The sequence below is a fragment of the Micromys minutus genome (assembly GCF_963924665.1).
Source record: "Micromys minutus genome assembly, chromosome: 2".
In the NCBI taxonomy this organism is placed as follows: domain Eukaryota; kingdom Metazoa; phylum Chordata; class Mammalia; order Rodentia; family Muridae; genus Micromys; species Micromys minutus.
Window position 1 is genome coordinate 87,223,427 of NC_137971.1, and position 133,401 is coordinate 87,356,827.

General features: G+C 45.9%; 2 protein-coding genes and 1 pseudogene across 4 annotated transcripts; 1 reads left to right on the forward strand and 2 right to left on the reverse strand.

The window, feature by feature from the left end:
• The first annotated feature begins 41,624 nt into the window (after positions 1 to 41,624).
• RIC3 (RIC3 acetylcholine receptor chaperone) lies at positions 41,625 to 85,004 on the forward strand. Of its 2 annotated transcripts, none has more exons than XM_080913139.1 (6): positions 41,625 to 41,756; positions 58,280 to 58,506; positions 59,468 to 59,540; positions 62,183 to 62,276; positions 67,007 to 67,152; positions 80,705 to 85,004. In XM_080913139.1, the coding sequence occupies exons 1-6, from the start codon at positions 41,633 to 41,635 to the stop codon at positions 81,142 to 81,144; spliced, it is 1,104 nt and encodes a 367-aa protein (XP_080769265.1). In that variant the 5' UTR covers positions 41,625 to 41,632; the 3' UTR covers positions 81,145 to 85,004. The 2 variants fall into 2 exon arrangements, with proteins under 2 accessions (XP_080769265.1, XP_080769266.1); XM_080913140.1 differs by having other exon boundaries at positions 67,010 to 67,152.
• Positions 63,740 to 64,250, reverse strand: LOC308417846 (large ribosomal subunit protein eL6-like; annotated as a pseudogene). Its single transcript has one exon. The product of its transcript is annotated as a large ribosomal subunit protein eL6-like (transcript).
• A 4,280-nt stretch (positions 85,005 to 89,284) lies between the features above and the next one.
• Positions 89,285 to 107,164, reverse strand: TUB (TUB bipartite transcription factor; the record flags this gene model as incomplete). The annotated part of the gene is made up of 12 exons (XM_080912325.1): positions 89,285 to 89,418; positions 89,811 to 89,982; positions 90,190 to 90,288; positions 91,628 to 91,745; positions 92,200 to 92,312; positions 92,531 to 92,728; positions 93,531 to 93,649; positions 94,615 to 94,782; positions 95,918 to 96,061; positions 98,361 to 98,523; positions 98,878 to 98,929; positions 107,127 to 107,164. 12 exons carry the CDS (start codon positions 107,162 to 107,164, stop codon positions 89,285 to 89,287), a joined length of 1,518 nt encoding a protein of 505 aa, XP_080768451.1.
• Between the last annotated feature and the right edge of the window lie 26,237 nt (positions 107,165 to 133,401).

The following is a 133,401-nucleotide window of genomic DNA, read 5'->3' on the forward strand; positions in this document are numbered from 1 at the left end:
ACTGGAACCCTTAGCAAAGTGACCAGATGGGGACCCAGTTCTGCCTTGCTCCACAGTTGAGCCCCAAACCCCAAGCCTCATATCATGATAAACCCTTGTTTATCAATCGAAACATTCTGTTTCCCTTAAGCTTGTCTGTGCAGGCTGGAGATAGTCTGTCAGTCACTCAGCAAGCCTTGGTCTACTCCAGGTCTTAGCCTATGCCTCTACTGGAGCTAATCCCCAGGGAACCAAGCATGGGGTTGAGTCATTGATGAGACACAGTCTCTGTTTGTGAGAAGTCTGCCAGGGACCTGGAAGTCTGAAGCCCCAGTAGAGGAGAGAGAAGAGAAAACCAGGGAAACTGACAGAGCACACTAGGGGAGGCAGAATGCTTCTGGGGAGAGCTGAAATGGGCCTATTTCCACTCCCACCCCCATCCTACATCCTCCACCCCTACCCCCACTCCCGTAGGAGACATTGGCTGTGATGACTCTCAAGAGTCAGGGACAGGGGAGCCCATGGACATACTCTCAAACAGACACATGTGTAGACAGGCAGAAGAGACAGGCAGGTAAGCCAGCAGGCAGTCAGCCCAAGCCAGAAGGCAGCCGGACCTGTGGCAGACAGTCAGGCGTTTCTGTCTGCCTGGCTGAGCTAGGCTCACCCGGGGCAGCAAGGATAATGCCACCGTGCTGAGCATAGAGCCTGAAAGGGAGCAGAGGAGACCATGGGCATCAGCGAGGAGCCTGCTGAGGGAAGGCTGTGTGGGCAGGCTCTCCACCCAGACCTTTCTGCTTCTCTTTCTCCGGGTCTGCTTTCCACCTAGCCAGGAGCCCAGTGCTGAAGGAGCCTGACCAAGGCCTCCAGGTGTGGCTGCCCCTCCCTTGTCTATGTACCAGGCCCACTCCTACATTCTGAAAGCGTGGAGACAAGGCCCTCCGTTGCCTGGAAAACACTGCTTCTATAAGTCCCGGTTATGTGGCCGGGGTAGGACCAAGGATCACAGTGTAGGAATTCTCCGTGAAGGAGCTATACCCATGTATATGTAAGGATCAAGAGAGAAAAGGCCATGGGGCCTGGCTGCAGGGGTGTTTGTGTATGTGATGCGCTCGGTTGGGGTACCAGCAGCATGATGGACAGTGGACTGGGAATGGGATTGAGTAGATGCTGAGACAGGAGGATGGCAGTCTACAGTGAGCAGTTTTCTCTCTCCACATGAGAAAGCAGATTTCTTTCCTGGATGGTAGGTAGCACAGCCCTCAGTGCCAGACGCTCTGTCGGCTCTCGAGGCCTAGGATGCCTGCCCCAAAGGCCTGACTCCCAACTTCAGAGTTTGCTGCAGATAAAGTTGTAACACAAGTTAATTACATGGTTATGGAGAGATAACGGAGCCACTCAAATGCAGTTTCTGGGCAATTACAATTGTTTCCAACAGAGTTGCCATATTGCAGTCATGAAATAGCGTGTCATTCTGCGGTAATTGTGTAATTAACTTGTCTTACCACTCTAGGTTGCACAACAATTAATTCACTCACAATAAGATAGACTCAAAATCAAACAGGCTGCATTTGAAAGCACCCAGTAGAGGAGCTGGCCTTCTGAGAAGAGCCCCCCCCACAACCTACTCTATCCACCCTCAAATCTTATCAGGGTGTTTCCTCAGCCCCATGTGTCTCAGAACATGCCAAGCCCAGAGTCACAGACCCAATTTATTTCTCTCTTACCTGCCCAGGAAGTAAGATGACCCAATTCCTAGGTGAGCCAAGAGACCTGGATCTACACTGTGAAATGCTCTGCTGACTGACATGAGCTGGCAGCGCCGTGCTGGCTGCCGTGAGGGTCTCGGTAGGGTGCACCTCACCAGGAAGCCCCTGTCAGTCCACAGATGCTCTGAAGGCAAACTATGCTGGCTTAGCTTCCACCACATAAAACCAGTAGGAGGAGCAGGGCATTGCTCATGGGACAACTGAAGAAGGAAGGGCTTCCGTAGATGCCGAGGCCTAGGAAGAATTGTGTATTTGTAGGGGATTCGTGGTCTCTAGGGGCGAGTTAGGAAAAGTCTGTCCTCCCCCACTCTAGCCACTGAGTGCAGGGTGTAAGTTGTCCTAGGCCTGTTCTCCTTGGGGACGGTAGCCCACTGATGATTGAGGGTCAGGGGCAGAGAGCTGAGCATTGGGGTCTAGCCTGGGGCAGGTAGTCCTTGAATAGGACTGTGTACTACACACAAAACCCTTCCACAGCCAGCCCCAGGTATGTGGGGGGGGGGTCCATCTTCCCTCCCTGTCTTCCTTGATGTCAGAAATACTATCACAGAGCTCATGGGCCCCTGTGTGGTGGAACCTGTTCATATCTCCGGTCATTGATCTGAAGCTGAACCACGGGAAAGTGCTCAGAAAGAACCCTGATTCCAATGTTGATGCTGCCTGTTATGAAATCTCACCTGGGTCTTATCTCCCCGATCCGATCTCAGTGACCTTTTATGCAGGAAGTACTGACAAAATCCACAGGCCAGTCTTGTCTGGGAGAGCTTGTTTCTATGAAGGGATGATGGCTTTTCTCAGTTCTGCCATCAGAGACCTTTATGGACAGGCTAACTAAATCTGGCACCGAGTGGTCCCCAGAGCCACCTACCTGGCATACCAAGTGAGGGTGGGCCCAGCAAAAACCCTTTCTAGCTGCAACTGTTCATTGCCCTCAGAGAAAATGCCACAGAGAGAATGGTGGTGGTGAGTCAATATTTAGCTATCTTTCACCTTTTAAAGCTTGAATTTCCTGAAAATGAATGAATATAGATGAGCTGATTATGAAGATAGGTAGGTTCAGGAAAATATGTGGTCAAACCTGGTTTATCATGAGAGAATAGTCACAGGAAACACACACACACAACCAAACACACACACACACACACAACCAAACACACACATAACCAAACACACATACAACCAAATGCACACACACAACAAGACTCACACAAAACCAGACGACAGACACATAAAACCAGATGACAGATACACACACACAAAATCAGATAACAGACACACAGAACCAGACACACAAAACAAGACAACACACACACACAACCAGACACATAAAAACAGGTGACAGAACACACACACACAATCAAACGACATATACACAGAACCATACACACAAAAAACCACAAGACAGACACACATACAACCAGATCTCTCTCTCTCTCTCTCTCTCTCTCTCTCTCTCTCTCTCTCTCTCTCTCTCTCTCTCTCTCACACACACACACACACACACACCAGACAAGAATTTATTCAGAAACCACAGCCATCCTTTATCTCCGCATGAGATCCCAAGTGCAGGCACTTTTATTGCTTTAGCCCATCTAGGGTCTCAGTTTCTTGTCCCTGGGTCAGGGAGACAAAAGGATGTCCCAGATCTTCTTAGACTGTTGGTGCCACCAAAGTAAATTACTTTTGAGCTCCTGACATCCTTTTTGTTGCCCGCCAGGAGCCTGCCCATCCTTCCCATGGCTTTGTCTTCAGCTTCATAGCACTCTTGGTCCTGCTACCGCATTTAGATTCTCTTAAGCTCTTGTACGTCCAACATGGACTCCTAGCTGTGTCCGGAGTTTAAATAGTAAGCTTCATGTCAAATTTCTTTCTAGCTCTTTAACCACTTGTATCCTCTTCTTGGAGCCTGGTGCATTCCTCAGTGGTGCGCCTCGTACCTGGGTTCTACCTTCTTGACACTCCAGGGTTTGGGTCAGACCAGAAAGAAGGCAGTTGCTGTTCACAGCTGTAGAATAAAGTCCGATTCCTACTCTGGGAAGGCTTAGGGAGGAGGGGACCAGGCACTTGGGAAAGAAGTAGTCTTTAAACCCTATTTGTAGTGGGGCTGTGCCAAACAGGCTTACATTCAGTGTGAACTCTCCCAGGTGGTTTATGTTCTGGGCACTACTCATCCATGAGAGCTGGTGAAAACCCTCTGTGCTGTTGAGCTTTCTCAGAACACCCATTTCCCCTTCTCATCAGGCTGCACATCCACTTAAGGACCCCAGCAGATGCTGTCAAGACTCTAATTCTCTCAGCCCATGCATTCCAAGCCCAGCAAACGCAAGTACCCAGTTATCCCTCCTGAGTCTGGGCTTGACAGAGAATCCAGGACCCCTCTGGGTTGTATCATCTGATGTAATGAGTCTACCCACTGCATTTGGAGAACATAAAGGCTCTTCTTATGGAGGACTCAGAGGGCTCCAAAGAATCTCAAGGCTCCCCTTTTGTCTCAACTTCTCTGTTTACCTATCACCCTGTGACATAGATGTTATCTGGGGTCAGACACAGATGGGACAGAACAAAAGGAGATGAGAGAGAATGTTGATGTCTGGCATGGTGGCACGCACCTGTCATCTCAGCACATAAGAAATAGAGGCAGAAGGAGCCAAAGTTCATTCTCATCATTAGCTGCGTAATGAGTTCAAGGCCAGCCTGAACTTTTCTGTCTCATAAACACAAAAGAGAGGGATGGGGGAGGGGAGAACACTAGGAAGTGGGAGATGAAACAAGGTGAAGAGAGCAGGCATGGGAAAAGTGTCCAGAAAGAAATTTTCTAATTGCAGGGATGAGCCTACAGTAAGGGCAGTATATATATATATATATATATATACCATCTAAATGCTGTCTCAGAAGCCCAACAGGTGACATGGTTAGAGTCATAACCTCCCCCATCGAACTGCAGAACAGTCTGGGGTCAGTTTCTTGAGTTTCTGTTTACAGAAGAGAGCCATCCTTTCTTTAAAGAAGAATATTGACAATGATTAATTTTCAAGGTTGTCCTGAGGTTTAGAAGAGGGTCACATGGAGAGCACTCATGGATGCAGACATGACCATGAGTCCAGACAAACACCACCCCAGCACTTGATGCAGGACACTTCCTTTGATTCTCAGCAGCTACCTTAAAAAGTGAGCATGTGCAACACAGCTGCAATTCTAACATTGTAGCCACAGAGGCAGGAGGATTCCTGGGGTCATCTGATAAGCTCCAGGCCAATGAGATACCATGTCTTAAAAAATAGAGTAGATGACTCATAAGGAAAGGTACCTGATGTTGTCCTGACTTTCACAACCCCAAGCACATGCACATTTATCCTACTGAGGAATTGTTCTTGGGTGAAGATGGGGCCCAGACATATTTGTACTTCAGTACATGTCTTAGCAAAGCATGTCAGCCTATGCTGGTCTGCACTAGATAGTATAGCCAGGGAAGACTCCTCACCTATGCCTCAGCTTGGCACCTATCAGGGAGGCAGACCCCAATGCAATATTCTTCAGTCGGGAAGCAAGCCTGTTAGTCAATCAGGTGACAAGAATTACTTTTGTACACTAGTGCCTGCCACATGCCAGGTTTGCATCTAAGAGCAGAGGAGTTAAAGTACCAGGTTCAAGGCAATGGTTTTGAGGTTAGGGGAGACAGGAAACATCGGCAGATAATGAATTAAACATATTCCAAGACACAGAACAGCAGGGAGAAGCTTATTTAGATCAAGAGGCCTCAGGGTAGACAGCATAGCTCAGCAAGTAAAGGCATCTGCCATTAAATCTGATGACCTCAGTTGGATTCCTGGCACCCAGATGGAGAGATCTAGCTTTTACATATTGTCCTCTGACCCTCACAAGCAGCCTGTAGCACACACACACACACACACACACACACACACACACACACACACACTTAGATAGGTAGGTAGGTAGGTAGGTAGGTAGATAGATAGATAGATATAGATATAGATAGATAGATAGATATGTAGATAGATAGATATAGAGATATAGATAAAATGAAATGACCTCTGCTCACCCACACGCTTAGAGACTACCTTACCCAAAGGGTTCACTCTGTGGACATTGAGGTCCAAGGAAGTGATAGGCAAGTGCTCACCAGATGCAACTAGCTTAAGGGCCTGGTATCCTTATCCCCTAGGTCTTTGCCTCCTGTGTGCCATGCCTTGTGCTCCAGCCTAAGACTCTGCCTGCACACAGTGGGTAGAGGGCAGGAAGTTCCAAGCGACCCCAGCACCTCCTCAATGCACATCTGCCTTTGTTTTCCAAGCTGGTAAAAAAAAAATATTTCCCTAAAATACAAAGAAATTGGGGTTTGTGTTCTTGGCTGCCATCACCTATATTCCTGTCTGATTGTGTTACCAGCTAGGGACACATTGGCTGGATCTATGGTTTCTGGAGATTCTCTTGGGGTCCTGGTGAGAGAATGTTCTGGGCACTTAAAATTACTACCCTGAGCAAAAGATGCATCTAGAAAGCATCTCTATACTCTGCGTGACTGGTTTTCTAGGGGAAAAGACAGTTTGCTATAAAAATGGGAATTAGCAATGCCCAGAGGGCCACAGGACATTGGGAGCTGGCAGAGGAGCGCACTGTTCTTTCTTTCTCTCTGTCCCATCTCAATCTGCCTGGTTTTCTGTGATGGGAAAGGCACTCATTCTGTACCCTCCTAGCTTGAGGCTGCTGGATTCCCCTTAGCTGTGACTCACAGGTGGGGTGGGTATTAGGGGTGTCCATGGGCTTGTTTTCTGCTGCTGACATCTCCCCCTGGTGAGGAGTGTGTTGGCTGGCTGGCTCATATCTCAAGATGTGAGATATGGGCCTTACATCTTGCTTCAGCTGGGATTTCATTCCAGGATGTGGGTTTCCAAACTCCAGTCAAGGTGACAGTAGCTTCTGGTCCAGGAACACCAGGGTGAATAGCAACCCCCTCCTCGGAGTGAAGGAGTAAGGCTGTCTTTGCACAAAGGAGAGTAGGAGCAACCATTAGTTCCTTGGGACTCAGGAACACTGAGACCCAAGGCTGGCTGTCCCTCTTCTAGGGCTTTTTAAGCCTCTGCCTTCTCTGCACCTGCCTTCTTACTTAGGGCCTATGTAGGAACTAATCCTTGTGTTCATTATGTGACCCCCCCTTCTCTGCCCCTCTTCTTTCATTAGAGACAAGAGAGCTAATTACCACCCCTCAGAGGCCCAGCTACAGGCCATTTAGAACTGACACAACCCTTGAAATGATTTAAAAATCCCATTTTCCTGCAATGAAATGGGCTACCCTTCCCTCCTCATTAAGACTAATTACTAAATGCTTTCCATTTAAGGGGGGGCCTTGCTCTCACCCTCTACCCAATCCTACCTCAGGATGTTGTTCCCCATAGACCTTCCTGGGCAACAGCAGAGGCTCTTCCCTATCTTGATTGGATATTGAAAACCTGCTACACCATGACATTCTATCAAAGCCCTGTGAAAGCTAAGACTGAAAGGAACAGGCAAGAAGGGATAAGGCTGGTGTTGGATGGAGTGGTGTTGAAGAAGAGGGAAAGATCCGCATGGTGCGGGGACATTAGCACCTCTGAAACTTGCTGCAAAGCTGCTGACCCCAAACCAAAACAAGAACTTGTTGCATTCAGAAGTCAATGCTCCACGGAGCTCTCCATGGTGCTGGGGCATGGTGCTGGATTTTCCCACAAAAGTCTTTTTTGGCTCATAGAACTAGAAAACGCTGCAGCTGCTCCTGCTCCTGCTGCTGCTCCTGCTGCTGCTGCTGCTCCTGCTACTGCTGCTGCTCCTGCTACCAAGAACCTGTTGCATCCAGAAGTCAGTCAAGGACCTTGGCTTCATGGACCTCTCCATGGTGCTGGCACAGGGTGCTGGATTTTCCCAGAAAAGTCTTTTGGCTCATAGAACCAGAAAACAACAACTACTCAACTACTACTACTACTACTACTACTACTACTACTACTACTACTACTACTACTACTACTACTACTACTAATAATAATAATAATAATAATAATAATAATAGAGTTGTGTGGCTTTTCCTAGGGAAACATGAAAAAAAATGCCAATTTATCCTAGATGGGGCACTGATGACAGACCAAAGAAATTATTTCATCTAAGTCTGAATGGAGAAAAGAACAGATTTGTTGGGGTTTCTTACAAGAACAGGAATGACCTAAATGAAGCCGCAGCACTGAAAGCACAGGTCAGAGCTGCATTTCTGTAGCTCCCTGCATGGCTGGTGGCCCTGCACCAACAGGTCTCTTCCCAGAAATTGTTCACCGTTTCTGTCTTTGCGATGCTTAACAGTTTCCTAGCTTCCTGGGCCTCAGAAGCTTTGTTAGGTCCCTCAACCTTATGACTCTCCTCCTGAATCCAGGAGGAAATATTTCCATTCAGAGGAAATAGCTGTAAAGCACCAAATTCGTAAATAAGACTGCACTCTCTTTTCTAGGTAGTGTTTAGTGTAGCTCAGGCTGACCTCAGACTCACTGTGTAGCCAAGGATGACCTTGAACTTCTAGTCCTCCTGCCTCTACTTCCCAAGTTAATGGTTTGTGCAGGACTGGGAATCCAGCCCAGGGCTTCGGGCAAGCTACACAGACTCAGAAACATCCTCAGCCATCATTCTTAATTTTAGTGTAAGTATGTTTATTTCCTAGTATTTCTTCTTTGAATTTAGAGTTTCTAACTTAAGCTCTGAACTCCATTTGGCTCTTCTTTTCTGTTTTGTTTTGTTGGTTTTACTTGGTTGGTTTTTTGTGTGAGCTCCCCCCTTTTGAGACTGAGTTTCTCTGTGTAGCCTTGGCCATCCTGGAACTCACTCTGTAGATCAGGCTGGTCTCGAACTTATAGAGATTTTCCTGCCTCTGCCTTACAAATGCTGGGATTAAAGGTGTGCTAAGCTTTTCTGTATGTATTGAAGCCTGGGAGACACCATCCTTAAGGCTGGTCTCCTGAGATATATTAGAGGCTTTTCATTTGCTTTCCAAGGGACAGATGGTGTGAGGTGTCCCTGCATGATACCAGTAGAAAATGCACATTAATGTTTATCTCATAAGTGAGCCCTGTGAAGGGTCAAATTAAAGGAAAGTGATGTTACCTGCTCTGTTGGAGATGCCAAAGCCTTCTTCTCAGTGTGCACTTAGGCCAAGCAGGAACTAGATCTGCCTTACACTAATGTTCTTTCCTGCTGACTCCCAGCAGCAGAGGAGTTTCAAAGGGTGAGGTGCTATATTCTAAGTCCTTTTCTAAACTCTTTTAGGCCTGCCTACATTCAAGTTTTGACTTCTGATGCTTGCAAACAAGTTCCTGGGCAAGGAGGAAAACTCTGTGTAAAGGGAGAAGCACACATTTCAGAGTTGCCAAATGTTGCAAATTTCAGGCTCCTGACCCGATCTGAGTGACACCCAGATCTCCACAACTCCTACCTCTGCCTAGTCTAAGCACACTCCACTTCTCTGTGCCCAGCCAAGACTGCAGATCCCCTGTGTCTCTAGCTGATGTATAAGCAAGGAACAGCTTTCTAGGAATCTCCTTTGGTATCTTCTGCCACAGGAGCTAGCTCTTCTTCAGAAGTCTTGCGTCATGATTCCCATTCCCCACTCACAATGCCAGTGGTCCACATCTGTATTGTGCCACCTTGATCACAATGCCGGGCAGAAACAACTAGAAGGAGGGAATAATTATTTCAGCTCGTGGTTTCAGCCCATCACAGCAGCAAATGCAGTATTATTAAGAGAATGTGGTGGTTCACACAGTCAGGAACTAGAGGCCAGGCATCACCTTCAAACATCCAGCCCTAATGGCTTACTCCCATCTTATAGGTCCCACTGCCTCACCTCATAGTGCCATCCGAGAAACAGCTACCCCAAACATAAATCTATAAGAATGCTTCAGTTTTGATCATGACAACAACTAACGTGCCACAGAGTCCTCCTTCCCAAGAAGCAAGAGAACTGGGTACCACCTACCTACGTGGCACCTGTGGAACGGGAAAGCATCCTCAAGAAGGGAGCCTGAGGCAGAAAACAGTGAAGTGGTTTGACTTGCCCTTCCACTGCTATCTGTCCCTCCATCCTGCCTTCCATCCATCTAACCAGTACCTAACAGAGATTAAGAGAGATTACAAAAGATATGAAGCCAATGAATGTCCTTCCCACAAAAGCTTACACAGTGGAGAGTCAGGAAGAAGTCTATGGAAACTCCTTGTTTCAGAACAGAAGCTGCAGGAAGAAGGAACAGGAGGGAGCCAGCAGTCTAGAAGAGGGTCTCTGAGCTTAAACACAGGCAGACAAGCATGTGAGGCAGCAGGTAGAAGCACAGAGACGGGAGAGAGTGAGGCCCACAGCGTGGCATGCTCGTAGCCCAGAGATCCTAGGGGAGATCTGCAAAGTTGCTAACAAAGACTCTCATACCAGGCCAGGGAGATAGACCTTCATCCACAAGGCAACAGGGAAATGGAAAAGCATTTTTTTTTTCCTTGTAGATCATGTGATCAGATCTGCACTCTTTGAGAGATCATTCATGGAGCCAGTCAGAGGGAACTGAGGGGTGGGGACAGAGCAGACAGCAGCTTTAGAGACACGGCTTCTGTCATTGAAGTAGGGGTGGGTGTTTCATCAGTTGCTTTTCATGAGCCTTTGGTGGACATTTTTGTGTTTTGTTTTTCAAAAATAAATTTTGAGGCAAGAGCTCTTTACTTAACTTAGGTGAGTCCAGAACTTGCTCAGCCTGCCTGGCCTTGAACGTTCACCCCAGAGTTTGAGTTCTGGGACTACAAGACTCAGCACACTTTTTTTTTTTTTTAAAGAAGGGATTCGGATTTGAAACAAAATCTCTTGTAGCCCAGACTGGCCTTAAACTAGTAGTTATGTAGTTAAGGATGCTCTTCAACTCCCGATTCTCCAGTTTCCACCTCTCAAGTACTAGAAATCTCTTAATCTACCCCCTGGTCACCTTGATTTACATTTTTTTTTTGGTCTTATATCCATCAAAACCCCTACTACAACCCTGCTGAGGTGTCAGAAGGCAGGTGCTCCCATTCAACCAGAGTTCCCTAGGTCTACTTTGCCTCTGTTTAGATTACTCACCGGGGATTTCAGCCACTATTCACTCCTCAGTCACTTCTCACCCTAGGGAATAGAATTAGGAAAGGTGTTCATACTGGGCAGATGACTTTTATCAAATGAAATGAGCCATGAATCTCTTTTCAGTACCCAGCAGGGCATTTGGGACTCACTGAAAGATGAGTTGGAGAGTGATGTCAGTATCCCCAGATGATAAAGATGGGAATTTTTTGTGAATAGAGGGTCCACCTGCCATCTGGGGCAGAAATGAGGAAAATCTGGAGTGATAGCATCTACCTACAATCCCATCACTCAGGAGTCTAAGGCAGGAGTCATATATTCAAGAAAAATCCTGGGTTATGCCGAGAAACTCCATTGAATAAAAAGAAAAGGGGAAGAGGGGAGGAAAGAAGGAAGGGAGGAATGAAGAGAGGAAGGAATGAAAAAAGGAAGGAAGGAAGGGAGGGAGGGAGGGAGGGAGGGAGGGAGGGAGGAGACAAACAGTACAACCATTCCAGGTTGTGTTTATAAGACAACTAGAAGGACTAAGCATCTCTCTTGAGACCTCATTGCCTGAGGAGAGGAACCGTAGACAGCTGGAATCTCAACTGAGAAAATGCCTCCATCGGGTTGTCCTGAAGGCAAATCTGTGGCGCACTTTCTTGATTAGCAATTGATGTAGGAGCATCCAACCCACTATATACCACCCCTAAACAGCTGGTCCTGGTTATCATAAGGAGCAAATTGAGCAAGCCATGGAAAGCAAGATAGTAAGCAACTCTGTTTTTGGTCTTCCATGGTCTCTGCTTTGGTTTCTGTCTCTAGGTTTCTGCTGGAGTCTCTGCCTTGACTTCCCCTCATAAGCTGTAAGACGTAGCCTTATAAAGACACACCTCTTTCTTCCCGCAATCTGCTTTTGGTCACGTGTTTATCACAGCAACTGGGTGTAGACTCGCACACCTGAGCAGATTCTGGAGCTGTGGGAAAGCCTACATCTTTGACACCAAAAGGATGGTCAAATCAAGTTATTCAAACATGCTGAGAGTTGGCAGCGGATTTTTCTTTGTCTTCTTGTCTAAGTATCAAGTCTGAATCCCAGGCATAAAGTTTTCCCGAGTGTGGGCATAAAGTGTGGGTGGTCATGGGCTCCCATTGCTCGGCAGCATAGATCACCCCAGGCCTCTGCAGAGGTTCAGGACAGCAGAGATGCTACATTAGGTGTGTCTACTACATTGGAGCTGCAGCTCCCGGTTGGAGTGCAGCCTTTGTTCATGATTTTCCACCAAGGAGCAGAATGGTCTAAAGTAGGAACTCTAGCACCTGGCCGTCTCTGGAGTGGCTGCCATGGCTTTTCATCTTCAAGAGAGTGTCCCTACCTCAAAGAGACTGTAGGAGACTAAAGGAGGTAACAGATCAAAGTGCCTAAGGCAATGTGCGCCATATAATAGATTCAAAGTTAACACTCACCTATGTACTATTACTGTTATTACTATTATTAGCAAAGTGACATCACAAAGAGGGAGACTGGGATTAGAGAAAGGAGTGTTCAGGCTCTGTATAAGGATCATCAAGCTACTTGTTAGGGGGCATCCCATTCCTTCAGGTGTTCAAGTAGACGCTGAATGACCCTAGTCTCCATCTCTAAAGAACACCACTCATCCTTGGCTAGATGTCTGATGACCTTTCTATAACTTTAAAAAGTATATATTAATGGATAAAAATAGTATTTATGTACCAAGCATAACACAGTGTTTTTGAAGTAAACACATATTGTGAAAGGGAGAAATCTAGCTAATTAACAGATGTATTAACTCACCTGGTCCCTTCCATGCCCTTTACACCTGGAAGGGGGGTGTCCACAACAGTCTGGTGGTCTATTTGTGGCACAGAAAAGGGAGGGAGTTAAGGCAGTCCCACCCACTGTCTGCAGGAGAGGACCCCGGAACTATTTTCTGACTCATGTCTCCATGCAGAAAAGCACCCCCTCCTTCCTTTTTCTGAGCACAAGCAGAGGAGAGGGACCAAAATGGGGCCAGGAAGAGGTGGCTTAATAAAAAATCCCAATAAAGCTTTGTAGCCCCTGGAGGCCAGGGGCAAAGCCTGGGCACAAGCCTTCCATAGACCCTCCCACCAGGGGGCCCTAACTAATATTTCTGGAGCCTCTGCCTGCCCCTGGCTTCATTACCCATTCAGAAGGGACAAGAGGTCCAACAAGGCTCCCCAATACTGCCTGATAATATTGTCAAGCTGCCCACCCCAGCTCCACCCCAGTATACATAGCCTCCCACTCCAGACCTGAGGAATGGGCTTCATGCAATCAGCCATTTGCCTATGGGACCAACTGGGTCAACTTATTGTGGCCACATGCCAGCTCCAGGGAGACAGGCAACACTGGTGTGGAATTTGGAGGAAAGACTTATTAAAGATCAACAGAGAGGCTTGGGGGTTGCTTGTTCCCTCCCCCAGAACAGAGAGAACCAAGATTGGTTCCAGTAGCAAAGGATTGGGCAGACAGTGGCAGAGGACTCTCAGGCTAGAGTCGCTTGCTAACAGAGCGCCTCCTCTGGCGATCCAGAACTGGCCATGGGGCCAGCTCTTGCCTTGTTCCCTCCCTCTACCCTCTCATAGAAAACACAATGCCTTTAAGGAATCCAGGTTGAGCAAAGCTAAGTCTGCCCAGTTTCAAGACAGCTAGACAAAGGGCTGGTACAAGATTGCCCCGAGTGCCTCGGCCCTCAGCTGCCTACAATAAGCAGGAAAAAGGAGTGCAGACTCTGCAGTTAAAAACAAACCTGTGAAATAGAGAGAGGTCCCCTGTTCCCCCTCCTCCAGTAGAAACAGGAGGGGCTGGAAACATTTGTTCTGAGAGAGGGTGGGGAGAGAAAACCCTAAGTGCTTTTCTCTCTCTCTCTCTCTTTTTTTTTTTTTTTTTTTTTTTTTTGCCAAATCATGCAGAAGATGCTGGCAGCTGCGAAGATTCAATTATGCACAATGCGAAAAATCATTTACAAAAATAATGGCACTCGAAAAAAAAAATGGCCTCTCCAGAAATGGCGTGGAACAATAAATCCGTTAATTAGCTAATTAATATTCAATTGGGGTCAGTGGGCTTAATAGAACCTTTCTTAGAGACCCAAGAAATTCTAAACTGCCTCGAGGCGTCTGCCCACTGTCATTATCTCGGGCTAGCAGGCCCTTATCGAACTGGCAGCTGTTCCCAAACAATGCCGGTCCTTATCAGCTGGGGCAGCAGCCCTAGCCGCTCACTCCAGTTGCCGCCACCCAGAGGAGCATGCAGCCTCTTGGTAATTGATATATGGCTCAGCTTTGTCTAAAGCTGTTTGCTCTGCTGGTATTTAAGGCAGCACGGGACCCCCTGATTGATTGCCATTGGCCAAGTTTCTGCTGTCAATGACAACCTGTCAGTAGGGGACCAGCCAATGACAGTAGCTAACATTCTTCGTGTCCCAACCATCTGGGCCCGGCCAGAGGCCTGACATGCAGCTTCGTGGCCTGCTGGGTTTGGCCTGACTTTTGTTGTCTCCCTAAAGTGACTTGGGTTTGTGGGTGTGTGAGTGGAAGGTCAGTATCCCTTACCTTGTTTTGTCATCCGTTCAGTCTTTCTCTCAGGAAAGAAAGAGGTTGGGGGAGACCCTTACTACTTCAGACACGGCCCATAAGCTTGCCTGAGGGCTTCAGAGATTTCAGGCTTCTGGAATTGAAGCCTATGGAGTAGAGATCTGCGAGTCTATGTTTACTATATAGGTCTCTGGACAACTTCTCAAGCTGAAGTTTGAGACATGTTGAAAAAAATCACATTTCAAACTCTTGGCTGTGTCTCAGGGTCATTTGGGCATAAGGAGGTTACATGTACTCTTTCCTGCTGTCTTGGGGGCCTCTCCCACCCCTCAGTTCTGAGCACTGGGGACACAAGGTACTCTGAGAGAAGCAGGATGGATGGCTAGAGGCAGCAATCACTGTCATGGTCATTCCTGTGGGACGAGAATACACATGACCAAGGGGGTTGAGAAGTTCTGGCTCTACACATCTCCAGGTATCCATCAAGAGCCAGAATGCAATTCCATAGGATATGTTTACTGTGGGAAGGGCTTCCAAGGCTAGTCCCCAGATGCTTTGAGACCCACAGCAGGCTCACCTCCTCCACGGAATGGACCATGCAGTCAGAAAGAGAGAAGGAAGCAGAGGAAGTCAGTGAAGAAGAGGGACTTACATCTTGCAAGGACTCAAAGCGCAGGGCCAGTGTAACAGTTATTTTTCTTGTTTCTGTGAGCACATACTTGACCAGAAGCGAATTCAGGAACGAAGGGTTTGTTCCTACTCACAGTTTGATACTGCAGTCCACCATGATGGGGGAAGCATGGCTGCGGGGATGTGGCGCATTTGGTCACATTAGATCTACAAACAGAAAGTAGGAAGAGATGAAGGCTGCCATTTGGCTTACTTTCTCCATTTTATTCAATTGGAGATCCCAGTACGCAGGAATGGTGCGCCCACACTTAGGGTCTCCTTACCTCTGTGAACCCAATTAAAGCTCTTATAAACATTTTCAGAGGTTGCTCTCCTGGGTTGACTTTTGATCTTGTCGAGTTGACAGCCAATACTGACCATCACAGTAAGGTTCCGGCTACTTTACTTTCCAAGGAGGCAGCTTCTTCAGTGCTCTGCATTTCCTCTGCACCCCATCACTTTATTTGCCACTTGACTATTCTCTATCCATGTACCTTCCCAGGCCTGCTCTGAGAGGGCTTATAGTCCCACATGTCTCCCTTCTCCCTGCCCTCCTTGGCCTAAAATATACATGGAGTTGCATGTAGTAGGGGGCAGTTCCTGTTCTTCATATCAATAAGGACACCTAATCACTGAAGGTGAAGGGTTGTAGAGGTTTGGGCTTGAGTGTAGCCTATGATGAGGTAGGTAAAGAGAACCCACTCTAGTGGTACCTTACCTTCTTTCAGCTGCTGTGTGGAAGCCAGTCAAGCAACAGGGACAAGAAGGCAGTGTAGAGCAAACCTTAGCAAAACCTGCCCAGCTCACCCTCAGTGTTTCTAATCCAGCTCTGTCCAGGGAGGATGCAGAAAGCCTCAGGAAATGAAAAAGGAGAACTGTAATCCTCCTAGGGTCATAGCCAGGCACAAGGGAGTACCGCTATCAACAGGTGGCAGGGTCCAGCCATAGGAGCTATGGGAAGTCAGTGGGACAGAGACAGTTCAGGCAAAGCATGGCTCTGATAAGAAAATGATACCTTAGTCATGTGACCTGGCAAAGCCTTGAGTCTCAAAAAGATTCAAGGTGTTGGTCCTGGAGCCCAGAAGCTATGACAGTAGGTGAGGTCAGAAAGTGAGGGTCAGGCTCCTGAAGTCTTTTGCATCTACAGGAACATCCCATATGTGGATGGCAATTTGAATAGCACTCTGTCCAAATACAAAGCCACATCACACGCTCAATGGGCTCCCAAAGCTTCCCAGGACCTTGGGGGCACGCTCAGTGTCTTGTTCAGATGGATGTGGACTAGAACAATCACCAACAAAGAGCTTTGGGGAGCAATAGAAGATGTCCTGGGGCCCAACCAAGACCATCCGGGGTTTTCGGGCGACACAGGCTGATAAAAATATCAAAAGCAGGTATCTACCAGTCACTGCTCTTCTAGATCCTTGACTTCCATCTGGTCATGATAAACTCTGCTAAGTAAGTAAATTGCTTACTTAAGGACCATGGGTTAGCAGAGCCGGAATCCCAGCAAATGAGCACTCAGCTCTGAGGCTGTGCAGGACACCCACATCTTCCCTTTTTTTTCTCACACCTGCTCATACCTGGGACTAGCCCTTCTGGACTCCCGGGTCCTTGAGCAAGTCTACTTCTTTGGACAATCTGGGTTTAGCTCATCTCACTGGGTGTTGGAATTGGACATCAGCATTGTTCCCTCTGGGTTTGAGTTGTGATCATATCCTCTTTCCGGAGGAAATGGATAATCCCGGGCTGTGGATGCTGCCCCAGACAAGCGGGTGCACGATTAAAGCACTCAAGGCTCTTTTTCTTTCAGGTCCAATCTGTCCTGGTTATGTTTTAAGAGGCTCATGGGCAAAATGTATGTGGGAGAGACAGTGACAGAACCCATAGCAACGAGACAGGAGACTCCCAAGAGTCTAATCTGAGAGAAGCGAAGGACACCCTCCAAAGCGGGCTGGCGTGGTGCAAGAGAAAGAGTGGCGGTCACTGGACTTGGGAGGGCACTCTTGGCTGACACAGGCTTCCTAAGCCGATGGCAAGATTTACCAGTATGAAAAAGGTGGTACACAGGAGGCCTGCGGGTTTTCAAACTTCCTACCCTGACCTTGAGTCTCTGGTTTCCCATATGCCCCAAGTGGCTATTTCCCTGAGCAGGATGGAGGCTGAGATTGCTCTTTTGGGGGCCCAAAGATCAGTCCAGTTCATTCTTATAGGAATACTGAGGTTCAGAGCACAATAGCTTTGCATGAGCACATGGATGCATGCGTGCGTGTGCCTGTGTGTACGTGTGTGTGTGCCGCGCGCATGTGTTCATATGTGAGAAGGCCAGAGGACAACTTTGAGTGGCATCATCAAGCACCTTTATGTTTGTTTTACACAGGGTCCCTCATTGGCCTGGAACTTAGAAAACAGGCTAAGTTGGCCGGCTGGCCAGCAAGCTCCAGAAGTCCCCCCCCCCCCACCGTCTCCTCAGTCCTAGGACGGAGGTTGCCGTGAGCTACTCTGTCACACCTGTCTGCTTTGTTGTCCGTCTTTAATTGTAGGTTATGGGGATTGAATTCAGATTTTCATGCTTGCAAGGCAAGCTCTTTACTGACGGAACCATCCCCCAGGGCTACTTTCCAAGTGTATAGTATCCACTTTGGGTCAGGGACAGCACAAATCTAGGAATAGCCCTAGCTCTTCTACAGCCTGCCCGGCATCTACCCCCACAAACACACTCCCTTACTGGACTGACTCCACTGTGGGGGCGTCCGGGCGCTTCCACCAGGAGAAAGGAAGTTTCTGTTAACCTGAAAGCAAAGCTTGGGAGCAGGAGGGCCCTGAGTGTGCCTGTGGAGTTTGGAGCTCCTTCAACTTCAGGACTAATTGCAGAGAGGCGGTGGGCGGGCTCTTGGCAAGCGATTAGCTGTCCCACTGCATGAATAATTTGCATAGAAAATGCTTTATTTTGGCAATCTATTAAAGGGCCCACAGTGCTGTGGCTTATCTCAGCCTCACAGCAAGGCAAAGGCTTGGCTATCTCGTTAAGTTCTGTTGATGCATAACAATTTGAAATGGGCACAAGCTAGTATGACATTTAAAGATGCCTTCACTTAATTATATTACACAAACACGGGGTTGTTTATCCTTGGGAATAAAGTCTTTTTGAAGTCAAAGTTGGCATGTGCATAAAGGAGGGCATTTTAACTGATTTTTCAAGAGGGGGCCTCCTCACTTCAGACTTCGGGGAGGGCGGTGCTCCGTTTCCTTAGGGCCTTGTAACACAGAGGGTTCTATGGCTGAGATGCAGGCTTTGAGATCCGCTCTTTGGTTTTCCTTCTTTCACGGTGGCCTGCAGTTTGGCGCTTAGTACAGTATTGTGGAGAGAAAAGCTTATTAGAGCAGGGAAAAGAGCCTGGCTGTGTGACCTTGGGTGAGCACATTCTCTCCTCTGAACCACCGTTGCCTCAGACCTGTGCAACACGTGGGGTGGCCTTTGCTGTTCGAAGGCAGTGACTGGCAAGCCACAGCCTATTTTTGCTCTCCCTTGCCATTCTCTTCACATTGAGTGAGTCCAAGCAAAGCAGCCCTGGCTGACAATACGGCTCAATTGATAGAGTGTTGGCCGAGCATGCACAAAGCCCTGGGTTCAGTTCCCAGCACTGCATGAACTAGGTAATATGGCACATGTCTGTAATCCCAGTACTTGGGCAGGAGGACCAGGGCTTCAAGGTTGGTTTCACAGAGTTCAAAGTCAGCCTGGAATACATGAAACCTTGTCTTAAAAACAAAACAACAACAAAAAGCTGCATTTTTTTTGTTGTTGTTGAGAATCCTAGGGAATTCAGGGAGCCCGTTGTGCTTTCTGGGGACTGGGCTCATGCAGGAGGAGGGAAATCGAAGGGCACGAAGCTATAGCAAGCATTGGTATGCTTTTGCTCTGCCAAGTCAGGAGACCCAGGAGACTGCAGAAACACAGCTTCGCCTCACTCCCATTAACACTAGGAATTAAGTCCTGATTGGAGAACACACAAGGAGAGCTCTAGGGGTGTTTAGACAGCCATGAAGCTCTGTGAAGCCTGCCTTTACCTTCTTGTGCTTTTGGCACAGACATCCAAGAGCTAGCTGGGTCCTCACCTCTGGGCACTGGTGCCATTTCTGCCACAGAGAAGTTCTGCACCCAGGGTCTATTGGGCTGGCTTCAGCTACCGGGATGCCTGGGTCGGTCCTTAACAGAACACACAACAAGAAAGACTTTACCTGGGTCCTGGATTCCTGACACCATGTTGTGAACTCCAGCTTTCTAGAAAATGGGTTCTTCTCCTGCTTCTCATTCCTTTCCTGTCCCTCTAGGACTGAGGACCACACACCTCAGCTTAGAGGCACATGTTCATGCTTCTGCCACTTTCTGTCACTTGTGTGGTGGTGCATGGATGTGTGCATAAGTGTGCATATGTGAATGTGTATTTAAGTACAAATGTGCCCATGCATGTGTTTATGTGTATGCATATGTAGGTTAACATGTGTATGTGAAGAAGCCTCTGTGTGCTCATGTGTGCATTCATGTGAAGGAATGTGGGTATGTGCATACATGTGTGTATATCTAAATGCTTGTGCTTGAGAAAATGTATATTTGTATGAATTAGTGTGCCCCAAAATGTTTGTGTGTATGTTCATGTATATATATGTTCACACATTTAAGTGCATTCATGCATGTGTATTAATATGTGTGTGTTCATGCCTCAATTTATGTGTATTTAAAGTTACATGTGCATATGTGTGTGATCATGAGTGTTTTTTCTTGGTGCATGTGTTCATGTGTGTATCATGAATTTGTGAAAGAATGAGAGTGTATGTTTTCATATGGATAGTATATGTTTGCATTAGTGTATGTATGCATGTGTTTGCAGTGCATAGATATGTGTGCTTGTGTGTGTTTTAGTAGTGTAAGCATATATATACATAAATATACATATAGGTATATGCCTACATATATTTGGTAGTGTGTACCCATGTTCATGAATGTGTGCATATGTGCTGTGTGTGTATGCACACATATTTTCCCGGAAGTATTTATGTATACAGTCATGTGTACATCTATTTGTGTGCTTAGACATGTGCATGTGTCTATATCTGTGCACGTTTGCATGTGAATTTGCTTATGTATATATGCATTTTAATTTCCATGTGTATGTGTATATGTGCATGCATATGTATGATTCATGTATTTATGTATGTATGTATGTGTGCTCATGCTTGTATATGTTTGCTTGTGTGTTTATGTATACATGTTTGTCTCTGTATGTTCATGCTTGTGTGTGGAATGGTATTTGTGTGTGTTTGTGTGTTCAGGTATATGTTTGTACATGTGTGTGCTTCTTCAGATCCGTTCCCTGCACTCATGAGAAATCTGTCCCCTTAACTACCCAAAACTCACAATGTCTTTTCTCTACCTTTACACTGCCTTACCAGTGCTCAGCACAGAGACATTGCCAGTTGCCAAAAGTGGGAAGAGGGAAGATATGAGAAATACCCCAGAAGGGTACCTCTCATGGTTTATCCTCACTGTCATCATAACTGGGCTTAGAATCACCTAGGAAATGTAGCTCTAGTCTTGAATATGAAGGTGTTTCTAGAGAGTTCAAAGTGAGGACCGACTACACTCAGCTTGAATGCAGGTGGCACATCCTATGGTCAGGGAACTTGAGTTAAATAAAAAGGAAAAAATAACGAGAAGCCAAGTTGAATGCAACATGACCAACCTCCTCACATCCCTGTCACCATACAGTGTATCCCTTCAAACCATGAGCCAAGTACACTCTTCCTTCCTCAAGTTGTTTTTAGTTTAGTTTTTTGTCGTTGTTTTGTTTTTGTTGGATCAATGAGAAAGTTACTAATACAATAAATAATCTATGGTATAAATCAAGAAGGTAAAATGTAATTGAGAAATTTAAACCTATAAAATGACAGGCAGAGGCATAGTAACATAGTCGCCCTGTTGAATAAAGGCCAACAACAAGAATGTGATGTAGGTAGCCTACCTGTCATTGTCAGTCTTGGATCAGGTAGTGTTTCAAAGGGGTTCTGACTGATGCGGGGCATCTTCCTCCCGTGGTGGCCAAACCTCTGCACATGGCAATTATAACAGCAGTGCACCGTGAGAGGAGCAGAGAGGAAGCGGTTAGTCGGTTTGGAGACTTCAGATCTCAGGGTCTCTTTAAAGCTTGGGGGTGGATGGACCTGTACAAGAGGAGGTGAAGCTGGCCCCCAGGGAGGAGTGGAGATGAAGCTGAATTCTCCTTGGGTCTTTGCCCAGTTCCTGGAGGAGAAGAACTGACAGAACATATATGACTAAGGGGACTTGTTAGACTGGCTTGCACAACAGGGCTAAGTAGTTCAGCACGGAATGCCTGCGTGCTAAGGAACCTGAGCACCTGGCAGCTGGATGCCTTGGCAGTCCCAATCTGTTGCTGTAGGCCTCAGGGGTTCTTGGAGAGCCACTGGTCTTCTGTTCACATAGGAAAGCTGCAGACTGAGTTCTGATGGCAGGAAAGGATGGTGATAAAGGCAGCAAGAGGCAAAGGTGGAAGGGAAAGATGGCTCAGTAGTTAAAAGCACTTGTAGATCTTCCTCCAGAGAACCTGAGTTCGGTTCCCACTCCCAGTTACCCACATCAAGTAGCTCAGAATCATCTGTAATTCCAGCTCCAGGGTGCACATACCTGTTGTGGTAAATATAAAAACAAAAACAAAACAAAACAATGACAACAAACGGTGACCAGTTTCAGAGCGTCACTGCTCCACACTGGTCCCGAGTACTCTCTGACCTGGGTGGTCTGCGAGCCATTCCAGCATGGCACCTTGCCACGCAGCTTCCTAGTGATAGTTCCAGCACTGGAGGGCCATATAGAATTAATATATATCATCTCATAGGCTGGGAACAGAAGCTGAGTCTGTCAAGTACTTCAGGCCATTGTCTTCTGGCACCACGATCAAATGAGACAACTCAGTTAAGAAAAGGAATCTCTAAAATTGAGAAGTAGATAAACCTTGTCTTTTATACATTAATAATCTCAGGTCTTTCACTAGAGTGACAGAAGTCTGGCTCACAGAGCCGTCCCATGACCAAATTTGAAGCCTCATGGGTGGATGATCCTCCCAAGTTTACTCAATGAGTCGTTGATAGTGAAAGAACCAGTACTCTTTTGCTTAATTCCTAATTCAGAATTTCTCCCTTCAAAACATATCATCTAATTGGATGGGGCGGAAGATTAAAAGAGCTATGACCCTGACACTGAGGACCACTTGTCTGGCATTAGGTATTTGCCCAAAGATCCAGAGACCAAGACAGAATCCCCTGCGTGGAAGAAAGCAACACATGGATTAAGTGTCTTCCAGACAATCCCAGAGTATCTGAATCAGCCCTCAGTCAAATATTGACTGAAGTCCTGCTATGTGCCAAGACTTGTGCTGGGGGACAGCCCATCACGATACCCAGACTCAGACCTCTTCTCTCCTGCTCCTTAAAACTCAGAACAGAACTGTAGAATCCTAGTACCACAAACAACTCAGTACAGGCCATCAAAGGATACATGAAGCCTGCAAAGAAGACAGGAGATCCCGAACCTCCCAAACACAACACAACACACACACACACACACACACACACACACACACACAAACACACACATAAACATATACACACAAACACACACATACATAAACACACATATACACAAACACACACATACAAACACACACACACAAACACACACAAACACACACATAAACATATACACACAAACACACACATACATAAACACACATATACACAAACACACACATGCAAACAGACACACACAAACACACACACAAACACACACACAAACACACACATAAATACACACATAAACACACACACAAAAACACACATAAACACACAAACACAGACATAAACATACACACACAAGCACACACACATAAACACACACAAACACAAACACACACTTTTTTCTCTAAAAGAACTTTATGTGTTCTTAGAAAATCTGCTCTCCATCATAAAGGAGGCTCATGGCCTCAATTCTTCACACATTTAAGAAAATCTATAGCTGATTCTTTTTGGCATAAGTCATTCAAAGGCCAAGCAAGATTATTTGCATATTCCAAAGCTTCTTACAGAAATTGCCCAGATACACTCTTTCTGTTCTTCCTCTCTCCTTGCTTCCTGACACCATCTCCTGTGACCCAGCTCTTGTCCCACAACCCCAACTCTGATCCCTCCACTATTCTCTCAGACTTTAAGAGCTTGTCCTATGACTTTGATATTTCCTGAAATGAATTCTGATTTAACCTGCCCTTGTCTTGCCTTGATCAGAGCCCCTGATACGGCACCCAGACCTCCATGTACCCCAGATAGCAGCTACATTTTCCTCTAGGCTGAACCTAGACAGAGAGTTGGTGTGGGTATAACTTTGAAGTGGCTCACCCAGGAGAGAAAGGAAAGGCTACTGTTTGAGGACTGTTTGGTGTCAGAGTCATAGCCAGGGAGAGGCCGCAATGTGCTCCTGATGGAGGAAGGCATGACACGGTTTCCTGCAGAAAGGTTTCTATTTCTTGGGGTTTCTTTTTAATAATGAGGAGAGTGGTGGGTGATGCTGTGGGAGAAAAAAGGAGAGGGATGCATTCTGAAATAGTACCTGTGAAGAGAAGATAAAGATACTGAGGATCAAGAGAGGGAGCAGTGGGCAGTGTCAAGGATCTGGCATAAATGGTGCCAGTGTTTGTAGGTTGCTGGCTCTTGTGCCTGAGCAATTGTCCTTAGTAGCACTCAGTTCCCCATATGCAGAGACAGAAAAAAATTGTAGGGATCTGGACTGTTGTTATGTATTGTAATGCTGAATTCTACACCCTAACATCCATTTGCCTCAAGAGGAGTGAATTCTCACATATAACGACTTCCGTTGTGCAAACTTTGCTCCTTTACTAAAAAATGTTTGTTGAATAAAAATGGCTACAGCCAGTTACTGAAGGGAATAGAGGTAGGTGGATTTTCAGTTCCCTGGTTGGGAAGGGGAGGTCACAGGTAGAGGAGAAAGAAGGATGTGGAAGAGAGAGGAGGAAGCTGCCTCAGGAGGAGATGGACCATAAGCACATGGCCAGGAGAAACAGCAAGTGTTTAGGGTACACTGCTGGGGGAACTATCCAGGCCAACAGTTATAAAAGTAGATTAGGGTTACCCCCAGTAATTGTCAAAGCCAAATAAAATAACTATAGTCTGAGTCTCACTCATTTGTAAACTAGACAGGGATAAGCTTAAATTAGCTAACTACAAAAAAATGGCTTTTAGAAGTTTGTTAATAGTAGAAAGGAAAATGGAGGTCAGTAGAGTTGAGTGCTTTGGCAAACACTAGTAAATGTAGCAGATTAGTGGAGGGAAGAGAGAAAGAAACTAATGCCAGGAGAAGGCTGAAAGGCTTCCAGAGAGAGGAAGACTTGAGAAGCTGCCAGATATAATTAGGGCAAAACCAATAGAATCAGGAGTTAAGTGTGGGTACCCTCAGAACGAAGCTCTGGCCATCCCAGGAAATAATAGAAAGTAAGGATTTACAGGTAATACAGCTTGAAGGGGTCATGGCCAAGGTTGTTCTTATCAGCAAGGACTGACATGTATGAGAGTTGTACTGGTTAAGTTGTTGTTGCTGTTGTTGTAAGCAAATTAGCATCATCTGGAAAGAGGGAATCTCAGTTGAGGGATTGTCTCCATCAGATTGCCTATAGGAAAGTCTGTAGCATTGTCTTAATTAATGATGATATAGGGTGGTCCAGTCTTCCTTGAGTGGTACCACCCTAGGCATGTGGTTCTGAGTTGTATAAAAAAATGACACTGAGTAAGATGGGAGAGCAAGCAAGTAAGCAGCATTACTCCATGGCTTCTGCTTCAGTTCCTGCCTCCAGGTTCCTGTCTCCAGGTTCCTGCCTTGGGTTGCTGCCCCAACTTTCTTCATGGTGGAATGTGAGGTATAGGAAGACATTAACCCCTTCCTTCCCATGTTGCTTTTGGTCATTTTCTTTAAATCACAGCAATAGGAAGCAAACCAGGTCAAGGATACAGATCAGAGTCGTGTGCACATGGAAGGAGGCTGAGAAGCTGGGAGTTCAGAGCCTGGAGTGGTCCCTTTCTGTGGCCCTCTGAACCTTCTGTTTCTGCCCTGATGCTGGCTAAGAGGTGATCTAGTACAAGTTTCAGGGTGGGGTTATAATTGTGGGGATTTGTGTTCTCTAAATCATGAGGGCAAAGACAGGGACATTTAGAGAAAATGATCTCCATGATGTCTTCTCCCCAGCTCTTTATCCAGCTGAGATCTCAACTCAGAATATCAGATCTACATACAAAGCTCAGAGACAGCACCCTGTGTTCCTGCTCAAGTCCCCTCAGCCACAATGCTGCAATGAAGCAACATGAACAGGTTGGTGGTGTGGTGGGTGTGACTGAATTTAATCCTTTCCCTTTTGCACTGTGGCTCGGAACACCTAGTCAGGATTCCTAATTTTTGAATCTAAAGTGGTTTGAAGACGTATCCAAAAGACAAGAAATGTTATACATGTTTTTACCTTGGCTTATCCAAGAGGCTATGTTTGTAAGCACAAGTTAGGTTGCTAACTGGTGGGAGGATCTGTAGCCTCCAACTTAAATTCAGCTCACTTCTAGAACTTTGAGCCATTGGATGATATTATCCTGGATCACTCTGCCCCTATTTGAGTCCCTATGAAAAAGCCAAGAATAGATCAACCAAACAAGCCTCAAATTGTCAGAGCCACCCAGGTAGCCCATAGACCCATGAGAAATGGTAGTCATCATTAGAAGGCACAACTTTAGGAGAGGCTGGTTTTATTATGCAGCAAAAGCTAGCAGATACAGGACAAAATGGAAGAGACGTAAAGGTGCACTATCCTAAGTAATAAAAAGATTATGATCAGTAGTTGACACATAATGGTACCATTTCTCTTCTGCAAAATACTGTCTCTCTCTCCCTCTGGGCTGATAGAGTCCTACACAAAAGAGCAAGACTTGACAAGGCATTGCAAATAGGACACAGCCCCATTTGTCCCCTTAGACTCCCTTGTTCAGGTACCAGCTGCTCAAGTTGTAGTAGCCTCCTTATGTGTCATCAAGGAACCTGATGTCCCTTTCAGACAGAAAGTGCACTATGTTGTCTCCTGACATGGCCAATTGGATGGGAATCTTGAATCTGACTAGAGATGGTGGGTTACCATCTTTCTCTCAGAAAGGATGAAATGTGAGTAATACAAATTTTATAGGCGGAGTAGATGGTTAGAAGATTCATCTACAAAGGTCTTACAGAGAAGGCCTGGGTGTGAGTCCTATGGCAGCTGAAACTGAGCAGTTATGAGCAATAGTAGCTACACAGGGGCTATGAATCCAAGGACAGGACAACAGGACTGTGCAGACTGAGCTCCTTCAACCACCAAGATCAGAAACCAGCTTTCACCGAGCTACTGGGAGTCAACTAGAGTCCTGTCCTGGGGTTTGTAAATGTTCAGACTCACTGATTATTCACCTCTTGTACTTGGGTGGATCCAAACAATACTACCCTTTGTATGTTAAAGCTCCCCAGGTAAGACAGAACCAAACTTCCTCATAGATCCAAGGGCAGATGAACCCCACCACTGCCTACCAGGAAGCTTCTCTATCTTCTCCCCAAGTCTTGGTAGAACAGACCTGGGGACAAATATTGCCAGGGCCAGCAGGAAACAGCTACACACCAACATTCACTCCTTAGCACTCACAGGCACTCCCCACCCTGCCCATAACACCTCTCTTCTTCCCACTGTGAAAAACTCTTTAACACCTGCTGTCAACTCACACCAGGAGTCACTGTGGCCACCTACAAGGGCCTACATTTTATACCAGGATACATGTTCTCAGCTTCTCCTAACTTCTCCCATTAGGACCCAGTGGTCTCAGAACCCTATAAAGTTCACCCTGTCCCAGTTCCAAATGAGAAAACAGGGCTCACTAACAAGAATATCTCAGGTCACAGATGCTGAGGAAATAAGATGTGTAAGAACTGGATCCCTTATCACCTGCCTCCTTCTTATTTCAAGAGATTCTCAACCGATTGAGAAGGCCTATATGACAAGTACAGCCACTGAAACATAGTGCACATCTCTATCAGGGTGTCAGATCCCCTGCAACTGGAGTTAAAAACAGTTGTGAATTATCATGTGGGTGCTGGGAACTGAACCCAGGTCCTCTGGAAGAGCAGCCAGGACTCTTAACCACCGAGCTGTCTCTTCAGCCCACCCACACACTATTTTTGATCACTAATTATTTGTCAAGCCTTACTTCAATCATAAATTCTTTAAGTAATGTAATCTTCAACATTCCCTCTGGACCAGCTCAACCCAGAGTCCTTCTCAGGGCCAATGGCAGAACCAGAACCCATACACTAAAATGCCAGTTCTCAGAGGTCCCTAGAGGGTGAGCAAGGAATAGCTACCATTATTGCCCTCTGTTTTCTACACTAGTGGTGTTGGTGGGGTACCGCCCCAGAGTCCTTTCCTCTGCCTGTTCTGGAGTAAGAGGCCAGAAACAGACTGACCTCGGAATCCACCCTTCCTTCTCCCTTCATGAGTTTTTATAGTCAACATTCACCAAGAGCAGAGTGGTTTCCCTGTGCAGTGTCTCACGACTTTTGTGGAATATGCCTCTAAGATTCTCCTCTCGTAGAAGAGGAATCTGAGGCTCACAGACAAAAGTCATTTATGCTACACAGAGGGCAGCAAATTGAAGGTGAGAAGCCTCCTGACCCCATAGCTCCAGCTACCTCTAGGATGCTACAATGGACATCTGAAAATTGCAAAGGAGCAGTGCTTGGGGACAACAGTGATAACAGGCACAAGCTGAATATCCCTTCTTGGTCCAAGCTAGTTGAAGAGCTGGGATCCCACTGGCTGCTTCCTTTGGGGTTAAATTAAGCTGTTGATTCAACCTGAGCCTGACATTCTGAATCCCAGACTCGGGCAGGGGTGGAGGTTGGTATTCGTTGTGTTTCTCTCACTGTTGTGTAAACATGTGACAAAACCAACTTAAGGAAAATTTCCCTTACCCTATCTTCCCATCTGGATTATAGTTTAGGAAGTACAGTCCACAGCAGTGGACACAACATGGCAATGGAAGGGTGAGGTGTCCAGCTACCTTGTATCTGCATCCAGGAAGCAGGGAGAGATGGATGGAGGAGCTCAGCTAGCTTTCTCCTTACCTGCTATGTATCCAGTTCCATGGGATGATACTGTCTCTAGTCAAGGTAGGTCTTTCCTCCCCACTTAAACTTGTTTGGAAATGCCGTCACAGATATAACTAGAGGTGTGTCTCATAAAGAGGTCTAAATTGTCAGTCAAGTTGACAATGAAGGTTAAGCATCCTAGGACATTTGTGGGAGCTAATATTTCAGGTATAGGGGATGGGAAGATTCAGAACTCAGCAGGTGAGGGTGAACAAGAGCTTTCATTCTAAATGCTATTCTTTGGGGGAACAAGTCTCATTTTGTTGTTGTAATTTTAAAAACACCCCGATAAAAGCAACTTTAAGGGGAGTAAGAATTATTCAGCTCACAATTTCAAGTTACTGTATATCACCGCGAGGAAGCCATGGCAGGGTCTTGAAGCAGGTAGTCACATCCAGTCAAGAACAGAGAGAAACGAGGGAGTGTGTGCTTCCTACTTAGCTCCCCATCTCTGCTCTTATATAGCAAAGGACCCAAACTCAGGGCCCACTTTTAGGCTGGGTTTTCCCCACAATCATAATGTAATCAAGACACTCACCTATAGGCCAAGATAATCTAGGAAATCCATAATTGAAACTCTCTCAGCTGACTCTAGAGTGTTACAAGTTGACAATTCAAACTAACCAGTGCTGTCGGTTTTGCCTGTACGGCAGGATCACCACACGGAGTTGAATGTGCTGGGGAGAGCTATCCCAGAGCAACTTTACGTGAGGGAGCTGCATCAGCAGAGCTGGCAGGTAGCAGTGGGATTCCCTGGTATGTGGGGATCACGAGGACTTGGAGTCAAGCCTGACCCCCATCCAGATCCTCATGAATCTGAGCACAAGGCACAACAGGACGGACAGGAGCATGTGGGGCAAGCGAAGGGGCTTTCCATGTTGGCCACCTCGCTCCCGGATGAGCCTCTTCTCTGCAGAGAACACACATAAAGGGTGACTCTGTAAGAGGACAAACGCCCCCTTTGGACTGCTGCCTCTTTGATGGGCCGTGACCCTGATCTGCAAAATTCTCATCTAGACACCCCGAACCATCACTATACACACAGTGCCATCTGCTGGGAGACAAGAGGACTGGTCCCAAAGCCTCACTGAGATTAGGTCCAAGACAGACTATACCTCTCACTAGCTGTCTTGCCTGCCTGCCTCTTCTGGCTTCCCAAGTACTCCCCACACCCCCTGCATGAACCAATCCCTTCATCTCTTAAGTTCTATTCCCTGACCTCCCCCTTAGGTAATTACTCCAAAGGACAGACTCAGTCCCTACACCAGGGATGTTTTGGGTATATGTGTCTTTGAGGTAGAGGTGGTGCCCTCTGTCAGGCAGGGAGCATAGGAAAGGGGGAGGTCACAGAGCCCAACCTGTTGGAGGTCTGGAGTGGAGCTATTTGCAGGTACTGCCTCTAGTCTACTCAGGGATTGCAGACCAAGAGGACTAAGGTAGACGAGTCCAGAGCCTCCTTGAAGCACGGAGTGTGGTTGGAGTCCTGTGTATCTGCTTGCACACTTAGAGAACAAATTAGGGAAGTCAAAGCCACCTGGTAGATGGCTAGGTTAGCAAAATGTTTCCTGTGCAAGCACAAGGACCTGAGTTCAAACCCCCAACACCCATGTAAAAAGACAGGTGAAGTGGACCATGACTGTAATTCCCACACTGAAGGGGATGGATCCAGGAGGACGGCTGCTGCTCACTGGCCAGCCGATCTAGGTGAAGCAGAGAGCCTAGGCTCAGAGAGAGGCCTCGTCTCAACAAAATAAAATAAAATGAAGCATAGAGACTGAAGAAGATGCCGACATTGACTTCTGACTTCTACATGTACAAGCATTCATGGTAATGCATTTTCATACTCACGGACTCACACATGAACATGTTCAGACAGGTATAAACCCCACATCAGCACAATACCCTCCACACACCAACACAGAAATACCTCATGGGATAGAGGGAGAAGCAGCCTGAGACGTCCCATCAGAAGTGTACATTACATACATAAGAAAACTGAGGGTCAGACATATGACACATTTCTGGCGGTGGGGGGCATGGAAACTCTGTGAAAAGACTCGAGTGCATCTAGTCTAATCCCCTCACCTGTACAAGGGACACTAAGATTCGAGGGTGACAGCAGAGAGGGAGGTTGCCACACTATCTCACAATATCTGTCCTGCTTTTCTTGGGCACCAGACTGTTACAGCATGAAGGGGTGGGCACCAGTCTGCTGAAGACAGTGGACTCTAGGGGTGGGGGCTGGAGGGCAGGAGTCTGTGTGGGCTTCTGAGAGGAAGAAGCAGCAGCCACTGTCTCCTCCTGTCCTGCTGGGATGCTTCCTCCATCTGCCTCACTGCTTAGAACAGGGACAAGATGGGAGGCTTATTCATTCCCGTGCCTTTGTTTACTCATCTTTTATTCCCTCACATCCTGTCACTGTATGTTGTTTACGTTACACATCATATGCATCCCTGCACTCCCTCTTAAGGAAAAAACCCAAGAGTCCAGATTGTTCTAAAGTTGTAAAAATGGTGGTGGTGGTGATGGTAGCATGTTGTCTCCATCTACCCTGGACCTCCCAGCAGGATGCAGAAACTCCTCATTGTGCTGAGCTCAGGGATGAGACCACTTAGACACCGACCCCCATTCCTAGTATGTGCATCTAATCCTTCAGATCTTCAGAGGGGCACAAAAGGGGAAAGGTAATAGCTCAGGTGGTAAAGTACACACACAGGCACACACACACACACACACACACACACACACACACACACACAGAGTACTGAGTTCAATCCCCAGAATCTATTTTGTTTCAAGTTAGCATGCTGTGGTGATACTAGCTTGTTATCCCAGCACTGGAGAGCAGATAAAGGCCTATTTGGCAAGTGCTGGACCAATGAGAGAAGTTGTCACAATTAAAAAAAAAAATGCCCAACGATGTCCTCTGGCCTCCACATGCCTACACATGTACATGAACACCTGCACATACATGAACATGTCAACACACATAATCACACTTAAAAAGAAGGAAAAAAACATGAGAGAGCAGAATCTGTAGGGAAACCTCACATCCTCGTCCTGAGCTGACCGTGGTAGGTTAGACTGTAGCAGCAGCTACTTCAGACTGTCTGAGGAGAATCCAAGCTAATCTGGAGGAAAGCCTCAGGGGGCTGAAGATTCAGAGACCACAGAAGTTCACAGGCAATGGAACCAACAGGAAACCCTGTGGGATGTGACGTGTGAACCAAAGCTAGTCGGGGATGAATGCAAGGAGACCTGGTGGAGCCCAGCGGGCCTGCACCTCTCATAATTATAGATTTGCACTGAAGTGGGCTTGGAAGGCCTAGAGTTCTGACCAGATCCTGGTTTATAAAACTGTGAGTATGAAGAAGGTGAAATTGATACCTACATGTTCAAGGAAGACAAAGGCACAAAACACTGCTTTATTTGGTGTGTGTGTGTGTGTGTGTGTGTGTGTGTGTGTGTGTGCACACTCATGTATGTGTGGCTGCACATCTGAATATAGTTGCACAGGCTTGTGTATGAACAGGAAGGAGCGGTGGTCAGAGAACAACCTTGGTAACCTTGGGTTCCAGGCCTCAGGTTTTGTTTGCTCAGAGACGGTCATTGTACTGAAGCTCACCAAGCAGGCTAGGCTGGCTAGCCAGCAAACGCCAGGGAACTTCCTGTCTGTTTCCACAGCCCTGGGATTACAAGAGAACAGCACCATACCAGACACCCGGTCTGTGCAGTGAGTTCAGGGGCTAATCAAAAATACAGAGTGCAACCCTTTCTCAAAACAGAAAAGAAGAAATAAAGAGAGAGAGGAAGAAGAAAGGAGATAAAAAACTTGTCGGTTTTTGTTAGTTTCCTTTTTTTTTTTTTAACAACAGAGCATCACTCCATCTAACTGCTTGCATTCCTTATCACAAATAAAAGTGACAAGTAAGAACTGCCTCTTACAACAACCCTTTATGAACACATTCTAAGGAACCCAAAGAGAGTCAAAGGAATGGCAAAAGAACCTTCATTCTCAGACTCTGCTTTTAAAACTCGAGTTAACCCAACAGTTTTCAGACATCAGGAGCTGCTAATATATTCAAATTTAATATATCCTATATCTGGATATGTGTTTTATTCTTAAAGTATTTGAAAATAAAATGAAGAGCAGACATCGAAGGAAGGCCTGTAGTCTCCTTGTTGCTATGAAACACCATTTAAAAACAGCCAGCTACATAGAGCTTAATGAGGATGGTCTGAGCCCAGCAATGGAGCACGGGCGATTCATCACTCATTGCCAACCTGTTCCCACTTCATTTACCCAGTTGTGGTTCTCAGTTGCTGTGTAATGTACACATAAACTAATTTCCAGGCAGATGGAGGTTTTTCCAAAGCACTTTATCTATAGACTCTAGATATTGTCATCTCCACTCATGCATCTGACAAATATTTATTGGAGCCCATGTGCCAGGAAGTGTTCTAGCTGTTGGGGAAAGCAAAAGTAGACAAAACTGATGGGACCTCTTGTCCTCATGAAGCTTAAACTCTGGGTCAGGCAGCCCATGAAATTGATGTGTGTTGGAAGGTGGGAGGGACAATGGGGGAGACAGAACAGGACAGGAGAATGGGTATTGTGTTTGTGGGAGTGAGATGGGTGTAGATACACATGTGTGTTCCTGTGTTCATGTGCACACATGAAAACTATGGGGCTGGGGAAAGGACTCAACCAGCAAAGGGCTTTGCAGTGCAAGCAGAAGAACCAGTGTCAGGTCCCTTAGAATTGTTTGTCAAGTGCTGGGGCGGGGGGGGGGGGGTGGAGGTGAGGACGGGAGGAGCCCTGCAGCTTGCTGGCTCTCCACTCCACACCAAACCTGTGAGTGGTACAGAGAAGAACCTTGCCTCACAGAGTAGAGAGTGAGAGAGGAAGACATCCAACTCTCTGGCCTCACACACAAGCACGTGCATAGATACAAACACTCCAGATGTATAATATACGAGTGTGCACATGTGTGTGTGTGCGTGTGTGCGTGCACACACATACACACCTGTGGTGTTGCGATAACGTAAATCGGGAGGCATATTACTTCAACATACACTGGACTCCCTGCAGCAGAAGCTGTAACCCAAGCATTGGCTATGCATCCAACCAGGCAGGGCATCTCAAACCACTAGGCATGCTGGGCCCTAAAATGCATTCTTTTCTTTTAAAAATCAAAAAAAAAGGTAAAAAATTATGCTACTCCATAAATATTAACTTTAAAATTTTTTGTATCAATGCAGGCCTAAGGAATAATTTAAAATGTTTTTAATGGGGCAAATAGAAATGTAATATAGCTAAGGCGCTATCCCTAATAAGTCCTTGGAGCCAGGCAGGATCTTCCAGGAATCGAAGGGTGAGGCTGGGTGGTTTGTCTCTCAGATCCTTGTGAACTAATTGCATGAAAACCCCTTAGGTAAACTAGCATGACACTTAATTGTCTATTGTTAGCAATAAGAATATAACCATAGCCACAAGAGTTATTTTTATAAATATGTCTCACTGGGAGAGTAGCTAGATACCAAACAGCTCATGTTACCACAAAAAGGCAGAGGCAGCACAGGACTGACTTTTTGTGGACCTTTTCTAGGCTTTATTTAGGTGTTTGATCCACAGACCCTTCTGGAAACAGGTCAGGCATTCAGTGAAGGTAACAACCACCTAAGAGTACCAGCAGCATTCAATGGAGGCATGCTCTATTTAAATTGCTCTGCAGGAAAACGTATTCTTTGCGCAAAACTTTGAGTTGCTAGAGATGAAGATGAAACTTAGGCAAACCTAATAATGACCCTAAAATGGGAGGATTGTATTGCTTGAGGGGAAAGGGGGCGGAGTTGGGGAGGGCAGCCCAGGGAAAGGGATAGGCAGTGTTTGAGGTGGAGCTCAGCACTTGAGTGCGCCTGGGTTCTGCTGTGCAAGCTTCTCTTCTTCAGGCAGGCCTGCGCCACCTGGTGGTGAAAAGGGTTGTCTGGTAAGTTCACTGTATCTATCTTTGGGCTCCCTAAAGCTGGCTCTGAGGCAAGGATTCAACTACACTGCTTTATTTGGAAGGTGATCTCAAAACTGTTTTCACAAAACAGTCAGCGAAGGAGTAGGAAAGCGAGCCAAAGGGAGCAGGAGTAGGGGTAGGAACCGTGTGGGTGCGGGTGTCAGGGAGAAGCCTGGGGGCGGGGAGGGGGGGGAGGGGGAAGGGTAGGAGGGAGGCGGCACAGCAGAAACAATGTGTAGAACGAACAGCCCTCAGACTTCTCCTCCCACGAAGTAAGAAAATTTGTTCTCTTCCTCACTGAGAGTTGGTCTAAGGGTGACGAACCAGCTTACTTCCCAGGCCAGAGAATTACTTATGTTGAAAAACCCAAGAATCCCCTACCCCCGTAACCAGAAACTGTGTGTAGATGACTTCAAGGACAGACCACACCTACAATGACCACACAACTCCTTTTGGCACTATAGTTCCCAGAGCAGCATGACACTGTTTCTCCAGCTCCTACTCAAGAGAGCCCAGCAAGCAAACGCAGCACCTGTGAGGCTAATGTCATGTGACCAGAATGGACCAATCACAGGTCCAGAGGAGCAGGCCTCCTCTACATGGGAAGGAGGGCGGCTCATTTGTTGGAATAGAAAAAACCAGTTCCTTCTATTCTTACCCTTTTGCTTTTATGTACCCAGTGCTACATTCACCCCTGAAATACTGAGTTATGAGAAGGGCTGGCTTCGCTCTGCCCAGGAGCCTGGGCACTGGCAGACAAGAACTTGCCTGCTTCTCCGGCTTTCGGCAACTTGATCCCGCTGCAGAAAGAAAACAGTCATTATCAAAAAGCCAATTGTCGTTACGCCTCTTTAGAAAATTTTCCATTAAAGATAAAGCAAATTTTAATTAGATTAAGTATCCAATTACTGTAATTACATTTTTTAAAAATTCACATCAGGAAGATGACCCTTTTTAAAAGGGTTACAGGAATAATTAGTGTATTCATATTAACCAAAATGTATTGGGTAATATGTATACCCAGAAGACAAAGTACAGTCTACACATTTCACCTTTGGGGGAAGCTTGCAAATGTTTTGGCAGTAGCATGAATATTTATAGGCAAGAGTGTGCTTTAGCGAGATTATGTGAGGAAGCATTTAAATGCTCACCCATTTTTACCCAGGGGTAGAGTATACGGAAAATGTAGTTCAGAGATTATGGATATGCAAAGTGTGACTTAAGCGGGGAATTTATATTAGTTTGCTTAATTAATTGGCGCCAAAGACTATTTCTCCTTATTTGGGGCAGAAAGAAGGTATTTGGCTGTGACTTCTCTTTGGAGGCAGAGAGGTCATTGTCTCCTTGCCCATTAGCAACCAGAAAGCCTCTGTCTTCATCTTTTTTACCTTTGCCTACCCTGTCCCATTGGAAAGGGAATCTGGGCCTTCTAGACGCTTTCTGCCAAACTTTTTTTTTTTTTTTTTGACTTGCCTTTGAGGGACAGCTACTGTAGCTGTTTCTGTCACGCACGTGCAAGTTCCCTCAAGCCCAGTGGGAGGGAAGCCCACAGTTTCCATTTTACAGATGAGAAACTCAGTGGTTCTCTAGAGTTTGGATGGCCTCCGGGTGCCGCACTACAGAACTGGTCTCCTGGGAAGCTCTGCTGACTGGTTCCAGATCTGTGTGGCCTTTACTGGGCCTATCAGGAAGCTGCCCTGTGTGTGCCAGTCAGCACAAGATGTCCCAGCCTTGCTGTTACTGGTGTTCATCAAAATAGGCCTTCCTTGTGCTGATAGAGCTTATAATACCTTTCAACCCAAAATCCGAGTGGGAATCAGTTAGGCATCTGCATCCTGGTGGTAAAAGAAATCAGGAGATGGACTTTGTTGGATCCTGCAGTGGAACATGAGATTCTCAGTGTAAATAACATCAAGAAGTTGTGTGCAGTGACTTTGGGTTTGTCAGGTGCTTAACACTCTCCCTTTTAGTCCATCTCTCAAAGTGTGAGTGCGGTATACTGTCCTCTGTGTGTCCCGCCTGTTTGTTTGTTTATAATTTTCTTTTCCAGAGACTCTGTAGTTAGAAGCCTCTCCCTTCTCCTGTATATCCTGGCTATTCAGATACCATTTCTTTAATGGCTACACCCGTTTCTAGTCTGTAGTAAGAACTGTAACTCTCCACACTGGCACTGCCCTCATTCCTTCTGCACTCTTCTTTAAAGTATTTTTTAAGGCAGATCAGAAGTTTAAGTTCAAAGCCCACCATTGCCAGAGATTGGTTTGTTTGTTTGTTTGTTTGTTTAAATCAAGCTAGGTGTGTTAACTTATGCTTTTAATCCTAACACGTAAGAGTCAGAGGCAGCCAGATATTTGTGGTTTTCAAGACCATCCTGCTGCAGTAATTATTAAATAGGTTTTCATTCTGGGAGCCACTCCAGTGTGGAGCTGAGCGCCCGGTCTCTTTCTCTACCACAGTCCTGTCGGCAGTTAGTTACCAAGCCTTGCACACACACATCTCATTGCACGGAATCTGTTTGCTCCAGCTGCCTCTCAGCCATTGCTTTCACACACTGTCCTCCACAGCCTGGTAAAATCATGACTCAACAATCAATAATGTATCAAACAGACTTATATGTTAAATTCTCTATCTATCATCCCTCCACACAAGCTTACAACTAATTGACAAAGATATAAACAGCTCACCTAGATAAGATAAACTGACCTACAGAAATCTAGCTATAGAAAGTATACATATCTACCCATGGCTACTCAGAGCCATGAGGATGGAGATGGGTCATCCTCGTCTTCTATATTGAATCTCCTGCTTCTCCTCCTCCCCTGCCCTATCAAAACTTTATCCATACTCCACCCTCTACTGTCCAATCATGTATCGCCTTGACATCAACCTACAACCCTGGTTTTTACATCGAGTTCTAGGCCAGCCATGACTACATGGTGAGGCCCCACCTTATAGAAGAAAAACCCCATCAGTCTATGTCTGAAATCAGTAGTCTATGTCTCTAAGATAACCTCTATGAAAGCCAATTCTTGCTTAGCCATGCCATGGGAGAAGATGCAACCTTGTGATTCTGGGGCTCCCATCTAGGTGAGAAACCCTAAAAACCACCAGAGGAATAGTACCCAGGATAATGCATTCAAAGGAAGAATCATCATGAGCCAGAGTCCATTAAAACCTTCCAGAAGTTGTTCATACTGGTGTCGGGCCTGTATTTAAGGGAAGATTGGAAGAGAAGGTATAGGTGAGGGAAATTGGGTCCATGAGCATTCTGAGTTGCAATAAATAGAGAGCTTGTGCTGACATATGGAGGAGGTGATATTTTAGGCAAAAGAATGAGTTGCACAGGTCTTTAAAGGGGAGATGAATGGGATGGGAAGAAAATGGCATCCAGTGGGAACAGAAGAGGGACCGGAGCTCTTGCTGCACCCTGGTGTGAGGCAGATGGGACCTTGCTTTGAGGCGGGACCTACGTTTTTCTAGAGAGTTGTATTACAGTATAGTTCTGAACCCAGGATGCCATAAGCCATCACAGAGCACAGCTAGTCAAGACTTCACTGCGGCAGCCAATCATCTCTACCCCCTGAGCAGGCTGCTGTCCCTTTCAGGACCACACGTCATCTTGCTGGAATACTGACTGACTATGGGCCCAGCTAGGTAATAGGTACTCTAGACTATAACTTTATGTTTTCACTTTTCACTAGGTGACTTGCTGGGTCTAACATGATCGTGATCCTGTTACTGTGGCTGACATTTAAGCCACCTGTTTCTTCATCTTCATGTGGTTCCCCCATCCCCATATTACTAAAACCCATTTTATCTCCTGCCCACCTTCCTCTCTTTTCTGTACTTCTCTTAACTTTCTTGCTCTAATGGAGACTTGGCTACTTCCTTGTGGCTGGTTACTTGGCATTTTCTCCATAAAGAAGATCTATTTGTCTTCCTGTGGCTTAAACCCTAGGAATGTAATAGGTGCACAACTCAACCTTACTCCGTGCTTTCAAATAGCTGCTTCTTTATAAACAAACAAACCATTACCACCACCACTAACAACAACAAAAATATAGTTCTAGGGACTTGGGAGATGACTCAGTCAGCAAGTTACTTTCTCTTACAATTATGAAGAACCAGGCTCAATTCCCAGAACTTGTATAAAACAAAACAAATATAAAAACAAACAGGCACATGGCCCATGGTTTCCGTGGTTTCAGCCCAAAGCTGGGACATGGAAATAGGTGGATCCCTAGGGTTTGTTATCCATCTACTCTTCCTATACTAATCTACTTGGTAACGCCCAAGGCCAGTGAGAGACCTTGCCTCAAAATATAATGTGGACAGTGTTCCTGTGACACTTGAAGTTTCTTAAGGTTGTCTTCTTGGACTCCACGTGCATTTGATTAAACCACCACACAAACACACACACACACACACACACATGCACACATGTACACACACACACCCTTAAAAGAACATATGTCTAGTTGTTTGTTATATCTCTATACATATTATCTTCAAATCCTCTGTCACTTAAAATTTTCCCCTCTGGGTCATTATTTTTATCTTCCCACGTCTGTCCACACATGGGAACTTGACATAGCACTATCATCTAGATTATACTTTTGCTAATGTCATCTTCTCCCTGACTTAATTACTACCAATTACGTTTCCAGTTGACTCCAACCTACACATCTCTTCTGAGCTGAGGATATGTTCTAGATACTTTTATGTACTTCATGGGTCATAAAACTCAAAACATGGGCTCATGATCTTCACCAACTTCATTCTGTTTCTGTTCTGAAAATTTTTGTAATATAGAATTGGTGCTTGCCAGCCACACATGCTAGAATTTAGGAGAGTACATCAGGTTCCTCTGTATCTCTTGGTGGCCATATTTCCCTTAGTAATTTCTTCCTAACCTGCCCCATGTTATCCACGAGCTTGGAGCTTCTTTGGTCCAACATCTGCAAAGACTAAAACTGGTAGTTCTAGGATAGGTATCCCTGGGTTCAAATCACAGATTCCAGTTTACACTGGAAGTTGTTGGCAACTTTCTTAAGCTTTTTGTGTCTTGTTTTACTCATCTCCCAAATGGTTATAAAGTAGTACTTTCTTCATATAGTTACTAGGACAAACAGTTGAGTGACATTTACTGCTTAGTTTCACCAAGGAGAGAGGAACCTCAGTTACAGAATTGCTCCTGCCAGTTTTTCCTGTGGGTGTATTCCTGGGAGCATTTTCTTGATTGCAGTTGATAGTGGACTGGAAACTGTAAGCCAAATAAACTGTTTCCTAGTTGGGGTTTATTTTAGTCATGGAGTTTATCCCAGCAAGAGAAAAGTAACCAGGGCAATATATGCCACTCTGAGAACATTGTAGGGACTTAATATCCTTTAGTGGCATGGAGGACACAAGTGGGTAAGACTGTCTGAAGGGTTCCAGCAGAGTTAAACCTCTGTAGGAAGGATATTTAAAGGATACTTACTTCTTTGGCTTGTTTATTGTTGGAGACAGGGTTTCTATGTGGTTCTTGGTGTTCTAGAACTCACTGTGTAGACTAGGCTGGCCTTGAACTCACAGACATCCACCTGCCACTGCCTTCCATGACCTGGGATTGAAAGTGAGCACCACCATGCCCAGTTTGGATGTCTACTTCTTAACTAGACCCTCAACAAGTCCTTCTTTATTCCGATGCATTACCACATCCCAGCTTTCAAAGGTGACCAGTGCTTCTAACTACTAGAATTTTACAGGTTCTGGGGAACAACTTAGTTTGCTTCATAGAGGCTTTCCTCTTGTAACCAATTAACTTTTTATGTTGTACACCTTTACTATCCAATTGGTAGCTGACATTACGTGTGGTTACTGGGACACTAAAATGTGACTGGCTAGTACCACACAACCTGAAATGATATATTTGGTATACCAAATTACGTAAAACTTATTTAAGTTAATTTCACCTCTTTATTTTAACCCCTTTAATGTGAGTATTAGGAAAACCTGACATTATGTTCCTGTTGGGTGATGTTGCTATGTACCCTACAGAGTTTTGGTCCTTCTCATCTGATATCCCCGTTTTCTACCATTCTCTTTAGTCTTGTAAGTATGGGCACTCTCACATTCATTTCACGAGGTGCCTACGGGAAGCAAAGGCAAATGTTCTACCCTCCACGTTTAACTGAAAGTTCTCCCTACACTTTTCAAAATCTACTTTTGAGATCTACAGTTTCACCACTTTATGGCTGGTCACCAACGGAAGGTCCAGCTAAAATAAATTACTGGTAGTTCTCTGAACATGGCAGGACACTTTGAATCCTCCTCTCAACTGCCTGCCAATTAAATAAAGAGCTCAAACTTTACTTCAGCAGAGCCTTTCCTGACTCCCTTTTGCAGTTGAGCTAATCGTTGAGAATTTTGTTTAGATGCCAACCTGTTTCTCAGTGGAACCCATCTAATCTATCCCACTCTGTAATGCTAACTTCAGAGTTTGTGCAATAGATTAAAACTAAAAGAACACTTGTTAAAGGAACAGAAACAGGTGGCATGGAGCCAAGCATTTGTAATGGATGAGGAGACTGGCTTTTGAAAACGTTCCCTAAGTTGTTCTAAGCTGTTTCTTCTGGTGAGCTTTTGACAGGTAAGGATGACAACAGGAATTTTCCAGGTAAAGGAAACGGGGTGAATAAAGGTCAATGGAGACAAGAAAATTGGTAGCAAATAATGTGTCTTCCAGCTTCTAAAGAACACTGGTAAGAGTAGAGCATGTAGGATCTTGAGATCAGAGAAAGAAGTTTGATGTTGTTCCGAAGGTTACGGTAGGTTCTGGAAGGCTTTACGCTATGGCAAGAGCTCAGTATTACGGAGTTTTGTTTTATCACCCGTGGTTGAAGTTGATGTGTGGAAGGGAAGTGCATGAATGGAAGCTAGGAAAGTGAGTTCTTTCCACACAGGAGGGAAGGGCTTAGGGCTGGGTGGTGAGCAGAAATGGAGAGAAAAGTGCAAAACTGCCAGGTTTGGGTGCTAGAATACCCGGGCCTGAGTGACAGCTAGACGCAGGCATGCTAGGAGATAGCGCTTGCTGTTGGCTTACAACGCACCGCCCTGGGGCACTTTGGCAGAGTGGAGGGAGCTCTTTTCTTGTCCCTCGCGCGCCGCCGTCCGCGCAGCCCGAGGGTCCGGTGTGAGTAGGCTTGTGCGTCGCGGTTCCGGTTCCGGTTCGGACTCCTGGGCTCCGCGGTACGCAGCCATGGCGTACTCCACAGTGCAGAGAGTGGCGCTGGCCTCGGGGCTCGTCCTGGCCGTGTCGCTGCTGCTGCCTAAGGCCTTTTTGTCCCGCGGGAAGCGGCCGGAACCGCCACCGGGCCCGGAAGGTGAGCGCCAACTGGGCAGCCGCGGAGTTCGCTGGCGGTGTGGCCTCCCAGGCCCACTACCTGCGTCTGAGTTAGTAGGTTTTCCCTTTCTGCCATGCATCTGTAGAAACCTTAGTTGGTAGGAATCTTGGCTTTGGGCGCCCACTGGTTTAGCCTCTTGTTGCCTCTTACATTACAACTTGAGCTGGGCTGGTGCACGCCTACAATGAGAGTCAGGAGGATCACTAAGTTAAGTCCAGGGCCAGCCTGGTCTGCGTAATGAATTCCGGGCCAGCTAGGGCTACATAGTAAGACTCAGTCTCAAAACAACAAAACAAAGATTTCGTTTAATAATTTAAAACATTTTTGTTCCTGAGGTAGAGATAAGTTACTGTTCTCATGGCTATTACTCTTGGTTTTTGGCACGTTTCAAAATCAGCCCCTTTGACTACTGCATTCTGGCAGTTTGACAGAATCTGTTAATGCATGGGCCTGAATCCTGGGAGAAATGGCTGGAACAATTTGATGTTGTTCACAAAGTTCTACTGGTAACTTTGTCTTGTGAATAATCCCTGTAATGTCCTTGAGCCATGTAAACGCTTTGTGAACCATCTCCTCTGATTTCAGCCTGTTGGTTGCTGGACAGCTCCCTTTGAACTGTAATCCTCTTTGAATTTGTGCATATTGGCTGTCCTTCCATCCTCCGGAGCATTCGAGATTAAAAATACTATAAATGCAAAGCGCCATGCTCTAGGGGCTGAAGGCAGGTTGAGCACATTATTCTGCCTGCAGAATGTGTTTGATGAGCTGTGCTTGTGAGGCTGCACTTTCGGCCATTACAAAATTCAAAAAGCTTTGTCCCCCCCACCCACACCCCATCTGTGGTTTTTGTCTTGAAGAGTAAATCTGAGATAATCCTAACCACTGCAGAGTTCTAAAATCCCCTTTTACTGAACTGAAATATCTTAAAGAAATGTTATGGAATGTGAGTAGAAGACGCCCCTCCTTCTGAGTGCTCCAGGTACTGGTGGTCAGTGTTCCTGCCTTGAGGTCCTTGCCCTGCTTGTTTCTTCATTACTGAAATGCTCATCTCTCACTTACCTCTCATTCGAGGTTCTGCCTTAGACTTTGGTGCTGACCCCAGTTGAGGTCAACTCAGGGCCACTTAAGGACAGTCTTGGCTAACAGCAATACTGTCACATGTCATACATAGTGTATAGACACACACTGAATTCCAAGGATCAGAAGTCAAATCCCTGCCTAGGAGAACTGGTTTGGTAGAGGAAAACAGATATGCTACGAGGTGAGTACCAAAGTGTTCGTTGCTGGTGTTCATTGTGGTCTACACTGGGAACGTTGAAAATGTGCGTATGCAACTGCCTCTTATTACAACTTGGCAAAGCTTTTATAGAGGAGTATTTTTCTCCCCTCCCCCAATCTAATACATGTAACATGAAATTTGTCTTTTTAATCACACAAATCTACTTTTTTTTTTTTTGCATATCTACAGTTGTGTAGCCATCAGCCCGATACGTTTTAAAACATTTCATCAGCTCCCAAAGGTAGTCTGAGCCTTTAAGTTGTCATCACTCTCCTCATTCCTCCATCTTTAGTGAGGGCAACCAGTCATCTTTTTCTGTGTCTGGAGGATCACCTATGCACTTTCTGACTGGCTTTAAACTGACACAAAGTCTCAAGATTTATTTATCTTCTAGCATGTACCTCATCCCTTTTAATGGCTGAATACTAGCTTCTGTTGATAGGTGACATTTTTCTGATCTCTGTTAGTTGATGGACATCTGGGTTGTTTTGCCTTTCAGCTCTTAGGAATAATGTTGCCATTTGTGTAAAGATTTCTTTGCGATTAAAAATAAGCATGATTTCCTAGTCATACAGTTACATTTCACATTCTGAGAAACTGCCAGATAGTTAACAAAGCAACTTTCCCATGTCCCAGCAGTATGTGAAAGCTTTGATTTCTCTCCATCTTACCAATTGCAGTGACAAGGTTGAAATGACTGCCTCCATCTTGGGTCATAACCACATGATTGCCCTTGAGTCAGCCTAGTGAGCTTTCTGGCATCGCTTGTAGAGAAAACCTTTAGAATGTGGGAGTGCATGAGCAGAGTCTGGTGTGTTTCTAAACCTGCCGGCCATCTCTGGAATTAGCTTGAGACAAGCATGCTGTGTTCCTGAGTTTGGAGAAAACATTATGTCCTACTGTTTTAAAAAGCCCCCTTTTGGGCTGGAGAGATGACTCCAAGGTTAAGAGCACTGACTGCTCTTCCAGAGGTCCTGAGTTCAATTCCCAGCCACCACATGGTGGCTCACAACCATCTGTAATGAGATCTGATGCCCTCTTCTGGTGTGTCTGAAGACAGCTATAGTGTACTCACATATATAAAATAAATAAATAAGTCTTTTTTTAAAGCCCCCCTCTGACCTAGACAATGGAGAGATAAAGAAAATAAGGTTCCATTTAACAAAATAAGGCTTAAATTCTGAAAACCAAAAGTTCTTTAAAAGAAAAAGATTTAGATAAATAAAAATTCTGGGTTCACAGATTGAAAGCTTAATACAGGCTTTTTGCTGTTTTGACCACCAAACTTCTGTCAGTAAGTCCTAAATAAAGGACAAAGCAGTCCTGGATCTGTGGGCCTTTCCTTGGTCTTGTGTCTCCTTGTAGCTGGTGTTCATACACAGGGCTAGATTTTTTTCCCTGAGGGCATTGATTACCTGTCCTTCTGGTTACAGCCATCCTAATGAGTCAAAGTGGTGTCTCCTTGTGGTTGTATTTTGATCTCTCTGGTGACTGATGGCATCAAGAAGTGTGTGTGTGGGGTGTTTGCTTTTTGCATATCTTCTATATAGAATTATCTGTTTAAATCTTTTATCTTTTAAGAACCGGGGACTTGTCACTTTGTTGTGTTGACAGGTTGATGTACACTCCACTTACCAGTGCATTATCCTCCCCCGTTCAGGGTGTTGTGCTCACATTCCTCAAAAGAAGGAAGTTTTAAATTATGATAAATTTCAGGTTTTTTTTCTTTTGTTGCTATTAGCATCAGATATGTCTAAGACAAATCATTGTCACATATTAAGATTTATTCCTATGTGTGCAAATTCTGTTGTCTCTGATTCTGTATTTACATCTTTGGCCTTTGACGTTATTTTTTGGCATATGATATGTCCAAGTCCATATGGGGAGTATAGTGTTCTAGTATCATTGATTGAGAAGCCCGTTCTTTCTCATTGAGTTGGTTTTGATACCCTTGTGAAAACTCAGTTAGCTATAAACATGAGTTCATGTTTATATATTTTTTTGTTTTGTTCCAGTTGACTACACGTGGTTCTTTTGAAACCATGACATTGCAATCCCCTAAGAGTTTCCTTCTGTAAGACAGTTTAGTTTCTGTGTCCTGTGACTAGCAATTCTGTCGTAATTTCATGACCATTTCATTGGTTCCTGGAAGGAAACAGTAGCAACAAAGAGTTGGCTGTGTCTTTGCTGGACTGTACTGAGTCGGTTTTGAGAACATTGCTGCCTTTCCTGTGTTAAGCTTTCAATCTGTGAACCAGGATTTTTATTTTTCTAAGTCTTAACCTTTTGAAGAACTTTTGGTTTTCAGTATTTAAGCCTTATTTGGTTATATGGACCCTTGTTTTCTTTTTATGAATTGAATTATTAGTTTTATTTTGAGGTGGTTCTTTGCTAGACCATGGATACATGATGCTTATATATCGATCCTGTATTCTGCCATTTGCTGAACTTATTAGCTTTTTGAACAAAATCATGTTCTCTTCAAATGACATAGTTTTATTTTTGTTCTGATTGACATTCCTTTTGTTCCATTGACCTGGTTGACTGGAGTCTCTAATACCCGTGTAGAATAGATGGGATAAAAGCCAGTATTTTATCTGGTTTTTGATCTTAAGAAGACATTTCTTATACCACTAAATACAGTATGGGTTGGGGTGATTTAACTATCTTTTATCAGACTAAGAAATTTTCCTTCTGTTTATAGTTTGTTGACTGTTTTGATCATAGATTGGTTATTGATTTTTACAAAATGCTTTTTTTACTGTCAAGTTGATTGTGTGGTTTGTTTTTAATTCCATTGATATGATATTTATATTAGTTTGTTTATAGATATTAAATCAACCTTGCATTCTTTGGCTGAAATGAAGAATCAACTCCAAAGACTCCCCTCTGGTGTGTGTGTGTGTGTGTGTGTCCCCTTTTAACTTTTGAGTACTACATAGGACCTGGCCTGAGATTCCCCTGAGGCCCTAAGAAGGAATATAGTACCTTCTCTAAACCAGCAATATACTTGGCAGAACCATAATAGCTGTGGTTTTAAGATCCTGGGAACCCAACTCTTCCCATCCTAAGGGGCTATGGTATCTGTCCCAAATTGCTAGATTAACTTCCTGCTGAATTTTTCATTGTATGATAACGTTTGCTGATATTGTCCCCAATTCCCTTTCAGGAAAAACTGTATGTAAGATATTGTGTTTCCTAATACACTTCCTTGGCATAAGATCCCACTTATGCAAGACTCCGGACCCCAGCTTTCTTATCTTTTTAATCTTCTCATCTCCTGCCCCTCACCTGTAAGACCCCTGTAATTGAAGAATGACATGCAGGTTGAGATCATTAACCATCCAGTGGAAGGAAATTTCAGGTCGAGAAAACAGTGTTGAAAAGGGCAAAGGAGTTTTGAGATCTAAGACCAAAGATGCTGAGACCAAATTGTGGACTTACTTCTCTGCTACAATTGAGGAATCTGGGCTTTATCCTAACCATCGTAAGTTACAGAAGACAGACAGACAGTGTTAGAATGAGAGTGGTGTGGAGGCCACACGGAGAGTGTTCTTCAGGCAGAAGGTTCTCACATCCAGGTGTGAAACCATGAACATCACTAAGTCAGTGAGCTTCAAGTGAGAGGAGACATAACCTGAGTTGTCTGACAGGAAGGAATTTATTGTAGTTTGTATCTGAAAAGATGGTTAGAACTGGAGTCCAGGGAGGTTTGAACCAGTCTTGTCGCATCAAGGCATTGTATGCTCACATCCTTCTTTTTCTTGCTCTTCAAGTCTTCACTGAGATGAATCTGATATCTTCTCTGGGGGGTTCAGAGTGAAGTGTGACTGCAGACCTCTGACTGCTTCTGTTAAAGTCTCAGCTTCCCGAATCAGTATCTATACTCTTTCTTCTTTATTTTTCTTCTTAACATTTATCATTATCTTTATTGTCTCTTTTCCCACTTAGAAGTGAGGCCCAATCAGGGCAGGGGTTTTCCTCCTCCTCGCTGTATGTCCAGCTGTAGGCCATGTAAGAATACATACTGTAGATAGTATTTATGCATACACGGAAGACAGTGAGTTAGTGTGTGCTGATTGGTTGGTTTCACCGTTAGATTTTGTGAGCTATAACCATTGTCGTCAACTGTGTCGTTCTTATGTGTTTGGTTGTGAACTTAGCCTTTAATGGCCGAGTCATCTCTCTAGCCCAATTGTGTCATTCTTTATGGTTACATAATTGCTCCTGCCTCCATGTGTTAAACTACTACGGAACTTGTAAATTATATTCACAAAGAGCTTTGAGTGAGATGAGAATGTTGTATGATGCAAATGAAAATGAAAATATCTATTCATTAGAAACATGTACACATTTTAACAGTTGTTATATCTGGACTGTAGGATTATGGGTGGATTTGTTCTGTACGTATTTCTGTGCTCTTTTGATATGGGTGTACAGTCCTCTTATGATCAGGCTCTTTTCTTCCATATCCCCAACCCCACACTGGGAGAATTCTTCTCAGAATCTGTTGGAGAGTTGCGCATGCCTACTTCTCTCTAGTGGTAGAACCCACCAGTAGCCCTACTTTCTGCAAAGTGCAGCAGTAATTATCTTGATCCTTTCAGACTTCATCCTGTGCAGTTCAAAGAATTTACTTTAGTTCAGTGACTTTGATTTCCCAATTCTATTGGTAGAAATCGCTTGATGAATAGACTTGAATGAACCTTCCTGTGGAATCTCCCCCTTAAGCATTGTTAGTTATCCATTTAACATGAAGGTTGTCCCTATTGATAGAATGTGTAGAAACTAAGAACCAAGAAGTTCTGCTTTCGATGAATCACCCTCTATCACCCAGCAAGTTCCCTTTCTGCTCTAAACCTCACTAAGAACACTGTTTCTTTGCTGGCATTTTGGCAGGTCTTGACTGCCTTCTTGCCCAGCTTTTCGAAGTCTGAGTCATTAATGCTGATTACTTCTGTGCTTGTTCATCTTTCTGACCTTTTACAAGGCCATATTTGCTGACTTTTTACTTTATATTTACATTTACTTCTTGATCTTGCTTTCCCAACTGCTGAGACTTTTTGAAATGTCCAGCCTAAGAGCTTTCCTCTCAGGGTCTCATGAAATTGAGTTTCTGTTTAAAAACCAAAGAATCAAACAAACAAAAACCAACTTCTCAGTCCTGTCTTCCTGAGCTTGTACCACATAGCTCCTGCTCTTGTTGCTACAGCCACCAAGAGGGTATACATTTCTTCTTGGTCACAGTAGTGATCCCTCAGCTCACCTTGTAAATGCTTTTTGTTTTTTTTGGGTTTTTTTTTTTGGTTTTTTTTTGGAACATTAAAGAAATGCTCAACATCCTTAGTCATCAGGGAAATGCAAATCAAAACAACCCTGAGATGCCACCTCGCACCAGATCAGAAACTCAGATGACAGCAGATGCTGGCGAGGATGTAGAAAAGAGGAACACTCCTCCACTGTTGGTGGGGTTGTAAGCTGGTACAACCACTCTGGAAATCAGTCTGGCAGTTCCTCAGAAAATTGGACATAATCCTACCTGAAGACCCAGCTATACCACTCTTGGGCATATATCCCAAAGTCACTCCAACACGTAACAAGGACACATACTCCACCATGTTCATAGTAGCCTTATTTATAATAGCCAGAAGCTGGAAAGAACCCAGATGTCCTTCAACAGAGGAATGGATACAGAAAATGTGGTACATTTACACAATGGAGTACTACTCAGTTATTAGAAACAATGACTTTATGACATTCCTAGGCAAATGGATGGAACTAGAAAACATCATCCTGAGTGAGGTAACCCAGTCACCAAACAACAACAACAACAAAAAACTAACAAAACCCCAAAAAACCCAAAACACACTGTTAAGTGGATATTAGCCCAAAAGCTCAGATTATCCAAGATACAATTTACAGATCACATGAAGCTCAAGAGGAAGGAAGACCAAAGTGAAGATGCTTTAGTCCTTTTTAGAAGGGGGAACAAAAATATTCACAGGAGGAAATACAGAGACAAAGTTTGAAGCAAAGACTGAAGCAAAGGCCATTTAAAGACTGTCTCACCAGGAGATCCAGTCTGTATACAGCCACCAAACTCAGACAATATGGCTGATGCCAAGAAGTGCATGCTGACAGGAGCCTGATATAGCTGTTTGCTGAGAGGCTCTGTCAGATCATGGCAAATACAGAGGCCAATGCTCACAGCCAACCATTGAAGTGAGAATGGGGTCCCCAGTGGAGGAGTCAGAGAAAGATTGAAGAAGCTGAAGGGGTTCGCAACCCCATAAGAACAACAATACCAACAAACCAGAGCTCCCAGAGACTAAACCACTATCCAAAGAGTACAAATGGACAGACCCATGGCTCCAGCTGCACATGTAGCAGAGGATGGCCTTGTTGGGCATCAGTGGGAGGAGAAGCCCTTACTCCTGCTAAGGATCTATACCCCTAGTGTAGGGGAATGTCAGGGCAGGGAGGCAGGAGGGAGTGGTGGGGAAGCACTCTCATAGAAGCAGGGGGGAGGAAGGATAGGGGGTTTATGGAGGGGAAACCAGGAAAGGGGATAACATTTGAAATGTAAATAAAATATATCCAGTTTAAAAAAAAACAAATCAAACAAGTGAAAATATCACACTAGATCAAGCTAACACTCTGTGGTATTAGCTGAATCAGACTTTGAATGACATCAAGGTAGCTGAATCCTCTAAGTTGCTAGAACTGCCATTAGAGTCTTGTCCACCACCTGCACTGGCTGGGAGCCTTTGCTGCTCCCACAGTCATGCATCTGAATGTGCCTGCCATGCTGTCAGTACTTTAAGAGGGCAGTTCCTCCTGGCCACTTCTCAGGAAACTCATTGTCTGGAATAATAGCTCAGTCTCTTTCACCACTCTGTATCTGAATGGAGCAGAGCTCAATGAGTCTTGGTTTCTCCTTGCTAAGAAATGCATACATATGGGTTATATGGCACATATTGCCTTGTTACCTCGTGTGTTGGTCTATAAGAGTACAAGGACAGATGTCTATGTCTATTTTCCTTGTGAAACCTCAGTTATCTGCACTGAAGGATATAGGAGATGGAGCTTTGTAGGAGACTGGTGAGGAAGAACTAGTCAGAGCTGTTCCAGCTCCTCATTAAGTCATGTTGAGTTAAGTAATGTTGCTACAACTGCAGTGTTCACAGAGAAGCTTCTGCATCTTAAGGACCTGGCCATTAAGACTGTTCTTAAATTGTGGTTAGCAGATACACAAACACATCTAACTCTTTATTGATTTATTTGCCCCATTAAGACCTTTCATGAACTGCTATAATGAGAAATATAAACACATCCAGTTCGTTATTGATTTATTTGTTCAAGAATGAAATGCTACAGATGGTTAATGCTACTTTCAGAAAGCTCTTCTGTTAATAGTGCAAGAGCTTGTTTGTCTCATGAGCAAGCAGTAGGGTGGATATTAACAAGCGAAAGTAAAACTCACTCTGGAAAGCCATTAAGGTTGTAGTCAATTCTAAATGACATGCTAAAGGAAAACTTAAGGATCAAATAAACCTAAACATGGGGAAAGCTTTCAATAGACTGTTTGGGTTGAGTTAAGTTACATGTTATTGAATATTTAAGTATTTCGGAGGTTGTTGTTGCACAAATGCTTTCTACATTGGAAAGCATAAATGTTAATGTCTTTAGTATTTTTATTCTGATCCTTTCATCTGTTTCGTTACAGATTTTTATTATATATATTTTATTTGATGGGTGAGTAAGAAGCCTATGTGCCACAGTACAGGAGCCAGTTCACTCCTTTCACTGTGTAGATCCTGAGGATCAAAACTCAAGTATAGGTCTGTCAACAAGGACCTTTGCCCACTGAGCCATTACTGGCCCTCATCCATTTCTTTTATTTGTGTGTGTACTTGCACACACACACACACACACACACACACACACACACACACTAGCACTCACACTCATACATGTGTGCAGGTCAGAGGACCTGAAGTCCTTGCTTTCCATCTTGTTTGAGGCATGGTCCCTGTCTGTAGCTGGGTTCCCATCTCATCAAGGGAATGCTGGTATTACAATCACAGGCTGCTGAGTCTAGCTCTAGGTGGGTTCTGAGGATCCAAGCTTAGGCCCTCACTCTTCTAAGTGCTCTTACATCTGAGCCATCCAAAACCCCATTAAAGCAAAGCTTTAAAAGGCCCACAAATACTATTCATGCATAAACCTTTGCAGTTCTTAACGATTGGACGCTATCTAAATGGTCTTTATCTGGAGACTAGGTAGATAAACTGAAGGTTTATTTAGATGCTGGTCAGTGGTTTGGGTGAACTGAGCTATACATATCAGCACGGCACCGTGCTTACATTTCTGGGCCACAGTATTGATCAGTCCCAGATAAAAAGGTAAAACCAACCAACCAACCAAACAAACAAGCAAACAAAACAAACAAACAAACAAAGGTGGGGAGTTGAGTAGCATGAGCGTAGTGTAGTGTCATGATGTCAGATTTTTAAAAAATTGTTATACAAAATATAGGGGACAGTCAGGCTTATTTTTGGCTCTCAGTTTTGGAGATTCTGGATTGGTTTGGCCTGCTTATTTTGGGCCTGTGGTGAGGTAGGAACATATGAAGGGCAAAACCTTTTACATTAGGATCCAGAAAGCCAAAGAGTGAGTGGGGAGCTGGGTCCCACAGTTGCCCTTAAAGGCATACCACCGGTGACCTGAAGACCTGCCACCAGGCCACTCTTAAAGGTCCCATGTATTCCCAGCAGCAGAACCCTGAGGTACATAGGATCAAAACAAAGTAATGATCTTCTGTAGTCAAGCCTTTAGGTTCTGCTTCATGCACTGGTTTCTAACCCTGAGCAAATGTACCGACTCTGCTACTGTCCAAAAGCCTTGCACTTAATATGGGGAAGGCCAGAGTTCTTCATGCCACACAGCTTTCTCCCCAACTGCAAGCACTGTGGCCAAGAAGTTTTGAAATGGTTCCGGCGATACGAGGTCTCAAACCAAAGCAAGAAGAACTCAGAGGAGGGGAGGAGCCATCTCAGTGACAGCCAGTTAGTACTAAATAAAACAGCATCTGCTGTTATACTTTGTGAGTAATGTTTGCCCTTTGAGACGTGTAATAAGACAATAAATGAAATTCATGGCAACTGTTAAGGCCATTTATTTAGAGAAAAAAATGATGAAATAAATTTTCTGACTAATATGTGGTAGAATATATGTGCAACAAAACTTATAATTTATACAAATTTAGGTAAAAGTTTGGTGTCATTAAGTACATGTTGAGCAACTTTTACCACCGTTTATTTGTATTACAAAGTTTCGAACATTCAAGGCAAATACTGTATGTATATTTATAGGAGTTATCTTATGTATGTGAGTGTGTGTGGTGCTCATGGAAGCCAGAAAAGAGTGCTCGATCTCCTAGAACTGGAGTTACAGGGTTATGAGCTGCCATGTGAGTGCTGGGAACCAAACCTGGGTCCTCTGCAAAAGAAGCAAATGCTCTTAACTACTGAGCCATCTCCCCAGCCCCAGAATTACATGGGGATTTTTAGGATTACTTAATCATTGCAGACCACAATTACTTCAATGGAATGTAAAAGCACAGCAATGCAGTCATGTATTAGGTATTGGTATGCTGGCACTATATACACGGGGTGCATGAGAGACCAACTTTCTGGACACATAATAATTTGTTACGTGTGTGTGTGGGGGGGGCACACTGACCAAATAGCAGAAAATATTAAGTAAAAGAGACCAAAAGAGTTAAATAGAAGGGGAATGAATGCAAGAAGCTGGGCCCATGGCAGCTACATAAAGTATGTTCCCATGGGATTACATTGCTTAGTGATGGCATCACATCCTAATTTGTGTATATACTTTGATGTCCACACAGCAGAGCTGCTAGCACTGCAGTTTCAGGATGCATTCCTGTTGTGAAATGACTGTATGAACACAGAACTCTGAGAGTGCAGGCAGGAGCCCTGGGTGCTGGGTGTGAACATGTGATGTGTGCTAGGTGTGAACATGCTGTGTGTGCTAGGTGTGAGCATTCGATGTGTTATTCATACTTTTGTATACCTCAATATTGCATAATTGAAATTGTCTCTTAAAAAATCACTCTGAGTAGTTTCCACATGTTTTATTGTTGTTGACTTTTAAAGCATTTGAGGTTATTCTGTTGTAAGAAACTTGGTTTACCAAGCTTGAGAGGTGAGGCTTCCCTGTGGAGGCCATTTATCTGTATAACGAGAAGAATCCTTTCATATTCCACATTCTGACCCCAGGCTACTCAAGTACATTCTTGGTTTTAGAATTTAGGTCAAAGCCAAAGTTTGAGAGAATGAATCTACAAAGGCAGGTGTGGAAGGTGAAAATGAATTTCATTTCAGGTTTGAGGCAAGAAACATACAAAAGAAATAAACAGTTGGTGTTGGGGATAAGACAGAGTTTAGGGGAAAAGTTAGGATCATGGCTGTACATTTTGGAATTTATAATGAATTCCTTAAGAATAAACACATTTGCTAAAAATAAAGAAAGAATGGTTGAGACAAACTCTTGGAGGAATTAAAGAACTGTTTAAGAGACAGGGAAGGGCTAAGTTGAATTGTCCGGGCAGCTTGGGAGAGTAATGTCCTATAGAGATCAAGGTAGGACAGTCTGACAGTGCTTTGTTCAAGTTAATATTCACTGAGTAATTTGGATACTAGCCCTCATCAGGCAAATGTTTTGTCTTTCTCCCATTTAGTGTCTCCCATTTCCTTGATGGTGTCTTTTACAGGCAAAAGTTTGTCAAAATCACTTTCTTTTTGTTATTTTTGTTTTACATTTGAGAAATCGTTACATAATTCAGGGTCATAAAGACTTACATCTCTAATTAAAATTTTTTACCTGTTACATTTCAGTCTTTCTTCTATTTCAGGCTAATTTTAGTATAGTGTGAGATATAGGTCCATTCTGTTTACTTAACTCTCTTTACACGTTTGTTGAATGACTGCACTCTTTTCTCTCTCCCACTCCATCCCGATATGTTTACGTATGCATGCGTGTCTTTACATAGCTATGAGGAAATTTAGTTTATAAATTAGGTATAGTAAACACACACCAGGAACTAATACTGAAGTAGAACAGTTGTAACAATGTTGCCATAGGACTGGTAGCATCATTACACTTCAGATTTGTGGCCATTACTCAGTAAAGTAAGGGGCACTTGAGCAGTGCTGTCATAGCCATCCTGATAACCGAGGGGACACTAACTGATTAGCAAGCAGGTAGCTATTCCTCATGGGTGCCGTGGAAACAGGGATAATTTATATACTAGGCAGGATGGGGTGAGGTGGCATAACTTTTATCTCACTACTTAGAATGGTGTGTATTTTTTTTAACTTCTGAACCGCTTATTTTAGAATTTTCCACTTAATAATTTTAATGGCTGTGGGTAACTGGACTTACAGAAAGTGAGACCATGTATAAGGAAAGTAGACTGCTATATTTCAGTTTCTGTGGCCAATAATCAGAATATCAGGTTGCTTTCCATCTGTTTCTCAAAAGTATGAGAATACCTGAAAACAGTTCTGATGCTAGTCTTTAGCCAGGTGGTTTTGTTTTGTTTTGTTCTTGAAAGAGTCTCACTGCCCAGCCTACAGTGGCAGGAGAGTTCTTTTGGGACTCCATCCCCCTGCCTCTGTGAGCACCAAGACTATAGGTATGTCCATCCCCCTGCCTCTGTGAGCACCAAGACTATAGGTATGTCCACCCTCAACTTTCAATCAGTTAATTCTTTTCAGTGGCCTTTTCTGTTCTCTGACTTTTATGACATTGGTTTGCTTTCATTTGTTGTTGATCATTCAGTGTCCTTTTTACCCCCATCCCCTTATGTGTGAGGATTCACGTTCCTCCAGGCTTTGGGTATTGAGAAGAGTTCATCCAGTTTTCCAGCTTTGCCACTTAGGTTGAACAGAGTTACTGCTCAGGTTGACTACATTATCATTCACAAAAAGAAATGGCAGCATAGCACTGCTGTTATCACATGTTTAGCCTGAGAAGCTCCCTCATAGATACTCTCAAATTGGGTGTAGCCAGGAGCGTATGAAGCAAAAGGGAGTCTACAAAGAAAAGATACTTAGAAGCCCAGTAGGCTTCTTAAGAGAGTCACATTTAAGTGCCTTAGCTCTGTGTGGTGTGTTGCTTTGTGGACTTTGAAGTTACACTGTTCAAATTATGTCATTGGTATCTAAGTTTAAAAGATTAAGCAAAAATATTTTGGTATACTTTTGGGGGAATGGTGTGGTGGATCTACTTTGGAACCTTGTTCCTGCTAGACAGCTACTTTGCCAAGTGAACTACCTCTCTAGCCTGACTTTTTGTCTAAAGGATTTTTATTCAAAGGTGGTACATATTTACAGATTAAAAAAAGAGTTCTTTTAAGATGAAGACATAGGTCAAAAAAAGCTCAAAATAGTTCTTACTGAACAGTAAGGGTTGAGGCATGTGTTTTTATTATAAGTGCTCCACTAACCTGCTTGTAAGATTTTCTCATAAAATACAGTTCAGAGATGAGAAAGGAGCAGTGATAAAGTTAAATTCGGGACTTACGCACGGTCATTAGTTCTGTCTATTACTGTCTCTCTTTCTGTCCCCCTATTCTATTTTGCTTTTTTGTTTGTTTGTCTTGAGACTCTATCTCCTGTAACCCAAGCTGGTTATTTACCCAAGGATGGCTTTGAGTTCCTGCTCCTCCTGCCTCCACCTCCCTAGTGCTGGAATTATAGGGATAATTCCACCCACGCATGGCTCATTAGCTTGTTTAACACTCTTATTTGAGAAATCTCTCAAAAGAGTAAATATTTTTTCAATGCAGGCCATCTTTATAGTGTCTTTTTTAGTTCAGTCAAAATTCCGGACTCTCAGCCAGCAAGAAAGGCAAAGCAGATTGGAAGGGCATGAGTCATTCTTTGCCTCCCTGTCCTCTATCTTTGCTCTGTCTTTCCATTTGCCTCTGTTTGTGTGTTTCAGTGCTAGGGGTTTAGTCTAGAGCTCTGGGTAGGTAGAAAAGATGTTTACCTATGAGCTATTGCGTATCCTCAGTTCCCTGTCCCACTTTGGGACAGGATCTTGCTTTGCTGCCCAGGCCAGCCTTAACCACAGTCCTCTGCCTCATGCTCCAAGTGCTGGATTACAGGTATGTGCTGCCATGTCTGTCTATGACACTCTTACAGGATAGTTCCTAAGAACAAAGTCTGCATTTGCATCAATTCCATTTCAGTTTTCCATTTCCAGTTATGGAAGTCAGATGCTTGAAGAACCTCCATCATCACAGATCTGTAGTGTGTAAGTCAGCCTACCTGCATAACCATATTTGACAACTTCAGATTTACCACCAGAGAGGGACCAATCATTTATCACAGAGGACAGGCAAGCCACTTACCAGGGTGGCTGTGTTTTGCACTCCTAGCTCAGTGAGCAAAAATTCTTGCCTTCCCATATCTTGGCAAACTATTGCCACTTTCTACCATCCTATTGGGTAGAAAGTCCTGTCTCACTAATTGAGCATCTTGGCCACTGTTGGAGTTCTCACACCCATTAGTACTGGTAACTCAGCACTGACTGGTAACGGCCTTACTTTGAGTTTCGGTCATTTTATGTGTTGGCAGCCACTTAAGCTTCCCTTTGTGTAAGTTCCTTCCTCATGTCTTTGGTTCCTTTTGCTGTGAATTTTACATGATGTCGTTAAGTGGCAAGCTCTTCTATTTTATAGATATGTAGTCCTTTATCAGTTTTCCATGTTAGAGTCATTTCCTTGATTTCATCCTGTTTCTGTTCATGGTCTTCTGTGTTGAATGGAAATCCTTAATTTTGTTGAAGTCAAATCCAGCAAATTTGTAGTTTTACAATTTCTTTAAGGCCTTTCTGTTCTGTGGTGTTGTATACTTTAGTGTTACCCCTGCTAGAGATGGATCAGTAGTAAAGAGCACTGGCTGCTCTCCCAGAGGTTCAGAGTTCCATTCCCAACATTCTCTGCACGCAGATGAGCATGCAGAGTACTCATACATACCTACATAAATAAGTGCAGGAGGAGGAGGAAGAGGAGGAAGGGGAGCAGGAGAAGAATTTGGAGTGCCCCCCCCACACACTGGTTTTTCAAGCACACTTTTTCCTATGGCCCTTTGAAGACTTCGTCTCCCATTGTGCTTGTTGCATTAACTCTTAATGGAGTTTTAAAATGCAAAACAGTGGTTGACAAGCTTCTTCTCTCAGTTCTTCCGAGGTTGGGCCTTTGACCCTGTTTCTACTCTATGAATCCTGGAGGCTCAGCTGTAGCTAATTCAAAGGGGGATGTTTGCTTCCTCTCCAAGCTGTGTACTCAATCTTCCTCCAAGGAATTTGGAATTGGGGCCAGTCTTAGCTATTTTCTTGAAGGAGTTGCAAATTGAGAGGTTTGGAATGACTGTCTTCTACTATAGGCACAAAGAGATTAGAGGAGTTATCTGAAGAAAGAAATTGAAGATGTGAACAAAGAAACAAAGGGAAAAGGCTATGGTCCCATAGAGAGGAGAGAGTTTGAGTTGGAATGCGAAAGTAGCCGGCCTGAATCCTGATGGCTTTCCAGTTTGTGGTTCTGTTCCCTCCCAAGAACATTACATTTTCTTTTGTATTAGATAGGGGTGGCTAACCACTGTAACGGATAGACTCCAATGTATATAATGGCCCTCACACAATAGAAGCTTGTTTCTCACACACACAAACAGGACCAGACGGTTCCAAGTTATCAGGGTAGCAGCAGTGGAGGCCTGTGCCACAGTTACTTAGGAACCAAGGCTAATGGAGGCTTTGGCATTTCCAACATATGACTTTCAGGGTCTCCCTGAACATTAGTAGCCATCCTACAGAAGGAAAATGATCATGTAGTTGAGACTTTGGGAAGCTTTATAGACCAAGTTCCTTTGGCTGGAACTCTGTCAGGGGGCCACATTTAATTCTACAGGAGGCCAGGAAATGTAGTTCAGTCATGGACCCGGAAGGAAGAGGAAATGGGTTTAGTGAACAGATAAAGATGACCACAAAGTGCTTTGTATCCATATGAAACCCCCATCTTTCTGATCAAATTCCTGCTTTTGTCTTAAACATGTTTAAGTTGCTTCTGTTATTTGAACTTCAGTGCACATTTAAAACAGAAGAAATAAAACCAATTAATTAATTTTCTCAGGAAAACTGGGCCGATTTCCACCTATGATGCATCACCACTCGGCACCCTCAGATGGTCAGACACCAGGGGCTCGTTTCCAGAGGTCTCACCTTGCAGAGGCCTTTGCAAAGGCCAAGGGAGCAGGAGGAGGCGCTGGAGGAGGGGGTAGCGGAAGAGGATTGATGGGCCAGATCATCCCAATCTATGGCTTTGGGATTTTTTTGTACATACTGTACATTTTGTTTAAGGTAAGTGAAATTGTTGTATATGTATGAGATATATGTATGTCTTATGTGTATATCAGTGAAAATCTAATGCCATTGTAATAAAATCACTGTGTCTGGTAAATCCCTGAAAGGGTCACTCAGCCCTTTCAGATCCATCGTTTCTTTGAAAGCTTCATCATTTCCTTGTGAAAGATTTACGATTTACTAACATCTCAGTTTTACAGAGAGAAATCTTAGGATCGGTTTACAACTAAATAAAGGTCCAAGATTTGAACTTGAATTTTCTAGTCCATAATCCAAACAGCACTAAACTCCAAAGAAAAAGAACAAAAGACTAGGCATCTTTGACAGCTGAAAGACCATTAAGATGCTTTAAGAAGCAGCTTGTTCGTAGGATGGGCACAAAGGTTTCCAAGTAGCCACTGTGAGGCCATATTTAGTGGTGCCAGTGTGTGAGATACTGTGCCTGGTGTCATCTCTGTAATTCTGTCACGTCCAGACACTAAACCTAATATTTCCTGGTTGTGGGAAGTCATTCTGGGTCTTTTAAGGGAGACCCCAAATAAGTTCCACTTCTAGGCAGGGTTTTTCTCTGTGCTGAGGTATAGAAGCCTTACCTTATTAAACTCATGCCTCGGTAAAGTGCGGGGGTTTAGTCTCTTCTCACCCAGGAATTCTGCAGGCAGTGTGTGTGGAGATGGACATGTCCCGGGTACTACGTCACCTGCCCTGGAGGAGCATGGGTACAGCAGGTGACCGAGGGGTCTTGGTTTTCCTTGTACTTGATCTTTGCTTCAGTTGTTTTTACCTTCTCGACGCTTCCAGCAGCTTTAAAAAGACGTTTCTCTAATGTCATTCTTGGCTTGATTTCTGACTTAATTTTTGTCTCCCAGCTCTTTTTGTTTTCTCATTTAACATGAGGTGTTCCGTGACTTTGGGGTTCTGAGCTGCTGCTGATGTGCTGTGCCTCCTTCATCCTCAGCTTTCAAAGGGGAAAACTGCAGAGGATCGGAACTGCCCCACTGCCCCACCCGGAAACGCCCACAGGAAGATTAGTGAGTGCCCCTCCCTTGGCAGTGGTAGTGAGTTGGAGTGGGATGCAATCAGGGGAAGGGTCTGTAGTTATGTCCCAAAGGCGTTTCTCAAATGTGAAGGATATTGGGCCTCAAAGGGCTAATGCTGCCTGCGCTTTCCCACAAGGCTGCTCGTTCACTTTGGTACATATTAGGGATTAGCAGTCAACGTTTGTCTTAGTTACTTTTCACTTACAGAGTGCAAAATGTTTGGAGCAAATATGTTTATTTCAGAGGAAAACTGAAGGAGAAACTGCGTCCCCGTCACATTCCACTACACACTTTGGAGCCTTTAAGTGAGCTGTCAAGTAGTGCCTAGCCAGGTTTCTTTGTGCTGTCAGTCCTTGGTGCTAAGAGTGTATACACTAGAATGGGTTCTAAGAATGTGTATATTAGAGTGTGTTCTGAGAATGTACACATTAGAGTGATGCTAGGAAAAATAATCTGTGGGGTAAAGCACTTGCTGAGCAAGCATGAAGACTCTACGTTAGAATCTTCAGCACGCATGTAAAAGCCAGGCATGGCTGTAGCTCCAGTGCTGGCGAGCGGACAGTGGACAGTTCTCAGATTCCCTGGCCAGCCAGCCCAGCCAGGGTTTATTGGTTTATTGTGAGGCCCTATTCAAGGGACTAAGGGAGAGCAAGAGAGGAAAATGCTGCCCGTCATTGTCTGTATATACCTGCATACTGACTTGCCTGGGTCACATCACATAAACCACACAGAGAAAAATAACTTGTAAGGAGGCATTACTAGAAAGAAGGGATTTGTCGAAAGCATAATGGGAATTATGTCTGGACGGCTTGAATGAAACTTGGGCAGACATGAACTCTTGAGCTTGTAGTGGTCCTATTGTGTAGCACAAACTCACCGAGGTCTTCCCGCCTCCTGAGTGCTGGAATTACAGGTCTGTATCACTTCACCCATCAGAGGTTTTCACGTTTGCTTTTTTCAAGTTTTAAAATTGAAAGATGTTTTTATTAAAATTTTTTTTTAAAGATATTGATAAAATGATGTTGGATGAGGCACAGAGCATCTGCCCAAGGCAGTATCTTCTTTTGGAATTTCTTTTAGGTTCTTTGTTGTATTAAATTCTTAGTCATATTTCACATCCTTCTTGGAAATCCTAAATAGTCAGGGGCTCTCTGAAGAAAACTGCTGTGTCTCAGTATGAGGTAGTAATGGTAACATCAGTAATTTAAAAAATCACCGACGGGAAATCTTGAACTGTTAAGAGGACTCAGTGGGTGGACATTCTGGTGAGTTTGACCCCCCAGAACCCACTTAAAAAGGCAAGATGTTGTAGCTTCTGTAACTCCCACACTCCACTGATGACATGGAGGAGGTCAGAGTATCGTCTAGAAGTTTGCAGAGCAGCTAGCCCAGAGTCTGAAGTGCAGGAGAAACGAACGATGCCCTGTATCAATAGAGTGGAAGGCCAGAACTGACTCCTGAAAGTTGTCTTCTAACCCTAAACATACATACACACACACGCACACACACACACACACACACCACAAAAATAAACAAAACAAACACTAATCACAAAAATAAAGAACAAAGATTGTTAAGACCTTCCTCCTGTCAGAGACTGATAGAAGTAAATCAAATGGCCGAATGGACGTCTGTTAATAACAAGAGCAATGCCAGTGAGTCAGCCTTATCCTTTATTATAAGGATATCATGCAAAAATAATAACCTCAGCACCACACAGTGCAGTTTGTACCCACTTCACAGGTATTAACTGAATTAAAAGGATTTTTACACCCAGGTAGTGGTGGCACATGATTGTAATCCCAGCCCCTGGTGGCAGAGGCAGGCAAATCTCTATGTTCAGGGCCAGCCTGGCCTACAGAGTGAGTTCCAGAATGGCCAGGCCTACACAGAGAGGTATGAAATCCAGGCCATTTATATACTGAGTAGTGTCTCTTTTTCCTACAACCTGAAAGTTCACTTTGTATTTTGAGTATTTCTTTGTTGTGTTTTAAATGTCTTTCTTAGTGTTTTCAGTGTGTGTGTGTGTGTGTGTTTGTGTATTTTCTAATGACACTGTTTAAAAAACAGCATCTATGGGACAGAGTTACACTCTAGCATGTTATATTCTTTATTCTAGACAACTAGGGTTAAGTTGGGTATTGAGGTCTCAACCATAGTTTAGGACTTTGTTTTACAGAAGTGTAATACTGACACCCTTAATTCCTAGATACCTCTGGACTTTAATACAGGCAGAGATCACCAAAGAGTCTTGATCCTTTATTTTTAGTTCTGTGTAGACTTGCTATCCTACCCAGGAGCATTGTTTGAATCACAAACTGTTGTCTACTGTCTGCATTTACTCTGGGGTGACTTCTTAGCAGGGTGTTTTTTGGTGCTGGATGTTTTCTTTAGTTGGCTGTGCTGGATTACTGAGTGGAAGAGGGAGTGATTTATTTATCATTCCCTAAATGAATGTCCTGCTGTGCTTGCTGGCCAGACCCCTGTACTTTGTGCTGATTGTATTAGTTAGAGAAGCCCTGTCCGAGTGTCTTAACAAGCCTAGATTACCTCAGATCATTTCAGCTAGCCATTTCTTGGAAGGACTTAGGGAGTTGCCCATAATGGTTCTTAAATTGATGTTTGTTTTTCAGCCAATTTTGAACTTGTTCAACTACAAGAAAAACTAAAAGAGACAGAGGAAGCCATGGAAAAATTAATCAACAGAGTGGGACCTAATGGGGAGAGGTAAGTTTTCATCAAATAGGACTCAGACAATTTCATATTTATAGATTGTCTACACTTTGGCTGTTAATGCATAGACCATATGTTTTTATCTTACATAATTGTCAGCTTAGGTGCAATATATGTATTCTTTCTTAATTAACATTCATTTTCATATCATTGAGAAACTTGTTTTCAAGTGTTAAACGTGGTACAAATTATTGTCAGAGTTTGTAAAACTTTTAAATCTTGTTAGGTCAAATAACCTAGTTTTAAGAAGGATCTTCTAGTTGTCTAATATAAATTTTAAGTAAAATCTGGTTATTGAACATTGTATTTTTTAATACCAAATAAGAAGAAAGAAGCAAGGGCCTGAAGAGATGACTTGGTGGTTAAGAGCACTTGCTCTTCCTGAGGACCTGGGTTCAATTTTTAATACCTACATGGCAGCTCACAGCTGTCTTTAACACCAATTCCAGGGGAGGAGCTCCACTGCTCCTTTTGCCTCTGTGAGTACTGCATACATCCAGGCAAACGCTCATACACATAGAAAGCAACTGTCATCACAGCAGGCATTTGTGTTTGTGTTGACTACTCCTAGTGCAGAATTAAACATACAAAGTAGGTGTCAAGGGCCAGACTAATCCTTTAGGAAGGTACACTTCTGTCCTGCCAAACTGGCCAAGAATCTGAAAAGGTGGGTGCGGAAGGGTCATGGAAACTGGAACACCAGAATGTGGTACTTAGTACTAAGACAGAGTCCGTCTCAGCTGAGCCTTCTCACAGGGAGGAGGGAGAACTTCACAGTGGATCATAAAATCACCTGCAGGATACTGAGGAGCCTCACCCTTACCTTCATGGGAAACTGTGGAGTCTTTGATGCAAGGAACAGGTGGTGGCCTCTTCTGTGTGTCATCTTTCAGCTACTTAAGCTCCCTGCCTCGCCTTTTGCTCACTGACATCTAGTTTAACCATCCTTTGTTGCAAATAAGATGTCCTCAAATTGCTACATCTCACCTGAATGCATAGCTCCATACATATTCAGCATTCTCCATGTTATGGCTGATATAAAACACAACATCAAACTCATATACACAGGTTAAGGGACTAAGGTGAAATGTTCTAATTTCTGCCTTCAGAATTAGCATGATTTCCTTCTGAGAGTCGTTTGTCTGGTGACCTACCCTCTAGAAACATGGCGTGACCTGTGGAAGCGCTGATTAGCAAAGAGCCTGGTTCTGAGTCGCCTGGACTTGTGGATGTTCTTATGTACTCTCCTGTATCCCCCCCACATAATGACTCTTTCTGTCTCTGTCTCTGTCTCTCTCTCTCTCTCGCTTTTGCTCTCTCTCTCTCTCGCTTTTGCTCTCTCTCTCTCTCTCTCTCTCTCTCTCTCTCTCTCTCTCTCTCTTGCTCTCTCTCTCTTCTATAGCATCTGTGCGCCTTTTTAAAAACATATAAAGCTGTTTAATTGAGTTGTTAACAATTTAGAACACCAGTTTGTGGGGATACATCCTGTTTGTCAGGGAGAGCTGAGATCGCACGTAGCCCTGGAGCTGAGGAACAGCTTTAAACTTCGGCAAAATCTGCGAGTCCGCAGTTTTCTGATCAGCCTTTCATTGCTCTGTAATCCCGTATTTCTCCTTCTTGAAGATCTCACCCTCCTGATGTGAAGCTGCTTCTTGAGTTTAATCCTCAGTCAGGTGTTTGGGGATTTTAACCTCACTGATAATTGACTTTTGTAGAGGTGGCAATGACAAACCTCTGGTGTGTTCTGCGCAGAGGAACTCTGTTAAGGGCAAGATGTCCAGTCACAAGTAGCAAGCCACTGCCCAGCTGCTTCAGGAAAACCACTCTCCTGCCCCTGTGGCACCCGGTGAGGATGATTAGGGCAGTCCCAGAGTGATGCTGGAGCGCAGCCTTCTCACGTGCTGAATGAAGCTTCCCATGGCTGGGTAGCTTCTGAGGCACATCTTCAGCAGGATAATACCTAGGCATTTTTCAAAGCTTTACCACCTGGGTGCCACCATTCTTGTCCCCACCAACTGTTTTGTGACAGTAGCAAGGACCTTCTCCTTTTTCTTCTTTTTTTCAACCTTGGTCTTGGCAGCTGAGTATTTCCTTTTGTACAAGGTCTTTCTGGAACACATAGCATATCGGGAGTACCTGCCAATTCCTCTAACCAGGACAGGGTTTCAGCTACAATGGGGCTTCGCCTTCTTGGGCATTTTGTTCTGTTGTTAGCCTTACTCTTTCCTTTCTGTTTGCTCTCTCTGTATTTAGCTCTTGGATTTGGACTTGACGATTCCTTCAGTTAAAAGACAGCTGCCATTATTTTTTACCTCTGATCCTGTATTTTCTACCTCTGATCCTGTATATTTTACTAGCATTTTGGGATCTGCCATATACAATCTGTCCACCTCTGCTTGTTCATGTAGCTTCTCATGATTCTTGACCATGTAGGCCTTGGTTTTGAGGGATTGAATTTAAGGTTAATTTGAGATTTAATGTGGTAACAAAGTCCCAAGTAGACCTGCTGAGGAAGTAATTGGGCAGCATGGATAGATGGGTAAGAAGTAAAGATTAAGGACAAGGTTAGGACATCTTTGGTTTAAGGTAATGGCTTAGCCTGTGATGCTGGGACAACCTCCCTGGAGCATGACTCCAAGAATGGAGACATGGGAGTCTAAAAACTGTGCCTTCATTGATGGCCAGGCTTTACTGAGCGGAGAAAATGGGCACAGTCAGAACGCAGAAGTGGGAGGAAGGCAGCTGAGGCTGTGGCTAATGCAGGAAGTTCCAGAAGGATGCTCTACAGTATGAGAAATCAAAAGGAACAAACTGGAAGATGCGCAGGAGTAAAACAGTTACTGATGAGTTTTGTAAGTTTTGGCAGAGGATACAGTGGAGGCCCCATTCCAGAGGTGTAGACGAAAGCAGTGGCGAGGAGATAAGAACCAGGCAGACAGACACAGCCATTACAGATGAGGCTGTGGCAACGCTGCCATGTCTGTGCATGACAACCTGGCAGGGAGAAGTCCACAGAAACAGTCACTGTGGTAAATTCAGAAGACATGCTCATGTGGATCCTGCCCTCTGTTTAATGGACAGCCCAGACACACTTTTTCCAAGTTAAAAGGATGTTCTAGTTTGAAATTTTGTCTGTTGATGCTTCTCCAAGCCTGGCTATGGTAATTAAGGGCTTCCATTTTTCCCTGAGAGGCTCGGTTTTGTTTCATTTAGTGTCAGAACTCTGTGTACAGTTACAGGAATGGTTTGTAAAACCTGGTGGCCAGAGCTTTGTGAACGTCGGCAGGTTGTCCTATTCCGCCCCTGAAGTCTCCCACAGAATGGGTCATTTTCATTAGAGGAACTTGGATAACTGGTCTGGTTTTGTTTTCTTCCTCGTGAGGGTGGTATAAATGGCACACCCTCCTTTTCCCTAGTTACAGTTGAAGGAGAAGCCTGTTTTTCCTGTTAGGTGAACTTTGTTAGTCTGAACAGAGAGAAGGACACAGCCAACACCTACACTGAGTAGAGTAGAGGGTGCCTCCATTACTGGTACATAGCTTTCTGCATGAGGCACTTCTGATGGATGCTTTGGGCTCTAGGAGATAAAGAGTAGTTTCTTAAATCCTCCACTAGATGGTTTCTGGTTTCTGTCCAGGATGCTGCCTCTCTGTGTGATGCAGTGTTTTCCTCTCAGCTGTGTGGCTGTCCTCAAGTCTCACACTGCACTTGCCAGTATTTGCCCAGAACCACAGCTCATCAGTAGTCTGATGAGGTTTCTAAACTGTGGAAATTGAGTACTGTGGTGGGCTGTGGGCTCATTGGTAGTATTTGCTTAGTAGGAATTGAAAAAGAAAAGGCACCCATCACCATGTGTAAATTTCAGTTTGTGGATCTCAGTTCCCCAGTTTCTCTGATTTACATGATTGAGTATTGTGAATTATCTACCCTTGAAATTCCACACTGTATCCTTACTCTTGAGCAAATGGAAAAAAGCCTTGTGGTTCTAGTCTAGTATTTTTCTATGGTTGAGTCTAATGGCCTAGAATATTTTTTCTTTGATGACTTGCTTTAGAGAAAGTGTCTCGTACTGAAGGGAATTGTCTTAGTTAGAGTTTTACTACTGTGAACAGATACCATGACCAAGGCAAATCTTATATAGGACAACACTGAATTGGGCTTAGTTTACATGTTCAGAGGTTCAGTCCATTGTCATCAAGGCAGGAACATGGAAACACCCAGGCAGGCATGGTGCAGGAGGAGTGGAGAGTTCTACATCCTCATCTGAAGTCTGCTAATAGAAGACTGACTTCCAGGCAGCTAGGGTGAGGGTCTTAAGCCCACACCCATCATGATCCACACCTACTCCAACAGGGCCACACCTCCTAATAATGCCACTCCCTGGGCGGGACATAGACAAACCAAGACGGGAATACATGTAAGAATCGGAGGAAAACTGCGGGACACTGGGGAATCAGGCTGCTGAGGTGAGAAGGTGAAACCATCAGGACCTTTTTCTCACGCCGATTCATCTTGGAACCTCAAGCAGCTACTTGATTGAAATACTCTGGAGATTAGGTTCCCCATTTATAAAATTACGACATTGAATTAACACCTCTGGTTACAGCCATGACTTCCCAGAAATCACCTGCTGTTAGACCTCCTCTTTGAGGAACCAAACAGATCGTGGTGAAGTTTTCCCTAGGAGTGATGACCACTAAATGGCTGAATTGTCTTTTTCTCAGCAGAGCACAGACTGTGACTTCTGACCAAGAGAAGCGATTACTGCATCAGCTCCGAGAAATCACCAGGGTCATGAAAGAAGGCAAGTTCATTGACACATCTCCAGAGAAGGAAGCCGAGGAAGCCCCGTACATGGAGGACTGGGAAGGTAAAATGCCCTGGCTTCCTTATTAGCTGTCACCCAGAAAGGAGCTCTTGCCAGTTTTCTTAAAAGTCAGTTTTGTGTAGAGACATGACATGGGCTGTTTACCAAATTTAAATGTGCAGTTGGCAAAGTTTGGCAAATGTGCAGTGATAATCGCACTGTAGTGTCAGAAAAGGACCATGTCATCACCCTAGGAAGTCCCGCCCTCCTGCCTGTGGTAGCACCTGAGCTGCTTTCTACCCCTTAACTTGGCTTTTTGTGTATAAATGGATAGCATTGCAGATTCGCTGTGATGGCTCTCTTCTGTTTAGAGGAATGCTTTTGAGATGCTTGTGTGGTGTTGAGAGTGTAGCACAAGCTCTTTCTGAAAGTGCTGGGCAGGATTATATAAATACACCACAATTTGTTAATCTACTCACTGTGGATTAACATTGGGCTCTTTCTAGCTTTGAACTGTAGGATTCAAGCTTTTGTGAAATTTGCACGAGAAGCTTTTTTGGACAGTTGTGCTTCTTTTGGTATATGTTTAGGAGTGGGATCTCGGGTTTTATAGTGGGTGCATGTTTAAATTTATTAGGCCCTTTAAGGTGCATTTCCATCTGTAGCTTGTGAGTCAGTTTCCCCATATCCTTGCTAATATGCTGTTTTTGTAAATGTTGGCCATTCTAATGATTTTACAGTGCTATTGCAATCATAGCTCAAATTTGCATTTCCCCAGTGACTACGAGGCAGAACATTTTTCACATGCTATTTGCAAATGGTATGTCTCTGCTGAAGAGTGTTCAAATCATCATTTTTGAATATTGGGTTGAATGTGTTTTTATTAAGTTGCAACATGTTATTTATTGTGCAGGGGTGAGTCTTTGGTTTTGTTTTGTTTTGTTTTGAGAGAGAGAAATGGTTTTGTAATACAGTACCCCTGACTGGCCTGATACTCACCATACAGCACCCAAGCTAACCTTGACTCATCATCCTGTGGCTCAGCCTCCCTGGTACTGGCTATATATGTGTGCCTCAACTGTGCCTAGTGGCAGGGGTTTTGATGTGTCTTGGATACAAGTACTTTACCACTTAGGTATTTTATATATGTTTTCTCATAACATGCAACTTGCCTGTTTATTTGCCTAATAGCATATTTCTAAGGAAAGTGTTACATTTTTATGAACTCATACTTACCATTTTTCTTCTGAATCACATTTTTGTGTGTTCTCTTTAAGATATCTTTGCCTATTCCACATGTTTTCATCTAGAAGTTATATGGCTTTAGTGCTTATGTTTAGGCTTATTTTGAGAATTCAAAAGAACATTATTTTTGAAATTAAAATATAATTACATCATTTTCCTTCTCCATTTTCTCCTTCCTTGAGTTAATCTTTATAGATGGTAAGGCATCAGGACTTAAATTTGCTTTGCATATCATGGTACTGTGTCACTCTCCATTAATTTGATTTAATTAATAACTTTAGCATACTGGCTGAAAATCAGTTGAGTGTGTGTGTGTGTGTGTGTGTGTGTGTGTGTGTGTGTGTGGTTCCTGGGTGTGAAACCTAGAGTTTGCAGTGGTGGGTACATGCTCTAACATTGAGCTCCATTTTTAGTGCAATACCACATGGTAAATGGTTAGCCCTGAAAACACACACACACACACACACACACACACACACTCACACACCATATATGTAGCTAACAGATCGGGCAGGTTGTATTTATATATTTAAGAATACACATGTTGAAGTCTAGGAATTGGTTCACAATCCACTGAACACCATTCTCAAGCAGGTTTAGTTTATTGAGCCTATACCCCAGGACTGGCTGACCAGGGCCAAGGTCCAGATTCGAGCCATGACCCAGAGTTAAGATTCTGTAGGGTTTTAAAGCCCCAAATCTACAAACATCTGTGTCAAGTTATTTCACCAGCAGGATTTAGGAATAGAGTATTTCCTTAGGAACTTGTGTTTGTTGTACATTTTCCCTGCTCCTATTAGTTGGGTTATTCATCTGTGGCAGGGGACTTGCCTTGTCTAATATTCATGTCTTAACTTGTCAACCAGGATGGGTTCACCCCACGGGCAGGAAGTGCTATTAGGTGGTTGGTTCAGGTCCAGGCTTTTTGTGGCTAAATATACAAAGCAGTTCTACTGACTTCTGTCATGATTGGTTCTAACGGACACAGAACATAACAGAATATGTAATTAATTTTGGCATTAGAAAGTTTCCTAGTAATGGAGGAAACATAGGAGGAAGCTTCCTTATAATGGTGAGCTAGCCAGTTAACAGTTACCTAGGCCTTAAAATTTTTACCTAGGTCCAAACACACACATGTAACAATTAAAGAATGAGAACCTTACATTGGTTTTTGGTTATAAAATAACCAGATAGAAAATAATCATATGTTAAAATCTATTTTCCAGATTAAAACCTACTTGATATATCATGATAATATATAACTAGACTTGGTTTACAAAGGATTTTCCCCCTTTTATTAAAAATATTCTTTTCTCATACAATATGTTCTGATTACAGTTTCTTTTCCCTCTTCCTAATTCCTCCACACTTCCTTCCCATTCAGATCCACTCCCTTTCTCTCATTACAAAAGCAAACAAACAAAAAAAATCAAACAAAAAAAGGCTTATAAGAGGTAACTACAAGAAGTAACAAATTAAATATGAAATAAAACAAAAAACATCACATTAAAGTTGCACAAGGCAAACCAACAGAAGGAAAAGAGCCCCAAGACGAGGTACAATAATCAGAGACCTGTTTGTTCACACACAGGAGTCCTATAAAAACACTAAACTGAAAGCTGTAACATATCTGTGGAGGACCTGGTGCACACCCGTGTAGCTCTGTGCTCGCTGTAGCCGTGTCTGTGAGTTCATAGGAGCCTTGCTAAGCTGATTCAGAGGCCCTTGTTCTAATCTCCTCCGTCTGTCCTCTCTGGCTCTCATACTGTTTCTGCCTCTTTTTCCTTGGGATTCCCTGAGCTTTGAGAGGAAGGGTTTGATGGAGACTTAGCATTTAGAGTGTGTGCTCCAAGGACTCTCTGTGTAATGTCTAGTTATGGGTCTCTGTATTTGTTTGTGAAGGATTATTTTTAATATTTGTGTTTTAAAGGCTACTTACTAGTGATTTTCCTACACTGCGTTTGGACTTTATTTCAGAGTAAATGTTGGTCACAGTCTCATAAAGTGCAGTATGGTTGCAATCTTTTCCAGAAGAGTTTTTGTGTGGAATTGCTGTTAATCCATAATCCTTAGTGAAGTTTATTGGTGCCAACCTAGGGGATTTTTATTGTTTGGACTGTGCATGTGCACACCCATGTGTGTGCCTGTGTGTGTGTGTGTGTGTGTAGAATTACAAAAATAAATTCAATTTCTTTGATACTTTCTCAAATGTGCTTTGAACACAGTTTTAAATTTTTTACATGCTTCCTCCAAATGTCTTGTTAGAAAAAAGTTGTTCATAATCTTCCCTACCTACTTAACGCCTGTGATAGACACAAGGGGAGTGCTCACTTTTCTGTCTTGATGCTAATCTTTTCCTCCTCTCACTTCTTTTCTAATCATCTACAGAGGCCTATCACTTTGGTCTTTTCAAATACCTGTGTTTTGGTCTCATTGTTAGGTTGGCTCTGGAGAATACTTAAAGGCCGATTGAGCCCTCGTAAGGCCAGTTTGTACCTGGTGTGTCTATCACAAGTTACTCTGGATAGTAGAACACAATTGCTCTTTGGACGTTCTGACATCTTGTTCCTTCCCATTTCAGTACTCATTAGAGTACCTAAGAAACTGTAGATCTCAGCAGATTCTAACCCCTTCCTTCTCTGAACTCTTATGTCTGTTTTCTATTAACTCAAGGAGTTAACCCTTTCCCTTCCTTGGAATTACTGTGTACCACTTGTTTTGTAGTGAAGATTTGCAACAGATATAAACAGACATTTTAGCAAAGAGGATATACAGATTGAAAATATGCACATTAAAGCATGTTCAACATACTTTTTCTCTAAGAAAATACAAGTTAAAATTAGAATAAGATAGCTGGGTGTAGTAGCGCACACCTTTAACCTGAGCAGAGGCACAGGCACAGGCAGATGGATGGGTCTCTGTGAGTTCAGGGCCAGCCTGGTCTATATAGCAAATTCCAGACAACAGGGATACATAGTCAGACTCTCTCTCTCTCTCTCTCTCTTTCTCTCTCTCTCTCTCTCTCTCTCTCTCTCTCTCTCTCTCTATATATATATATATATATATATATATATATATATATATATATATATATATATATATATATTAGGATGCTTCATCATACCTTTTAGAATGACCAAAATAAGAAATAACAGCACCAGATTGAGATGCAAAGGAACTGTCATGCATACCTGTGAGTGACATAAATAGAATGTATGTGTATTAGTTACTTCTCTGTTTCTGTGACCAAATTACCTGCTTTGCTGATGGCAGGGAAGGCTTGGTGGTATATCTCATTTAATAACAAGGAAGGACCAGAAACAGGGAAGTGGCCAGGGATGCTATATACCCAATGATCCATCCCCAATAATCTATGATCCTCTAGCTAGGCTTTACCTCCTCCACATCCCCCCAAAATAGAACTTACAGCTGGGAAGCAAGCATTCAAAATATAGCATGTAATGGGCATTTCATATTCAATCCACAATAGCATGTTTTGGAAAATGATGTAGCAGTCTGTTTAAAAACCTAAGCATGAAATCAAAACAACTCTGAGATTCCACCTCACCCCAGTCAGAATGGCTAAGATCACAAACTCAGATGACAGCAGATGCTGGAGAGGATTTGGAGAAAGAGGAACACTCCTCCACTGTTGGTGGGGTTGTAAACTGGTACAACCACTCTGGAAATCAGTCTGGCGGGTCCTCAGAAAATTGGACATAGTACTACCTGAAGACCCAGTTATTCCACTTCTGGGCATATACCCTAGAGATGCTCCAACATACAGTAAGGACACATGCTCCACTATGTTCATAGCAGCCCTATTTATAATAGCCAGAAGCTGGAAAGAACCCAGATGTTCTTCAGTAGATGAATGGATACAAAAATTGTGGTATATTTACACAATGGAGTACTACTCAGCTATCAGAAACAATGACTTTATGAAATTCCTAGGAAAATGGACTTATCTAGAGAATATCATCCTGAGTAAGGTAACCCAGTCACAGAAGAACAGACATAATATGCAGTCACTGATGATTGGATACTAACCCCAGAAAGCTCTGAATACCCCCAGAAACAACTCACAGGCCATATGAAGCTCAAGAAAAACAAAGACTAAAAAGTGAAAGCCTCAGTCCTTCTTAGGAAAAAATAAGTGTATAGCACTCTCTCAAAGTGTGGTACACCTGAACCTTAAATCATTAATAATCTAAGAGCTAAGAATATAGCCTTGTGGCAATTTTTGGTATTCAAAAATCATTATGTTTAATCTATACACACCAAGAAAACTCTGACTGTTTCCATGCTATGTTCTGTTCTACATGTACTTTATGCTTTTGGTAACTAGTAAGCTTTAAATGCATACTATCAAACCTCTAAAAGAATTAAGCTCTGACAAAAATATATTCATATAATGTTATGCCAAAATGCCTTTAAAAATCTGTACATGCACCTCTCTTTTTAAAAAATAAAGTTGAAAGAGAAAAAAAGAAGCTGAAACCAACCAATCTGTCTTCAAGAGATTTAGACCAAACTGAGTTACTTGGAAAGGACACTCTCCGATGTGTAGGGCTGCCTGCCAGCTTTGTAGTGTGTTCTAGGTTCCTAAGCTTATGTGGGCTCACCCAAGCTGGGGTATGCTTGGTAGTATAGTTGTCTTTGAGTCACTTCCATTTCAGTAAGTGAAACCTCACCCCTATTCTTCTACATATTCTCAGTAAAACTCTTTGGTTCACCAAAAAAATAAAAATTTAAAAAAATTAAAAAAAAAGAAAGTTATTTTTCCAAGGTAAAAAGAATTATCACACTTAATGTTACATTGTTTACTGCCACTGAATGGGCTTTCCTGTTCTAGGCAAGTGGTTGTGGTATAGAAGTCAATCATTAAAAGTAATGCTGTGGATAAGCAAGTAGTGTATTTTTCAACACACCAAAAATAGCAACATTTAGACTTAAAATCATACTTCATGATGATGATGGAGATCTTTGAGAAGCTCATTAATAACTTCCTTAAACAATTGCACGGGAACCTGGAGAACACACTCAAACAAACCGAAGCCCTTAAAAAAGAAACACAAAAAAAAATTACTCAAAGAACTACAGGAAAACACAACCATACAGGTGAAGAAATTGAAAATGGAAATAGAAACAATAAGGACACAAAAATAGACAACCTAGAGAGAGAAAACCTAAGAAAGAAATCAGGAGTCACAGATGCAAGCATCACCAATGGACTAAAAGAGATGGAAGAGAGGATCTCAGAGGCAAAAGAAAACATAGAAAAAATGAATAATAAAAAAAAAGCCCAAGCATGCCAATTCTGTGCATTATTGCAATTGTAGCCTTGATATTTATCCCCAAGAAATTAAGACGGGGACATGTAGAACTTGTACATGAATATTTACAGCATCCTTGTCTCCCCAGAATCTGCCCTTTAGCAGGTGAATAGGTTAAATGGTGTTACATGTATTCCACAGTGTACCACAAAGCAATAAAAAGGAATAGATTATTGTTACATGCATAGAATTTTGCTGAGCAAAGGGTAGAAGATTATTTAAAAAGTTAAGATTTTATATGTATTATCTTCAAATGGCAAAGGTGTGGGGATAGATACAGACTAGTAGTTGCTAGGGTTTAAGGGGTGACATGCCAGTAGGAAGGGTTGGGGGTGTGGTCTTGAAGGACAACATCATGAGGCAGCCTTGTGGATGGATGCATTCTCTGCTATATTTTCTTTTTATGTATGTTCAATGCATGCATGTGTGTGCGGTATCTTTGTATGTGTGCACATTCACATGTGTGTGCAGGTGACAGGTTGAGGTCAGGTGTTTTTATATATTGAGGCAGGAACTCTTGTTTGAACCTCCAGCTTGCCAAGTTCACTAGTCTAGCTAGCCACCTTGTCTTGAGGAGCCTGTCTCTGCTTCCCAAGCACAAACATGCAGGTCTTTCATGCTCAGCTGTTAATGTATGTGGGTGCTGCAGATTTAATTCCAGGCATTTCCATTGAATGCTCCCAGCACCTGTTCTGCTAATGTAGGTATCTTAGCACTAATATAGGAATCTTGGTTATGATATTAAGCTATATTTTTCCATGCCACTATTGGAAGAACTGGAATAACCCGAAATTTCTGTGCTTCTTATAACTACATGTCAACCTGTACTTATCTCAAATAAAAAGGTGAATCTATTAAAATTAACATAAGAAGCTCAAGCATAAATGTCAGTAGGACAGCTTTCCATCAATAGCACGTTCACCTTTAGTATGTAAGACAGTATAGGAGCTTAAAGGATAGCACTGGCCTGCAAATGTCTATAGAAAATATGGATGGAAACGATTGGTAGGTTTAATATATAAAAAGTTTGTGACTAATGCAGGAGCCACTGAAATGTTCACAGTTGAATAGTTCTCAAAAGAAGCACTGCCACCAGCTGTAGAACCTGTGGGAAAGCATTTCCGTCTCACTTGTCACCAATGAAAGAAATGCTTTCTTTCTGCTTGTCAATGTGTATTATGTGACCATATTCCCAGCATTACTCCTTTCCCCATCATTTCCTACCTGCCTTGTAGGCTGTGTTGAGATCACATGGAGTTTTAGCTGTGGTTCTAACTTGTAAAGACACGTGCTTTTTCTGCCTTAATTATTTTTTGACCATGGTATTCCATTTACTGCACATTACCAATGATTTTACATTGATAAGTCAACCTTTTTCTTCCTCCCTTACACCTCTCCCCCCCACCTTTCTTTTTCAGAGACAAACTCTTACCATATAGCCCAGGTTAGCCTTGAACTCCTCCCTTTGCCAGTGCCTCCCAAGTGCTGGGACTTTAGGTGTAGACAGCTGTGCACAACTTGCTTCCCCTCTTACGAGGAATTGAACTTCTGGCCTTTGAACACAATTTGCATATTAGGAAGTGCTTCACCGCTGAGCTCCACTGGCAGTCCATTTACAAGATGTGTTCTGCAACAGGGTCTCACTAGTTGCCTTGAAGTCTGGCCTGGTACCTTGCATCGTACGTAGCTAGGATCACAGGCTTGAGCACCAAGCTTGCCACCACGTTCTTATATCCAGCTTCACAGTTGCTGAGCTTAACTTGGTAAATTTGTTATGCCAATGTCCCACTATGTTTTTGATGTTGATATGTTAAAGGATTAGTCCCTAAACTACCGCTACTGGGATGTGCACCTTTAGGAAGTGGGGCCGCAGGGAAGGTCCTTAGCAGTTTTTGTGGGTGCCCTCAGAGGTGACTTTGTGTGGCACCCCAACCACTTCCACTTTACTTTCTGGCCTTTGTAAGCAGTTTGGCTCTGCTGCTTGCCTCTGTTGTAAGGTGCTGCTCTTGCCAGAGGCCTGAAGCAATGGGCTGCCCGATCTTGGACTAGAATCTCCAGACCCATCAGCCACAATAAACCTTCCTCTTATGAGCTAATTATCTAAGGAATGTCATTGCAGTGATAATGACACATTCCCTTCAAATATTTTTACTCTATGGAAAGTAAATTCAGAATACCTGGATATGTATATGGAGTTGTCATCTTGCTAGAATATTCACAAGCATGCCTTTCCTTAGAAATCTGAAATTCCGGAGCTGGGAGCCCAACTCAGTGGGTAAGAGCATTGATTGCTCTTCCAGAGTGCCTGGGTTCAATCTCCAAAATCCACATGGTTACTCACAACTATCTGTAACTCCAGTTTCAAGGGATCCTTCTAGCCTCCTTGGGCACCAGGCATGCACATGGTACACAGATGTATGTGCAGCAAAAACACTCACACATTAAAAAAAAAATCTGAAAATCCTTCATTCTGTATTTTCTATTTCATTGAAAACAAGAAATACTGTTTTTGTCGAATCCCTTTTCTCAGTAGGTAGTCTGGGGCTCTAGTTAGCTATGTGTTTTCTGTCTGGAATTTATTTTCATCTTATATTTAAAAATCTGGATTTGGTCACAACCATTGGTTCTGTCTGCATAAGCATGAATGTGCTTTTATACTACTTTTGCCCAGCCGTTTGTGAGCCTTCCTTCAGTGAATAGATGTTTTCTTTCATCCCTTTTTATTGATGCTTTGGTGTATTTTTATTTCCTGGTCTAGTAATTAAAAACCAGGCACATTGATCAACCTCCAAAATTTCTCAGAATCTTCATTTCTTTGTCATTTATATCTTTTCACAGAATTCTCCAATGTGAACGTCTAATACATGGATCTGATTTTCAGACATATTTATCTTCATCTTGTGACCTTTATCCATTGGTATGAGTTTTTCATCTTGTGATCACGCCTTCCTGTTTACAGTAGTTCTGTTTCCCATTTGCTCTGTATCCTCTTGAGTGTCACTAGGGATCAGTTGACATGTTAAATCCTATTTCCTGTGTTAACTATTTTATTAGTGACTGCTGTATAATTTGCTTAGTTTGGTTCTCATTGCTATGCTTTTCATAGAAGTAATGAATCTTTATTATTTGCTTATATTTCCTAAAGATGTTTTTAAAATATTAAGTCATTTGACATGAGCTACTTCAGCATTCAGGTGGGTCATTAGTGATAGTTTTGGATTTAACATTAGTATTACTTACATATAATTAATTGGTTTTTAGTTTCCAATTTATATAGGATATCTTCTTTCTGTCCTTTCTCCTTCACTCTACATATTCCCTTAGAGCTGAAATGAATCTCATAGCTAGCACAGAGTTGGGCCTTTTATTTTTTTAATCTTTTCACCATTATGTTGATTAGAAAATTTAACCCATTTATATTCAATGTTACAAATGATAGGTAAGGATTTACTAGTGTCGTTTAAGATTTTTATTACATTTATTTATGTTTGTGTTTGTATGTGTGTTCATATGCATCTAGATGTGCACCATAGTGTGCATATGGATGTCAGACACCCTGTCAAAGTTGGTTCTGTTCTTCCACTATGTTGGTCCTGAAGATGGAACCCCAGGTTGTTAGGCTTGGTGCTAAGGTAAATGCTTTTACCCCACAGAGCCATCTCACTAGCCCCTGACTGTTATTTTGGTAGTTTTAAAATCTGGTTCTTTTGTAGATTCTTTGTTCTTCTCTTTCAGTCTTTTTAAGTTTAGATTTTGATGTTTTGTTCGTATATTTAGGTGGCTTGTTTAAAGCTTGGATTCCCCCAGGGAATGGCCTAGAGTTGGAATGAGCTATAAAACTGAGTCTGCAGAGGCTCTGTTGAAATGGGCCTGGAAACATGAGTCTAAAAGGTTTGGCCTCACACTGGGGCAGTCTGAGGGCCTATTCTGCATTAGAAAGTCTGTGGACATTCCTTTAGGTCCTGAGACTGTGGGATCCAGAGGTGATCTAGAAGCTTGGTGCTATGTATTGTCTAGTGCTCACATCTACTGAAATGAGCATGGGTCCTGAATCCACCCAACTGTAGAAATTAGCTTCAGGTTAGCACCATCAGTAGGTTAGTCTGGATCCCATGTCTACATTTAACAACTTGGTTTCTGATTCTAGATGTATCTTTATTCTGGACAGACATAGATGTTGTGGCTGGGTTTCCTAACTGTTTCTGTCTGTAATCTAAAGCTCACTTGTTGCTGGGAAGGCCGGGACCCTGTTTCTGTGGGGTTAGTATAGAGATTGCTAGGTGTAGGCATAACTAGGGTCATAGGGCTGCCTAGGGACTTTGTGCTAGCTTGGCCTGATGTCTTGGGCCGTGGAGGCCAGGATGACTGAATTCTGGGGCTGCTAGATTGGGCCTAGAGTTGGAGTCTAATTGTTTTTTCTCTGACACCAAAGCAGGTAGTTGTCGCGCGCCCCACGTCCGGCCGGCAGGAATAGGTGTGCAACAACAAGATTCTTCTGCGAACAACCTTTATTGTACAGCACTCTGAGCAGGGGATCTCCTGATCAGGGAACTTCTCTCTGAGCAGGGAACTCCCTGAGCAGGCGATCTCTCTTGGTCAGGGCATCTCCCTACCGGGGTCTTCTGTACAGGCGATCTCTCACGTGTGATCTCCCACGTGCGATCTCCTCTACCGGGTCTTCTTCCCTCACGTGCGATCTCTCTTACCGGGTCTTCTCCCTCACGTTCAATCTCCCTTACCGGGTCTTCTCTCCTCATGTGCGATCTCCCCACGTGGGAGAGAAATGCACTGCTTATATATGCCTAAGAGCCTTGTGTTGCTACCTGATTGGTGCATCCTCCAGTAGCTCATTAGTGGCTATGACGTGGTGTTAAGCACTGAGGGGAAAGGTTATTGTAGGCTAAACAATGGGTGGGAAGCTGGCGCCATCTATTGGCGCCAACGGCTTCCTACAGGTAGTCATCAAAATACAAAGGTAAGTTTTGCTCTTTATATAGAGTAAATGTAAGTAAATGAAATTCTCTTGAGAAGTCAGTGGTTGAGATCTAACTAGCAAGGCCCTGCTATGAGCTTGTGAAGGCCTTGGGTAACTATCACTGTCCATTTTCTATTGCTATAACTGAATACCAGATGAGGTCACTGATAAAAGATGGAGGTTTATTTAGTTGCTGCTCTGGGAGTCTAAGAACATGGTGTCAGCATCCACTTGGCATCTGGTCAGAGACTCCTTGCTAGGTCATTGTGTGGCAGAGGTCACATGGCCAGAAAGAGCAAGCTTGATGTCTTCTTACAAAGACATGAATACCATCATGTTGAACCTACCTCCAGATTTAATCCTACCTTCTGACTTAATCCCCTTCTAAAGACCTGTCCTCAAAATACCACTAACATGTAACTTTGAGAATTGAGCTTCCACGGGGTTTTGGAAAGGGACACTCATACCATAGTAGAAGCTACACTCTTGCGTTACCTAGCACTCCGTCCAGTTACCTGGGAGTGACGTCTGTACAGCCAAGATCCTGATACTCATCAGTACTGGTAAGGGTTTAGTAAGAGCGAGTTTTTACATCACTGGGAGAACTGAACTATTGTATAACTCTACTGCAGAGTAAGTTGGTGAGGATACAAAGTTGGTCAGGCCAAAGTACGACTGTTCTCTTTGGCCTACCCTCCATATTTCTAGAAGGCCATCTTGAGGAATTGGGGTGGGTGGTCGAGGTTTATACAGAGTTCCTCACTCCCACATAGCTTACAATGGAGATGAGTTGGAAGGAAGCTGCTCAGGTCCCTTGTGTGAGAGTGGTAAATCACATATGTTGCACAACAGAGAAATACCAATGACACATATTAAAGGAAAAAATTATAGGACAACCATACATATTCAACATAATCCTTCTTTATTAAAAAAGCAGGAAAATACTGTGCATAAATGATTTTAAAAGCCAGAGGTAAAGAAATTACCAGTGGTAGGATTCTGGGTGACTTGCATTTTCTCCTAAAATTTGTTTGTAATTAAAACTAGTAGGAAAAAATAACAAAATCAAGGCTATGCTACCATCCTTAAAAATCTGCAAAGTTTGAACTTTTATAAATGTTGTAATAAGTTTTGGATACTTTTATAATAATGTTGTAAAAATGTTCCTGGATACCTCACATGTACCAAAAGATTGCTGTTTTTCACAACTGATGGCCAAAAAGTGGTGTCTATTGGAGCTGAATGTGCAGTTATCATCAGCATAAAGTGAATTCTACAGTTTTCCACTGTGGTAGCTCTGCAGTTACCAGCACTGCCACATGAGCTCCACATGGCCCATCTGCTCCGTCTTGGCCTGGCTCACACAGGCTTATATCACTTCGTTCCTTACTTGGCAGCACAGCCTTCCTCATTATGGCTGAAGTTTGGTGCAGTCTTACGCCTTTCGCTTACCTGTTTGTTGTCCTTTCCTTTTGCTCCATTTTGTCAAAATGAAGATGCCAGCACTGGGCGTTGTCTCTGAAAATGCAGTTCTTGCCCTGTGGGGTCTTTGCCATGTCTTGCTGGCTTGCCCCTGCTTCTGACAGTTACAGACTATGTTGGTTGTTTTTATAAGTAGAAAGCACTATGGTTTATTTTTCAAGGGGCTTAGCATTCCTTTTCCCAGCCCCAGCCCCACCAGAAGATTTGGAACTGGTTCCAAATAGAAATTGTAAATACTAGCCTTAAGTTAAGCCCTCCATCTGGTAATGCTGAAGACTTTGCTGTTTGCATAATCTTCATCAATGCTGCAGAGACATGAGGGGTGAGACTTACTTACCTCTATCCCAAGCACCTTACTTACAAAGGATTTTCCTCTGCCTTGGTTTGTATTTCACAGGGCACTGAGACAGTCAGCCAGACTGCTCAGAATTTGTTCAAGTGAAACTTGAGGACCATTAGGACCATCTTAGAGATTTATTAGGATAGGATGGCTGTTGCCAGAGAATCCTCTCTGATCCTGACACTATTTACTTTCAGAGATGCTCTTTTTAAGATTTTGTGCTACTTTCCTCTTTAGGTTACCCAGAAGAGACTTATCCAATGTATGACCTTTCAGATGGTATCAAACGGAGGCAAGAAACAATCCTGGTGGATTACCCTGATCCAAAAGAGCCCTCTGCTGAAGAAATGGCTGAACAAATGGGAGAGTCAGAAGAGGAAGGATCAGAGCATTTGATCTGGGATCGTTTGCCCACTGACCCTGGAGCCCAGAAAGATAATTCTGTTGCCCTGTGTGATCCTAAACCAGAATCATGCTCCTGCTGTTTTCATGAAGAGGAGGATCCTGCTGTCTTGGCAGAGAACGCTGGTTTCAGTGCAGATGGCTACAGTGAGCAAGAGGAAGCCACCAAGGAAAACTTGCCCCAAGACTTTATAAATGAAGGGCTGGGGGTCAGCCCTGGTAACGCACACATGGGTGGCATGGTGAGGAAGCGCAACCCCCAGGGTTTTGAGTGAAAGCAGCCTGCTTGGGAAAGCATCCATTACTCTGTTACCATGGTACCTTTCCTCCGTTTCACCCATGGCCCTGTGCCCTCTGCATCCTTCTCTGTGTTCTGTATCACAGTTCTTGGGCCACTCCCATGGATACAGTCTATCCTCCCTGGTGCTTGCACACCTGTCACTGTAAAGTAGCCATTAGTGTGAACCTGGGACTTTATTTCTCTCCTTTCTTTTCTGTATCAGAGACACTCACCCATTCAGTAATTGTGTTTGGTTGTTTGTGCTTGTGGGTGGCACCGCCTAGGCAAATGTCTGGCCCCTCCTCATAGGAGCAACAGATGGTTTACCTGTGAATGACTTATTGAATGGATTTCTTGGGATAGGATGGCTGTGAATGAGAACTGGGTTAGCAGAGATTAAGGGATTAAGTTTTAAGGATGAAGATTTTTAGATTCCAAAATGCCTTATTCTTTGGGCCTTCAGCTGGTTAGTGGTCCCCTGAGAAGTGCATGCTCGGTTCTGAGGCTAGGGGCCCAGAGCACAAGATAGCTGATTGAGCTGCAATCTCTCATAGCCTTCTGAGATGCCCTGACTCCTCCAGGACAGCAGGCCTATTTGGAGACCACTTCACTTGTATATTCCCTCGACCCCTAGTTTCCTTTGTCCTTATTCTGTTAAGCAGAACTGCCAAGTTTAGAAGCACCTTTGAATGTCTTCTGTGGCTAGAAGGAATTTGCAGAATTAGTTTGTGTCCCACAGAGATGAAGTTTGAGGCTACTGAAGGTGCAGGACTGCTTAAGTGTGGTAGTCTTCCCATAAGATGCACAGGTGGCCAGGAAACCATGTCTTTGTGAAACAAGATGGAACCTAAGAATTCTAACACGGGTGAGTCAGTTCAGTTACATGAATTGAAAGCTAAAAGGCAGTGTGTCTCCAACAACATTCCCAGTAATGAAATGGGAGACTCAAAATTTAAGGAATTCTGTGAAGATGGATACAGTCCTTAGAGTTCTGTTGTACCTGGCATGAATATGATGCCAGAGATAGTTTGGATCACTCAGGAGCATACTGTACTCACTGGCTGTCATCAGGCGTCTGAGACCACACTAAGATACTGTTGGCTACTACAGAGCTTTACAGCTTAGTCAGACTAGAGAAGACCCTTAGGAGTGAGTCTAAAACCACGCAGCACGGTGCCCATCCCTGTGCAGACTGACTGAAATGATGCAGAATGCAGTTGAGCATGCACAAAGGTGGTCTTGGCGTAACTAAGTGTGAAGAGCAGCGTAGGCCCTCTTGTTTGGGAAAACTGTGATTGATTGAGAATAGATCCAAGTCACTGGTTCTAATGTTTGTTCATAGGATATAATTCTGTGATTAGGTAAGAACTTGTTTCCTTCTCATTCATTTTTTGGACAACTGCCCTGTGTTGAGTACTAAGAAGATTGAATTTGTACCTTGGAGAATTTCAGTTTAATGTGTGAGTCTAATAGATTTACTGTGAACCATAGGAAGGCTTGGGATTGTGAATTCCTCAGGCAGATTTCCCTGCAACTCAGGCTGTGTAATTTTAGACTGGCTCCTTAGGCAGTCCGAGCCTGGTTTGGGCATCTGTAAAGTGAGGGTAGTGAAAACACAAGTCTTACGGACTGTAAGCTGTAAATGAGGTATTCAGTGCACGTAGGGTGGCATGCTTATGTTGCTAGCTCATGCATAGCGATATATCATGTGATAGCTGTTTTATTGATTACCGTGTGCATAGGGGCATAGAAGAACAGGAATGTTTTTGCCAAAGCATCAATACCTTTCAGAAGACACTCTATGGCAAGCTAAGAACATGGCAAGGAAGAGAAAGGACATTTGGGTAGAAAGAGTAGGTTAGCAAGAACAGTGTGCTGTATAGGTGGATAATCAGGTGAAAAGGGTTTATAGTCAATTCTGTTATTGGGATCAGCCATGGAGACAGTTTCTGCCAGAAGGACCAATGCTTCATGGTTCTTGCCACTCTAGATGTTAGTTTGCATATAGGAATATATTTATTTGTATATACTGGAAATTTTGAAGTAACTATTAGTGATTTGGAATATAGGCTTTTTTGTTTATTTTCCAGAATTGTATCTTTTGGGTATGATTTTACATGTATATCCAATCTAGGGCGACCAACATCAATCAAGGGACTCGGTTTTGATGTTCCGACCTTCATTTCTCAGTATTCAGGCTTGATTCATCAAGGCCTAGCCATTAGGTCTGCAGGGACCTCTGGGGCACCATAGCAGTAGCTGGCCCAAGAAGCCACTGCACGTCACCTAGGAGCATACTTGGTAAGTCATGTGGGTGATCAGCCAGAAGATGCCTTAAATTGGTTATATAGGAACACAAGACTGGGCCTCATTATCTCGGGCCTGGGTCTGGGCGGTATTGCTGAGAAGTCGAGATGGATTTAGCCTTTAGAAATAATGGCCTGTGAGAACTACGTTCTTCGTATTTAGACTTAGGTAATAAAATAACTTATGGTCTACACTCCGACGCTCTGAAAAAAGGAATCTAACTAATACTCATGGCATAATTAAATTTTCTCATTGCTACGTCGAAAGTAACAATGCAGAAGGAACATATCATCGAGGGCAGTCCTTCAGGACTGCAGAAGCCAAGTGGGCTTGGTCACAGGGAGCAGAGAAAGATGAATGACAGCACTTGACTTGGTTTGTGCCTGTTATTCAGTCTGGGACCCCAACTAAAGGGATGGTGCTGTCCATGGTAAGGCTGGGTCTTCCTTGTAAACACACCTCCATAGACAAGCATGTTTCCATGGTGATTCTAAGTCCCATAAAGTTGGCAATCAAGAGGAAACACCAGAGGCAATTGGTGTAAAACAAGATTTTCCTGGTCATGTGTTTTACACAATTTAGGGTTTTTCTTCAACCTGATGACTAAACAAACCAAACCTCTTTCCCTTGTAGAACACCCTGTATATGGTCTCCTCACAAATGCAGCTGCTACAGGAACCAGGCCATGTGCAGGTAGGGAATGTTTTTGACCCCCATCAGAACCACTAAGCTGAGTAAATAAATAAACCTTAATTATAGACCTGCTCTTAAAATCCCCTTATTTAGACTATTTGTATATGCAAAGAACATTTCATGTGTCACCTATTGGGCAGTGATCAGGAAGGATACAAACCAACTATTCTGTAACCTCTTTAACCATTAGCATGTCTAAGACACTTTCTAGTATCAAGAAAACAGGCTGTCTCACGTCAAAGGGTACCGCGTTCCTTGTGGATGGACCGGGAATCATGTCCACCTTACAGGACTGTTATGGAGGGTCTGTCCCAGAGTGAAGTGTGCAGTGCTAGGTGTTTAGCAGCACCACTTGAATCTCATGCAGTTGGACTACCCGACTTGATACCCTCTCTTTGGCCACTCTGATGCAGAGAATGGTCCAGAGTCACTCTGTGGGGTTTGTGTGACTTTGTGATGACTCCACGGGCTTTTATCACTCTGGCTTCAAATCCACCAGACTGAAGAAGGTTCCCACCATGTAAGAGTCTTGTTTAAACAGACCCAACTCCAAGCAATGCCTGCAGTCAGGTGGCTGGGCCTTTCCCACCCTTGAATACTACACAGCCCAGTTCTGTCTACAAGGGCCATGCCCACCAAGCAATACTTAAGAACTCACAGCCAGTTCCTTCAGTGTCCCAGTAACCTACATGCTATAGATGTGGCACCACAGGAGAAGGCAGTGTTGGTCTGTATGTCACTGGTTCTAAACATGTTCTTTGTTGCTCCTACCTGACCCTTTGAAGCACCTAGAAAGGAATGGAATGGAGATTTTAGGAGAGACACGCTTTCTTCTCTCTATGAGAAACAAGGACACAGCAGTCAAACAGTTCAAGTTTAATTTGTCGATACATGTCTGTACTTGGACAAACACTAAATTCTACAACATACATAATGTTGTTATGGGAAAATACCAAGTTTGTCATTGCACATACCAATAAATAAATACATTTGCTTCAGAATACCAAAAAGTTTATTCAAAAAGTCACTTAATAAAAGCACAGTTTTGCAAGTTTGTCTAAAACTCCAGATAATTTTGAACAAAAATAAAATGTCTGACCACTCCAAAATAGGAAAAGACAGTCATGTGCAAATAGACATACATGTTCTAGGCGTGAAAACTGGCTAAGTGTGCTCTCAGCTAGAGAAATTTTGCTTGTCCTCACCAAGCTGGTCACCAGTATGGGGTCCAGGAGGCTGGAGCTGGGCTTCTCCTTCTATGCTACTCTGAGATGCTCTATCAAACACTACATTTCAGCCTCATTCCGCTCTACCTGGACCTCAGTGGGGGAGGAGGGGCAGGAGAACAGAGGAGAGGGGTGCAGTGTCTTTCTCGGGAAAGAAAGAAGGCACAGTGATGAGCTAGGAAAGGTAGTGACGAGAGCCAGGATTAACTTTCACTTACCCTAACTCCTACAGCAAGCTCTGACAGGCCTGTATCTTTCAGGGAAGGAAACACACACACACACACACACACACACACACACATATGCACGAGCGCTCGAGCATGTGCTCGAGATAGATAGAGAGAGAGAGAGAGAGAGATGGGGGGGGGGAGAGGGAGGGGGAGAGAGGGAGGGAGGGAGGGAGAGAAGGGGGAGGGAGAGATTATATAGTTTGCTCAATGCTCTAACTGCTCAGTACACTTGCATGTTCCTAGATCCACTCACCTATGTGCTGAAAACTCAGACCCATCCCACCTATCCCAGTACTTCCTAAGATCTTAGAATGACAGAAGATTGCAGGCTGGAAGTAAATTAGAGCAGGTGGCTATAAACGGAAATAAAAAATCTATCCCTTAGCTTGTTCTGGAGACTAAAGCAGGTCTACAAGCCAGGGCCTAGGGCAGTATAAAGTCCCAACTCTGCAGGGAAGTTGGGCCCCAGTCACAGTGCTAGGCACCGCAAGAAAGCATGTTTTGATGGCGCCCGGCATCCTGAAATCCCATGAGGATATTAGCTGGGGCAAGGAATACAGAGAAGGGGAGGCCAGGACTGCTAAGGGGAACAGGCTGTCCATCGATGAAACAGGTGTTGTGCTTGCAGAGCGGAGCTCCCTGCAGACCCCGTCTAAGCAGTCATCTCTATTGCTTGTCAAACTTAGAACTATTTCTACATAACATTTTGAGGCAAACAGACCTGCCGGTTCCAGAAAGAAAAAACCAAATGAACGCACTTTACAGTGTTGCTACCTTGTTACTGAAGAAGGCAGGATTACCAAAAGTTCTCTTCCAGCCTGTTGCCACACACCTTGGCTTCCAGCGCCGGCCTTCCCAGAGGCATGCACCCCGCTTGCTTCACCTTAGTGTCAAGATTGTGAAGGCACCATCACTGCACCATGTTTATTTAAAAGGGTGCACATCTTAGCTCCTCCTCCAGTGAAACTGACACTACACTTCCTTGACAGTGGCCTTGGAGAACCATGGGAGAAAGAACATGGAGTGAAGGGGGACCATCCACAGTGGTCACCACTGCCTCCTTATTCTTTTCTTACCCTGATGCGATCTTAAACTTCTGTTCATTGTTTGCAGATTGCCCTTTCCTCTGGACACACACACACACACACACATACACACACACACACACACACACACACACACACACACACACACACACACACACAAGGACACAGAGCACCTTGGAGCCAGAAGGACAGAAAAAGCTAGACTTAGAAGGGAGATGGGGAAGTTAACATCACCACTCTGCAGAGGAACTGTTTTGGAGCAGAGGGCGGAGAATCTTAGGGCGTGGAGCCAGTAGCATACAGAGGAGCTGCCTAAGGTTCCAGCTGCCCTGAATTCTTAGACTAGACGGCTCATCTCATCAACTTGCTACCCAACCACGAACCAACTAGAAGAGGGTGTGAAGGGTAAGAAATCTTACTGTGGGAGAGGCTGAACCCAGGTGATCCCTGGGGCCCTGGTATCTGAAGTCCATGTGCCTGTGTTCACGGGCGTTCACGTGTTCACGTGGTCAGGAAAAGGCGTGATCACCAGGAGCTGCATCTTAAGATCTGACCTTGTGAGGCTGGCCTTGTCACTCAGTGCCCAACTAAGGCTGCTCCTCTCCACAGTGGGCTACAAAGTTCAGCCTATTTCCTGGTGCTACCAATTTTATATTCAAATAGCTAATACCTCCTCCATTTTGTGTGGTAAAGCAGAGAGCAGAGGCCAAGAGTTATCTATTGTACTTCCAGCTCCACTCTTACGACCAGGGTCCCCTTCACTCACAAGATTCCAGAAATCAGCCTGTTCGACTTTAAACTTGTCAACCCAGAGAAACAGCCTGACCAGACTAAAGACCTGGTTTCTATCACCTCTAATGTAAGGAGATTTCTTCTTATAAAGCCAGGGAGGGAAGGAGGGCAAACAGAACTATGGGAAGGAGATGGCACTATAATCTTTCATCAGGGGAAAGGCCAGCCCCAGCATTGAAGTCCTACTGCCCTCCGTAAACTAGACTGTAAACAAAGGCTACCTCACTGAGGGTTCTCTGATGTGTACGGCTCAGGTGTGTCAGACCCTGCTACAGCAGCTGTGCCCAGCCTAGGAAATGGAGATCTTAAGTACTACTTCCACGTACATCAATCCAGCCTCCTTACCTACAGAGCCCCTTAGCCTTTCCAATAAATCTATTTCAGAGCAAAATGCAATCAAGGTCTGAATGCTCATTGCTTTCCACGGGCTTCGCATCTCGATCTAGGCCAGAATCTTCTTACAAATGGCACACGGGCTAGAGTTTGGAGTTCCCAAGCCCACCAGATGACTGGCGCCATCCAAGTGGAGGGATTGTCCAGGCCCAGCTCGAGACTGCCCCCGGGGCTGCCTGTCACACATACACAAAGTGTGCAGTGGTCCTGCTGAGGTCTGCACATACCTCCAAGTCCTCACAAAGGAGCCAGGGACAGGCCACATCAGATCAGAATGGTGTGCAAAAACTCAGACAATTTTCAACAGGGAACTGCCTGATTCCCTACTGAAAGATTTCAATCTTCTAACTCTGAGGGTCTTTAATCTCTGGAATTGGGAAGGGAAAGGGCATGCAGAATAGAACCCAGAAGGTCAGAGAGTCTAGTTTCTGCGCAACAGTAGGAACAAAGGGACTTGAGATTCTCAACTCTGCCACTAACCAGTTAGGTACCCAAGAGACGAGTCCCCTGTACTTGGGGATCAGCATTGCGTTTGGTGAACCATACAGAGTACTCTTGTGTGCTCATGCCCTAAAATATCCTCTGCCCCCCCCCCCACCCTGCTCCATTCCCCTAAGCATGGCATACAGTCCTCACTGATCACGGCATGCTGGCAACAATGGGAGCTGAGTCTTCCAAGAGGACATTCTTCCTGGAGCACACCATTACTTGAATAGTGACCTACACCCCATGTGTGTGTCGTAGGTGTTGTGCTGGGGCTGCTCAGAGCCCTGATGTGGGGAGTCTACCGGATGACTCCTATAGTCCCCATCCACTCAGATATTTGGCCTTGAGATCTGGGTTCTTACTTGTGCAAGCACTGAAACAACAAATGAGCTAGCATTCTAAGCCACCAGCTAATACACAGAGCCAGGCCCCTGCAACCCTAACAGGGGCCTGCCACATACCTATCCCTACCACCCCAACCCCCTCTGGGCCTAATGGGCCCTTCTGAAGTGGGAGTGTTTTCTGCTGACCGCCAGAGCCTTTGCTCCTCAAAGCTCAAGCCCGATACGTACACATACACTCACTGTACCCCTGCCTCGTGGGACATCCATGGTCCTGTGATTTGTGGGCTGAGTGGATGGCTGAGCCACAGCAGCCCTGCTTGTGCTTCCTCTCCCTCTGTACCTCCAGCTGAAGAGGCTTTCCAGTGTGGTTAGCACAACTGCAGCAGGGAGCTGACCCAGGACCGGGTATGTGTGTTGACCTTGGGGCACAGAAATATGCTTTTCCTGTCATACCCATTTGCTGTTCCCCTGCGCCAGCGGCAGAGGCGGAGCAGCCAGTTTCTGGTTGGTAAGGCCAGAAAGCCCACTGAGGGCCTCTGAACAGAGGGTAGGCAGGGCTGTCTTGGCAGGCAGGCAAGCTCCACTCCGGACTGGGCCACCCTAAAGGCAGTGGAGGCCTTACTCGCAGGCCAGCTTGCTGTCAAAGCTAGACAGAGCAATGGCAAAGGCCTGCAGTGCACACAGTGGGTAGTTGTAATCCATGGTGAACACATCTTCCGCTACCCGGCCAAACTGCATGACGATGTAGTCCGCTGCAGTATGCACAAGTAAGAACGGAGACAGGAAGACCAGGTAAGACGCAGGCCACAGGCGGGACGGAAAAGGCAGAAATGCCAAAGAGATCCAAAGGATGAAAAGTCAAAGGTTCAAGAGAAGCATAAGGAGCCAGAGGGTGAAGGGGGGATGTGTAGACAGCAGGGCACAGGAAGGAAAGAAAAGACATCCATTTAAAGATATGCTGGGCACAAAGAATCTAGGGGCAGAGCTCTAAATCACTACAGTTAGAATGTAAGGAAAGCCATCCCATATCCCGTCTCCGGCTGGTATGGACCACATTGGGGTTTGGGGGTGACGGGGGGGCTGGGCACCACACATACAGCGTCAAAAGACGGGAGCGCCAAAAGACGGGAGCGCCAGCACTTACGGTCGTTGCCATGGATGATCTGGAAGTTCTTCACCGAAGCCTGTGTGACGCGCCCGTGGAAGTTAAGTACGTAGGACTGTGTGTCATCGTTCCAGACTGGGGTCTTGTTCTGCAGCTCGATGATGCTCTCTGTGTTCTTGTTCTGCCAGCGTGCTAAAAGGGTCTCGTGTTCCTGGTGGGGTGTGGGGAGCCTCACTTGAGCCAGACCCAAGACCTGGCATCATAACCACCCCCAAAGGGATCTTTCCCAGGAATTAGGCTTCTTGGGGTTCCCTAGATTTCCAGGGTTTTTCAAATTACAACCAGTGCACATACACCTTGGTGGAATTCTTAGACGCCCGTACAGAGGCTGGAGCCTGGGGCAGCATTAGAGACTCACATTTCGGGGCCGGATACAGACTCTCTCATGAACCATGTTCATGCCTGGGACGATCACGCTCATCTTCCGAGGTCCCTTGAAGCCTAGGACATTTGTCTCCTGGGAAAACAAGAGAGTTCAGCACTGTCTCGAAGTATTTACCTATGGGGAGACTGAGCTAAGAAGGTAAAGATGAATAAAAAATAAAATGTCTGCAACATTTACATGTGATGGTCTAATAGTCACCCGTAAATCGAGCACAGCCCAAAATGCTCCCATGTATACCTCAGCTTGCTCTAGTCAGTGGCGGGCCAGCAGTTCAGGTCAGCGTGAGTACGCTGTCCTCACTCAAGTGTACTAGAGTCACACTAATGTTCTCACACCTCATTCCTAACCTAGCCACAGTTTCTATCAGCTCTCCGTCCAGGTTACACCAGCAACTAAGACCACCAGACAGCCACTAAGGCAACGCCTTGTTTCTGCCCCGGGCTCTCCACACCGCTCTTCACAGTGCCTTTGCCCTGTTAAAGGGCGTCTTTTTCCCCCGCTGCAGCTGGTGTTCTCCTGTCGGGGCCGTATGCGGTTTTGCCCCCACTCCTTCGTTTTCTTGCTATCTTAACTCTCTTCTGCATGCACTTTGCCCTCCAGACATGTACACAGGTGACTGTCACTTCTGATCTTAGGGAGTTTAACCTTGGCAAGACCTTCTGCCATCATTCCAAGAGGTCCACACTATACTTGATTCTTAATTCTGAGCATTGGTCATGAACTTGCCTATTTTGTTTACATCTGTTTTATGGCTTGTCTCTCACTAAAGATGTAGATGCCATGGGGTTTTACAGTTTCTAAAGCTGAATTTAGATGGTCTCGGGCTGCTTCTCTAAACTGACCAGCAGGTGGCAGTATGGGATCATCCAAAATAACTGAGGAGTCCTAACTGTCCCTAACAAGTGTCCCCAGGACACCATCCTTTACTGTTAAAAATGAAGAAACCAAGTGTGCAACAGAGAATGCTCTTATATTTACACCCCAATCTTGTGCTTGTTGGTATAGTGTTACCAAGTGCCCCAACTCCAAGCTTCAGCTTCCAGACCACAGAGGGAACAGAATCTCTGTTCAGAAACAACCCGGAAAGGCCCCAGATCCCTGCATTACCTGACAGTGCAGCTGCCCCAGTGAGATGTGGGCGAAGTACAGAAAGTACAGGCCTCTACCCTCTCCTGTCCAGGAGTCTCCTGGGTCAGGCCACAAGGATGGTTCCCAGAGCTCCCTCGGCAGTTAGCCTACTGTGGCCTGAACCCTGAAAACAGGTAAGGTCTAGACTGCCCCACACAGGGCCACACTCTACAGAAGACAGCTCTTTTAGACACAACCTTGACAATTCATCAAGGTAAATGGGACAGCCCCAAGTCAGGCACGCTGGCCTGGGTTCCTGCCTGCCCAGGAAGTGCAGACTCACATAGCACACCGCTGCCAGCTCCTGACGCAAGGTGCCACTCTCCAGTGTAGAAGATGATGCCTTCTGAGGGTTGATGCCATTGTCATACACGGTGAACTTGGTGCCCATCAGGTTGGACCTGAAGGAAAGACACACCCAACAGGCTTACATACCTCTTCCTGTGGCACAGGGTATCCCATCCTCTTATAAGGAGCCTACGGAGCATTCGTGGGATGGGCCAGGGCAGACCTGGGGACACAGTGGAAGTATTCCACAAGCTGTCAACTAATTCAAAGGGTCAACTTTCATTTCAGTGAAGGAAATCCAGGGAGCCAGTGTTCATAGGTTTCTCGGAGTGGGAGATGGCACCACGATTTCTACAAAGTAAGCAGAGTGGTACCCAGGAGGCCTGGGAACATTCTGCACCTCACCGAGAATGGCTATGCCTGTCCTGCCCAAGCTACTCATGTCTTACTGGCAGCATCCTGGTTTGACCTGTCACTCCTGCGGGCCTATCACCCAACACCCTGGAGCAGATCAGAAGACTTGCCAGCCCTCCCCCACCCCCTGCCTTCCTGGGAGAACGCCGGTACCGCAATTTCCCGATATAGCTATCGCCTCCGCGGGACAAGTCTGTCGGGTCCACAGAGATGAGGTAATTGGAAGTTTTACTCTTCTTTCTCTTCCTGCCCGCCAAGAGGAACACCTTCAAGAGCAAAGCAAAATAACATTACATATCCAGCCTGTGTTCTCCACAACTCCGCCTCCTACCACGTGTACAAACATAAGCGCTGACAAGTCTCTACATCCACATAAAACGCCTACTTCTCTGGAGAACCAAGAGGTCAGTCTCGGGGCTGAGCTTCCCTCATATTCTAGTCTTTAGGCCTCCAAACTGAAAATACAAACTCAGAGGAGCTTCACCTTCTTGCCATCCTCACGGTCTAGGTGCAGGAAGTAGGTGGGGTACATGCCCCGGTCCATCCCCTTCTTGTCTCGAGTGATGCGGCATTTGATGGTGATCCCTTGGGGGGCTGGCCTCAGTGCAAACTCCTCTAGATCCTGGACCTCAATATCCACCGGTGGCTCTGGGGCTGCTGGGCTGGGGGCTGAAGCTGCCTCCTATGGAAAGAGAGAGTAGATACCTAAATAAAAAGGATTCTACTTGAGATTGGTGGACAGCACAAGTCTGCCTCCTGATTCAGTGAGCAGAAGGATCAGGTCAGCATCCCTGGCATGTGGATGTGGCCGTCCTGCTCCAGGGTCGGGAGCTATCTTCTTGCTAACCCTTTTCTCAGAAGTTCCTGGAGGTGGAGTCAGAGATAAGGGAGGGTTCTCAGGAAGTCACCCGCCCAAGGCCCGGCTCTTCTCACACCCTAGCCCCTTGACCTTGCTGAAGAGAGACAGGAAGTACAGCAGAGAAGCCGAAGAACCCAGCTAGAGAAGCTTCACATAGACACCAAGCCCAAGAAAAACCAGCACCTCATGATGCTGTCACGTACACGAACTACCTCATGTCCTAGTTTGGTGACTTGACACAGCAGAGCTGGTGGCAGCAAAGAGGGTGGGGGTGGGGGCAGCAAAGTGGGGTGCACGCTTAGATCATACTGATCTGAGGTCATGTTTATCATGGATGGTCTTGATGTGAGAAGGCCCAGCCCACCGTGGGTGGCACCATCCTTACATGGGTGGGCCCGGGCTGTATAAGAAAGCTAACAGGGCATGGGCCTGAAGTAAGCTAGCAAGCAGTGTTCCTACGTAGGTTCTGCACGAGCTCTCTTGATGACAGACCGAAGGAACTCTCTCCTCTCCAAGATGCTTCTAGTCAGTGTTTTATCCCAACAGAAAACAAACCAGGATGCCGCCCACGGGCAGAGCTAAGCACTGACCGGCCCCGGGCAGGCGAAGGCTCCTTCTCACTCACCCTGGTGGACTTCCTGCTAGTGGCAGAACTAGGGCGGGTGTTGCTGTTTAGCTGGGAGGAGCTAGAGCTGTTTTCATCCTCATCCTCTTCCTCGTCAAAGCTCATGCTGCTGGAGATGCCTACGGTGAGCAGAGAACAGGTAGGGATGAGCGCACACACAGGTTTGCCAGTGAGCGTACAGGTGATCCCATGGAGATGCACATCCAGACACCGACTCACCCACAACCACTCACGTGGCAGTCTACACACACGCTCACACTGCTGTAAGTACGCCCACTCATCCAGACACATACAAGGACACAGGTTCTCTTTGGTGCACACATGAACTGGGGGCTCATCATGATTCTCCTAGGGATACATCCCCACCACCCAATTTTAGCTCAGCCCCTACCTCACACCCCTTCTTCCCTTGCAGTTACATCATCCCTATCTCTCGTGTACCAAAGCCTAAGCTGAGCTGAACGTGCACAGGAAAGCTCGTTCCACTTCTGACTAAAGGCCGTGCATGGCAGAGGTCACAGACTCGGTTCTCTTATGCCCTCGCTTAGTCTGTGAGTGGAACCGGCTCTGCTTTCCCCAGCTTGCCCTGAGCCTGTCCCAGCTGTCCTGCGTGACCCAGAAGGCCACGCTGAGTAGCCTTAAACATTCTTTCCCTGGGAAGCAGTCTTTTAGTGGGTGCCTTATAATGGGTATGGACCTGCAAGACTATACCCAGGATTCCCTCGGGTTATAGGACTCATGACTGAGATATTGGACAGTGGGTCTCCATGGAGGACCTGCCCTGCTTCCCATCAGACAATTGGACAGCTTCTTTCAAAGGGTGAAAGGAAAAAGAGATCTGCGTGTAAACCTGGCCCTCTTGGGAGCTAAAGACAGGTTAGGCTGCTGACAGGCTACCCCATCATTCTTCCTTCTCTTAACTTGGCCTTATCAGGGGTCCTGGCCCCAAACTTCTCATCCGATTCTGAGAATGCTCCTCCCCCACATCCAGGGAAGGGCTGGACCAAACATAAGGAGGCCGTGTTCCTGGAGAAGAGAACCTGGAACTGAGCTTTGGTCCCAGTTGGGCCCCCATGGGGCTCACCCTTCCTCTGCATCGTGGCACGGAGGTCCTGCCCGCTGGGCTGTGTGCCCCCACCGGCTGCTGTCTCCCCCGCATCCTTGGCGTGGTCTGACTGTCCCACAGTCAAGATCTGCACTGGGCCTTGGGCCTCAGACTTGTCTTCTGCCAGAGTTGCTGGCCCACTGGTGCCTGCAGGGCCAGATACTCCTGAGTTACATCCCGAGGGAGAAGAAAGCCTGGATTCTCAGGTGACCGTGAAGGGGAAAGATGGATGACAGGACCCTCTGTAAAAACTAATGACTGCTGTCACCCTGTTAATATTTGGTAAATTGCAAAAGGACACAGGCTTCATTTCTTCTGTTCTTTTCCCCCCCAGACAACTGCCAGGGTTGGTTTGAAATACTCCACATCCTTAAGACAGACAGCAACTATCTACAAAATCAACTGCACAGTGAAAAGAACAAGACAGAAAACAGGATCAATCCGAACCAGAGTTGAAGGCAGCAGTCCTTCCTGGACACGGCCAGTTACACATTACACATGCTGGTGTTCTCTTTACACACTCACATGCGTACAGTACACTCACATACATCATCAAAAATAGGGCCCTCCCTCAGTGACTGGTTGACACACAGTCACCTTCCCAAGCACACGGTCTCCCATCCCATGCGCCCTATCTCACAGAGAGCCTGGCTTCTTTACATCTCCTGCCCAAGGGGCACAGCTTTAATAGCAGAAACAAGACCTGACCCATAGGTGGCAGCCTCTCTGCCTGGCTGAGCTTTGCTTGGTGTTAAAGCCAGTTCGCAAAGCCCAGGAATTCTGACACCCCACTGTCCAACTGTGACACAGTAGCCCAGAAATCAGTGGCTATGAACAAGGACCGAAGAAACAGTAGCCAGAAAACAGGACTTGGGGGAGTCATTGATCTCTGGGGATCTGTTATACTGCGGAACAGAGGAAATAGACTGGTCTATGGGTCTGAGAGTCCTGGGAGCAGGGAAGGAAGTTGGGAGAAATCTACATAAGGTAGAGCTGGCAGCAAATGCTGGGGAACAGAGAACTTCCGCCAAAGGGAGCATCCTGGCTGGAGACTAGCTGGATGGAGCTCAGGCTGAGGTACTTCACTTCCTGGCAGTTTAGCGAGGCCTTCCACACCCACAAAGTAGCCAAGGTACTCATGAACTAGGCAAGGCCTGCCCATGGGCACCCTGAGGTCTGCTCACACGGTACCACCTTGGAGTCAGAAGGATGAGCTCTGTCCCTCCTACCCCCCCACCCCTGTGAGGTCAGGCCTCTGGGAGGTGTGAGAAGTCAGGCTAACCTTTATGCTTTCCCTTCTTCTCCTTCCTAGGGGCCCCGCCCTGGCCCCCAGATGCAGCTGCTCCCTTGGTTTTCTTGGCTGAGGCTGGTGCTGGTGGGCGGGTGGCTCCTAGCTGTACACTGGCAAGTGAGTCGGCCTCCTGAGCTGCTCGGGAGAGAACCCAAGAAAGAAAACAGAATGGGTGTTGGGCAAGATCAGAGCTCCCACTTGACCACAGTTCCCACCTCAGCCCTTGTGTGGCTCTTCACCCACAGCAGTAACCCACTCATCCCAACCAGGCAATGGTCAAGGGGGCGGGGGTGCCCACTACAATGATGCAGACAGCTAGGAACTGAAGCTCTGGATTCTGCCAACTGTTCTGGGCACTCCCCCCCAAGACAGGCACTCCAGAAAAACTGCTGTGGCCTTGGGTGCTGAGCTTATAGGATCCATAGTGTGTGTGTGGGGGCTCTGTACAAAAAAAAAAGAGCTAGTTACACCAACAGGAAAGTATAGAAAAGGCAGAGACGATACCCCAAAGATGTTCCAACATACAATACGGACACACGCTCCACCACGTTCATAGTAGCCTTATTTATAATAGCCAGAAGCTGGAAAGAACCCAGATGTCCTTCAGTAGATGAATGGATACAGAAAACGTGGTACATTTACACGATGGAGTACTACTCAGCTATTAGAAACAATGACTTTATAAAATCCCTAGGAAAATGGATTTATCTAGAGAATATCATCCTGAGTGAGGTAACCCAGTCACAAAAGAACAGAAACAATATGTAGTCACTGATAATTGGATACTAGTCCCAGAAATCTCTAAACACCCCAGAAACAACTCACAGACCATATGAAGCTCAAAAAAAGAAAGGCCAAAAAAAGTGGAAGCCTCAGTCCTTCTTAGAAAAAAGAAAAAGAAAAGAAATAAAAGTGTATTGCACCCTCTCAGAGTGGGGTACACTTAGACCTTAAACCATTAAAAACCCAAGAGCTAAGAAGGTAGCCTTGTGGCAAATTTTGGTATTTAAAAATCATTACGTTTAATCTTTACACACCAAGAAAACTTTGACTATTTCCATGTTACCTTTTGTTTTAAATGTACTTTATGCTCATTGTAATTAGTTAGATTTCAATGCATACTACCAAACCTTTAAAAAAATCAAGTACTGACAAAAACATATTCATATAGTTTTATGCCAAAATGCTTTTAAAAATCTGTACATGTATCTCTGTTTTTTTTTTTTTAATAAAGTTGTAAGAAAAAAAGTAAAAAAGTATCTAAAATAAATTAAACTAGCCCAGGCAAAAACAAACAAACAAAAACAAAAAAAAAAAAAAAAGAAAAGAAAAGGCAGACACGGTACCCTCCATGTCCTCCACACAGTGAGACCAGCAGCCTCCCTCCTGGTAGGGTTTCCCATCTCCTTCCTCAACCTTACCACACTGACACCCAGCAAGCGTGCAGCCGCACCAGGCTGGCCTAGTTCACCGCGTGAGCCACACTCCTTCCATGCTATGAGGTGCTTGCCTGCACTGTCCTTCCCTACTGATTAATTCTTACTTCAGATTTCCTGGAAATCCCAGAGAGAGCCAGGACCCTGCTCTTCCCCACACAGCCCATTTATAATTATACCACCTGCTGGCAGTCTCCCACCTACACCAGAAGCTCCATGGGAATGGAGACATCTCCTGGATGCTCTCTCAGCACCCACAGCCACGGGAGAGACACGGTTGTTTTTCACAGATGAGCTTGGCAACAGGTCAAACATCTCCAGAGAGTCCTTACCTCTTCTGGGAGTGAGCCCTTGCATTAACACCAAGAGCCAGCAGAGGGCAGCAAAAACCACCTATTATCTCCTATCTCCTGCTCTCTCACAAACCTTGTGGTGCTGAACCTAAGGAGAAAATCCTGGACAAAATCCTGGTGCAAAAGAACCACGCCTGGGTAGATGAATTTCTACAGACTGGGCTTTGCTGAAAATTAAGTGTAAGTGTTGAGTGTTAGTGAAGGAGACCTTAGCTAGAAACAGTGACCAACCAGTCAGTCAGAAGCTAGACATACCGAGTATGCAAGAGCTCAGACAGCAAGGAGGCAGGTGACCCGGGAGCCCCTAGGCAATGTCAGGCAGGAAGGCAGGAGAGGAAACCCTCTCACAAGAGAATACTGGTGGGTGCAGGATCTCAGGGACATGCATCAGGTCAGAAACCTGGACCTTGGAGCTCCCTGACCCATCACTGTAACCACCTGGCTCAGGAGGCGGCAGTCTGAACATAAACAGGATTCCGAGGCTAAAGATGCTTCTCTGCCTGCCTCATTCAGCCTGAACCAGGCACAGCATTCAGACTGGGCAAACCCTTCGGGACAGAGTCCCTCTGTCCACCCCCACCCACCCCAGTCCCCTAGCATCCTGATCCCCATGCCGGCTGTCTCTGGGGCAAAGACAGAGTGTACCTTGGTAGCTGGTGCTGCCACTGCTGCTGAGGTAGGACTCCACCAGGGGGGCTTGCTCCTCTGACTGCCTGGCACGCCGGCTCCTGGGCCGTCCATCTGCGTTGGCCTGTACCATCAGTGGCTCTTGGCGCTTCTTCTTCTGCTTCTGTTCCAACAGGGCCCGCTACAGAGGCACAGGGTAGGCACACAGGTAAACTGGCCCACTACCTCCTCTAGGAGGAAGGGGTTCCCACAGTGGGGCGAAAAGGAACACCCTGATCGCCAGGCTGGGTTCCAGAAGTCGTATTGGGGTCTCTCGCCCTGTCTGGGTCGGGACTCATGTTGGCATCCTCTGACTAGCTGCCAGCCTGGCAGAAAAGGTAGGGACTGGGGTAGGGTTAATATACCCCAGAACAGGTAGAGGAGAGGAGGGTTCCTTCTCTACCCATCAGACAGGGTCATCCGAGGAAGGGGGACTCACTGCTCCTCACACCCCCAGCTAAGAGTCTGTCTTCCCATCAGCCCCAGCCTCGCTTACCTGCCGGTCGAGCTTCTGCTGCCTCAGGTTGCTGCCCTCATCATCTAGGACACTGCAGAGGGAGGAAAGAAGTATTCAGGGCTGCCCAGTGAGGCTCCAGGATGTGGCCCAGAACCCAGCCCTACCTTTGAAACTCTACCGTGGTTCCCAGTGAACTCAAGTGGTAGAGAGAAGGGGATGAAGGCTGTCATCGAGGTGCTAATTCAAGACGGGGAGGGAGGGGTGTCATTCAATGGTAGAGCGCTTGTCTAGGGTGCAGAAGACCCTGGTCTGACCCCCAGCACAAATAAAACAAAGCCTCCAAGACTGGGTGTGGTGCATCGTTCCTAAAATCCCAGCCCTAGGGAGACTGAGACAGGAGCACTGACATTCAAGGTCAGCCTGGATTACCTGGGACCTTGTCTTAAAACAAAAAGCAGAAAACAGAGAGCCAAGCCTTCTGTCTCCCTGTGAGAAGCTTCTTCTCTTCCATTACCCTGAGAACTTCTGAGCTAGCCTGGTCCTGTTAAGAAGAGGATGAAACACCTTCAGATCCCTGAGCAGGGTTAGGCCTAACTGACAACCAGAGGAGCTTTAAGCAGGGGCATCAGTCACTACCAGTCAATCCCAAGAAGGCCGGCCTTCACGCCAGGACTTGTTTCTTCCAGTTCACTACCGTAAGTTCATCAGATTCTTCTGCCTTTCCATCCTTTATGGGGAAAAGCTGTGTCCTCTGGGGCAGACCAATCCTCTATCCTAAATTCTTGGCTCCCAGGCAAGACTTGGGGATATACTGACACAGCTCCTGTACCCCTAAAGAGAACATGGAACCCTACTTGGAGAGGCTAACATTCCAACCAGTTTCCCCAGAGCAAAGGCCAGGGGTGGGTAAGAAGGACTGCAGGGTAGAGGCAATGCATAGCCCAGCAGAGAACTCTTAGCCCTTGCCTGGACACTGGCACAGCAGACACTGTACTGGGGGCATCAGATCCTGAGTCCCACCAGTCTTAGGTCAGGCAGCCTCTTTTCATGCACGCTGTCCCTGCCTCTTACGAAGGCAGACTATGTAACAGGAAACTGGTAGTTTAAATCACTTAGCTCTCTTACTAGGTCAAGACACCTCAAGCCCAAATTCTATGAAATGCCAACTCAGGATGTTGCAGGGGTGGCGGTAGAACCTGAGGCCCAGAGTTTCAGAAGCTCCCGGGCTGCTTCTCATGCTTGAGAATAGCTGAACCAAACAGATCCAGCAGGCAGGGGCATGCTCAAGTAGGCATGAGTGCATAGGGTTTGAGGGGGGCTGAAAGGAAGTGTGTGAGTGACTTCCATTATGTGCACAAGAGTGTGCAGACACCTGTGTTAAGACGTAAGCTTACTTGAGTAAAGGCGAATACAGTATGTATGTGGATGGTCTGAGTATGTGTGTGGTGGTTTGAATATCCTTGGCCCAGGAAGTGGCAAGGTGTGGTCTTATCGGAATAGGCATGGCCTTGTTGGAGGAAGTGTGTCACTGTGGAGGAGGGCTTTGAGACCCTTCTCCTAGCTGTCTGGAAAACAGTCTTCTCTTCGTAGATTTCTGAACAAGGTGGACTCTCATGTCTGCCCGAAGACTGCCAGGTTTCCTGCCTTGATGATGATGGACTGAACCTCTGAACCTATAAGCCAGTCACAGTTAAATGTTGACCTTTGCAAGAGTTGCCTTGGTCATGGCATCTCATCACAGCAATGGGAACCCTAACTAAAACAGACGGCAAAAGGCAAAGTCAAAATTACTCCAAAAATGAGGTGAACTCCTGCTTGCTTTCTGACAGCTGAACCGATATGTCCCTTAAACTATTTGTGGAACTAATCACCCATTGCCACTTGCTTTCTTGGCCACCCAGGACTACTATGCACCATTTTATCTGACCCAAATACATGACACTTAGGAAGAAGGCCTGCTCTTGGCACTCCTGGATTGATCTGTGAGGAGCCCCAAATGTGATGCAGCATTGTGTGCAAAATGGCCTCATTTACCAAACCCCCAGCTGCTAGCAGACAGGAAATGCTTACTCTATCCAGGGACCCCTGTTGGCAGGAGCTGAAGGGTCTGAAATCCAGAGATGCTCTGGTTGGGCCTGGCAGCCTAATCCTCACATCTGTGTGCTGGTAACCTGGCCTCAGAAGTCCCTGTGTGACCTCCACAGGTCAGTACACACCTCTGTGGCACTGGGGGAGGATATTTACCTCTTACTAGTATGTCACAGGCTACATTCTTTCCAAGCACAGTGGTAGGGACAGAGGCAGCCACCTGGTATCACTCCAGGTACTGGTCTCCACTAAGCATTACAAAGAATATGCCTTCCTCATTGCCAATGAGACTTTCTAGAGACATCTAGGAAAGGTAAGGTGTCAGCAAAGCCATCTGCTGAAAGACAGGCTCCCAGGGCAGCTTGGTAACTGATGTTTTTGGAAGAGGTGACCTCCCTGCCCGGTGCCACACAGGGAGGTGCTTTCCTGTCACAGGAACTGTCCCACAGCCTTTGGCTTTCCATACAGCTTTGGGGGGGGCAGGGGCTGTTGTTTTCCAGGAGCACAGTCCTTCCTCTCCCACTATCACTACATTTCATGGTTGGGAAGAGGGACACCAAGTCACAGGTTTTAGTAGCATTGGTTAGCAGATAAGATACAGGTAGTGATAAACCAGCCTGCCTCCATCTTGGGCTGATAAGTCATTTTATATTAAAGACAAACTAGGTTCATTCCTGCTCATAATGAAATTTGTTTCTCAAGGCTTGGACTATGCCCCGCCTGTAACTTTAACTACAAATACCTTTGTTTCAGAAGGTTGTTATGACTGCCTGGTTATGCTAATCTTTGGTTTCTGTGATTCCCCACTTGTTTGCCTGCTATATCCCCCATTTGGAAACTATCTACTCCTGAGACATAAAAAAAAAAAAAAAAAACCTTACCTTTTCTACATCCAATTCAGATCTCTCAAACCCTGCCTTAGGGAGATAGCCCCTGTACAGGAATAACACTTGCTTTACCTAATTTGGACGTGATGTGGGTTGGCAGTCTTTTTCTCCATACCTGTAGCCAGAACTCAATTGTAGCTTTCAGAGAAAGGTGAGAGCAAGAAAACAGAGTCTGAGAGATTCTAGAAGTCACAGATATACAGAAGGGCCCAGAGAGCCACCTACCACTCCACTGAATAGAGTGGTACACAGCAGGGGGATGGCTGTGAGGAGTGACCCTGTCTAGGTTCAGCAAGATGCATGGAGGAGGTCCTATAATGACCCACTCACACAACACAGAGAAAGCCAGATTTCCAGGAGAGCTGAGAGGCTACTGGAAGATCACAATCTCAGGGCAGTGACAAGCTTGTACTGGAAGGGTATTCTAGTAAGGACAAAGCATCTGGGCACAGACAAGCTCCCTGGTGAATAACAAAAGAATACCCAGCACAGCAGCTTGTACTGAGGAACAGTGACAATAATGACAGTTGTCTCAAGGGGGAGCAGAACCAAAGCTCCCTCCCTGCCCCCACTCATCTAGCCCTGCCTCTTCTGCTCCACTGCAGGCACCATTCCTGGGGGTTTGTCTTTCTCACAACACCTCCCAGGCCTGCCTCTCTGATGGGCACCATTCTAGGCTGCACTAAATGATAACCATTCAAGGAGACGTTAATGGCTTTTTAATGACGCTGGTTCCAATTATGGAACCACTGCCAAGCCCAGACTGCCAGCTGCAGCCCCGCCAGGAGGCTCAGATGGAGACAGGCCTCTGATGGATGGGTCTCCCAGCTGACCCTGGCGGCTCCTTCATTATGGTCACCTCCTTCTGGCAGTCAGATCTAGAAGGCCGAGGAATGTTCCAGTCATGGCTCCAGTCTTCAGAATCCCCCAGTTTGTCTGCTCTACCCAGAGTCAAAAAGGTGGCAAAGTCGACTCCCACAGAGTTGAGCTATTCACAGCCACTTAATACTCCTGAAGGGATCAGACTAGGGCAGGCTGGGAAAGCCCCGTATGGCCACTATTATTAGGAAACCCGTTTCCATCCTTCTCTACGTTGGACATTCCACTTTGTAACCTCCAGCTAATCCATGGTCACTACCAGAGGCACAGTCACAGGGTAATGCCAAGATAAATCTCAGCCATCTGTGTCCAAGCCCACCCTAAACCTGTGAAAACCCTTTCTCTCTGCATCATTTCCTCCCTCAGCCACAGCAGAAGCTGCTCCGAACCTAGGAACCAGAGCAATGGGCTATAAGAACCAGCAGCCCAGGGTGTGATGCAAGTCTGTGCCAAATGCCAGACTAAGGGAAGTCCACATCCACAGCTCCCACTGCCTAGCAGCGGCTTGGCACACGGGTGGAAACGGGGACAGTTCCATAAATGGAGAGGAGCTCTCACCTCTGAGGATGAGCCATCTCCTTTCCTGCAAGGGGTTCCCAAACACACTAGGTAAATTAAAGCTGCAGGTGGCCTTGGCTTGGTAATTCCGGGGTGGAGTTGGGGGGCTGGGGGGTGTGCTCCACAAACAATCTTGTTCTTTTAAGCAAGTACCACAGGGTTCTCTAATAATCAGCCATGCAAATGAATTTTTGTAACCACAGCTGGTAATCCTCAAAGAATTAAAAACTGTACTTTCCAGAAGGAATTGCTGGAGATTGTTAAAACTAGGCACCTGAGGTTAAACCTGCCAGTGGAACTAAAGGAGGGTGTGTGTGTGGTGGTGGGGGGGGCTGGGGTCTAACAAGATCCAAAAGGACAGGAAACCCAAAGTGTTGCTTAGGCTCAACCCAAGGAAGAGCTTTTCTATTCACAACTGGTGGATGGAAGATGTTTGGCAGGAATGCTACACAGTGGAAGAAATTGTGAGGGCCTGGGAGAGCCATGAAGCCTGAGTCTCCAGGACAAGAGCTGTTCCTTTAGGGGTTCAGCTGTAATGGAACCAGGAAGTCGAGGAATCCCTGAAAGCTGTCTGAAGGTTGTCAGCACTTTGATTTATAGAGGTGGCATTTTCTCTGTGTTGGATAGTGCTGGAGGCTTGGCTAGATGTCACATGCGGTTCAAGATTTGGTGGAGGAAACCCTGGGCACTACAGGCAAGAACACTGAAGAGGGAACCAAGGGAAGGCTCTGCATTTAAAAATTGCTAATTCAGTTCAGTTCCCAGCACCCACTTGGTAACTGACAACTGCCTGTAACTCCAGTTCCCTAGGACCTCATGCCCTCTACTGGCTTCCATGGACTTCTGAATGCACATGGTACACATAAACTTACACACACACACACACACACACACACACACACACACACACACGCACCCCAACCGCACAGGCCGATGACATGCCTGAATCTATAGTCCTTCCTTGGAGCTCTGCCCACCTACAACTTATAAAAAGTTGCGGAGTCATACATTACAGGCACCTAATACTCTTCAAGAATACAGGTACAAGAAATAGAAAAAAAAATGGCCCTGGCTATTGATCTTTATAAATGGGATGGCTCCTTTTAAGTCAGAATGTGAGCTTAATCCACGATCATTAGAAACCGAGCCAAAATTACCCCTAAGAAGATTAACACCAACTATCACTGCTTTGAGGAAAATGAGCTAAGCCCAGGGAATATAAAATGCAACGGGGGGGGGGGGGTAGAAAAGAGGAAGGAGAGAGGGGAAGAGGAAAGGGGGAGGGGGAGAGAGAGGTGGGGAAGAGGGAGGAAAGGGGGGAGAGAGAGGTGGGGAAGAGGGAGAGAGAAAGGGACTTTCAGAAGAGCTAACGCTTCAGTCCCTCTCCCCCATATGCCACACTGCAGTCGGACATGCTGTGTATTAGGGAAACCTCACAGTCAAAGCACATGTATACATGTTGCCCCCTGCCCAGCTGCCAGAAATATGCTTTGTTTTCTGTCCCAATTTTCTGCCACCAGGCAGACCTGTGGCTTTGCCTGCTATCAACAGCCTGGTAACACAAAGGGCCATTTGAATCTCCTCTCAGCACAGGTCTTCCCTACTAGGCAGTCTATTCCGCCATCCCAGTGCCTTTCCAGGCTTTGCACATGCCCAGGATGACTGAACAGGGCAGAGGAGGATCTTCTGATGACAGCCCACCCCCAGCTGAATACCCACCCTCCCCACCACACAGAACCAGAAGGCAGGTGACAAGAATGGGGAAAGGAAGCAGGGTGGGCCACAGGGTGCCGAGCTAGGCTTTCAGGGCTAGGCTTCCTGGGTGGCAGGATTCTGTGCTCTCCGATGAGTGTGGGAGGGAGAATGGGGGGTGGTTAGGCTTGGGCTGGGTTCAGTGCCAATCACCCACTTCAGGATACCAATGCCCTGGGCACTTGTAACAGATTTCTCAGAGACAATCCTACCTCCTGGAGGTCTCTTTTCCCAGGAGCAGACTAAACCCACCTTAGCTCGAGGTAGATTTTCTTTTTCTCTATAAGTTTTTCAAGTTGCTTCATTCCTTGGGTCCCTGGTACACTCAGTCTTGAGCCACAACCAGCCAAGCCTTCCATTTTGCAATACCTAAGCACAGTGTTACTGTCACAGTCATGATGTAGCCTGTGGCTGGCCACCACCCAACAACTGACCCCCTTAAAGATACTTGCACAGCACCGTTGTCTGTTCAGTCCACAGGTACTGCCTTCCACCTCTGCTGGCAGATATGGTCAGAAATACTCTGCGGGGCTGTACCAACTTCTAGAAGGTCCTTAGCACACAGGAATCCAGAAAATACCAGAATGGCCCCAACATCATCTGTGCCCCCATCTTGGATACACACACACACACACACACACACATATATGTCAAGGGCACATAGCCTTTTGAGTTGGTACAACCCAGGCCCCAGCTCCCAATTAGAGTTTTCTCCCTTATCCATGTGAGACTGAGGTGTGGGGCTCACATGTCTGCAGGAGCCTGTGTATGACTCTCTGTCTACATGTGTCTGTGTGTGTGTTGGTGGGAAGACAGAAAATAACTCAAAAAGCCCCCACAGAAGCTGAGCTCAGAGGCAGTAATTATTCTCAAGAAAATTCCTGAATTCCCAGGCCTATGTCTGGTGCTTGTTGGTAGAAAGACCGGATTTTAACAAGCTTCAGGCAATTCAAGCTGGTTCCTAGTTTGGTGTTCTATCTGGACAGACTCTTTAGAAGGGCTCTGTCAGAATCACTTTTCCTCAGTGACTGGACTCAGCATCTTGGCCTAGGCTTTGTGGGTCCTGAGTGTCTGATTCTGCAACCCAACCAATGTGCACCAGGTCAGCAATAAAAAGTGGGTCTTAGCAGCCCAGCACCCTTTTTACACACATGCCTCTTCAGGAGGCTTTAGAGACAGCCCGGTAGCCCATGGCAACTAGAGAGCCAATGAGTGGCCACGGATGTGGCGCTGCTATGGCAATGAGCTCTTTTCCCTGGTAATAGAATTGAGTAGAGTGGATGGAGAAAGGCCCGCACCTGTGTGAGGCTGGCGACCACCCCTCCCCCACCACCCACACAAGAAAACCCGGGCCTCACGTAGGTCTGCCCCACCAAGCATTCAGAAACAGGAGGTGGGTCAGTGCTCTTGAGTGCACGTGAGCACGTGAGAACAATTCTCTGTACTGTGATCTAGTCCCACTAACAAGCAGGTTACTCCTGAATCTCTGAAAGGTACTGAATAATACTCATGAGTAGGTAATATGGTGTATTCCTATACGCACAGATTTGAATGTATACACCTGTACAGTCCCAAAATTAAGGTCTACTGAGATATATGGGCACGTGTAAGCTGCCATGTGGCCTGGGATCTAACCGTCTCAACGAATTCACGCTTTGGGGATATGAACTGAACAGCAGGAGCATATTTGGCCCAGCGCGCAGATGCTCTGTGTGTGTGCAAGCGTGAAGATGCAGGGATGTGTGCGCACAAGCTATCCAGACGCATGTCCTGGGTGCTGGGCCTGGGAGGCGGCTTTCTCCATGTGCCACCCAACTCAACAAGGCCAGAGATCTTTTCAGAACCTTTGGATGTAGAGGAGGGAGAATAGGGCAGGTGGGTGGCTTCCAGGCCCTCAAAGTTGGGATGTAAAAGCCTGGCACCTCCTACCCGCGCTCCCGGTGTTGGAAAGGATACGGAGGGAGCAGTACCCTGCCTCCAGGCCAGATGGCCCTGACCGACACTGCATCCCACTTAGGGCGGGAGATTGTGGGTGCCCTGGCTGCGTGCTCCCCTCACCCCGCCCTCAACGTTGGAATGGGGGTCCGAACATCCTCGGGAGCCGGGGAAGCCGGGCCCGCGTACCTGTAGGGAATCCAGTCGGAATGCGGCTTGGAAGTCATGTCTCCCGGGGGCGGGGCGGCTGCTGCGGCTCCGGTGGCCGGGACCGCTCGGGGCTGGCGCGGGGACCCTGCTCAACTCTTGGGCCGCCCCGGGCTGCATCCTCCCGGGCCCAGCCGCTGGGCCCCGCCGAGGCCCTCTCTGCACGCCAGGGCCCCTGAGCGGTTGTCTACGCGGTGCAGCGCGGAGGGAGAAGCGGCGGGAGTGCGCTGGGCCGCGGGAGCGCGCGGGCTGGAGCGCGCCTGAGGCGGGAGAGGCAGTCTGCACCGCAGGCGCCGGCTCTGGAGCCCCGGGCTGAGTTCTGCGTGGCAGCCGCCGCCCCGCCCCCGGCCCCGCCCCAACGGAGACCCCACCCCGGCCGTGGATGCAGACTGCGCGGGGATGCCCACCCTCTGCCAGAAGGATGCTGTCACCTAGCTCCAGCTTTTCCCTCTAGGACCTTGGCTATTCCTCAATCCTTGACTATCTCAGATTGATCCAGGACAGGGCAGAGTAGGACTCAACTCAGAGGGATTGACTCGGGGTGCCTCTAGTGTGAGTACTGACTGAGTCCCTGACTTCCTTCTCAATGTCCCATTTCATGTGCCTGCCTCTAGAACCCTCTAATTTTTAGTTTAGTAAACATGTTTCCTCTGCCTGGCACATTCTTTTGGACTCGACATTTCCCATCTATGCTTCCACAACCAAGGGAAGAGTTTTGTTTACTGCTGCACTCCAGGCCCTTAGAAAGTTGGAGCATGAGCAGGAACAACAGCTCTGAGAGGCAAACGCTTTATCCCCATTTCCCAGAAAATGGAGTCTGAGAAATGCAAAGGAGCAGGGAAGTGCTGGAGCTGAAAATTGAATCAGGATCTCTTATTCCTCAAAGCTCTTTTAGAGGGCAGCAAAATCTCAAGAAAGATCCTCTTAATCTTGAATAGGGGATGAGGTCCTGCCTGTGCCCAGCAGCCGCATTTAAAACAGGCAGAGGAAGGAAGGGTGGAAGATCCAAAATAGGGCTAGTTGGAAGCAGAGAGAGAGAGGCTGGGGACCCAGCAGTGTAGGAACCTGAACCTCATGACGGGGATCAGGAAAGGGACTACTGATAAACAGACCCTATACACCCCTCAAGTGTACCTTGGGCTCAGCAGCACCAGATAACCAGATAGTGTCCATAGGGAGATATTCTGCCAGGACTGGGAGGAGGGTGGTAATGACCCTCATGCTTAGGGTGGGTCCCATCTTGCTGCTCTGGGGCCAAGTCAGAATCTGCCCCTGGGGCTTATTCCAGCCTCTCGACCTTGTCTGCCCCCATAAACTACAAATACAATAATGGTGATAAATGGATTGCTTGCTGAGCTATCAGGAGTTGGGGCTACGTCAGGCGAGATTTGACAAACCTCATTAACGACCAGCCCAGGAACTGCATTACTATTGGTTTGGTTTTGTTTTCAGCAGAGGAACTGGAACACGGAGAAGACAAGCTCAAGGCTGCACAGGTGAAGGCAGCATTCACATACTAGCCCTCAGTCCGGTCTTCACCCTCTGCTTCCCAGCAGTGTGTGTGATGCGCATGTGTTCACTCTCCAGTCCCTCTCTGTCTATAGCGGGATCTTAGCTCCTCAAACACTGTTAACTTGATTATCTATCAACCTCTTAAGGGCCGGTACTGCCACGCTCAACCTCCAGAAAAAGAAAATCACCTGAGAGTAGAGTATAGCGCAAGGTTGCCGCCTTGCCTTCAGAGCAGCGCATGCGGGCTGGTTGGTCCCTCCTTCCCTGGCAGCCTGAACACAGCAGCAGAGCTGCTCCCCCAGAGGCTGCTGTCCTTTAGGTGTGTGAGAGGGGTTGACCCCTGATCTCCCTGTTGTCCGTTCCACCTCCCCCAAAGTTATAATTATTTGCTATCTACCTCCGTAGGATGACAAGCGTCTGGAAGACTTCCCCGGCAAGACTTTGAGGCTGTCTTTTCCCCTTTCTTCCCAAATTATCTGACACCTTAATGCAATCAGAATTAAGTTGGAAGGTCTCTGGAGCCTGAAGTAATTGAATCCATTAAACAGGCTCTCCTGGCTCCATCCTAGGGGAGCAAGATCTGGAGGAAGAGTGAGGTGCAGAAATGAGACGCTTTTTGTGGCTTCTCTTTCTGCTTGGGCTGTGTGTGAATGTGGGATTCAGAGGATCCAGGAAGACTGATAGTTCATGTATGAGTCTCTCTCTCTCTCTCTCTCTCTCTCTCTCTGTGTGTGTGTGTGTGTGTGTGTGTGTACCTAATAACATGTATGCACATGAGATGTGGGAGGACCAAGAACTTGTATGCTATTGCGTGTGTTGGAGTATGTGCACATGTATGAGAATTTGTCCATGAGTATACTTGCACATCATTTATGGGGAAGCCAAGGATCAGTGTGCTACTGCATAGTGTGTGTGTGTGTGTGTGTGTGTGTGTGTGTGTGTGTGTGTGTGATATTTAAAAGAAAGGGGAACTGTATGAGTAAGTATGTATACATGAGATATGAAAAGCTAATGGAGATGCTGTCAGTACATGGGGGTGGGGGGGACAGAGCCTGTGAGTCCCTCTATAGACAAAGCAGATCAGCACAAGAATATTGTCGAGATGATAGGATGTGGGTGTTCTACAGGGTTTGTAGTGTTCACACTCAACTCACACCTTGTGGAGGGTTTTCCCACTTGAATGACATTACTGCTTCATCTTTTAATTTAACCCCAGTGGCCAAATCAAAAGGACACTCTGAAAAGCCATATACAGAATTTTATAGTAGGCCACAGACGAAACATTATACATATTTGCAATTGTGCTACATAAGTGACTTTGGAGAAGGGCATAAGCTTCTAGAATTTATCTCCAGGAATAAGGTCATCTCTACCGAAACCCTTTTACACAGCAGGCCCAAGATGCCTTCTTCACCACTGGTCTAGATACTGTTAGCATGGAATATTTGCTAGTAACTTAAAGTCTTCTTGTTATACTTTAGGCATTAAAAAAACAAACTGGAGACAGTCTTTAAGGAGGTGTGCCATCTAAGCTTTAGGAACCTGGTGCCAGTTCTCCACAGCAAGATCATTCATTCACCTAGAGAACATCTGCACTCAGGCACTTTGGCTCTGCCATGCACAGCCCTACATCTCCTCTGCTCAGCCCAACCGGTTATTGAACGAGGCCACCTCTTTCAACTGTGGAAGCAAAGGGGTATGAGTAATAAATGAATACGTGCACAGACTACGCCCTGCCTTGTGGCATGGCATTGTGATCCTGCGGTCTGGCAAAAACAACTCAAATCAATCAGAATGTCCACTAGACATTACCGGCTTGACAGATGATGCAGGGTTTGGCGGCTATGGCAGGGTTAAGGGGCAAGACCGCTGTCAGAGGACGTTCACTCTGGTGGTAGAAACAGGTAGAAACGATGACTTTATCAGTAACCAAGTGCTTGCCAGGGGAGACCAGAGGAGGAACAGCCAACGCTCTTGGAAGGAGAAAGAACACAGAAAGATCTTCCATGAATAGAAAAGGGTGGTGGTTGACTTGGGTGCTGAAGAGTGAGAAAGATATATATATATATACACAGATAGGTAATGTAAGAGACTATGAATACCAGATACTATATTCACTCCAAACTAGGTGCCGTGAGCAAAGTCACAGACACTGAGGAGTGTACACATGTGCTTGAGACCCAGGGTGGTAGCCAGTGTGCTGAATGGGCCGGTGGCAGCAGATGGGCCTGGAAAGTTGGGTAAAGCTAGATTATCTGCCAGTGTGTTTCTGTTTCGATTTTACAGCCAATGAGGAGTTATGAAAGAGCTCTGAGCTGAGAATAAACTGCTTAGCAGTAACCGTTAGATAGCTACAATTGAGGACAAGGTAACCGAAAGGAAACACGGCGAATAAGAAATAGTACAGGAAACTGCTAGTAGGGAGAGAGAAGGAGTAGGGTGAGGACAGAATGTGTATCCGAGGACACAGTTCTGCCAGTAATACTGAGTATCAGTGATGAGCTTTGACTGAGATGGGTGCCCCTGTGAGTGGGGGGCCCTTTGGAGCAAATCAGCATGCCCCGTGCTTTCAAAGCATGATGGCAACATGTCAGTGACCAGACAGGACCCCGTGTAGTCCTACCTGAAGAGCAACAAAGACTGTGAGCTCCTCGTGGACGAGGAAAGTGAGGGTAAACAGGTGTGTGGCTGGCTTTAAGAACACACAGGGTAACAAGTCATAGAGAAACAGCCAGTTTTCCAAAGCACCACTGAACACACAATAGTAAATAATTACAAACATGCAAGCACAGTGCTCATGGTTCTAAGCTCTGGGGGCATTTAAAAACAGCAGATATAGCAGCTATGAAATCAATGTGTGATAAGGAGAGCCTCTGGGTTTGGATCATACAGGATTGTCATTTGCTGAGTGTGTCTTCTATGCCAGGCTGTCCTCTGTGTGGTTCATAAAAACAAATCTGAGTGACAGGTGATGGAATGGAACTCTTCTGCTTCAGGTTCCACTCAGAGACCTGAATTAATAGATCACAAATTCGCTGGGCGGTGGTGTGCATGCCTTTAATCCCGGCATTTGGGGGGCTGAGGCAGGTGGATCTTTGAGTTCAACAGCCTGGTCTCAGAGCCAGTTCCAGGACAGCTGGGGATACACAGAGAAACTTTGTCTCAAAAAAGAAAAGCAGGACTTTGAAGAGTCTGGATCTGTGCCCCAGCCTACAGCCATCTTGGCACATACAAGAGATGCTTCGAGGAAGGTCTAGGGGAAGTTTAGAGGGAATTTTAAAGAGAGCCTTAGGGCCTAGTGACTCCTAGTAATTGGAAAGTATGGAGTAAGCTATTGTCTTCATTCTAAACCCAGTGAGTAAGGATTTGTGGAGACCCATAGTGGAGCTTAATGTGTGGCCATAACAGTCTTGGGGCACCATTTATGACAAATACACAGATCCAGTAACAACCTGCCTCTTCCCTGATGGCAGGGGGGTTGTAAGGACTCAGTATAGGCTTGTGCCCCAGGTTTGCAGGGCAAAGGAATAGGAGTGGTTCCCATGGATCCTGATCCCTGGATACCCACCCAAGTGTGAGTGGCTTAGGTGCAGGCCAAGCAGTATCCATTGTGAGAGGTGATGACAACAGGGGGGGAGCAAGCCTGAGCTTTCTGGGGCCTTGGAGAACTTGAAAAGGAGCCCCAGGGAAGAATCTGCTAGAAGGAACATCAGTGAAAGCATGATCTCCAGGATCCCACTACAGCACTCTAAAGAGAGGGAAGGCCAGAACAAAACACAGCAGCTCCTCAGACTACAGGCATGGAAGAACCCAGGCTCCCTCTTCTCTCATCTCCCTCCTTCCGGCAAAAAACCAGGAGAGGAGGAGACCCTCCTGCTGGCTGCCTGCACAAGCCAGTCTCCGCCTGGCTGCCTTTGGATCAAGATGTAGAATTCTCAGCTCCTCTGGCACCACGACTGTCTGCATGCTGCCGTGTTTCCCGTCATGATGACAATGGACTGAATGTCTGAAGCTGTTCCAAACACAGGCTACAATCGACTGCTCTGCTCCCTCCCTGACACACGCTGCAACCTGTGCCCAGTGATCTGTTCAAGGTGTGCTTCCGAGAATCAGAGTCATAGCACAGAATCTGCTCAAGCACCTTGTAGCCAGCGTGTACACAGAGATCCACTCCCAGAGGACTCTGCTGCCTCCCTTTGAATTTCTTAACGATTTCTTTAAGAAAGGGGCCTCATGTCTCCCTCTCCACTCTAGGCCCTGTAAGTTGTCTGGCTGGCTCCAGAATTAAAAGCAAGATCAGAACTCGAAGGGAAAAAAAACAGTAAGATAGTTCTTTGTAAGCTCACCCTCTCCCCACAGGACACTTTTGGGGGAAAGGGATGCAGGGGTGCAGGTCTATCCTACCATGCACAAGGTCCCTGGGCTTGGTCCTCAGCATCACACCACACACAGAGAGATGGTTATTTTTTACTTTCATAGGACAGATGACAGATCAGACAACTCTGGGTTGCCTGAAATGGCCACAAGAGTCCAATGCTTTACTTTTAGGACTGAATTTCATCTAATTCTCGGGAGAAAGAGGCTACACAGAATAATGTAAAGAGATCAAAAGAGACAAAAATAAATCGGTTTTGTGATGTCTCATGGGTCACACTCATTCAACTTGGTTAAACATGGCTCCTCTTGTCACCCCCATATCACTTGAGATAACTACCATGACCCTCATTTTACAGATGAAGAGATAAAAGTTTCAGAACTTGCTCAAGGCTGTGCACACAATAATCAGTAAGAGTTGGAGTTCAAATTCAGGCAGCAGAGAGTTTTAGAGCCCATAGGCTTAACTACCGTCCTCTAGAGAAAACCAAGCAAGAGGTTGAGATTTTGACTCAGAATTGTTCCAGAATTCTAGCCAAAGGAAACATTGCCTGTTGACGCAGAAATGTATTCACTAACATTCTATTTTAGAATAGAGGAAATCGGCAGAGGTGGGAATGAACGTCTACTGATTGCTATTCGGTTAAATAAATAATTCTGAGTTCACCAGATGGATCACAAAGCATCCTTTATGGGAAACATTTAAAGACAGGGGAACAGATTAATGTGATAGGACACTGGCGATAAATGGTCTCATTAAAAGTAAAATTGCCCAGTGTGAGAAAGGCACAGTCTAGTGCCACTGGTTATGCTACCCCAGGGACCAACCGCATCCTCCATTACTGTTGGCTCCTCCTTTCAGAAGCTCCCAGCTTTTTGTCACCTGGAACCTAGTGATCCCTGAATAGCAGACAGCATCCCAACTCCCAGGGCTAGGGACATAAACGCTGTCTACGCCCAAACATGCATTTAAAGAATAAGCCATTTTAAACCATGTAGGCTGATATACCCCGAGTCACCGTGGGCAATATAGTATAAATTACATATACAGTATATACTGTACACACTCATGCATGTGGAGGCCAGAAGTCAACCTCCAGTTGTTTTTCAGGAGTTAAGTATTTTAGTTTTTGAGCTGATCTATTGATGGGACCTGGGGTTCTCTTTTTCTAGGCTAGACTGGGCCAGCGAGCCCCAGGGATGCTTCTCTCTCTCTCTCTCTCTCTCTCTCTCTCTCTCTCTCTCTCTCTCTCTCTCTCTCTCTCCTTCCCCATCACTGAGATTCTAATACTGCACTTCTGACATGAGCGCCTGGGGATGGAGTTCAGAGTCTCTCACCTGTGCAGCCTGCAAGTACGGAGGTGCAGGAAGAAAGCTAAGTCATTGCGTCTGCCCTTGCTCTAACACAGCCTCGCTCCATCTTGAGGCACTGACTGAATATCACCCGAGCAATGAGACCCAAAGCAGAAGCACTGTGTTGCTGGTTCTAAGGGTTTCTTTTTGTTTTGTTTTTCCTTTCTTTCTCATCATATGCAGACTGGTCCAGCTCGCCCAGGAACTGAGGCTGGGGTTTAAAACAGAAGATAAGAGGTCCAGGCCACTGTGCCCGGACTCCAGGAGTGCTTGTTTTACCTGCATTATTGGATTTGCAGATAAGCAACAGGGAATTAGGCTGATCAGGGATTGTGGGAGGGAGCCTTCATTTGTCCATAAGGCAGGATTTATCTGGAGGAGCCCTCTTCTTTGTCAAACAGAGAGTCATTTCCTTTGTATCCTCCAGCAAAGGACATTTCATCCCATAACCTTTCTGCTGCAAAGCCCATGAGTGTAGATTTTTGACCTGTTTTTTCCCCCTCATCTAAGAAAACCAAGGTTATTTAAAGGTTGAAATGCATTTTTAAACAGCCCTCTCCTGAATTCACAAGCTAGCTAGCTAAAGGAATCAGTCTCTGAAATATAATGTCAACTGTTTGCTAAATTTAGTACCCCGCATAGCCTTATATGTGTTTTTTCCAAGGGCAGGGAGTCCAGACCCCTTCTGTAAGGCTACTGCTGATTCATAAATATCAGACTCCAAAGCTACCAGATCATTGAAGATGCTGAGTCTCACAGGGTAGCACTGTGTTTCCTTGGTGCCTCTGTTCTCCCATCTGTGGAATGGGGATAAACGTTTTATAAAAGGCTTATACATACTGAGGACATAGGGAGAAAACATAGTCCCAGGTTCTGTCATGACTCTCCTCTCTGCCTCCTGAAAATCAGGTTAATTCCAAAGGTTCTATCCAGATCTGGCTTTCTCGGACATTTTGACTTTTTAGTGTGACTGTTGGGAGGTGAATGATGGTTGTAGTTTGATCAACTCTGCAGTAAGGATAGACTCCTCATGTTCCACAGAAGAAACACTGGTGTCAAACACAGGCAAAATTCAGGGAGAAGGCTGGTTTTCTTGTCCTCTTGGTATTGCTTCATGGGCCCAAGGGACCACTCTTTATGTGTCACCTAGGCTTCTCCATCTGTGGTGGTTTGAATAGGTTTGGCCCCCATAGATTCCTATGCTTGAATGTTTGGCCATAGGGAGTGGCGTTGTTAGGAGGTGTGGCCTTATTGTGGGAGGTGTGGCCTTATTGTGGGAGGTGTGGCCTTGTTGTAGGAGGTGTGGCCTTGTTGTAAGAGGTGTGGCCTTGTTGAAGGAAGTGGATCGCTATGTAGGTGGACTTTGAGGCCTCCTACACCCAGGCTCAGTCCAGTGCAGAAGACAGTCTCCTCCTGGCTGCCTTCATGCCTTCAGATTAAAACTCTGGCTCCTCTAGCACCAAGTTTGCCTGCGTGATGCCACCACGTTTCTCGCCACAGTGATAACGGACTGAACCTCTGGAACCGGAAGCCAGCCCCAATTAAATGTTTGCCTTTATAAGAGTTGCCTTGGTCATGGTGTCTGTTCACAGCAATAAAACCCTAACTAAGGCACCATCTTTTAGGTGGGGACAGTCTGGACTTGCTTACTGTGCTGTATGTGAGGCTGAAGTGAGTCGGAAGGAAGGGGGAACCTGTGAATACTAAATCTCCAAGCCCCAGAGTGAGGTAATGTCATGTAGTCATTAGAGTTTCCACTCGCTGAGCCCTAACTGAAGGGCAGCAGAGCTCCAGCAGGTGCGACCTCACTGACTGCTCATAGCAACCCGAGGCACTCTTCCACAGAAAGGGGCAGCAGCTGTGAGCAGTCAGAATACGGGGGTTTACTCAGCCTCAGCCAACGTTGGCCACCGGGCTGCTGCCCACAGAGGAGATAGGGACCAGCACAGAGGATCCTAGCTAATGGCACTGGCCTGGCACTAGGAGGAAGTGGGTCAGGCTCCTTTCCCTTCCGTGTGCCTGGAATGAGGCAGTGTATAACTGGTTTCCGGATCTTCAAGTGAGATCATGCCCAGGGTGTGGGGCCAGATGGGGCAGCACACTCCTCGGGCTTGTCTGCTGGCTTCGAGTCTCTTCCGGTTCCTGGTCCTCATCATGGTCAACGGTCTCTTCATGTCTGCATATAGTCTACAACCACGACCTTCCCATTTCTGGTCCTGCTGCCCTGAACCTCAGGTAGTGCAGGAATACAGGGTTGAGGGTTATATAGTAAGTGGGACAAAGCTCCCTCAGGGCTCTGCCCTATGACCTAGCTTCCAGACTTGCGTTTCAGCCCGTCTGCTTTCTGGGGACCATTGCCACTCGTCAGTCTTGCCGAATCTAACGTCTAACCCTGTTTTCTTCACTCCAGTGGACTTTAGAATCCTCATTTGGCCCCTTGCAGGTGCCTAGACATTTGCTAACGTCACTGTCTGATATCTTCACGTGCTATGAAAGTGTAACCAGCGTCTTACACATCAGGAAACCTAAGTTGTAGGCCCCCGAGTTCCCGACCTCCTCTGTGTCCATGGGGACGCCTCTTCTCAGATCCCTTGGCCTCAGTGTATGGATCTTCGAGGAGGGGATTAGATCTCTAAGCAGCCAGAGGTGTACGAGTGCACATCTGACCATTTAGGACAAACATTTTTTTCCCCCTTCAGCCTGCTGTAGGAAGACAGATCAGGAAGCTGAGATGCAGCATGGTACCCCTCAGCCCACCTCACATGCAGAAAACAGGTAGGTGGGAAAGGCAAGAAGCATCCAGGCAACTGGTTTCCATTTCCTCCCTCCCCATGGAGAGCAACAGAGGAGGCAAATGCTATGGCCAACACAGCAGGAAAATTCCAGTGCTCACTGTCTATGTGGAAACCTGCTATCTCTTCCCCTCTGCCATCTTCCTCTGACAATCAGTCTGTCGCCAGGTCCTGGTATGCTTAACCCTGCTCACCGTGTCCAGCGCCCCTACCACCTCAGCCCACAATAATCTGTGCTGGTTTTAAAGCAGACTCGGCCCTGAGTTCCCTTGACGCGTCCTAAGAGCCGAAGAGTTAGCAAAGGAAAACACTGGGCCTTGTGAGCTGTTATGTAAGGAGCCGCACCCCCTTTCCCTCTGGCCCCCCTGCAGTCTGTTCTCACATGGTAGAGAGTGATCTTTGCAGAATGCAAATCCATCCTTGCACCTGCTGTTTAAAATCCTTCGCCGACTTCCATGCTCCAAGGCCAAAATTCTTTTTTTTTTTTTTTTAAGTATCTGCAAAGTGGATGTTTTCTGCTCCTCATTCATGCTGGTCTTCATGCGTGCTAGGTTCTTGGTCTGTCTACACTTTTCACTGCTTTTTAAAAATGAGTCTGGAGTCCACCTGCTGTCCCTCACACTCCCAGGTCCAGCCCCCTTGCTCCAGGTTGAGGTTCAGTGGAAATGGCCCACCACCACCAAGGACTTCAGGGCCAGGTTACCTGCACTTCCCTGAAGTTCCTGAAGGGGGCACTGATGAGCACTCACTACCCTACCATATTAGAAAAGCAGACAATTTACATGACTGCAAACGTAACATGGGGGTCTCAGGAGGACCCAAAGAAATCAACAAGAAAACTACAAAAAGGTGTTTGTCAAAGGTGCCAGATAAAAAGGGAAGTAGTCAATACTATTCTGATATAGAGAAATATTACAAAGTGAAAAAGATCTAATTTAGAACGGAAGGACTATAGAGAAAACAGCTTAAAATAATATAAATGCGGCTCATTATTATCCATAGGAAGAAACCCATAAGATGTAATTGAGATTTATACGAACAACTCAAGAGGGATTCTGAAAATGACTCTTTTAAAGACAATAATTCTTACTAATGAGACTGTTCTACTCAAAGAACAGTTCCAGGTAGATTCTGAAGCTCCACGGCGTGCAGGGATTTCTTTAGCCCTGCTTTGGTAATGAGAGAGAGGAAGGAGGTGGGAGGGAGGGAGGGAGACAGACAGACAGAGGCAGAGAGAGAATGTGGTATATGTGTTCATCTGTGCACGCGTTCCTGTCTATGGATGCCCAGGCCAATGTTTGGTGCCTTTAGTTAAAGAGATTTAACTAAAAATGGAAGACTCCCCACGAATGGGGGCAGCAGCTTGCCATGGGCTGGGCCCTTGACTAAATGAAAAGAAAAAAACTGAGCACCCACTGCCATCACTCTCTGCGTCCTTACTATAGAGGCAATGTGGCGTCTATGTGGCCGGCCACCTCCTGCCACCTCCTGCTTCTGCCACTGTGTTGTTCCTGCCATGTGCACTGTCCCTGCCATGTTCACTGTCCCTGCCGTGTGAACTGCCCCTGTAGTGTGAACTGTCCCTGCCATGTTCACTGCCCCTGTAGTGTGAACTGTCCCTGCCATGTTCACTGTCCCTGTCGTGTGAACTGTCCCTGTAGTGTGAACTGTCCCTGCCATGTTCACTGTCCCTGCCGTGTTCACTGTCCCTGCCCTGTAAACTGTCCCTGCTGTGTTCACTGTCCCTGCCCTGTAAACTGTCCCTGCTGTGTTCATTGCCCCTGTAGTGTGAACTGTCCCTGCTGTGTGAACTGTCCCTGTAGTGTGCACTGTCCCTGCCGTGTGCACTGTCCTTGCACTGTATGACTTCTTAAATTCTATTCCAAATTAAAATCTTCCTTAAGTTTCTCTCTCTCTCTCTCTCTCTCTCTCTCTCTCTCTCTCTCACACACACACACACACACACACATACACACACACACACACACCATTATACCCAATCACTGAACCTCTTTGTCATGTTGACAGCCATGTTTAACTGACCTGCATTACAGTAGCCTGGGATAGACTCCTACCCTGCCCTTAATTCCTCTAGACAACCAAAAATAATATCCGAAAGGGGAAAAAAGTGAGTCAAAACTAAAGGACACAGGCAAAGAAAGTTCTGATAATGATTAATGAGGGGAGCACACATTCCGCCAGTTACAGAACATAGAGATTCAATAAGTAAACATCTGTTGGTCATGGATATAAGTCTCTCATGGATCGTAGCAGTGGGGAAGGAGGAGCTGGGGGAAGGCACTAGAAAGTCTAAGATGCCAGGAACCCAACAGGTTCCCAGGACTCAACAGGGAGGACTTTAGCCAAAATACCCAACAAAGGGGGGATAGAACCTGTAGAGACCACATCCAGTGGATAGGCAAGGCCCCAAGTTGAGGGATGAGGCCACCCACCACCTCAAAAATATTAACCCAGAATTACTCCTATCAAAAGGAAGTGCAGGGACAAAAAGTGGAGAAGAAACTGAAGGAAAGGCCATCCAGAGACTGCTCTATCTAGGGATCTATCCCATCTGCTGACACCAAACCCAGACACTATTGCTGAAGCCAAGAAGTACTGTCCTGATATAGTTGTCCCCTGAGAGGCTCTGCCACAGACAGACCAATACAGATGCAGATGTACATAGCCAAACACTGAACTGAGTGTGGGGATCCCAATGGGGAAGTTAGGGCAAGCACTGTAAGAGCTGAAGGGGTTTGCAATCTCATAGGAAGAACAATATCAACCAACCAGACTCCCCAATGCTCCCAGGGACTAAACCACCGACCAAAGAGTACACAGGGGGTACCCATGGCTCCAGCTGGATATGTAGCACAGGACTGCCTTGTCATCACTGGGAGAGGAGGCTCTTAGTCCTGTGGAGGCTTGATGAGCCAGGATAGGGGAACACTAGGCTGCTGAGGCAGGAGTGGGTTGGTGGGTGGGGGAGCACCCTCACAGAGGCAGGGGGAGGAAGGAGAGCATAGGTGGCTTGTGAAGGGGAAACTGGGAAGGGGGATAACATTTGAAATGTAAATAAAATAACCAATAAAAAAAATAAGAAATCCTGGGATTAGAACAATGGCACAGCGGTTAGGAGCACTGGCTGCTCTTCCAGAAGATCCAGGTTTAATTCCTGTCCCCACATGGTGACTAACTAGTCTGTAACTGCAGTCCCAAGTGATCTGATGACCTCTTCTGCCACCACGAGCACCAGGTACATACAGGGTGCATAGGCATATATCCATATACATTAAATCAAAGCAATAATAAATAAGTAAACAGCAAAGCAACAAAAACTAGAAAGCTGCGATTTTAATATTCATCACCCCGTAAGAATTTACTTATTAATCAGCAACGAAACTCAGAATGCTAGTAAAATGTCAAAAGTTATGGTTGTGATTTGCAGAGGAACAAAGAAAGATTTAGAACTAGGAGATTGATGTTTCAGTTCAAGTAACTTGCCATTGTGGTAAGGCTTGGGCAGAGAAGAAGACAAGATAGAATGGTTAGTGGAGGAAGAGCCCTGGGCTTTAAGCCAGGGGTCTGAGTTCCAGCCACAACTCATCCCTGCTGAGCAATCTTGGGCTAGGCCTTCCACCTTTCTGGGCCTCAGTCCAACATCTCAAAGATAAAGGATTAATACGGGTGACCTCTGGGGCTTTTCTAGCTCAGCTGTCTGAGATGCAGTTTCTACAGCAGGCCTTAGAAAGTGGCCCCGGAAGACATTTGGATCTTTTCTCCTCTGGATTATCAAGGGACCTCATAGGCTTCTTCTGTTTGGTGAGGCTCACTGCACACTCTGCCCTGCTTTCCTAAGGATTTAGACATGAATGGGACATGACCCAGGCTTGGGCTTCGAAGGCTAAGGTCAGTGAAGGACACTGGCAGACGCAGACACAAGGGTAGTCTCCGCGCCTAGCACAAGAAAGCATGGCAGGAGGAATAGGCTGAGGATTTCTGGTGCTGATGTTCAGTGAACGTGGGTGGCGAGGGAACCCCGGAAGAGAACCCTGGGGTGGGTGTTGGAGTGAGCCTTTTGGGCAGGGATGCATTGAGGGAAGAGGACTTGAAGAAGTTTCTAGGGCTAAGGAAATCGGCTGTGTGCGTGTGTGCATGCAGATGGCACATGTCATGACAAGTGTGGAAGTCAGAGGACAACCTTGGGTACCAGTCTGTGCCCTCTGGCTTGTTTGAGACAGTGTCTCTGTTGCTTGTTACTGTGTACCAAGGTGGCTGGTGCATGAGTGTCTGGGAATTTTATCCCTGCTTCCCGTCTTGCTATACATGTGCCTGGATTATCACCTGTGCCAAATGGACTTGGCTTTACATGGGGTCTGGGGATCTGAACCCAAGTCTTCACTCTTGCATGGCAAGTGTTTTATCTACCGAGTCATCCCCCCAACCGTTGAGACTCTCGTAATAATGGGCAAGGATAGGGGTTTGCTGGTGCTTGGGAATTGACCAGATCTGAAGCTAGGCACGGTGGTACACACCTGAAACCCCAACACTCAAGAGGCCGAGAAAAGAGGATTGCTGTGAGTCTGAGTCATCTTGGGCTGCATGGCAAGACATTGTCCCAAAATAAACAGAAAGAAGAAAGAAAAAGAGAAGCAAACAGAACTCCTTTGCTAAAGACACCATACACTTTGGTTACAGAACATAGAAAGGCAATGTCATAACTGAGCTGAAAGCTTCCTCCCTGCTGGCTAGCCTTCGGTGCCAGAGGTTGTTATAGAAGTAGTTGTGGCCAAAAGTCAGTAATGATCTTCCCCAGATTTAGACCTCGGATGCCACCACACCAACAAGTCAGAAACAAAGTCCTTATTGGCGCAATACTGGTACGAATATTGGAGGAGTTAACCAACTCCTCTCTGATTGAACCTGAGGCCTCCTTTGTAGCAGGGAACTCGTGCCCAGCACGGTGGACTGGTCAAAGGTTCATTGTTGAGGTAAACCCCACTATTTTTGTGCTCTTAACTGAACATGTCAAACTGCCTCTTAAATATTTCTGTTTATACCCATAGACGGGTGTTGTCCTTGGCCTTGATCAAAGAAGCGTCTCTTTGCAGCAAATGGTGGCTGAGACAGATTCAAGGCTGGTCAAGGTGTTGAAAGCAAATGCCTGTTGAGTGCTCAGCATTAAGCAGGATCCTGGACCAGCCTCTCCAAGGCCAAGGGATATTGTGGAAGGAGGGAGCAGAGCAGATCTGGGAAATGCTGTCCTATGAGCATGACATAGCTGTGACACCAGGGAACGCACAACAGCTGTGCACACACCCCACACAAAGCTGAACCAGTAAACATTCAGTCACAGATAGAAGAGGGTTCATTGTGCCCCTCCCCAGGGGAGCTCACACAGCTGAGGGCTGCTGTAGATGAAGTCACTATCTACAGTGATGTGGCCTCTGGGCGTTATCCATACTCTAGTGGAGAGCACAACCCCCATGCTCTTGCAGGAGACCCTGGTGAGGTCAGTGGGTCACAAAGTAACAGAGGGAAAGCCAAGAAAGTGGGATGGGGAGTTGGTGGTAGGCATGGGAGGAGGATAAGAGGAGGTATCCGTGTGATCAGAAGTTATTATGTAAGTACACAGACCTGTCAAAGAATAAACTAAACTGCCATAAGAGAAGTTAATGACATAGTGAAAAACAAAAGGGAGAGAGAAATGCAGTGGTCTGATGGTGGGGTTCCAGGAGCCCGGAGCAGCTCTGAGAGGAGCAGAGACACCTGTGAGCTTCAAGCTGTGGGGAGGGGTATCTGAGGTGCCCAGGACTCCAGGCAGGAGGGGCTGTCCTTAGAAACAGCTGCTGCAGCCAGGCTGCCTGGTTTGGTCACTGACTCACTCCTGTCACCTTAAATCATGTCTCCTCTGTAGACGACTGCAATTATTTCTTCAGGCATAGCAAAGGGTCACGGGATGTAATAAATGAGCGTCATTAGATTAGACTTCCATGTCTGTCGGACTCCAAATCAGACACTCCAAAGTCTATGGTTTGTAGGGCAATAAAGGTATCGACAGCCACAGAAACCCCCTCCTGCGTGCCTGCATAGTTCTAGGCGCGTTTCATCATAGGTGCTAGCCCACATACAGTTCTAGGTTTTAGAGAAGGAAATGAGTCCACACTTTGCCAGGCATTTGCTCCTTCCTATGCTGTAAATCCGCCCAGCCAAATTCACCTACGTTCCAGGCTAGATCAACCCAGAAGCTTGTCAGTTCTGCGCTTGCTTCTGGTCCTCCCACAGAACACGCTGCTCCTTCCTGTGCTTTGAACCCACTCCCCCACTTCATGCTAACAGTTTTGTTTTTGGTGTTTGTTTGTTTGCCTAAGATGGAGGCTGACCTGGGCTTTCAGTCAGGCCCAACCTTCCTTTGGGAAAAAGTAAGAAAACTGGTATTAACTGACCAAGAAAACCAGGCATGGTGACGCATGCCTATTTATGATACCAGCATTCAAAAAGCTGAGGCAGGAGAGAAGTAAATTTGAAGCAATACTGAGCTATATACCAAGACCCTGCCTCAAAAAAAATTAATAATCAAAAGATCTACAGAGTATTTCCCTGCACCCCTCTATCTCTGTCGCTCTTCTTGGTTACGGATGTCTCTGTTTTCCAACCAAGGAAGCCAGACCCAGACACAACAACCAGAGCCACACCATGCAGTACAGTGTCAGAATCAGAGTCCACAAACTACACATCTGCACCAAACTGGTTCTCAACTGTCTGGTTGCTGTTCTGAGATGCCTGCCATAACTCTTCTGCCCGGCCCCACCCAAGCCCAGGTTCTATAAGCAACAGGCCGGGGGAGAACAGAAAAAAAAAAAAAAAAAGGATTTTTTTTTTTTTTTTGCTCAAGGTCTGACATCTGTGAGCCCAAGACACCGGTCACGAAAGCAATGTGTATACTTCCTCCATTGCCTGATGCCAACGATCCCAACCTGCCCACAGTAGACAACTCTGCCCATCTAGGTGGTAGCTGGGAATGCTGATCTGTGGCTAACTTCCACCATTTCTCTGAGAGGTCAGGCCCCACTGTCTATATCTACCAACTCTTGTCCTCCCCTTGTTCCCAGGATACTGCTTCAAACTGGAGAAGCCCCTGGCACTGGGCCTATAAGACCCCTTGTTCCCATACACACCATCTATTGCTCCACTCTATCTCAAATACCCTCAAGGATCCTTGTCCATTTGTGCCCAAGCCTGCTGTCCTATGGATCCAGGGTTTAAGCTGCTCATCTCTCATGCTCTGCCAGTTCCTCCCGCTCCATCAGCATGTCTGCCCTGATTTCTCTCCTCCCTCATCTGGCCTGTCTGTCCTGATATTCCAGGAGGCCCCACTGCCTCCAACACTATAACCATGAATCCATCCCTGGGTACCATGTCTTTCGGTCTCATTGTTTTGAGCCAAATACTCTCTGATGAGCCGTCCCTGTCATTACCTAAGGGTCGTATTGGGCTCCTAATCAGACTGGCTTCTCCTATCCTCTTGTTTATAACTCTTATACTTAGACCTCAACCAACACATCAGGGCTCAGACCTCAACCACAGCTACAACCTTACCCAGACTGTTTTCTCTGCCCAATGTCAGAATCGATGATTTGACAAGCCCTGGCTAAACTCTTGGTACTGACGCATAATGGTCATTAGCAAGTCTCCAGACACAGCTGTAAACACAACGTGTGTCCAGAAGGACACAGCTGTGTGATCCTTCAGGTCTCAGAAGAGCTCAGGCACAGTCCACCAAGCTAGGGACAAGCAGAGGAACATGACTCTCCGCCTTCCCCTTTACGCCAGTCTTTCTGCCAGGAACAAGTGGTGCTTTGTTAAACCACATTCACTGCTCGGTCTCTACGCATTTAAAATGTGGCCTTGGAGTGCAGCTTGGCCTTCCTTGAGGTTTGAAGCCTGAGTACCAGCCAAGGCCATCACACTTTGGTTTGGGAATTGGGGGTCTCTCCATATGTTGTCCAAGTGAGTTTGATTCTGCAGCCTTAACATCTTAAGTAGCTGAGACTACAGGGATATAATGCCATGCCCAGTTGGTTCCGGTCCAGCTCTTTGACTCAGAACGGACTCCCACCAGGTCACTGTCATGACTGCTACAAGGCAAATGATACCCAACAGCCTCTCAGAGTCCTGATAATGTCCAATGTATCCTTACATTAGCACATGCATAAATTCTTTATAGCACTGCTTCTAACCAATATGACAAAATACAGGAAACCCATAAATGAAATAGCAGCCAATACCCCTCACATATAAGGTTTGATATACTGGGGTGCCTTAGGGACAGTCATATGTAGTTGGTGCCATGGCTTCAATATATCTGAGTAACTATTCTAGTAACATGTGATAAGAGCTATAACATTTTTCATGCCCTTCGATGTAGCAATGCCACTTGGGGGAATGCTTCCCAGTAAACCACTAAGAAAGTAATTTGTACAGGGATATTCATAGCTGTGATATTTATAATAGCAAGACGTTGGAAGGAACCCAAAGGCCTAGCCCTCGGGGATTGACTAAGCAAACTGGGTCGGGCGAACACTTCAGAAACTCTCCAGCCAGGAGGTATGGGCAGGTACAATCTCACGTGGGATGAATGCTCAATCCTAGGCTGTGAGGTGGGACATAAGCCAACCCAGCCTACCTCTGACTTCAGCTTCCACCAGGGGAAATATACTGCAAATGTGTGCTGCCTTCTGGCTAATTCAGTCAAGCGGCAGCCCACGTGTCGATTAAGAGGGCTCTAAAGGTCATTTATTTTATCTTTCAAAAAGGTCATTTTGAATTAACTGGGCACTTGCAAAAATGGTACTTAAAGTGTTGAAAGGAATTCCACCAAGATTTCCCAATGATCCTGGAGAGATTCAACTCCAAGGAGTCCTTTCTAAACTCTGTCTTGTTTCTTCAAGACGTTCCAGGCTCTTCCCATGACAGAGCAATGTGGGAAGTTTGTGTGAACCATGGGGCCTTGGGAAAGCCACGAGTACCACACCTCTGTGAACTCAGTCCCTGTCTATGATGTCCAGACTTCTGCTCACTTTTCTTCCTTCAGCCATAACCCTCCCCCCCCACCAAACCTCAGGAAAAGATTATTGAAGAGTGTCTAGGTCTCTCTCCTATGCAAGAGTTCAACTGACTAGAACATCTTTTGGAGCTAGAACAGAAACACCCCAAACCCAGGGCAGGTAGCCTCCTAGAGTGGTCTATAGAAGTTTTGAAAAGCAGCCTCCTGGGCTCTCTGGTAGGAAGACTGGAAATGTGCAGTTTAAAAGCTCTCCCAATGGTTTTCCCATGGTGCAAACCATCGCTGGAGAGCCTAGTAGCTGAATAAGGGTATGAGCCTATTCTGCTGGACTGTTAAGCTCTGAGGGGTTCTTAGCCTTTGGAGACACTGCAGTCACACAGGTAACACAAGCACCATTCAGGGATGTCTCAGCTAGTGATCTGAAACATGCCCTAGACAGCACCTTCACAGGCCCTGAGAAAAAGCCAGTGTCTGCCGCTGCCAGAGCCCAAGCCTTGGAGTCCCCCACTGCAAGGTCTCTTGGTCCATGCCCTTGTCCCATGTGGAGAGTGGGGGCCCTGTGACCCCACTCACCCCAGACATACTTACGGAGTCATTTTATAAAGCTGGGTCCTCCTCTCAAACAGCGACCCTCCCCAGGCCCAGGGCCACAACCCGCCCACTGGTGTGGCCTGGGCAGACTCGGTCTCACCGACCCCTGTCTCCAGGACTCTCTTCAGCTTCACATTGGTGCTTGCGTCCCCCGGCCTGTTGTCAGGAAACACCATGAGTCGTCACCCTGTCCCCATCCAACCTCCCTGCCAAGTGAGAGCCAGTGGTAGACTCCTTGTGGTCCTGGGATGTAAAGAACAGGAGAAGGTAAGAAGGGTTGGGGACAGGATCTTCCCAGTGCTTCTAGACTGATTTTCTGAGCCCAGTCTGTGGTGCTGAAAAGGGTAGAGGAAGGAGGCCACTTGGTTCTGAGCCCTCCCTCTAAGCCATTCCTAAGGGAGCAAGAAAAGTCGGAGAACCTGAAGCTTTCCCAGAGTACTATCTTGGAGCCTGGAATTTGGGGTCCTAAACATCTGGAACCCTTAGAAAGCAGAACTATGATGGAATTGCCTTCCAGGCAATAGGACCTGACCTGGGGGTAAAAGTACACAAGGAAGTAATATGATCTCTTGTTCCTCAAGCTGACCTCCATTTCCTCCTCCCTCACAGAACCCCAGGGCAAGAATAGGGATCTGCAGCCTGTTCCAAATTCTTAGACTACACCTGACGATGGAAAGCCAGGTATTGGCTTCTCTGATCTCTCATGGGAGTTTCTCCATCATCCTCCCACCCCACAACCCAGGTCCTCACAGACTGCTCAGGCCCTACCTGGTACCTATCTATCAGCAAGGCTTGAAGAAAGCTTCCTGGGACCGAAGGGGAACCAGGACACCTTCTGTGGAGTCCTCCCACACATGGGCCAGGCCTGAAGACTCAGTTTTGTTTTCCTGTTCCAGGAATCTCTACTGCGTGTTTGCAGAGACAAGGGGGTGGAGGTGCTAAAGCACAGGGAGTCAGATGGCTGCTTCCGGGATTATGCTGCAGTCTGCCCCAGCTCAGGAGGGGGGCCTCACTGTGCAGGGAGCAGGGCTGGCTGGCTTTCTTTTTGTGTCTTGTTCTTTCCTCATCTCCATCACTATCTATGCTAAGAGGGATCCCCACACCTGCATGCGCTGTGTGTCACAGTGTCTGAGATTCTCTGGCCCCAGGGTTTGCAGCTGGAGTGCACCCTTTCTTAGGCAGGACAAAAGAAAACAACGGCTGTACGTGAAGCTGGAGGTGGGGCAGGGGTGGCTGTTCCACATCTCCTTCCCCTACGGCAACACCTTAGAGGTTTCTCCTGAGGACCTTGGGGGCTCCAAATGTCACTTGAATGTCATTGGCCCAATCCAACCTTGTTTTCCGGTGAAGAAGCTGAGGCTCAGAGTAGGTAGAGATTGGCTGAAGGTCACACAGCAAGTTGGTAGCAGAGCTAGGACCGGCCTTACCATTGTGGCCTCCGGGCCCTGCTCTAAGGCAGCCATCAGCCTTCCCAATGCTCTGAGCTCCCCTAACCTTTCTCTTTCCCATTCTCTGGTTCTTTGACAAGGAGGGCCCTACCATCTATGACACACCTCCCAGAAATGAGGTCCATGGGGGCTCCTGCAGCATGAGGCCCTTCTCATCCTGTGATCTCCCTTTTCATCCCCGTGATCTCGCAGTCCGTGGCTCTCCCACCTACCCTCCTTGCTCCAGTCTACTTCCCAATATACCTGTAACTCTAAAATGTCTTTCTGCCCTTCCTTCCAGAAACACTCTAAAATTTCAAGGGTCAAACTAACCTTAGGTTATTCTGGGCCCCTCTCCTTCCTACTCTCTGTCATTCAATCCCCCAACACTCCAGAAAGCTAGACGGCATTGCAAACCCATGCCCCAAAGCTCCCCTGTGCTTTCCCTGGGAGTCTTCTTATGGGTGTCCTTCCCTCTGTGTGAGAGCTGCTACTTGGGTAGAGTGCTCACACACCTCAGCCTCCTTCCAGCCTCCCTTGCCTCAGTTCTGTTGGCTTCAGGGACATTAGCTTTGAAGATAAAAAAATATCAGTCTAAACATCATTTGTTGGCAAGGCTCCTCCCTCAGCCATGGCTACCCCTCCCACCCCCGCCACACACCTCATCCCATCTCGTGGCTGGTGAGACCGTGGACCCATCCCATCTCCAGCCTCTGTTGCTGTCTCTCTTCCAGACTGTCCCACCTCAGCTGTGTTCCTGCTCCAGCTTCCCAAATGCCCACCTCAGAGCTCAGAGTTCCCTCTGTCTCCACCCGCTAGCCTGTGAACCATGTTCCTGGGCACTACCCTGCCTGGACCCTGGAAAGAGGATTGATACAGTTCCAATTCGGATCCCAGGGGTGTTTTCTTCTCACTATACAATGCACACAATGGCTCCTTCAGGCCAGAGACTCCTATCACCCCACCCCCACAGCATCAGCTGGGTCTTCTGCCTGCATACTCTTAAGGGACCCTGTGAGCTCTCTGTAGGCACCAAGCCTGTCTTCTCCCATATGTAACTCACACCTGGTGCCTGGCAGAGAAAAGGGACTTAGCTCAATGACTAGGATCCCCAAGTGAGCTCATGACTGGGAGGTGGTCACAGTTGATTTGGTGACAGGCCAAGTCTTGTGGGAATCTGAAAAGTTGTTTTCCTTGTCGCTTGTTGCTGGCACCTGTCCTCCAATCCCCTTTGCACTGTCCCCTCTGCATAAAGGAGGCCATGTTGAAGGTGAGGGTGATGCCAGAATAACTTCAAATAGTGACACTTAATCTCCGCCTCGACAGAAAGTGTGTACATGCATGCATACATGAGTTACATAATTTTGCTGACACAAATGAGGGACAGTGGACAGTTTGTAAATACAGATTACATAATCCTTAGGTCAGCAAGGTGGCTCGGTGGATAAGGGTACTTGCCAGCAAGCCTGATGACAAGTGCTCAGTTCTCAGAATCTCATGATGGCAGAAGAGAATTGGCTCCTGCAAGCTGTCCTCTGACCTCCAGATACATACCACACACACACACACACACACACACACACACACACACACATGCACACAGAGAGGAGGAGGAGGAGGAGGAGGAGGAGGAGGAGAGAGAGAGAGAGAGAGAGAGAGAGAAAAGGGCTGTAAGGGGGGAAACCCGATACTCTTGACTGCTATTCCATACAGGCAGGCCATTAATTGTCCCATAAATCAATGCGTTTGTTGATTCCACCTCATTTTTACCTTGCTGATCTGTGGCCGAAATGATAAATGGATTTAGCTCTAACTCAAATGTTGCTTGACGTTTTCACTTGGTTTAGCAAGCAGGATGAAAGGTAACTGGCAAACAGCACCCATTCCCAGTGCTGTGGGTGAGACGTCCCTGCTGAACCGGCTGACAACCCCCTGCACTGCGGAGGCATTCTCTAGTGCTTGGGTTGTTCACGACGTGGTAACCACAAATGTGACAGCACTGTAGAATTTAATCTGCGCTGTGACATTTGTCCCCATCACCTTCTTAAGTCTAGACATGCAATAGAAGGAAAACCTGCTGTTCCCTTGCTCTGAAACCTTTTTCCTGCACTGATCTGCAACATGCTGAGACACGTTAGGAAGAGGTGGGTACTGAGCAGCTCTTCCTAGCAGCTCGGCCATCACTCGGCACCGTAGGCATGGCTCCAGAGCACAGATGGAGCTAAATCAACGAGGAAGCAGAGTGTGTATACTTGTTGGGTTTTTAAATTATAACTTTATTTGAAAGAATATAGAGTTTCAAAGTCTTAGCAACATCCAGGTCTAATGGTCTTGTACTTTTCCTTATTGTATACAAAAGCTTTATAAAAACTTTAAAAAGACAAAAGTAAGGCTAAGTGGTAGAATACATCTTTAATAAGTCCTAGCACTTGTCTGTCTGTCTACATAGTGAGATCCAGGCCGGCCAGGGCCACGCAGTGAGACCCTGTTGCAAGAGAAAACAAACAGGAATGCTTTCTTCTACTGTGTCAGTGTGAACCGTCTTTAGGCCAGTCCTCTGAAGAACTGAACGTGCTTCATTCTCACCCGCATGGACAGTCCTCTCTATTCTCCAGCACCCAGCGTCTTAGCTGCTATGGTCCACGCTGTGTGTGTGCATGGGACGGTCACATGGAACTCTATTAATATGGACGATTAATGTGTGCTATTTTTTAAGAAAGTCAAACAGACCCTTCTGTGTCACCCAGGTAAGGTTCAGTGTCCTCAACGTGAGAAGAAATCCATACACCTTGTGAGACAGAAGGAGGCCATTATTCATGTTTCCCTCTCACACACTACACTACATACTGTCTGTCTGTCTCTCTCTGTGTGTCTATCTCTCTCTCTCTCTAGCTTTCCTGCCTGTGCCTCAGCCATCTTTCCCCAACCCTACTACATACAGAGGATATAGCGTGCATGCATTTGATACATGTACACTTCTGATGCTCTCAAACTACGTCATACACAATAGCATGTCATGCTTTATGTACCCAGCAGAGAAAACTGATCTGCAGACAGTGGTCTCCCCGTCATCTCTCCAAGTCTTCCTGACACACATACATAGAATTACAGACTCCGAGTAAACCTACCAAGTACCTGGAACTCACAAGCTTAATAAACACAAATCCCCCCATGAAATACTAATTTCACCTTCCCAGATATTCTGCATGTGCGTCCACAGTGCTTCCCTTTCCCGGCACATGTAACACACACACACATGTGTTTCTCCACATACACACATACGCCAGGCATCCATGTAGGCCATCCTTTATCTGAGTTCACACTTCAGGTCTATCCCATGTTCCAGGATGGGATTTCCCTCTGCTAGCTCTCAAGGAACTGTTGGTAGGGAAAGCGGGAGACACTTCCATGGAGGTCAGGCCTGGGTCTAAGACACACAGGGTAACTACAGAGGACCTGGAAAGGGATTATTATCCTGAATAATAAGGATTCCTGGGTAAGCAAACACCTTTCCTTGCTTTAGACCCAAACTCAGACAGCACAGGTGGCTCCTATAGATCTTTTCTTCAGCATCTTGTCCTTGGAGAAAGAAGTCATTTGCAACCTGAAGCTTCCCCACAAGAAAGCCCTGGGTAGGTGTGAGTGCCTTGCACAGGCTGTGGTGAATGCTGCACTTAGTTCTCCTGCTCACTGGAGACCTGAAATCCTGTAGGGAAGAGGCTGCTGGGGAGGAGAGGAGGGCTTGCGCTCACAAGCCTGGTGGGTTTCCTTACCTTTCAGCTCACCCTGTCCTTCTCGGCCCCAATCCTCTGCTCTACTTAAGGTCGGGCCCTACTAGGCCTCTGGGACCATCATTCTGTCCTCTTGTCCTGTCTGCCTTCCCCAGTGCCAGGACCCCTCCATGGAAATGAGTTCTGTAGTAGGAAGTCTCTCTCTGTTCCCATCTGCTCTGGGTAGGGTTGTCTTTCCTGGGCCACTCCTCATTTAACAACGGAGACAGCTTGGAGTAGGTGCTCTCTGGGTCCTGAGCCATGTCAGAGAGATGCCAGAACATCTACTGAGGTTGTCCAAGAGCACTCTAACAGTAGCCTCCAACTAGGTTGTAATGAACACAGGGGCATCTCCATATCGACCCTCCTGGCAGTGCTGAAGGGTTCAGGCAAAAATCCAGAACCATGCCTGTGGCTTTAGATGTAATATTGAGATGCAGACTTCCCCTTTTCAGTCCTTTCTTTTTCTTTTATTCCATTCTTTGACCTTCTACACACACACACACACACACACACACAGGGGGGGGGGTAGGGAGAGGGAGAGGGAGAGAGAACTAGCCCCCCTTACCCCAGCCTGTTATCTATGTACTCTACATCCTGCTGCTCCAAAAACAAATACTTATTTCAGATTGCCATAGCAACAATAGTCAGCTTCCCTGAATGTAGCCTAGGGGTTTTTTAGTAGACATAAGCTCAGCATCTGGGCCTAGGCTTCAGGCTTGGAATGGTCACGACTCACCTTAGAGTACAGAGCACAGCCCCGACTCTTTGGCCTTGATGAAGGCCCAGTGAGGATGAGGCCACTCCTTGATCCTGTAGCTCAGACACAAGGATTCTAGGTCAAGGTCGCCCCTCTTCAGATTTCTAAATGGAACCACAATTAGCATGAAGATTCTCCTTGTTGTGGAGCTTCTACTTCACCTTTGACAGCTCGTTTATAATGACAGAAAGCAAGTTACCCAAACACCAAGGCTCTGCCGAATAACCCTGCCATCCCCTTTGCCAAATCTGTGTAAGGTGTGCTTTCCGGTGGTGTTCACACAGACACATACACCCATGTTGGGGTGATCTTGTGCCCTGTGTGAAGATGTGTCTTTGTCCTTCATCTGCTTAAGGCACTCTCTGATTGGCTTTTATAAAGAGATGACAGCCTATAGCTGGGCGGGATAGGGAAGGCGGGACTGCCAGGCAGAGAGGACTTAGTGAGTGGCAAACAAGGAATAGAATAAATGGGTTAACCAAGTTAACCCAAGATAGTTGGGAAATATCCTAAGCTAAGGCCCGAGCTTTCATAGATAAATATGAGCCTCTATGTCATTATTCGGGAGCTGGCAGGACAGGGACAGTACGGTGGAACCCATGCATGCACAC

What these genes read in the sequence shown, in the direction of transcription:
- RIC3 (XM_080913139.1), top strand. Translation starts at nt 41,633, where the DNA reads ATGGCGTACTCCACAGTGCAGAGAGTGGCGCTGGCCTCGGGGCTCGTC. An exon ending in GTGGGACCTAATGGGGAGAG is followed by an intron (nt 62,277 to 67,006) that starts GTAAGTTTTCAT and finishes TCTTTTTCTCAG; the next exon opens with CAGAGCACAGACTGTGACTT. An exon ending in GTACATGGAGGACTGGGAAG is followed by an intron (nt 67,153 to 80,704) that starts GTAAAATGCCCT and finishes TTTCCTCTTTAG; the next exon opens with GTTACCCAGAAGAGACTTAT.